The sequence below is a fragment of the Nerophis lumbriciformis genome, linkage group LG27 (assembly GCF_033978685.3).
Source record: "Nerophis lumbriciformis linkage group LG27, RoL_Nlum_v2.1, whole genome shotgun sequence".
Lineage (NCBI taxonomy): Eukaryota > Metazoa > Chordata > Actinopteri > Syngnathiformes > Syngnathidae > Nerophis > Nerophis lumbriciformis.
This window is the reverse complement of record NC_084574.2, coordinates 30,224,809-30,368,987: the sequence shown is the minus strand read 5'-3', so window position 1 is coordinate 30,368,987 and position 144,179 is coordinate 30,224,809. Positions and strand designations below refer to the sequence as shown.

The 144,179-nt window shown below is 39.9% G+C and overlaps 6 protein-coding genes across 10 annotated transcripts in view; 2 read left to right on the top strand and 4 right to left on the bottom strand.

The window, feature by feature from the left end:
* The window catches only part of LOC133624533 (phosphoglycerate mutase 1), a 12,809-nt gene extending 2,948 nt beyond the window's left edge, over positions 1 to 9,861 (bottom strand). The window contains exons 1-3 of the mRNA XM_061988167.2: positions 9,493 to 9,861; positions 1,816 to 2,090; positions 1,552 to 1,732 (exon numbers count right to left, since the gene is read on the bottom strand). Of these exons, the coding sequence (XP_061844151.2) occupies positions 1,552 to 1,732; positions 1,816 to 2,090; positions 9,493 to 9,631 (595 nt within the window). The 5' untranslated portion in view covers positions 9,632 to 9,861. The remainder of the gene's footprint in view (positions 1 to 1,551; positions 1,733 to 1,815; positions 2,091 to 9,492) is intronic.
* Positions 9,862 to 11,259: 1,398 nt separating this feature from the next.
* On the top strand, positions 11,260 to 22,655 carry pi4k2a (phosphatidylinositol 4-kinase type 2 alpha). The gene is made up of 9 exons (XM_072916405.1): positions 11,260 to 11,770; positions 17,876 to 18,076; positions 18,148 to 18,279; positions 19,488 to 19,641; positions 19,725 to 19,786; positions 19,880 to 19,979; positions 20,085 to 20,218; positions 20,354 to 20,413; positions 21,608 to 22,655. The coding sequence occupies exons 1-9, from the start codon at positions 11,432 to 11,434 to the stop codon at positions 21,767 to 21,769; spliced, it is 1,344 nt and encodes a 447-aa protein (XP_072772506.1). The 5' UTR covers positions 11,260 to 11,431; the 3' UTR covers positions 21,770 to 22,655.
* A 10,198-nt stretch (positions 22,656 to 32,853) lies between these two features.
* ptger1a (prostaglandin E receptor 1a (subtype EP1)) lies at positions 32,854 to 93,212 on the bottom strand. Of its 3 annotated transcripts, none has more exons than XM_061988174.2 (3): positions 90,520 to 93,212; positions 39,935 to 40,827; positions 32,854 to 33,794 (listed from the first exon to the last, which is right to left on the bottom strand). In XM_061988174.2, the coding sequence occupies exons 1-3, from the start codon at positions 90,539 to 90,541 to the stop codon at positions 33,522 to 33,524; spliced, it is 1,188 nt and encodes a 395-aa protein (XP_061844158.1). In that variant the 5' UTR covers positions 90,542 to 93,212; the 3' UTR covers positions 32,854 to 33,521. The 3 variants fall into 3 exon arrangements, with proteins under 3 accessions (XP_061844158.1, XP_061844159.1, XP_061844160.1); XM_061988175.2 differs by lacking the exon at positions 90,520 to 93,212 and adding an exon at positions 45,955 to 46,110; XM_061988176.2 differs by having other exon boundaries at positions 33,574 to 33,757.
* Positions 89,062 to 116,437, bottom strand: wiza (WIZ zinc finger a). Of its 2 annotated transcripts, XM_061988173.2 has the most exons (10): positions 116,386 to 116,437; positions 115,947 to 116,003; positions 110,979 to 111,255; positions 106,633 to 107,439; positions 106,208 to 106,558; positions 104,610 to 104,824; positions 102,098 to 102,281; positions 101,838 to 101,997; positions 100,481 to 100,662; positions 89,062 to 90,620 (listed from the first exon to the last, which is right to left on the bottom strand). In XM_061988173.2, the coding sequence occupies exons 3-9, from the start codon at positions 111,163 to 111,165 to the stop codon at positions 100,506 to 100,508; spliced, it is 2,061 nt and encodes a 686-aa protein (XP_061844157.1). In that variant the 5' UTR covers positions 111,166 to 111,255; positions 115,947 to 116,003; positions 116,386 to 116,437; the 3' UTR covers positions 89,062 to 90,620; positions 100,481 to 100,505. The 2 variants fall into 2 exon arrangements, with proteins under 2 accessions (XP_061844157.1, XP_061844156.1); XM_061988172.2 differs by lacking the exon at positions 89,062 to 90,620 and having other exon boundaries at positions 96,202 to 100,662.
* A 233-nt stretch (positions 116,438 to 116,670) lies between these two features.
* Positions 116,671 to 124,332, top strand: prdx2 (peroxiredoxin 2). Its single transcript, XM_061988179.1, has 6 exons — positions 116,671 to 116,790; positions 118,371 to 118,491; positions 119,040 to 119,193; positions 121,284 to 121,406; positions 123,478 to 123,608; positions 124,016 to 124,332. Exons 2-6 carry the CDS (start codon positions 118,389 to 118,391, stop codon positions 124,096 to 124,098), a joined length of 594 nt encoding a protein of 197 aa, XP_061844163.1. The 5' UTR covers positions 116,671 to 116,790; positions 118,371 to 118,388; the 3' UTR covers positions 124,099 to 124,332.
* A 1,961-nt stretch (positions 124,333 to 126,293) lies between these two features.
* Positions 126,294 to 130,069, bottom strand: junba (JunB proto-oncogene, AP-1 transcription factor subunit a). Of its 2 annotated transcripts, XM_061988178.2 has the most exons (2): positions 129,962 to 130,069; positions 126,294 to 129,759 (listed from the first exon to the last, which is right to left on the bottom strand). In XM_061988178.2, the coding sequence occupies exon 2, from the start codon at positions 129,719 to 129,721 to the stop codon at positions 128,792 to 128,794; it is 930 nt and encodes a 309-aa protein (XP_061844162.2). In that variant the 5' UTR covers positions 129,722 to 129,759; positions 129,962 to 130,069; the 3' UTR covers positions 126,294 to 128,791. The 2 variants fall into 2 exon arrangements, with proteins under 2 accessions (XP_061844162.2, XP_061844161.2); XM_061988177.2 differs by having other exon boundaries at positions 126,294 to 130,063.
* Between the last annotated feature and the right edge of the window lie 14,110 nt (positions 130,070 to 144,179).

Sequence of the window (144,179 nt, the reverse complement as noted above, 5' to 3'; positions counted from 1 at the left end):
TATGGTGACTGAGCTGCCAATTTTTTTCCGTAAAATCTTTGGCCATTTGTTTTATATTGCATTGCTGTAAATTGAAAAACAGTACCACTGTTATTTTTACAGTAAAATTTTGGCGACTAAGCTTTTACTTATTTACTGTGCTATCAATGCTTGTGCAGCTTGAAAGAGGTCAGTATGAATATTTATTAAATTTGGTAGCCACCCTTTGGCGGGCCAAACGGAATGACACGACGGGCCAAATTTGTCCTCCTTGCCCTACTTTGGGCATCCCTGCTCTAGACTCTTATTAATCTACATGTTTATTTCCTATTAATAGCTACTTACTTTCTGCTATAACGCGGATCCATCTACACTTCTTAAACTTTACTAAGCACTTATTTATTGGTGTTTAAAAGATAGCGTAGCCTTTAGTTTAGCTAAGAAAATAAATGGATGGATTAGCACGCCTGCTCATGGATTACTTTTGGTGTGTCACAGGTTTAGAGTCGTCCTCCAGGGATACTACTTCATAATTATATTTATGGTACTAAGAAACGTAGTGTATTTTCTGTAATGGAGGTGATTATTATTAGCTCAGAGAAGCGGCTCCACACTGGGGACACAAAATCAGCTGCTAGCCGTTTGTCAGATGGGCGACTAAAAATATGGTATCGGCCAGAAGGGATCGATGTTAATCGGCATTAAAAGGCGATTATGCCCTTTTCCACAAAAATCAGCCAATACTGATCGGTGGCCGATCAAATTGCACATCCATAGTTCTTGCTGTTAAAAATGTTTCTTAAGAAATGTCCAAATGAGGTTCATGAAAGGTTCTTCCTTAACTCCCGGATATCCTTATCCACCAACTGTGCAATCGTTAATATTGTCACTTCAATAACTCGATTTAACTCTCATTGTCCAATATCCACTCATCATTACTGTCAACCAGTCTTTCTCAAACAGTGGGGCGGGGGACACAGTGCAATTTCAGGGGGGGGCACGTAACCTCGGGGGAACATGCTTTTTTTTTTTTTGCTGTACCAGAATATGATGAGCGTATGTCGCACTTGGCTTCACTGTAACCACGGTGGGGGACGAGGAAAGACTGGTGTGTCGTTTCCTTTATTTTTGATAAGCTTACAATGTTATGCAGAGGTATTGTCATAACAAATTAATCGACAAAATATACTATTAGTCATGGTGGAGAGTGGGGGGGTGGGGCGCGAAATATTTTCTTCTTCCTGGGGGGGTGTAACAGAAAATATTTGAGAAGCACTGCTGTAAACCATTCAATCTGTAAAATATTTATAGGTATTATAAAATGTGAACTAATCCACACTGCCATGCTACATTTTTGCACATGTATATAGTCAATAATGCACCTAATATTATTTATTCCCTTATTTATCTATTTGCACTATTTGTATTAATTTTCTCAATTATTTTATTCGGTTTTCAATTGCATGTCTGCACGAGAGAAGGAGCTGCTTTTAAAGTCATTGTACATGCGCATGCTGACAAAAAAATGCATTCTATTCTATACTAGTTGAACAGACCCAGCCTTGTTCTTACCCTCAAGGTGCTTGACAATGCCACGGAGGCTGTTGCCATGGGCAGCGATCAGCACCCTCTTCCCTTCTTTGATCTGTGGCACAATCTCGTCATTCCAAAAAGGCAGAGCTCTTGCAATTGTGTCCTTCAGGCTCTCACACGCTGGAAGCTGCTCCTCTGTCAGATCAGCATAACGCCGGTCCTATCACGAGGGAAAAACTTTATTATACCCATGGGGCTTACAGTGATATAATATAATGATGTGCCACTTCTTTAGGGAGTAACCTTGCTTATGGCCTGATAGAAGGCATGCTTCTCATCCATGGGCGGTGGAGGGATGTCAAAAGAGCGCCTCCAGATCTTGACCTGGGCCTCTCCGTGTTTAGCTGCCGTCTCAGCCTTGTTCAGCCCAGTCAAGCCACCGTAGTGGCGCTCATTGAGGCGCCAGGTGCGGTGGACTGGCAGCCACATCTGGTCGATGCCGTCAAGGACGAACCACAGAGTGCGGACGGCCCTCTTCAGAACCGACGTGTAGCAAATGTCAAACTCATAGCCAGCATCTGAAGTGGCACAAGACAGAGAGACATCAATCAATCACTGTGAATATTTCCGCTGCACAAAGATGTGTGCATTTGAATCTGCTGATACAGTGCCAGTACTTCATGTTTTTAGGTCACAGAAGCCCAATCCATTTTAAAGTAACATTGTCCCTGTCAGCGTCAAAGAACTGCATAATACTGCATGTTTAAGGTGCTGCCTGGTGGCCATTTTCAGCCCACTGCTTGTTTTTTATTGACGGTCAGCATACTGTAAAAAAAAAAATTGTAAATGAATACGATTATTTATTAGACTAGGGCTTCAACAATTATTTGAGTACAATAAACTTCCATTAATATTCTATTAATTGTATATCTCGGTGCGCTCTAAAGTCCAGAAAATACGGTATGTTTTATCCGATTACCCCAATAATCGAAAAACTAATCATTAGATTACTCAATTATTAAAATAATCAATAGATCATGCAGTTTCTATTTAACTATGTTGCTTTTTAACCTATAAGACAAAGTTGAAAATGTATTGTTTTGATTGTTTAACATTGGATTAGTTTTAGCATCCTTAATGCACAAAAAGTATCAAATTGCCCCAAACACAATGCTTCCATGTTTTTCCTATAAACTGCTCTCGGTGGGGGGAAATAGACACCCCTGCTATACCCCATTAGATAACATAAACACAAGTTTTACTGCATCGTCCTCCATCGAGCTGAATTCTATTGAATGAAGTATGCACATTGTAACATGTGTGTTGGTGAAATTTGCAATTTTTTACACATTTTCAATATCCAGCTGGACCTACTGGTAGTGTAGGGCTGGGCGATATGGACGAAAAAGTATATCTCGATATATTTTTACTTAAACTCGATATTCTATATATATCTCGATATATTTTCCGGTGAAAGTATACATATAAAGATATTCATTTTTGAGCGAGATTCACTCAAATTGAAGTGAATGACAACTGCACTGTAAACAGTCAGTGACACTTTTATTAACCCAGTTAGTCAAGATGGGTATTAACAGCACAGAAAATAAACTGTTTAAGTAGTACAGAATTACATAGCATAAATAAAATAGAAATGATTTCCACATAAAATAAATAACATAGCTGTGCAAATAATACAACATGTATCAAACTCAGATAAAAAATACATTTGCAGGCAGGCACTTTTTAATTCCCAGTGGACGATGTAATGGACTGTCACACACTCAATCAATCAATCAATCAATCAATCTTTATTTATATAGCCCTAAATCACAAGTGTCTCAAAGGGCTGCACAAGCCACAACGACATCCTCGGTACAAAGCCCACATACGGGCAAGGAAAAACTCACCCCAGTGGGACGTCGATGTGAATGACTATGAGAAACCTTGGAGAGGACCGCATATGTGGGTAACCCCCCCCCTCTAGGGGAGACCGAAAGCAATGGATGTCGAGTGGGTCTGACATAATATTGTGAGAGTCCAGTCCATAGTGGATCCAACATAATAGTAAGAGTCCAGTCCATAGTGGGGCCAGCAGGACACCATCCCGAGCGGAGACGGGTCACGTCTTCGCTCCGGAGACGGGAACACGTACGGTTCTGGTCAGCACCAGGTAAGTGACTTTACTTAATTGTGCGGCTATGATCTTCCTCACTTCGGCATACATTTTGGCAGCATTTCTCATGCGAAATATGCCCGGCTTGTCAACTCAAAAAACGTTTTGATTTGGGCTTACATGGTAAACAACTCAAATGATTGTTTTATCCAGACTCATACATTTGTCCAAATGTGTCCAAGTAGATGCATTGTGGGTTTCCTGGACGTGGTCTACATCGCTAAAAGAAAAATCTAAGGAAGATAATCCGTCTGCCATCTTCCGCTAGTTTTTTTAATATATAAATCGCCCGCTTGAATATTTCCTATTCTCTTCTACGACTCTCGTCGTCATTTGGGATGTCTGTTGTGATTTCCTTTCCTGGTTCGATGACCCGCTCTGAGTTTTATACATGTTGTTTCAACGTTGTATTTGTGTTGTATAATATTGGTTTGAAAATGACCAAATTTCAATGGTCAAATCAACGACAGAACCCAACACTGATTAAACGTTGTTTTAATGTCTTCTGCCTGCTGATGTTTCTCCATATTTGGCACCGAAATAAGGCCTTATGAGCTACCTCTTTTTAGGGCTGCAACTAACGATTAATTTGATAATCGATTAATCTGTCGATTATTACTCCGATTAATCGATTATAATCGGATAAAAGAGACAAACTACATTTCTATCCTTTCCAGTATTTTATTGAAGAAGAAAAAAACAGCATACTGGCACCATACTTATTTTGATTATGGTTTCTCAGCTGTTTGTTGTACATGTTGCAGTTTATAAATAAAGGTTTATAAAAAACATTTTTTTAAATGAATAAAAATTTAAAAATTGCCTCTGCGCATGCGCATAGCATAGATCCAACGAATCGATGACTAAATTAATCGCCAACTATTTTTATAATCGATTTTAATCGATTAGTTGTTGCAGCCCTACCTCTTTTTTGGTGTGGATACTACTGCTTACATTGCCGTTAATGGAAGGGCAATGTTGGCAATATTGGTATGTTTGCTCTCTATTTTCACCACAAAATTAAATGCAAACCCACAAAAACATTCAATGATTTGAAAAATCAAAATGAAAAACATTTACAGTAAATTGGGCTTCTGGCCAGCGTATTTGAAGCTATGAGTGAATTGTCTGTCCTGGTCTATTGTCTTGTATTGTGTATTGCAACAGCTTGTCTTGTCTGTTTTATGACATCTTACTTATTGTGTCTCAGTGTCCGCCCTGAGATCGGTAGGTCGTGAGTAGGGATGTCCCGATCCGATATTTGGATCGGATCGGCCGCCGATATTTGCAAAAAAATGCGTATCGGCAAGGCATGGGAAAATGCCGATCCAGATCCAGTTTAAAAAAAAAACCCCGGTCCGTGTTTTCCAACGCACCGATTTAAATAATACATTACACTTTTCTGCTGCTCCCTAATTTCCGTTCCGCATTTTCCAGCACACCTTCAACACATCCACAGGTCTGTGGATTCTCACGCAGTTGCTTTTAGCTGCTGGCATTACACGACAGGCTCTTCTCACTCTTTCCTGTGTCTCCTTCTGACAGACAGCAAGTGCACCTTCTTACACACGTCACATACTGTCACGTCATACGTCACATACGTATACGCCCTCTCCCAGCAGAGAGCGAGGTAGCAGCATGGCTAACGTTAGCTGTGATGCTAGCGCAAATCTATGCCACGCACAAAATCAAATAAAAAAATAAGCGCATAACAATTTTCGACACATGGACACGACAGAGAAAACAGTTTTCGTCATCATTGTTCAAATATTGTAACGTCTGTCGAGACGCTTATCTCCATTCGGTGCCACACGCCCACACCATCGCTGAGGCAAACATTTCCACATCAACACCGTATGAAAAAAATAGTGATTTTTTTTAGTTGTGATTTCCCTCTCTGCATGAAAGTTCAAAAGTAGCATATATTAATGCAGTATGAAGAAGTATGTTTTAATGTAGACATGCAAGCCTTGAAAGAAAATTTTGAAAATCAAGACTACATTTCCTGCAAATGTGTGCATTTCTACCCTATATTTTAACTTTATATTTATTCTCATATCAACTCTTTTAGTTGTCTTTTTGACACTTACATCCGGCGCCCCCCTCCACACCCTGGATTATAAATAATGTAAATAATTCAATGTGATTATCTTGTGTGATGACTGTATTATGATGATAGTATATATCTGATAGTATATATCTGTATCATGAATCAATTTAAGTGGACCCCGACTTAAACAAGTTGAAAAACTTATTCGGGTGTTACCATTTAGTGGTCAATTGTACGGAATATGTACTTCACTGTGCAACCTACTAATAAAAGTCTCAATCAATCAATCAAAACACATAGAATCATCATACTGATGTGATTATATGCATCAAGTGTTCATTCAAGGCTAAGGCAAAATATCGAGATATATATCGTGTATCGCAATATGGCCTTAAAATATCGCAATATTAAAAAAAGGCCATATCGCCCAGCCCTTGTTTCAATGATGCCATTTCTGTTTGTCATGTATAATTCTGTCTATTTTGTGTTTATCCTTGAATAAACAGGTCAGTTTTTTGTTACCAACCATTGTGTATTATTCAAACTCACCTAATTCAGCTGGCTAGTTGTTATCAAGAGTACTAAAACCCTTTTCAACATGATTCTGACAACTAAGTAGGCTAAATAACTTTAAACTTTAATACATGCTCGGATAGGCCATTATCGGTCAGTATTGGTATCGGTCAGTATCGGTATCGGATCGGAAGTGCAAAAACAATATCGGTATCGGATTGGAAGTGCAAAAACCTGGATTTGGACATCCCTAGTCGTGAGTTCAAACCCTGGCCGAGTCATACCAAAGACTGTAAAAATGGGAACCGTTACCTCCCTGCTTGGCACTCTGCATCAAGGGTTGGAATTGGGAGTTAAATCACCAAAATGATTCCCGGCCGTGGCCACCGCTGCTGCTCACTGCTCCTCTCACCTCCCAGGGGGTGAACAAGGGGATGGGTCAAATGCAGAGGACAAATTTCACCACACCTAGTGTGTGTGACAATCATTGGTACTTTATTTATTTATAAGTTTATAGATCAATACTACAGATTACAGATGGATCCCAGAGCCCTCATTTATTACAAGCTACAAATAAATACCAAAAATACATTTTAAATGACATCCACAATCATGTCGGGGAGAATTTTTAAACGAAACAATAATGACAACCAAAACGTATTTCTGCGAAATGAATTTGTCATGTGTTAAGTATTTTTGACAAAATTTAAACACAATTTCTCTCCACACAACACACCTAAATGGAATAACCGTTACATTCTAGTTAATACAAAATCCATATATATAGAAGAATGCAACTCTGTAGGTATTTGGGCTGTCAGACATTTTATGGATAGTTGTGGCAGTTTGTTTACGTATGAAAAAATGTATGAAAAGTATCAATGTTGTTGTTCAAAAAATCTGTTTCAAAAGATCACCAAAGCAATACCTCAATCCTTAAAATCTATGGCGACTCACGATGTTTTATATTCAAATACTACCCCTTGTCTGAGAAACCTGAATATTGAAGATGTTCATTTATGTGGTTACAAAAATGGGACCCATTGCCTCCCTGCTTGGCACTCAGCATCAAGGGTTGGAATTGGGGGTTAAATCACCAAATGCACATATTGCCCGTCCCCTCAAAAGGTGTGTGTGTGTGAGGGGGGGTCGCACTAATATACAATGAAAACTTTAACCTTACCCCAAACCTAAATAATAAATACAAATCGTTTGAGGTGCTTACTATGAGGTCTGTCGCACCGCTGCCTCTCGACCTGGCTGTTATCTACCGCCCCCCAGGGCCCTACTCGTACTTTATCAATGAATTCTCAGAGTTCGTTGCTGATCTAGTGATGCACGCCGACAATATAATCATAATGGGGGACTTTTTAAATCCATATGAATACCTCATCGGACCCTCAGTGCGTGGCGCTCCAGACTATAATTGATAGCTGTGGTCTTACACAAATAATAAATGAACCTACGCATCGCAACGGTAATACGATAGATCTAGTACTGGTCAGAGGTGTCACCACCTCCAAAGTTATGGTACTCCCGTATACTAAAGTAATGTCCGATCATTACCTTATAAAATTCGAAGGTCTGACTCATTGTCAACAAGCTAATAATAATAATAACTGCTATAGCAGCCGCAACATTAATTCTGCCACAACGATGACTCTTGCTGACCTACTGCCTTCGGTAATGGCACCATTCCCAAATTATGTCGGCTCTATTGATAACCTCACTAACAACTTTGACAATGCCCTGCGCGAAACCATTGATAGTATAGCACAGCTAAAACAAAAAAGGGCCCCTAAAAGGCGCACCCCATGGTTTACAGAAGAAACTAGAGCTCATAAATTATCATGTAGAAAGTTGGAACGCAAATGGCGCGCGACTAAGCTTGAGGTTTTCCAGCAAGCATGGAGTGATAGTTTAGTATCGTATAAACGCATGCTTACCTTAGCTAAAGCTAAATATTACTCAAATCTCATCCGCCTCAACAAAAACAACCCTAAATTTTTGTTTAGTACAGTAGCATCGCTAACCCAACAAGGGACTCCTCCCAATAGCTCCACCCACTCGGCAGATGACTTTATGAATTTCTTTAATAAGAAAATTGAACTCATTAGAAAGGAGATTAAAGACAATGCATCCCAGCTACAACTGGGTTCTATTAACACAAATACAACTGTATATACGACGGATACTGCAATACAAAATAGTTTCTCTCTTTTTGATGAAATAACATTAGAGGAACTATTACAAACAACATGTTTACTTGACCCACTTCCTGGGAAACTTATCAAGGAGCTTTTTGTATCATTAGGTCCATCAGTGCTAAATATTATAAATTTATCACTTTCCTCTGGCACTGTTCCCCTAGCATTCAAGAAAGCGGGGCCGGGGGGTCACAGGTCTAGTGGCCATGGATGAAGTGCTGGCTGTCCAGAGTCGGGACCCGGGGTGGACTGCTCGCCTGTGCATCGGTTGGGAACATCTCTGCGCTGCTGACTCGTCTCCGCTCGGGATGGTGTCCTGTTGGCCCCACTATGGTCTGGACTCTTACTATTATGTTGGATCCACTATGGACTGGACTCTCACAATATTATGTCAGACCCACTCGACATCCATTGCATTCGGTCTCCCCTAGGGGGTGGGGTTACCCACATATGCGGTCCTCTCCAAGGTTTCTCATAGTCATTCACATCGACGTCCCACTGGGGTGAGTTTTTCCGTGCCCTTATGTGGGCTCTGTACCGAAGATGCCGTTGTGGCTTGTGCAGCCCTTTGAAACACTTGTGATTTAGGGCTATATAAATAAACATTGATTGATTGATTGATTGATTGAAATGATTCCCGGCCGCGGCCACCGCTGCTGCTCACTGCTCCCCTCACCTCCCAGGGGGTGAACAAGGGGATGGGTCAAATGCAGAAGACACATTTCACCACACCTAGTGTGTGTGTGTGTGTGTGTGTGTGTGTGTGACAATCATTGGTACTTTAACTTTAATTTATTTGTTAATCATATTCAATTGCACAACGTTCATACAAATTTAGATGAATTCATTACTTTCAGTTCACTTAGTTAATGTTTCATTAATCAATTCGCCCAGCACAATATTAGAATAGAAAGAGGTAGACATTTCTTTTACGTGACACACAATATAATTGTGTTGCATAAGAAACAGGTTTGCGGTGTCTAATCCAATGACCACGGGGAGAATGGCCGACTAGGCCGAGTGACATGATGTACCTTTCAATGCTTGTCCTCCTCGCTTGGCCTCATGTTCGCCCGTCTCGCTTAAATCCGCGTCGAACCAGCCACAAAATCTGTTCTCCTGGTTCCAGCAGCTTTCTCCATGGCGGATCAGCACTAGTTTGTACGCTGCCATTGTCACACCGATGTCCTCTGCGCTGTGTTTCCGGAAACTCCGGCGCAATTGGCTATTGTCAATATGTTGCAGGAACGTCCGCAGGCTTGTCTGGATACGACTGCAGCCGGGGAAACGCCTGAGGAGAAGTTGGAGCAGGATTTTGGCGGAATAGGAATTGAATCTGTCTGAACTTGACGGGTCTCAGCGGCGGTCTGTGCCTGGCTTCCGGTTGGTTCTTCTGGCCAATCAGAGACGAGATGAGCTTGTGGAAGAGGAGGCGGAAGCAGGAGGATGCACGCAAGCGCACGTCCGCTAGTGAGGGCGATACTGTGACTGTTCGATACCGTGCATATACACAATACCACTGACCAGGGGCGCCGCTAGGGATTTTGGGCCCCATGAAAAGAATCTTTACAGGGCCCCCAACACAGTGTCATTATTTTTTCTGTATTATAATTTCATCATCATTAGGGGCCTCTCTGGGCCCCCCTCCATCATGGGCCCCTAGAATCTGTCTCCTTTACCCCCCCCCCCCCCCCCCCCCCCCCCTTTTCGGCGCCCCTGCCACTGACACCAATAGTCTTCACTTTACTGTAAATGGTTTAAGATCATTAAATGTTTTTGTGGTTTTGCCTTTAATTTTGTCGTGAATATAGAGAGAAAACACACCAAAAAACACAACCAGCTGCCATTAAATTCTAAGTGAATGATTATTTGCAAAAAAAAATTAAGTTTCTCAGTTCGAAGACATGCACCTGGGGATAGGTTGATTGGCAACACTAAATTGGTCCTAGTGTGTGAATGTGAGTGTGAATGTTGTCATCTGTGTTGGCCCTGTGATGAGGTAGCGACTTGTCCAGGGTGTACCCCGCCTTCCGCCCGATTGTAGCTGAGATAGGCCCCAGCGCCCCCCGCGACCCCGAAGGGAATAAGCGGTAGGAAATGGATGGATGGATGGATGAATGAATTAAATTGATACCGTTACTACCCTCGATATCGATACTATAGATATACGGATAGATCACCGAACCCTTAACGTACCGTACTCAAAACTAGAGTGTTTTGAGCACATTTACCACAAGCTACAAATAAATACCATAAATACATTTTAAATGACATCCACAATCATGTCGGGGAGAATTTTTAAAACGAAATAATTATGACGACAACAAAAACGTATTTTTCGCGACATGAATTTATCACGTGTTAATTATTTTTTTTTAACCTTTATTTATAATATTCAACATTACCTACATACAAGCAAATAAATAATAATAATCACAACAAGTACAGAAACAGTACAAAACAGCACCATGGCGTTGTAAACTCAATAAAGCAACTAAAGAAGAATGCAAAAAAAACATCAACAAAAAAACCAAACCAAACAAAGCAAAACAAAACAAAACAAAAATATATATATATATATAGGCTCACACAAGTTCCGTAAATAATCCACATTTGGAGCACAGCATCATAGTTTTCACAGTTTTTTTAACGTATTTTTGACATAATTACCCACAACTGTTACGCTCCAGCGTGTCTTCCGTAACGGGCAGTCTGTGACCAATCAGACTGAAAGATAATGTGATTGACAGTAAAATCTACCCGCTGATTGGATGACCATCCTAAACACCATTTGGGTTCCGCCTTTTCCCGGAAGCTGACAGTCAGCTGATTATTTTTCCAGTTTCCTTGTTAGCCTCCGTTAGGTCACGCCAACAAAATAGTCGTCTAACTGTATTTATCGCCTTCAGCCTATTCTTTAAGGCTACTTCTCCGTCCGAGGAACTGTGGTAACTTTTATCCAACGTCTTAGGTATGGACGAGACGAGTCCGCTTGTCTCTCCGCTACGGGACTCCAATGATTTCAGCTACTGTCCCACGGAGCCCGCCAGCCCGCGAGGCGCTTTCGGAAGCACGCCGGGCTCAGTGGTGCGGATTCCCGCCGGCAGTCCGGAGCGCAACCGGGAGAGACAGCCGCTTTTGGACCGGGACCGGGGGAATTCGTCGCGGGATCCCCACCGGAACGAATTCCCGGAGGATCCCGAGTTCAGAGAGATCATTCGCAAGGCCGAGCGAGCTATTGAGGAGGAGATCTACCCGGAGAGGATCTACCAGGGATCTAGTGGTAGCTATTTTGTCAAAGATTCACAGGGGGTAAGATAAAGATCTGCTCACTCACATGGTGGGGTTCCACCAATCAATCAATCAAAGTTTATTTATATAGCCCTAAATCACGAGTGTCTCAAATACAATTATTTTCTCCAGAAATAATTGTATAGTCCATATTTTTATAGAGACCCGTGGTGACTTGACAAATATATCAGAAAACAACCCACTCGAGAAACAATTTCCATCCATCCATCTATCTTCTTCCGCTTATCCGAGGTCGGGTCGCGGGGGCAGCAGCCTAAGCAGGGAAGCCCAGACTTCCCTCTCCCCAGCCACTTCGTCCAGCTCCTCCCGGGGGATCCCGAGGCGTTCCCAGGCCAGCCGGGAGACATAGTCTTCCCAACGTGTCCTGGGTCTTCCCCGTGGCCTCTTACCGGTCGGAACCAATTTATATCAACAAAATAACAACTTTTCTTTGTCATATAGTTACACTCAACTGTTACACCAATTGGTCATTGATGACTTCATGTCTTTTATTCAGACAAATATGATTTGGTACAGGGGTGTCAAACTCATTTTAGATCGGGGGCCACATGGAGAAAAAGCTACTCCCAAATGGGCCGGACTGGTAAAATCACGGCACGATAACTTAAAAATAAAGACAACTTCAGATTGTTTTCTTTGTTTAAAAATAGAACAAACACATTCTGAAAATGTACAAATCATAATGAAAAAAAAAGAAAGCGTCCCGTATTTTCTGGACCATAGGGCGCACCGGATTATAAGGCGCACTGCCGATGAGCGGGTCTATTCAGGTCTTTTTTTATACAAAAGGCGCACCGGATTATAAATTTAAAACATTTCCATGTGGTCTACATAACATGTAATGGTGGTACCTTGGTCAAAATGTTGCATGGATTATGTTTTACAGTCACTTTCTGACAGTCGCTTCAGGATGCACGTCATCTTTGTTGTAGCGGTGTAGCGTGCTGTGTAGCGTGTTGTTTTTTTTACACTTTTACATGTTGCGGTGTCGTTATTTATATTTTCTGAATAAATGACGTGATAATGTTCATCAGTCAACTCATTGGTGTTAATTTTCAATCTATCAAGATAAAAATAAATATTAAAATCAAATTACATTGTGTTGTTTATGTAGTTTGATCATTTTCCTTGACTGATGTACTAACATCATGTGGTTTATTTTGTACATATCTAGCATTCCTACTCTCACCTATGGGCATGAAGTGTGGGTCATGACCGAAAGAATAAGATCGCGGATACAAGCGGACGAAATGAGTTTCCTCAGAAGGGTGGCTGGCATCTCCCTTAGAGATAGGGTGAGAAGTTTAGTCACCCGAGAGACACTCGGAGTAGAGCCGCTGCTCCTTCGCTTGGAAAGGAGCCAGCTTAGGTGGTTCGGGCATCTCGTGAGGATGCCTCATGAGCGGCTCCCTAGGGAGGTCCTCGTTGCACGTCCCACTGGGAGGAGACCCCGCGGCAGGCCAAGGACCAGATGGGAGGATTACATCTCCTCTCTGGCCTGGGAACGCTTCGGGATTCCCCAGGAGGAAGTTGCTAATGTTGCTCTGGAGAGGGAATTCTGGGGGTCTCTGCTGGAGCTGTTGTCCCTGCGACCCGATTCCGGATAAGCGGTTGAAGATGGATGGATGGATATGTAGCATCATGTACAAAGATACAAATAATTGCTATTGCGAAATCCAGTGGACACATATAGAACAGCTGTTTCTTCCATTCAAAAATTTCAGGTTTATTTTCATACTTAGCAAACTCATCCCGCGGGCCGGATAAAACCTATTCGCGGGCCTGATCCGGCCCTCGGGCCGTACGTTTGACACCCCTGATTTAGTAACTTCTTAAGTAGGCTACCATAATTTTAGACGTTCTCATTTGAGGCTTTCATTGTGTGGCTGGGGCAGGTCAGTAGAACCTAACTTCCACCTTTCATATCCATGTTTAAAAAAAAAAGATGTGTAAGAACAATTGCAACTCTATTATTTTAACTGGAGACGACAAGTAGTTAGCATATTTTGTCATGTTGGAAAAGAAGAACAAAGTCCCATTTGTCTAATCATAGATGCTTGTGACTTGCGCAACTTTGCAGCTCACTGGGCCACTGCAAATCTACAAAAATGGTGATAGTTTTCGAACAACGCTATTGAGATGACTAGTAAAAAGGGTTGGGCAGAGCATGGACTGTGTGTTCAGCTTTGTTAAGTCCCAGGCAAAAAGTAAATATTTTGTTCACACCTTTTTAAGGAGGAACAGCACTTTTTTTTTTTTTTTTTTTTTTTAATTGTGCCTAACATTCACAATCCCTATGTAAGAGAAGAACACATACCGCATTTTTCGGACTGTAAAGCGCACTTAAAATCCTCTCATTTTCTTAAAAATCGACAGTGCGCCTTATAACCCGGTGCGCCTAATGTATGGAATAATTCTGGTTGTGCTTACCGACCTCGCAGCAATTTTATTTGGTACATGGTGTAATGATACGTGTGACTAGTAGATGGTAGTCACACATAAGAGATACGTGTAGACAGCAATATGGCGCCAGTAAACAAAACTTTAAATGTTCCATTGAAAATAAAGAACATTACACACGGCACTCAAAAATCTGTCAAAATGTTGTAGTGCGACTTTGAAGCCTTGATGGATTGTCGGCCCATTACGGCTACCGTAGTCAGAGATACAAGTATTACTATGGTGTGTGTATAAGGACCGCAAAATGGCACCCATTAGCAGACATATTATCTGGCCTTTTGTGTCACAATATTATGCAAAGCCAACTTATTTTACCTTCTGGTACCTGCTGATGTGTATTTGAGATCTGCATAAGTCCTGAAAAATTGCGCACGTCCGCCACAGTAGTAGGAACCACCATTACATGTTATGTACACCACGAGGAAATGTTTTAAATGTTTTATCTGGTGCGCCTTTTGTATGAAAAAAGACCTGAATAGACCCGCTCATCGGCAGTGCGCCTTATAATCCGGTGCGCCCTATGGTTCAGAAAATACGGGACGCTTTCTTTTTTTTTCATTTGTAATAAACGGCAAGTATCAAATGCTCTAACAATGAAGCTAATGGGAATGATCTGTTCTGCCCATAATGACACACCTTAAAACTGTCAACAAAAATCCATTTACTTGTGTGACCTCCTAGTATTAGCGATATTGATATTATAAGTGCTAATGCCGGGGAACTACTTTTAGTGGTGCCATGGTCAAAGAGAGGTAACTCGCAGGGTTGTGAATCTTTGGGCACCCCACGGTTCGATTCAATTCTTGTGGGTAATAATTCGATTCAGGATTGATTCTCGATTCAAAATCAATACTTTCTTTTAATCACTTTAAATGCCAGTTCTACGATTAACTACATCCCTCCATAAAATAGATGAGCAGCTCTGATACATTTGTATTTTACCTAAAAGAAAACTGTTTTTATTTCATAAAATGCTACCCAAATATTCAATAGTCAAATACAAAGAAAGGCAGCAAGAGAAGTATGCAACTTTTGTCTTTTATAAAGTAAATATGTACAGTAGATGTGGGCATCTACATCAACAATATGATTTGTGCCTGAGTGGCTGGGCAGGACAGATAAAAAAAAAAGTGTGTGTATGTATATATATATATATATATATATATATATATATGTATATGTATATGTATATGTATATATATATATATATATATATATATATATATATATATATATATATATGTGTATATATATATATATATATATATATATATATGTGTATATATATTATTTAGTGTTATATCCATATTTAAAATGTATTTTATTTTTTAATCAGTTAAGAATGTTACAAATAAGAATCGCGATTAATTCTAAAATCCATTTCACTATCTTATGCAGCTATATTGAGCCAGTGAGTTGCTGCATCTCCTCTGAGTTGGTAAAAGTTAATTGTAGATCGTAAATCATGCCTCTCACCATTAGAGTTATGACTGTACACTGAGAAGTTGGTTAATTTTGACATTTGATTTAACATAAGCCAAGAGATCGCGAGAGAGATGCAAAAAGGCACTCCTTAGTGCCCACTTCGTTTTTTCCCGCGTGAGGATCATAATTAATTATTAATCTAAACAGGAAGATCTGCTTATCACTCAGCTTCTAAAACTTGTAGCTCATCCTTCTTTATTTTCAGGCTCACAAATATAAGGTTATGCATCATCATTTGTCCCAAGGTAGTCGTCGTTGGCTCTCATAAAGTCTGCGTGTGTAGTAGTAGTTGTTGTTGAAGGAATTAGTTAACATTGCAATGCGTCTGTGAAATTAAATGACCAATATACGTAAATATTACATGTTATTATGATTGTGCCTGTTACTACATTACATACAGTATACTTACAGCGTGTATATAACACGTTGATGGGGGTTTTTAGATGTTTTTAGAGCGCTTAATTGGCAGAATCCTATTACCTCCATATTTAGCTGACTCTTTATAGCGTTTATTTACTAGTTAGAATACATTAAAAAAGAAAAACTAGCGTGTGCTTTTTTTACATAAGGACTGTAAATGACACAATTCCTTATAAATGTGCAGTTCCCCTTTAAGACAAAACCTTTGTCCATTGCAACTTTTTTGCTCTTTAAATATTTGTGAGAGGAGGAACTCTGACAGGGTTTTATATCCTTCATTGCTCACACGCATCCACTTTTTTTTTTTTTACTTCCAGTAGGTCACCAAAGTACTTAGTAGTCATGTGCTACCTCGCTCTTTAGTGTTTGTGTTGTAATCTGTGTGTTACTATAGTCACATCATTACACATTTGTACAATTATACATTACAAGCATTCACTTATTTTACTTTAAGACCAAATAAGATGGATTATATATGCCAGATATTTGCTGTTAATGCTCAAATGACTACAGCAATGGAACACAGAACACAGACAACTAATTTGATATTAATACTGTACTAAAATGCTATTTTAGTGATAATCCAATAATTCGTTTGGATTGTTGACGCGTTTACCCTCAGGAAATATTGCCAAGTCTTCTGCAGTCAGTTTACGATAATAAAATATTGATGTGCTCAGGGTTTCCCCCAGATATTTGGCAATATACATGCATCATCGCTGGTTCTGCAAATTACATGATGATGTCATACTGACCAAGCCACAAGTATGTTGTACAAGTATCTTGTACAGAGACATCCTGGATGAAAACCAATGCTTCTCATGCAACCTGATGGAGCTTGAGAGGTGCTGCAAAGAGGAATGGGCGGAACTGCCCAAAGATAGGTGTGCCAAGCTTGTGACATTGTATTCAAAAAGACTTGAGGCTGTAATTGCTGCCAAAGGTGCATAGACAAAATATTGAGCAAAGACTGTGAATACCTATCTATATGTGATTTATTTTTTATATTTTTTTTTAATAAATCCATTCATCCATCCATCTTCTTCCGCTTATCCGAGGTCGGGTCGCGGGGGAAGCAGCCTAAGCAGGGAAGCCCAGACTTCCCTCTCCCCAGCCACTTCGTTCCAGCTCTTCCCGGGGGATCCCGAGGCGTTCCCAGGACAGCCGGGAGACATAGTCTTCCCAACGTGTCCTGGGTCTTCCCCGTGGCCTCCTAATTCATTTTTGTCCTCAAAATTCTACACACAATATCCCATAATAATGACAACGTGAAAAGTTTTTTTAAATTAGCTAAATTTAAAAAAACTTTTCACGTTGTCATTATTATGGGATATTGTGTGTAGAATTTTGAGGACAAAGATGAATTAATACTATTTTTGAATAAGTGAAGCGCTCTTAATACTTTCCGAATGTAGTCTATGTTGGGGTACAGTAGGTAAGGTTGCATTTTTGCCTCATTGTTCACTTTCAGTGTGAGTGAAGATTGCATGGAAATGCACTGCCAACATGATAAGACCCGATAAGGCCGAAAGGGAACGAGATGGTACAGTACAGTTTGAGCGCACTGCAGCTCCAAGATAGTGCCTCTCCTTAATGCTTCAGTCACACTCAGGATTCTCACAAGAATGAGGCAAAAATACAACTTTACCCACTATACTACTGGATTTAATGTTTGCAAATCAACTATTCAACTGAGCATTTCTGAAATAGTCTTTCTGTTTTCCTTGTGTCCGTCAACAGAAGATCATCGGCGTGTTCAAACCTAAGAACGAAGAGCCCTATGGCCAGCTTAACCCCAAATGGACAAAGTGGCTGCAGAAACTGTGCTGTCCGTGCTGTTTTGGTCGCGACTGTTTAGTTCTGAACCAGGGCTACCTTTCAGAGGCCGGTGCTAGCCTGGTTGACCAGAAACTCGAACTAAATATTGTTCCCAGGACCAAGGTACACACATGCAGAGATGTAGTGGGTGTGAGGAAGGAAGTTTCACTGTTACTCACTGTGTCCCGTTCTAGGTGGTCTACTTGGCTAGTGAAACATTCAACTATAGTGCCATAGACCGAGTGAAATCTCGAGGTAAAAAGTTAGCATTGGAGAAGGTGCCAAAAGTGGGTCAACGCTTCCATAGGATTGGATTGCCCCCAAAAGTAAGTATACTTACATGTGCAACTTTTATCAAGTGTACACTGTACAGTTAAAGCAGTTCAGCACATTATCAGTAGTTGCAACTACTGATTAAAACGTCTCAGTTATTTAGTTGCAAAGGCTACACCACATTGTTTGTTTCAGTCCTCCTCATTCGCTAAAAAAACTTACTTCCGGCACCCCCCTCCACACCCTGGATTATAAATAATGTTAATAATTCAATGTGATTATCTTGTGTGATGACTGTATTATGATGATCGTATATATCTGATAGTATATATCTGTATCATGAATCAATTTAAGTGGACCCCGACTTAAACAAGTTGAAAAACTTATTCGGGTGTTACCATTTAGTGGTCAATCGTATGGAATATGTACTTCACTGTGCAACCTACTAATAAAAGTCTCAATCAATCAATCAAAACACATAGAATCATCATACTGCTGTGATTATATGCATCAAGTGTTCATTCAAGGCTAAGGCAAAATATCGAGATATATATTGTGTATCGCAATATGGCCTTAAAATATCGCAATATTAAAAAAAGGCCATATCGCCCAGCCCTAGTTCAATGATGCCTTTTCTGTTTGTCATGTATAATTTTGTCTATTTTGTGTTTATCCTTGAATAAACAGGTCAGTTTCTTGTTACCAACCATTGTGTATTATTCAAACTCCCCTAATTCAGCTGGCTAGTTGTTATCAAGAGTACTAAAACCCTTTTCAACATGATTCTGACAACTAAGTAGGCTAAATAACTTTAAACTTTAATACATGCTCGGATAGGCCAGTATCGGTCAGTATCGGTATCGGTCAGTATCGGTATCGGATCGGAAATGCAAAAACAATATCGGTATCGGATCGGAAGTGCAAAAACCTGGATCGGGACATTCCTACAACATGCACAGAAAGGTTTCACCAGCGGTGCATGCGTTTATACGCACCTATCAAGAGACACATGATAATATGCTACATTAACTTGAAAATGGAAGCAGGGCAAAACAGCGAACTGTTACCACCCACAAGTAAGGTGAAGTCGGCAGCACAGGAACATATTCATTATAAAAAGTGACCAGGGAATCAAGAAGACGATGGCTCACCCATTTGCAAAACCTGCCAAAAGAAATTTGCATCTTTAATTGCGTCACAATGTCAAGAAATACACCAAAAAACTCCAGTGTGTTCATGGACTTTGTTGATATTCTTCCAGGTTGGTTCCTTCCAAATCTTTGTGGACGGATACAAGGACGCAGACTTCTGGCTGCGTAGGTTTGAAGCCGATCCTCTGCCGGAGAACACCAACCGTCAGCTTCAGCTGCAGTTCGAACGCCTCGTAGTGCTGGATTACATCATCAGGAACACAGGCACGTGGTCACCCTGCTACTAAGCATGTGTCTTTGTCACGCCAGTTTAGTCATTCACATATATTTTTGTGTATCTATTTTAGACAGAGGAAATGACAACTGGCTTCTCAAATATGACTGCCCTATGGACCCCGTAGGGAACAGGGTCAGAATCCTACACAGGCTGGATCCTAACATGTTTTTGTGCCAATTGCTCTTTATGAGGTGAAATTAAATTGCTACTTGTACCCTGCTGTAGGATACAGACTGGATTGTAGTGAAGGACCCCATCATCAAACTGGCAGCCATAGACAACGGCCTTGCCTTCCCTCTTAAGCATCCCGACTCTTGGAGAGCATGTAAGCTCCTACTGTATATTCATTTGTTGCTAAGATAAATCTCCCTATGGTAAAAGCATAGCGTATTCATCAAAGTTTTTTTTACCTACTTTGTTCATCCACAAGATCCTTTCTATTGGGCGTGGCTCTCCCAGGCCAAAGTTCCCTTCTCCCAGGAAATCCGAGAACTGGTACTACCAAAACTGTCTGACCCAAATTTTATCAAAGACCTCGAAGAAGACCTCTATGAACTGTTCAAGGTACCAAGGAAGTATGGGTTGATTGTGGAAAAACAATTTTTAGGAGGGAGGAACCTGGCTGATGATCGGACGGAACAAGTTTGTATACACAAATATGTTCCGTGTGACACGTGTGTTCTGTGGTGTGTCTCGCAGAAAGACCCTGGTTTTGACAGAGGACAGTTTCACAAGCAAGTCGCTGTCACGAGAGGGCAGGTGAGTTTTTTCTGTGGTGTGGTCCGCAAATGCACATCGTTGTCTCGACAGCAAAAGGGGACCACGCATACAGCGGCCGTGTTGGAACATACTGGTACTAAAGTTCAATGCAACGATGCGACGATGTGACTACTTATAGAAAACACATACAAACACAATTGATTTGATCGGTTTTTGACAGTTAGTATCAATCTCTCACGCTCTCTTGTGCAATCACACACACTCAAAACAGCTGTCAAGCATCTTTTACACGTCATGGCTTTAGAAACAATTGTACCAAAACACTACTTAATATTAAAAAAAAAATCAGAGTGGTTATAATAACAAGTAAAACTAAGTTTTATCTACAGATTATAATTCACAGCCAGGAAGAAGACGCTGTTGTAGCATGCATACACACACTAGATCAGCATGACAACACTTGTTCACGTGACAAGCACTGCCTCAATTGATTGGGCTTTTTCAGATTTAAGGTGCTATCGTTTTCATGGATTTCATTGACATTCACAAGTGTTAGTAAAAATCCATGCTATGCAATTTTCACACAACCTTAAAAACGGAACTGTTTGGTTATTGACTTCCTGGTGTACTATGAGCATGTTGACATGGCCCAGTGACAATCAGTCCAGCAAACAAAAACAATGTGGAAGTAATGCGTTGTAATGTGCTTTGTTTGCTAGACTGTGTCAACTCTCAGAATGTTCTGAACTCTTTTTTTTCCACAAGCTAGTGGAGACCAAGCTCTGTTTTGCTTTAAAATGCAATTAATCAGCAGCTGACTAATCGTTTATATTCCCTAAATTTTTGATTACCTTTGGTGTTGTTAGGGAGGATGTTTGTATAGCACATCCCACTATCTCAATGTGTACATTTTTGCCCTAAATTAAGAATAAAAAAGCCAAATGAATTAATGAAAATATCAATACTGTACTAGTATGCGCCACTAAGCGGAAATTAATGTATTGCGGTCATGCCAGATTACTGTATTTCATATGTCCGCTTACACTTCAGTCACACATATATAACTGATTTGTATCTGCATAGACATAGAAAATTGTGTTTATTTTGTCTGTCAGACTATCAAAACATTTATCTGAATTAAGCCACAAGGCCTAAAAATGTTCAGAATACACAGACAATTATCCACAAAAGATTTACCAGTAAAACTCCTCTCTATTGCTTTTACATTCAAAGATTCTGAACCTGTGCCAAGCCCTAAAGGATGGAAAAACGCCTCTCCAGTTGGTTCAGATGCCCCCTGTGATTGTTGAAACAGCGAGAGCCCCCCAGAGAGCCAACAGTGAGTCATACACACAGAGTTTTCAGAGTAGAAGACCTTTCTTCACCTGGTGGTAGAAGACAGAAACCTACATTGGGTGCGGGGAGGAACAGCAGGAAGCGGGAGCGAGGGAGAGTACGGGTTAGTTTCCTGGAAATTGATTTAATTATCATCATCCCCTCCTCTCCAGACGGACACTGTGATTACTAAAAGTGAGTGTGTAGGTGGAGACAGGAGGCCATAAGAGGAAGTTTCACTCCGCAGCTTCCCTGTTTGCCTCATTGCCTTGTTAGGATGTGAAAAAGTAACACTTATATCTGGAATCCTTGAAACAGTTCCTCTTTGCAAAGAGATGTCAGATGTTTTGGACTCCCTGGGAGCATGTGTGCTCGATCACATATGCATGCCAGTCAAAACCTTTTCCACCTTTGCATTCCATGTTTTCTTTATACCGGTCTGCCTTTTAACATTCACCTCTATATTTACCACTCTCACACCGTCTAATGGCTTGGCCAGCTTTTTAAATTTAACAATGAGCTCTTAAGCCTTGATCATCTAGCAAATGGCATCTAGCATGTGTCTACACACCTAACCCAAGCCATGTGAACTTCTGTAGTTTCACATCCATTCACCCAACAGAGATTAGGAAGTGTGAGTCATTTGGAGAGACGACGGAGAGCCGAGGTACAGGTGGTGCTTGTTTCGCCGAAAAGATTACGAGCCTAATATTCCGCTTTCACTCAAACTTTGAAGAAGAGAGAAACATCATGTTCTCAACTGACGAGGGTATAAACATGGTTCTTCTAGTCTTTTCCATCATGTGGAGCTGAGTAAAGTAACTTCCTGCTGTCCAGAACAGACACCAAATGTATTGTGACAATGCACTGTATAATTTGTATGTAATATTTAATGATAGATTATAATAAAAAAACATGTTCCATTCATACAGAAGACTTTGGGGTTCATCAAAAAGGTGTTTTACATGATGCTTCAAAGTACTGCATAGGCTCATGATTGCCACATTTTGGTCTTTAAAATTACTTATTTTGGTTGAAACTAGCAATTTGTAATGTCTACTAGATTTTGTATGGACATTTTTTTTTACCTTTTAAAGATGGTATCGTATGTGATTTGTAAAACAGTTGCCTCCGACATGTATACACTTACTCCCGTCGATCCATCATTGTATTTGTCATTCCATGCATGTGCCAGTCGTCCTAACGTGATAACCCAGAAGCACAGTAGATGCACTCTCTGTGATCAGAAAGCCCACAACATTTACATGTTTACAGTATGTTTTAGTTTCATCAATAATGTTTTTCATTGGTTCGAACCAGTGGCGCCATAAGACCTTTTTAGGGTGGGTTAAATGCTCCCTAAATTAATCTTAAACCTTTTAAATTATTTGGTGGTGTTTTATTTCTTTTAAAGTTCTATTTATTTTTTTTATAGCAAAAGTGCTGACAAAATGAAAATAGAGTAGCCAGTGTGAATTTTAATAATCATACAGCCTGTCATTATTCACCTAAATATGATTATAAATCTGTCAAATGTCCTTTTACTTCATAGTGTAGGTATAGATTATCTGATTCATGTAAAATTTTTATTAGTGCATAACAACTCGAACATAACTTTTTCCAATGCTGTCACACATAGATTTATTATGTTTTCACCTTTCTTTTATGACCTTATCCTGGTTCCAAAATGTTGGCACTGTGTGAGCGTTGAAGACGTCATGATGTATGTGGTGGTTGGAGGAATGAACCATTTGGCATTTTCGCAAGGGGTGTAGATTGTGTTACACATTCCACATTTGATTTAAACAACCTTATTATTGAACTTTGACTGCAAACATTTACAAAATCTTTTGTACCGGTATATATCTGCGGTTTATAGTCCGGTGCGGCTAACATATTTATTTAATCTAAAATTTGGTGGGTGAGGCTTAACTAAACTACTGGTGCACTATATAGCCTGGAAAACACCTTGTACTAATATCAGCAAATTAAACAAAAGCATACTATCAGGGCCTTAACTAGGATTTGATAATTACCGAGGTCAAAAATTTGTGGTCTAAAAGGAGCATTGAAAGGCTGAAGTCATGGGTACTCCAGCACTTTATGAATAATTTTAGCTTGAGCAACACAATTAATTTACAAAATAAAAGCTTTCATTGAGGTAGAACTATCACGTGTTGTATCATCTAACATCTTTGACAGTCAGCATGATTTTGTAACAATCTACTTTTTTTATTAATGTGCTGCAGTTTAGCGTATCAAACAATTTTAACATCATTAAAACATACATTAAAAAATCTTACTACGATTTCATGGGGGATTTGAACCCACGATCATCTGCTTTGCAAATTAAGTACTAATGACGCATGCCCCTTTAGCAATCAGAAATGTATGGTGGAAAACTGTCCCTATATTCTTATCAATGACAGAGCATGACATGGCCAGGAATGCATTTGGGGTCAAATTTTATATGAAGCGCCTTGTCATTCAATAGTTCACATTTGAAACGTGTCCTTTCACAAAAATCGGCTCCCCCATAGATTGCAAAACCCTACGCATAGCGTGTGTTCTGCTTTTAGGACAAGGCGGACTTGATATCTAAGCAGAACCTGACTGACATGACAGCGATATTATACCGACAGGATTTCACATTAATTTCACTCAGGTGAAATTAACATTAGTTATGTCAGTATCATTTAATGTCAAAGTTATGTTGACAGCACATTTCGGATCGGATGATGTGTAAAGAAAAAAGTGGATTTCATTGCATTACGTTGTTGGAGTTGTACATGACCAAAGATCGTATATTGAGAGAGGATGATCTACGTGAAGTAGATTTGCAGTCATATCATCTTCTTTTTGCCATTTAAAAAAAATACTGATGGGGCATGACCTCGGTTTCCTCAATGGTAGTTACGGCCATGCATACTAACCGAGGAATTCCCCAAATCATTCCACATCGAAATTATTTAATCACAAGATAAATGAATGGTATCAATGACTACTGCCTTGTAGAATCACACCGACATTTTCACTCAGCCAACAAATCTAATTTAATCTAAGTGAGGAATGATCAGCAAAGCATGAACAGCATTATTAGTCAGTGTGTGTGAGTCATGTGAGGTCGTCCCAAGTTTGTTAAACACATGATGGCATATTTCATGGTAGGTTAAAAGGGTGTGCAAAGTCCTTTTGCGGTGCCGCAGCTTGTTTTTGATTGGCCCGTGGCATATTCTAAACACAAGCACAGCCTCACATCAGAACTTTTGGCTTTGTCAACTATGACATAAATCTGAGATAAAGGCTGTTTTTCCTTGATATATACAGGTAAAAGCCAGTAAATTAGAATATTTTGAAAAACTTGATTTATTTCAGTAATTGCATTCAAAAGGTGTAACTTGTACATTATATTTATTCATTGCACACAGACTGATGCATTCAAATGTTTATTTCATTTAATTTTGATGATTTGAAGTGGCAACAAATGAAAATCCAAAATTGCGTGTGTCACAAAATTAGAATATTACTTAAGGCTAATACAAAAAAGGGATTTTTAGAAATGTTGGCCAACTGAAAAGTATGAAAATGAAAAATATGAGCATGTACAATACTCAATACTTGGTTGGAGCTCCTTTTGCCTCAATTACTGCGTTAATGCGGCGTGGCATGGAGTCGATGAGTTTCTGGCACTGCTCAGGTGTTATGAGAGCCCAGGTTGCTCTGATAGTGGCCTTCAACTCTTCTGCGTTTTTGGGTCTGGCATTCTGCATCTTCCTTTTCACAATACCCCACAGATTTTCTATGGGGCTAAGGTCAGGGGAGTTGGCGGGCCAATTTAGAAGAGAAATACCATGGTCCGTAAACCAGGCACGGGTAGATTTTGCGCTGTGTGCAGGCGCCAAGTCCTGTTGGAACTTGAAATCTCCATCTCCATAGAGCAGGTCAGCAGCAGGAAGCATGAAGTGCTCTAAAACTTGCTGGTAGACGGCGGCGTTGACCCTGGATCTCAGGAAACAGAGTGGACTGACACCAGCAGATGACATGGCACCCCAAACCATCACTGATGGTGGAAACTTTACACTAGACTTCAGGCAACGTGGATCCTGTGCCTCTCCTGTCTTCCTCCAGACTCTGGGACCTCGATTTCCAAAGGAAATGCAAAATTTGCATGGTTGGGTGATGGTTTGGGGTGCCATGTCATCTGCTGGTGTCGGTCCACTCTGTTTCCTCAGATCCAGGGTCAACGCAGCCGTCTACCAGCAAGTTTTAGAGCACTTCATGCTTCCTGCTGCTGACCTGCTCTATGGAGATGGAGATTTCAAGTTCCAACAGGACTTGGCGCCTGCACACAGCGCAAAATCTACCCGTGCCTGGTTTACGGACCATGGTATTTCTGTTCTAAATTGGCCCGCCAACTCCCCTGACCTTAGCCCCATAGAAAATCTGTGGGGTATTGTGAAAAGGAAGATGCAGAATGCCAGACCCAAAAACGCAGAAGAGTTGAAGGCCACTATCAGAGCAACCTGGGCTCTCATAACACCTGAGCAGTGCCAGAAACTCATCGACTCCATGCCATGCCGCATTAACGCAGTAATTGAGGCAAAAGGAGCTCCAACCAAGTATTGAGTATTGTACATGCTCATATTTTTCATTTTCATACTTTTCAGTTGGCCAACATTTCTAAAAATCCCTTTTTTGTATTAGCCTTAAGTAATATTCAAATTTTGTGACACACGGAATTTAGGATTTTCATTTGTTGCCACTTCAAATCATCAAAATTAAATGAAATAAACATTTGAATGCATCAGTCTGTGTGCAATGAATACATATAATGTACAAGTTACACCTTTTGAAAGCAATTACTGAAATAAATCAAGTTTTTCAAAATATTCTAATTTACTGGCTTTTACCTGTATTTAACGGCATTGCTTATGTTGACTTTATACTAAGCAAACACATGAGGAGTCTTTAACTTTGTTCACAAATGATTGACTACTGTATTTTTCGGACTATAAGTCACCGTTTTTTTCATAGTTTGGCCGGGGGTGCGACTTATACTCAGGAGCAACTTATGTGTGAAATTATTAACACATTACCCTAAAATATCAAATAATATTATTTAGCTCATTCACGTAAAAGACTAGACGTATAAGATTTCATGGGATTTAGCGATTAGGAGTGACAGATTGTTTGGTAAACGTATAGCATGTTCTATAAGTTATAGTTATTTGAATGACTCTTACCATAATATGTTATGTTAACATACCAGGCACGTTCTCAGTTGGTTATTTATGCCTCATATAACGTACACTTATTCAGCCTGTTGTTCACTATTCTTTATTTATTTTAAATTGCCTTTCAAATGTCTATTCTTGGTGTTGGGTTTTATCAAATAAATTTCCCCAAAAATGCGACTTATACTCCAGTGCGACTTATACAGTATATGTTTTTTTCCTTCTTTATTATGCATTTTCGGCAGGTGCGACTTATACTCCGGTGCGACTTATACTCCGAAAAATACGGTAGTTTTCTCAAGTTGTTTTGTTATTCCCCCATAGGAAAATAAAATAATAAAGATATTGTGGTAAATATTATGCGGACCTTTTAGAGCGTTCATGTCCTTGTTGGCAAGAGTCCCTTTTCTATGGTGGCCGATTTTGTCCCATTTGGCCCTCCATAGTTAGTCAGCATTCAACGAGGAAGTAAGCCCTACCAGTGGCCCAGGTCTAAGAGGGATATACAGCCTCTGGAGAAAGTGATGGAATCACCAGACCTGGAGGATGTACATTCAGTAGATCAGTGTTTTTCAACCACACTAGTGTGCCGTGAGATACAGTCTGGTGTGCTGTGGGAGATTGTAATTTCAGCTATATGGGTTAAAAAAATTTTTTTGCAAACCAGTAATTATAATCCGCAAATAATGTGCCGTTGTTGAGTGTCAGTGCTGTCTAGAGCTCGGCAGAGTAACCGTGTAATACTCTTCCATATCAGTAGGTGGCAGTAGGTAGCTAATTGCTTTGTAGACATCGGGAACATGGTTTGTCGTGATCACAATATGCAGATGACAGCGGGAGGCAGCGTGCAGGTAAAAAGGTATCTAATGCTTAAACCAAAAATAAACAAAAGGTGAGTGCCCCTAAAAAAAGGCATTGAAGCTTAGGGAAGGCTATGCAGAACAAAACTACAACTGAACTAGCTGCAAAGTAAAGAAAAACAGAATGCTGGACGACAGCAAAGACTTACAGTGTGTGGAGCAGAGATGGCGTTCACAAAGTACATCCGTACATGACAACAATGTCCACACAAAGAAGGATAGCAACAACTGAAATAGTCTTGATTGCTAAAACAAAGCAGGTGCGGGGAATACCGCTCAAATGAAGACATGAAACTGCTACAGGAAAATACCAACAAAACAGGAAAAGCCACCAAAATAGGAGCGCAAGACACTACACACAGGAAAACACCAAAAACTCAAAATAAGTCACGACGTGATGTGACAGGTCGTGACATTACTTTGAGACAAGTATATTGATGCATGGTTGCTTATAGTTTAAATTCATATTCAACAATTGCGACGACTTTTTACTATCAATATCGAGTTACATTTTATAATGATTTCTGCTGGTGGTGTGCCTTTGGATTTTTTCAATGAAATAAATGTGCTTTGGCTCAAAAAAGGTTGAAAAACACTGCAGTAGATAACAGACATGACACAAAACAATAGTCATTTCAAATGGTAACTTTAAGAAACACTAAAGTAAATTTAAAAAATAATTGTGTTAGTCAGCAAGTTAAAATGTTTGATCAATCAGCATGAAAACATTAAGGAATTACTCAATTCTGAGGGGGAAAAAACGAAAAACACTCCCAACACACCAGTAGTACTTTGTTGCACCACCTCTGGCTTTTATAACAGCTTGCAGTCTCTGAGGCATGGACTTAACGAGTATTAAACAGTACTCTTCATCAATCTTGAGCCAACTTTCTCGGATCAGCTTTGCAGGTTGGAGTCTTGTCATGAACCTACTCAGTGGCCTTGTGGTTAGTGTGTCTGCCCTGAGATCGGTAGGTCGTGAGCAGTGTTGGGTTAGTTACTGAAAACCAGTAACTAGTTACAGTTACTAGTTACTTTATGTCAAAAGTAACTTAGTTACAGTTACTAGTTACTTTATTTCAAAAGTAACTTAGTTACTAACTCAGTTACTTACACCAAAAAGTAATGCGTTACTGTGAAAAGTAACTATTTAGTTACTTCTTTTTCCCCCCTTTTTTTTAAGGCTCCCATTAATGCCCTTTTAGCCTTCATTTCAGTACTGTTATTGCACTGGAGAATAATACAATCTGTTGATCAACTTGACATGCATTTGCATCACTGAACTCTGCTAAGCAATGTGGTCTACATACAACACACAAAGACAAAGATATGTTTCAAAAGGCCAATTTATTTCAGGCCAGAACAAATTGACAAAACTATTTTAAATAGCTGCAACATAATGGCACTTTAACTTTAAGTAGATAGGATCTTTGATCCAAGACACAACTTACATTTGACTAAAAGGTTATTTTCTTTGTGCTCGACAAAAGAAAAGTATTGAGAATGTCTGCATGTTAAAAAACTCGACTTCTGGCTTCGCCATGATGTCTTGTTAGTTGTTATGAGAGTAGCGTATGTGTGTCTGTGTGTGTGTGTGTGTGTGTGTGTGTGTGTGTGTGTGTGTGTGTGTGTGTGTGTGTGTGTGTGTGTGTGTGTGGCCCTTTAAGATATGACAGCATGTGAGGTGAGTGACGTCAGTGAGTGAGTGGGCGAGAGAGGTGAGCGAGCGGCGACAGTGAGTGCGTGCAGGTGCTCTAGTTTGGTGGATGGCTGCGTCCAATAAAATCACAAAGTTGCAACAAACCGCCGGTCTCGTCATTCACCTTCAGCTGTAAAGACCCAAAGTGAAAGTGAAGGTTGTTAGCCCCGAAGACGTACATAGGCCCTGGAGGAACGTCTCCCCTGCGCTCCTCAACTGCGGTATGGGAGTCCCCCCCGCCCCCGCCCCCACCCACACAAAGCACGCCTTTTCTTTTCCACCGAAGCGCTGCAATAAAACACACTCAGATCTTCTGTTTCTAGCCGATACTACATGAAAAATAACGTAAAATAACGCAGTAACGCATCATGTAGTAACGGTAACTGAGTTACTGAATATAAAAAATAACGCGTTAGATTACTAGTTACCGCCGAAACTAACGGCGTTACAGTAATGCGTTACTTTGTAACGCGTTAGTCCCAACACTGGTCGTGAGTTCAAACCCCGGCCGGGTCATACCAAAGACTATAAAAATGGGACCCATTGCCTCCCTGCTTGGCACTCTCCATCAAGGGTTGGAATTGGGGGTAAATCACCAACAATTATTACCGAACGCGCACCTCACTGCTCCCCTTGCCTCCCAGGGGGTGAACAAGGGGATGGGTCACACCTAGTGTGTGTCTGAGACTATCAGTGGTACTTTAACTTTAACCATTTTCTTCAATTTTTACCACAGATGTTAAATTGGATTGAGATCCGGACTATTTGCAGGCCATGACATTGGCCTTATGCATCTTTCTTCAAGAAAGTTTGTACAGTTTCTGCTCTACAGCAAGATGCATTGTCATCTTGGAAAATGATGTCAGCATCCACAAACATCCTTTCGATTGATGGAATAAGAAAAGTGTCTAAAATGTCAATGTAAACGTGTGCATTTATTGAAGACCATCTCCCCAGGGCCATTTCTAACATGCAGCCCCATATCATCAATGACTGTGAAGTGAAGTGAAGTGAATTATATTTATATAGCGCTTTTCTCTAGTGACTCAAAGCGCTTTACATAGTGAAACCCAATATCTAAGTTACATTTAAACCAGTGCCGCCTGTGAACATTTGCATGTTTTCTTCAGGCAGTCTATAAAAATACAACACTTGTCCACCAAACAGACCAGAGGCAGAGTAGTATCTTCAAAAATACTTGGAGTTAGATTTCCATGTTTGTCTTAAGGCTTGATTAGGGCCTAATTACTTCACTATTTGCTGTATTATTATTATTATTTTTTTTTTTTAATGTTTGTGAAGAAATTAGTCAAAAATAATTTCACACAATATTAGTCACAATCTACGGCTTTATTTGCATTCACTTACGAGTTCTTTGCATTTCCTTTGAGACCACAAGAATCACCTTCCAGAATTTCCCACATGTTCCCATAATGGACATAATCATTTATTGTGCAGGAATTGAGCATGAATATTCCGTATGATACATTAGTACTTACTCATGAGATCTCTTAAGAGGCTCGGACCAATGCACTTTGTTTTACATTCATTCATTTTTGTCCTGTGCTGAAAGAAATTAAGTAACAGTTTTTCTTTAAAAGTCTCCACATGGAACATGGCTATTCAAGTAAACTGTTCTATTATAATTTAGTTTGAGAGCCAGTATCCTCTGTAGTGGATATTTGTTTTGAATCTATTTCTTTTGTCAGATTCAGTCATTTCCGAAAAAACTGCTCTGTTATGCCAAATACAAATGTCCACTGCAGTGGTCCAAGTTCTTGTACACAACAAGAGCGCTTTACTGTTTCTAGACATTTTCAGCAAAAATGTTTGTCTCTCTCAGGTTTCCCAGTTAAATATAAAGGATGCCTTGCAGCACTTTCAAATTATGTTGTCCCAGCATGAAATAAGCACTAAAGAACGTTCATTTCCAAAGTACACATTACAGTGGTACCTCCGTTTTTCTACACCCAACTTTTAGTCAGATTTGGTTTTCCCTGGTTTTTGTGTACGGCCAAACATTGCGCGTAACAAACTAGTCTGTTTGCCTGCGTAATCGAGTGCCCAAACAAAGAATCCCACGATTTAGTGACTCAGTTTTTATACTTTTTCACTGAGTATGATTGCAAAATAAGCCATTATGTGGCCTATCGATATGTACTGAATGTGGTACTCGTTTTCAATCAATCAATCAATCAATCAATGTTTATTTATATAGCCCTAAATTACAAGTGTCTCAAAGGGCTGGTACCGACAGACTTTTGTCGGTACTACTGGGTATAGATTCACATAAAATCAAGCTGTACCGAATTTTGACACCTTTGTTGCCCGTGACGTCACGGTCGGTTGTTGACTTGGCGGGGAAACAAACACTCAAGCAGCACTCAGTAGACTCATACAAACTGTCTCTAGGTGATGTTACACATTTCCATGACAACAAAGCAAGTATGCCTGACAGAAAATGCTCCAACATACAGTACAAGCCCTCATTCAATGAGTTGTCTTTGTTTTCATGACCATTTACATTGTAGATTGTCTCTGAAGGCATCAAAACTATGAATGAACACATGTGGAGTTATGTACTTAACAGAAAAGGGTGAAATAACTAAAAACATGTTTTATATTCTAGTTTATTCAAAATAGCCACCCTTTGCTCTGATTACTGCTTTGCACACTTTTGGCATTCTCTCGATGAGCTTCAAGAGGTAGACACCTGAAATGGTTTTCACTTCACATGTGTCGTAGTTTTGATGCCTTCATTGACAATCTACAAGGTAAATAGTCTTGAAAATAAAGAAAACACATTGAAATGAGAAGGTATGTCCAAACCTTTGGCCTGTACTGTACATTAATGCTCCACTTTTCCAAAATGTGCTAGCTTGATGCAAATTTACATTGGCTGTATCATGTACATGCTACTGATTAGCATTAGCAATTTCACATGGCAATTTCAACACTCCAAATTTAACTAAGATGCATGTTACAATCAAACAGCTGGTGTTTAATAACTAATAGTATAAACAGGTTGTAGGACTCAACAATAGAAAAGACTGGCACATTCAGCTTCATGGCAAATAATACCATACCATACCATACCAACTTTATTTATAAATACTTCCTGACTACAGCTACACACCGTAGTCTATACACTACTGCCATCTAACATCTTGGAATTGCAACTGCATGCAAAGTCCATTATATGATACTTACAAATGAGACTCGGACGTGTACGAAATCAAGATATAACAATTAGACAGTGCAGTTATCAATATCAGCTCAGTGTTAAGTTAAATAAAAAAAACTTTTTTTTTTATTAATACCGGTAATCAATATTTATTAACACCTGAACACACACAAGTACCAAAAAGTGAGTCAAAAAATTCCTAGGTACCAGGAATTGGCACCATATCTGGTCAAATGTGAAAGATACCCATCCCTAATGGGGTCAAAGACAGTTGTGAGTGCCAGCACTTTGATAAAGAAGGTGAGAAACACTATAGATTCAAGAAATAACTCAAAGCAAAGTACTAAGGTGGCTAAAACCCCCCTCCATTCATCGCTGTCTTGGCCAACACAAGTCTTCAATAAAAGTAAAAGTGATATCAAATTTTCATTTATCTATTTCACTTGTCATTTACTTGTATTTGACATTGTTTTCTGCATGACAAAATATTTTCTATACAATGTGTTTAGTGTTCATATTTTTGGATGGATGGAGCAGAATATGTTAATTGTACGATTCAGCTTTTGTTGCCTTTCGTTCATTTTTTTGGGACGGATTACGAACCAAAACCGTGGTGCCACTGTTGAATATAACCATTACGTTTTGTGCAAAATCACAGCATTTAAAGTTTTAGCTAGCTTCCATTTGTAAGGTGAGAAAAATAAAGTAATGCTACAAAGATACGGGATACATTTCCTCGTACGCATAACATTTTCAAAGTGGACCAGCCCAGAAATGTCCCCTTGTAGTCCTCCTTTTATAACTTATATTCCAGTTCTTACGAGGTCCTTCCAGCTTAGACTTGGTTGACTTCATTCTTCTCTGACTGGGGAGGAGATGCCGAGTCCAAGCAGCCAAAAATGTTCCCCCCCAGGCCGGCTTGGCATTTTGCAATGAGGTAGATTTTCCGTAGGACGGTGCGGCGCAGCAAGATGTACACCCAAGGGTCCAGAATCTGATTCCACGTGGCCAGTCTCACACCCATTACCATCAACATTTTGTAGCCGGGAAGGTCCTGCTCTCCAATGGGTCCTGTGTAGGAGTGGATGGCGGACGTCAGGCCAAAGATCTGCAGGCATGAAACATGTGCTGTTTGTTCTACAGTTGGTCAAAAAACTGTCGCTTGATATTGGTTACCATGACAACATAAATCAGTGTCACGTATATAAGGTTACATATATTTTACACACTTACCTTCAGTCAGCAGTCATTTATGAAGGTGCGATACCGTCATCCCTCGCAATCTACAATCATTTTCAATCCATCACAGCATATTCTATATATTGTTGGCCTATTTTAAGCGTGTTAACCCAAGTTAAAGATTGACTATACACTCTTACTCTTAGGATCTAAAAGAGACCCGCTCATAAAAGTGTCAGTCAGCAATACATTTATATGTTGAACGCTTGAAATATTTCAACAACTTCAGATCTATGTATTAATATAATGTTTTTATTTACTTTATGTTTCATGACATTTTTTGGCCTATATTGAGCAATTCAACCCTTGTTTAAAGGGGAACATTATCACCAGACCTATGTAAGCGTCAATATATACCTTGATGTTGCAGAAAAAAAGACCATATATTTTTTTAACCGATTTCCGAACACAATGTGACGTCACATCGGGAAGCAATCCGCCATTTTCTCAAACACATTACAAACACCGAATCAAATCAGCTCTGTTATTTTCCGTTTTTTTCTACTGTTTTCCGTACCTTGGAGACATCATGCCTCGTCGGTGTGTTGTCGGAGGGTGTAACAACACAAACAGGGACGGATTCAAGTTGCACCAGTGGCCCAAAGATGCAAAAGTGGCAAGAAATTGGACGAAATTTGTTCAAAATACGAGAGTGTGGGGAAAGCGGACAAAAATGGTCAGTCGTTTGTTCCGTACACTTTACCGACAAAAGCTATGCTACGACAGAGATGGCTAGAATGTGTGGATATCCTGCGACACTCAAAGCAGATGCATTTCCAACGATAAAGTCAAAGAAATCTGCCGCCAGACCCCCATTGAATCTGCCGGAGTGTGTGAGCTATTCAGGGACAAAGGACCTCGGTAGCATGGCAAGCAATGGCGGCAGTTTGTTCCCGCAGACGAGCGAGCTAAACCCCCTGGATGTCTTGGCTCACACCGTCCCTTATGCCACCGAAGATGATCAAGAGAAGAATATCGACCCTAGCTTCCCTGGCCTGCTGACATCAACTCCAAAACTGGACAGATCAGCTTTCAGGAAAAGAGAGCAGATGAGGGTATGTCTACAGAATATATTAATTGATGAAAACTTTATTCATTACTCGCGGTTTTACGTAAATTATTATACATAAACTGTCTTTACCAATAATTTAGCTTAAAAACATTACAACACTTAAAAACAAACACATACCAATCGTTGGTTAGAAGGCGATCGCCGAATTCGTCCTCGCTTTCTCCCGTGTCGCTGGCTGTCGTGTCGTTTTCGTCGTTTTCGCTTGCATACGGTTCAAACCCATATGGCTCAATAGCTTCAGTTTCTTCTTCAATTTCGCTTCAGCCGCTGAAATCCGAGTCTGAATCCGAGCTAATGTCGCTACCTTGCTGTTCTATCCGCCATGTTTGTTTGTGTTGGCATCACTATGTGACGTCACAGGAAAATGGACGGGTGTTTATAACGATGGTTAAAATCAGGCACTTTGAAGCTTTTTTTAGGGATATTGCGTGATGGGTAAAATTTTGAAAAAAACTTCGAAAAATAAAATAAGCCACTGGGAACTGATTTTTAATGGTTTTAACCCTTCTGAAATTGTGATAATGTTCCCCTTTAAGATGGACTTAGCATCTAAAAGAGACCCGCTTATTAAAGTGTCAGTCAACAATACATTTATTTTTTATTGCTTGAAATCTTTTAACAACTTTAGATCTACGTATTGATATGCATTTTTTATTTTATTAAATTTTTATGTTTTATGGCCTTTTTTTACCTTTTTATCAAGCATTTTAACTCGAGATGTCCGATAATGGCTTTTTTGCCGATATCCGATATTCCGATATTGTCCATTCCGATATCAACCGATACCGATATATACAGTCGTGGAATTAACACATTAATATGCCTAATTTTGTTTTGATGCCCCGCTGGATGCATTAAACAATGTAACAAGGTTTTACAAAATAAATCAACTCAAGTTATGGAAAAAAAATGCCAACATGGCACTGCCATATTTATTATTGAAGTCACAAAGTGCATTATTTTTTTTAACATGCCTCAAAACAGCAGCTTGGAATTTGGGATATGCTCTCCCTGAGGTGGGTGGGGGGGGGGTGTATATTGTAGCGTACTGGAAGAGTTAGTGCTGCAAGGGGTTCTGGGTATTTGTTATGTTGTGTTACGGTGTGGATGTTCTCCTGAAATGTGTTTGTCATTCTTGTTTGGTGTGGGTTCACAGTGTGGCGCATAGTTGTAACAGTGTTAAAGTTGTTTATACGGCCACCCTCAGTGTGACCTGTATGGCTGTTGACCAAGTATGTGTTGCATTCACTTGTGTGTGTGAAAAGCCGTAGATAATATGTGACTGGGCCGGCACGCGAAGGCAGTGCCTTTAAGGTTTATTGGCGCTCTGTACTTCTCCCTATATCCGTGCACACAGCGGCGTTTTAACAAGTCATAAATTTTACTTTTTGAAACCGATACCGATAATTTCCGATATTACATTTTAAAGCACTTATCGGCCAATAATATCGGCAGTCCGATATTATCGGACATCTCTAATTTTAGCCCTTGAGGTTGTGACTATATTCTCACTCTTAGGATCCAAAAGGGACCCACTCATAAAAGTGTCAGTCAGCAATACATTTACAGTCGCAAACATACAATTTTGTCAAGAGGAGTGGTCAAAAATTAAATCAGAAGCTTGTGGATGGCAACCAAAAGTGCCTTATTGCAGTGAAACTTGCCAAGGGACATGTAAGCAAATATTAACATTGCTGTATGTATACTTTTGACCCAGCAGATTTGGTCACATTTTCAGTAGACCCATAATAAATTCATAAAAGAACCAAACTTCATGAATGTTTTTTGTGACCAACAAGTATGTGCTCCAATCACTCTATCACAAAAAATTAAGAGTTGTGGAAGTTATTGGAAACTCAAGACCCCATCCATCCATTTTCTACCGCTTGTCCCTTTACAACTTTTGACCACAACTGTATATGTTTAACGCTTGAAATATTTGACCAACTTCAGGTCTATGTATTGATAGGAATTTTTTACTTTTTATGTTTTTATTTATTTTAATGTGTGTGGTCTTTTTGTCAAAAATAACAGGTTTGTAAAAAAAAATGTCTAATTGTACCATACACTATTCCAAAATACATCCATTCACAACCCATTTACTATAGGCCTGATGGGTAATATACAAACTTAGACATATTTGACACATTTTAGTTGCTTGAGGGACGTCGTTAGAAAATGGATGGATGGATGAATATTTCTGATGGATTACAAAACTTTAAGGACGTTATCAGGGTAGAAATGGTTCACATACTGTACTCTTAATATTTCATGTTTTATTGATTATACTTCAGATTGTAGTGGCGGACGATCTTATCCGGCGCGCACATATTGGCAAGTTTATCTTAATCGGCACGGACTTATTGATGATGAGCAGCCAGGTTCCAGACGTTAGTGGTCCTTCACTAAACCTATAAGTCGTTTTAGTTACAATATTATTTTACTCAAGCGTGTTTAAAGAGTTTGCCTGCCAACACAAGAACAGGCGCATTCATCTGTTTTGAATGTTTTTTCAGTCCCACCATCTTTTGTTATTCCACCGTGATTCTAGTTCTACTGAGTCCAGGTCATTTATTTGTTGTGCAAATACTCTTAAAGGTGCTGTGTGTAATATTTAAATTATTCTGTTGCCAGCGATGTCAAGAGTGGATTTAAATGAGGTCTTAGTCTGTTTAGATTTAAATAAAGCTTTATGAATGTTCAAATTTTACTTTTATTAGTATTTTGCGCCAACTGTTGCAAGTTGCCTGATGTACTGTAATAGCTCAATGCTTTGCAATATTGTTTAATGTCAGCAATTATCTTACAAAAAGGTTCACTCCATCCTTGGTGGTAACCGTGGTAATCTACTATTGTAGCTACAGCTGCTACTGGTGCAGTCTGCATATTCTATGGGTGCCACCCCTGAAAAAATAGTCTGGAGAACATACAGTCTTTCCATTTTTCAAATAAACAAATATGTTTACATTACACAATATTGTATATTTTGAGGTAAAATATACATATCCATATCGATTGCAATAATAAATTAGAGCTTTCTGATTTTAATGAGAAAAATAATAATAAATCGCATTAAAAAATACATAATGATGTTGACTTTTTGTAAGCATTTTTGTAGATGGCAAATAATTACAGCATTGAATGATATGAAATGATAAATAATTTAAGTGATCTGGAGCAACTGGGGGAAAGATGATGATGACCAATGTTCTTTTTATGTTTGGAAATAACATGGTAGGTATTTCTGTGTATTGCATTATGTTTTGGTTTGTCATAAAAATAACATTAAAATTAGAATTTTTTTGGCCAGCTGTGTCACCTATGGTGCAAATTATTATTTCGAAATGGATTTTTGTAAATAAATAAATAAATACAAAAATTAATAAAAGCTTCAAATAACTGGATTTTTCTGTCAATTAGGCTTTAACGCAGGGTTCTTCAAACTACGGCCCGCGCGCCGAATATGGCCCACCAGCGTCCAAAATCCGGTCCGCGGGAAGTTCCAAGTTAAAAAAAAATCTTTTTTTTATTATTATTTTTTTAAATCTGTCCTTTCTAATCTATTTTCTACTGCTTGTTATTCTCGGTGTCTCCTAGCCGCTCAGGCAAATCACATTGTCAAAAAAATGCATTTTACCATCAATAACGTGACATCGGCAAGTGCGCGCTCTTAATTAGTGTGCGAGGAATATATATATATATATATATATATATATATATATATATATATATATATATATATATATATATATATATATATATATATATATACATATATACACACATATATATATATATATATACATATATACACACATATATATGTATATGTATATATATATATATATATATACATATATATATATATATATATATATATTAGGGCTGCAACAACTAATTGATTACATCGATTAAAAATCGATTATACAAATAGTTGCCGATTAATTTAGTCATCGATTCGTTGGATCTATGCTATGCGCATGCGCAGAGAGTCTACTTTTTTTTTATTTTTTTTATAAACCTTTATTTATAATCTGCAACATTTACAAACAGCTGAGAAACAATCAAAATAAGTATGGTGCCAGTATGCTGTTTTTTTTTTCCAATAAAATACTGGAAAGGATAGAAATGTAGTTTGTCTCTTTTATCCGATTATTAATCGATTAATCGAAGTAATAATCGACTGATTAATCGATTATCAAATTAGTTGTTAGTTGCAGCCCATATATATATATATATATATATATATACCTTCTCATACACAACTGATGGTCCCAACCCTATTGATAAAGCAAGAAATTCCACTAATCAACCCTGATAAGGCACACATGTGAAGTGAAAACCTTTTCAGGTGACTACCTCTTGAAGCTTATCGAGAGAATGCCAAGAGTGCGCAAAGCAGTAATCAGAGCAAAGGGTGGCTATTTTGAAGACACTAGAATATAAAACATGTTTTCAGTTATCTCACCTTTTTTTTTGTTAATTATATAACTCCACGTGTGTTCATTCATAGTTGTGATGCCTTCAGTGACAATCTACAATGTAAATAATAAATGATAAATGGGTTGTACTTGTATAGCGCTTTTCTACCTTCAAGGTACTCAAAGCGCTTTGACACTACTTCCACATTTACCCATTCACACACTGATGGAGGGAGCTGCCATGCAAGGCGCTAACCAGCACCCATCAGGAGCAAGGGTGAAGTGTCTTGCTCAGGACACAACGGACATGACGAGGTTGGTACTAGGTGGGGATTGAACCAGGGACCCTCGGGTTGCGCACGGCCACTCTCCCACTGCGTCATGAAAATAAGAGTCAAAAAGTTTGGGGACCCCTGCTTTAAAGGGTTAAGTCTGACTCTGTTCTATTTGCTGTCTAGTTCTCAATGCTAGTATGTTGCAGAGTTTATGCATCTTCTTGTACATCACGGTACTCACCAGCAGAGGGCACCAGCAGATACAGGAGGTGACTGTGATCCCCACCAGCTGTACCACCATCTCTATGTCATGTGACCTGGCCGAATGATGCGACCCGGGGTTCCTCCTGAGGCGAGCCAGAACCAGGGTCAGTCCGCTGACGGTGTTGCACACCACCGCCACGGCGAGGGCGGCCAAGCCCAGCCCAGAGAAAAGCGCCACGAAGGCCACGTCCGCCTGCTGAATGTCGCTGAGAACTTGAATGAAGCACCAGGTGCCCGGGTCCTGGTAGGTGTAGGAGCCCAGCTGTAACCACGGCAACAGGGCCACACACAGCGCGGCCAGCCAGATGACACACAGACACATTTTAGTGCGGGTGCCCGTGACCAAGGAGGAGTGCAGCAGCGGCTTGGTGACGCCCAGGCAACGCTCTGCAGCCATGGCACAGCCCATGAAGAGCGGACACAGGCCGAAGAACACCATGCTGCCTCCCAGGAACTGGCACAGGCCATCCGAGGACCGGTAGTCCTCAGGGCGTGCGCCACCAGAAAGGTAGAGTCTCAGAACCAGGGCGCCCGGGATCACATGACCGATGAAGTCGGTCACCACCAGGGAGGTGGCAAACAGGAGGAACGTGGCTTTGGAGCGTCGACGCTGCAGAGAGTAGGCGTTGGCCAGGATGAAGAGAGCCACGATGTTGGAGACGATGCCCAGCGTCATGGGGAACACCACCACCATGACGCCGCCTGTGGTGAGGTTGGCCTGCTGGGACGTCTCCTCCAGCGCCGCCCTGGCCTTCGCTTTACCGACGCTGACATTGGACAAGTGAGGGACAAGCGGCGACGATGAACAATTCCAGCGGCTCAAAGATAACATGACTGAACTCCGAGGCTCACGTGGTCCATACTTGGCGGCTGCAGGAGGAAGACATCATGGAATATAGATTACACTCTGAACACATCTTCATTAGTCACAGCAAATTACTGTAAAAATATTCATTGTTCACAGCAACTTACTGTAAAAATATTATTATTTTTTTTACAGCAAATTACTGCCAAATATTCATTATTCACAGCAAATTACTGTAAAAATATTCATTTTTTACAGCAAATTACTGTCAAATATTCATTATTCACAGCAAATGACTGTAAAACTATTCATTAGTCACAGCTAATTACTGTAAAAATATTCATTGTTCACAGCAAATTACTGTAAAACTATTCATTATTCACAGCAAATTACTGTAAAAATATTAATTGTTCACAGCAAATTACTGTAAAACTATGCATTGTAAATTCACAGCAACTTACTGTAAAAATATTCATTTTTTTTACAGCAAATTACTATAAAATATTCATTATTCACAGCAAATTACTGTAAAAACGTTCATTATTCACAGTAAATTACTGTAAAAATATTCATAATTCACAACAAATGACTGTAAAATATTCATTATTCACAGTATATTACTGTAAATATATTTGTTATTCACAGCAACTTACTCTAAAAATATTAATTATTCACAGTAAATTACTGTAAAAACCTTAATTATTCACAGCAAATTACTGTAAAAATATTCATTATTCACAGCAAATTACTGTGAAAACCTTAATTATTCACAGCAAATTAGTGTAAAAAATAGTATTATTCACAGCAAATTACTGTAAAAACCTTCATTATTCACAGCAAATTGCTGTAAAACTATTCATTATTCACAGCAAATTACTGTAAAAATATTCATTGTTCACAGCAAATTACTGTAAAACGATTCATTATTCACAGCAAATTACTGTAAAGATATTCATTATTCACAGCAAATTACTTTAAAACTATTCGTTGTTCACAACAAATTACTGTAAAAACCTTAATTATTCACAGCAAATTACTGTAAAGATATTCGTTATTCACAGCAACTTACTGTAAAAATATTCATAATTCACTGTAAATTACTGTAAAAACCTTGATTATTCACAGCAAATTACTGTAAAAAAAATAGTATTATTCACAGCAAATTACTGTAAAAGCCTTCATTATTCACAGCAAATTACTGTAAAACTATTCATTATTCACAGCAAATTACTGTAAAAATATTCATTGTTCACAGCAAATTACTGTAAAACTATTCATTATTCACAGCAAATTACTGTAAAACTATTCATTATTCACAGCAAATTACTGTAAAAATCTTTGTTATTCACAGCAAATTACTGTAATATATTCATTATTCACAGCAAATTACTGTAGAAATTAGTATTATTCACAGCAAATTACTGTAAAAACCTTCATTATTCACAGCAAATTACTGTAAAATAGTCATTGTTCACAGATAATTACTGTAAAACTATGCATTGTAAATTCACAGCAACTTACTGTAAAAATATTCATTTTTTACAGCAAATTACTATAAAATATTCATTATTCACAGCAAATTACTGTAATATATTCATTATTCACAGCAAATTACTGTAATATATTCATTATTCACAGCAAATTACTGTAAAAATTAGTATCATTCACAGCAAATTACTGTAAAAACCTTCATTATTCACAGCAAATTACTGTAAAATAGTCATTGTTCACAGATAATTACTGTAAAACTATGCATTGTAAATTCACAGCAACTTACTGTAAAAATATTCATTTTTTACAGCAAATTACTATAAAATATTCATTATTCACGGCAAATTACTGTAAAAATCATCATTATTCAAAGCAAATTACTGTAAAAACCTTCATTATTCACAGCAAATTACTGTAAAAATATTCATAATTCACAACAAATTACTGTAAAATATTCATTATTCACAGCAAATTACTGTAAAGATCTTTGTTATTCACAGCAACTTACTGTAAAAACCTTCATTATTCACAGCAAATTACTGTAAAAATCTTTGTTATTGACAGCAAATTACTGTAAAAATCTTTGTTATTCACAGCAAATTACTTTAAAAGTAGTCATTATTCACAGCAAACTACTGTGAAAATCTTCGTTATTCTTTTAATGGTAAACTCGATATTTAAAAAAATAAAATGTTTACATGCTAACCATGTTACCCTTGAATTTAAGAACCCCTGCTTTACGGTGACGGTGGGACTTTTTGACGCTTTATGGAAAAGGATAAACTTGGTCGCTAACTTTCTGCTGATTCTTCACTTACTAAAGTTTAGTAGAGCTACCTTAAGTTTTTTGCTCTCGCCGGTGTATAAAATGTTTAGCTTCGTCCTCCAGTGATAATGATACATGATCATAATATCTAGATTCTAAGAAATTCAGTTTATTTGTTGCAATGGATGTGATTATTATTAGTTTAGGGGAGTGTCTCCACACATAATTAGCTGCCAGCTTGTCAAAACTAAATACAGTGTCAGCCAGAGGGCGATCGTCGTTTGTGATCGACATAAAAAGGCGATCACTTGTCCGATATTGATGACTGGCTGATCCCTACTTCTGGTGCAACATACCATGAATGCTTCTCTATTTCATCCAAATACCTAGAAAAATTACTAATGAGAGGCCCAATAAAGGAATACCTCTGGGCATGTATTTGCTTTTGCTTTGGCTTTCTGCGCCTTTTTTGCCACACCTGTTTCAAAAAATACATATAAAAATATAGAAATGTATATTTAAAAAAAAAAAAGAAAATTTTAATTGTATTTATTTTTATGTGGATTTAATTTTCGGGTTCATTTATGAGGTTAACTTATGTCTTGTTACGAAAGCTTTTTTTATACACGGAATTTTGGTATATTTATTTATTTATTTATTATTCTTTTATTCACTGTTCTGTTAAAAACGGAGAACAAGGAAATTGGATAAAATTGGTATGATATGAAAAGGGGTAGGATTAAATAAACTCTGCTTCTTCCGACTCCTTTTCGGACGTGCTGTAATTAAACAAATGGAAATGTGTGATGCATTACATTGTATCATATGCATGTTCGAAATAAACTGAAACTGAACTGAACTGAACTGAACATAAATCACACTCATGCATGGTATTACGCAACATTATCATTCAGTGAGCATTGAATGATCCACTCAATTATGTGTTTTGCTTTTTCCTTGGCTATTTGCAACACTTAGTCCTGTAGGAGAGGCTCAAGAAGGAGAGGATACGTTGGAAGTAAGGGACGTTAAGTCAGGGGTGTCCAAACCTTTGCCTGAAATGCCAAAGGATGCACTTTGATATTTTTCAATAATCTTTGATAATTATTTTATTAAGTTTTTTAGTTTGTTTGTTTTTGCTCAAATTATTTTTTCTTTTTAGATTTTGTCCTTTTTTCTTTAAAATGTTTAAATTTTTTACGTTTTAACTTCAGTTAACAAAATTATCAAAAATGTCATTTTTATTCAAACACTTTTGGAGGCCTTTTGAGTTGATAATGTCGCTGATTTCAATTTGTACCTCGATATACCAAACCATCTGTTTGCGAACATTTCAATCTCCGAAATTTGAGATGGAGCCAAAAATGATTTCGTGTGCGACCCATGTCTCCGTTTATGAATGCCTCATTCAGTCATTTTGTGTCTTGCCTACAGGCAAAAAGCAGGGCGCATCAATGTTGGGGAGACACATCCCCCCCATGTCACTTTCTGTGCAGGTCACACCGAGTCACTTCTCAGCGTTTCAGCAAGTGTGCCTTTTCTCCCCAAAAGACAACAGACCAGCATGGAACGAAGGAGGGAATCGTTTTGGAATCAAGACTATTTGCATGGAGTCCATTAATGGCGCTCACTAGTATGGAAGAATCATTGAAGCAGGCTTCGTAACATCAGCTAGTTTTAATTGTGATGAGACCGGACTCAAACATTTGCCAAAGCTCACTGACACACGCCCTTGTTTGTTTCTTATGGAGAAATTTGCTTCACTGTTAAAGAACCAGTTAAGTTTGCAAATTGAGGTACTATTGTATGAAAAATGCATGCTAATTAAACTGTGACATACTTTGATCAAAAGGCTTTCAAAGGGTTAAAAAAAATAATTACCTGTTTGTCATTTTTGTTTTGGGTGGAACTTTAATAAGAGATTTGAGAGGGTGTGTCCAAACTTGTGTGTCCAAACATTTGGACATATTCATATATACATACGTTTGTATATATACATATATACGTTTGTGTATATATACATATACACGTTTGTATATATAGGTATATATACACGTTTGTATATATATATATATATATATATTTATATATATATACACACAGTCATATACAGTTTTTTTCTTTAAAATGAAACAGAAACACACACATATATATATATATATATATATATATATATATATATATATATATATATATATATATATATATATATATATATATATATATACATACACACACACACATACATACATATCCATCCATCCATCTACATACACACACACACACACACATATATATATATATATATATATATATATATATATATATATACATATATATATATATATATACATATATATATATATATACATATACACATATATATATATATACATATATATATATATATACACACATATATATATATATATATATACTATAATAGATTGTAATATTATCAATAGTGTATATAAATATGTCATGCCCTTTATTTTACATGTACGAATACTTCATTTAAATGTATGTACAGTATACATCTAGAGGAAGAATGGAAAGGAAAAGTTGACTCACACTGTTAAAATGCATTTGTTCAGGTATAGCACACCATAAAAAGCAAATATAAATTCAAAATACAGACTATTTATAAGTTATATACATAAGATAAATATAGAAAAATAAATGTTTTACTGCCTTTTTGATCATTTTTTTGTGTTGGCATAACTATGTTTTTGTTATTGTTGTTTTATGTACAGTTTTGTTTTCTTATTCTTACTCTTTTTTTTTTCACTATACAAAAACTGCTTAGCTCAAATTATTGTCCTCAAGCAATCAACGAAGCTCTTCTGGGTAACTTGACACATATTTCATATTTGAAGAAATATTGAAAAAAAGTTATGTAATAATCATTTTTATTAAAAAATGAAATAAAACTTACTTGACAGTTGGGATGTCAGACACTTTCCAGCTGAAGAACCAAAATAAAGTTCCTGTAAATATCCCGCAATAATCCAAAATGTGTTGTCATGTCGGCGTGGTTGATGTGGCGTAAGTAAAAAGTAGTACTGTATAATGTACTATGTTGTAGTATATTGCTGTGTATTCCAGTCCAAGTGTGTTGCTGCACTGAAGCTTGCAGGAGAGACGATGTTTTATAGTCTGCACGCCTTCACACTGCGTGGGCGTCTGTGCAGGTCCACTCATCTTCATCCTCTTCATCATGAGTGGGCTGCACGTATTGTGTGTGTGTGTGTGTGTGTTTATTTACTACAAGGCTCATTTATTTGCATGTGTCATCATGCAGCCACAAAGTGTCATATCATTCATGTAGATATAATAATACTAAAGCATGCACTCGTTGAGTAAATTGTCCTGAAACCAGATCTAAATAAACTCGGAGAAAATGTTGGCTAAAAGGTATTTAAAAAAAAAAATTAAGTCAATGCTGTCTGAGGTATAAAATGGCATTTTTGGCTTTTCCCGCTCTTCTGATGACCACAATGAATGTCAAATAAAACAGACACGAGAAACATTTGTCATATTAAAGTTAAAATGACCAAAACACCACATTTGAGCAGTGCAAGCGTAAAGTACAGTACTGTATATGGAAGACGAAGAGGGCTTCATCGTAAAATAAAACAATAATAATAATAAATCAATCAATCAATCAATCAATGTTTATTTATATAGCCCTAAATCACAAGTGTCTCAAAGGGCTGCACAAGCCACAACGACATCCTCGGTACAGAGCCCACATAAGGGCAAGGAAAAACTCACCCCAGTGGGACGTTGATGTGAATGACTATGAGAAACCTTGGAGAGGACCGCATATGTGGGTAACCCCCCCCCCCTCTAGGGAGACCGAATGCAATGGATGTCGAGTGGGTCTAACATAATATTGTGAGAGTACAGTCCATAGTGGATCCAGCATAACAGTAAGAGTCCAGTCCACAGTGGGGTCAGCAGGAAACCATCCCGAGCGGAGACGGGTCAGCAGCGCAGAGATGTTCCCAACCGATACACAGGCGAGCGGTCCACCCCGGGTCCCGACCCCGGACAGCCAGCACCCCATCCATGGCCACCGGACCTGTGTGTCTCCCCCTCCACAAGGAATAGGGGGGAGCAGAGGAGAAAAGAAAAGAAACGGCAGATCAACTGGTCTAAAAAAAAAAAAGAAAAAAAAAGGGGGCTATTCAAAGGCTAGAGTATACAAATGAGTTTTAAGATGAGACTTAAATGCTTCTACTGAGGTAGCATCTTGAATAAAATAATAACGATAAGGTATTTCTTATTGCTTCATACATTCTACAATATTTCTGATCGTTTTCTTTTACGCCTGAACTTATTTATGAATTTATTATCATGTATTTATTATTATTATCACTATCAATACTGTTTTTTTTGCTATTGTACTTATTGTTTATTTATCTCCCCCTTTTTTCTTCATGATACCATCTATCTATTGTTACACACTGTTGTTTTTTCAATCAATCAATCAATCAGTCAATCAATCAATCAATCAAAATGTATTTATATAGCCCTAAATCACAAGTGTCTCAAAGGGCAAGCCACAACATCATCCTTGGCTCAGATCCCACATCAGGGCAAGAAAAAACTCAACGGGATCCAATGAGGAACTTTTTTTGTATATTATCTATTAGTAAATGGCAACATTTAAATACAGAAAGTGAACTAAAGATGAAATACAATGAATTGATGAACGTGTCACCAATGAAACGAGAAGGTTAAAGTGCCAGTAGAGTCAAAAAACAAGTTGACTTTATATGCCCATTTGTGTTGCATTATATCCATTAAACCATATCCAATTGTATTTACATTCCGCAAAGTATGAGAAAACACCATCTAAACATCATAAAATGCCACAAATTCAGTCAGCCATTTTGAATAGTCCGCTCCGGATAGTTTCGGCGATTTCCGTAGATTGAGGTCACAATGGGAACGTTTCTGCACTCATCAGATCAGTCATACTGGAAATACGGAAAACATTGGAAAAAGATGTGCTCTTTATTATTCACAACCCTTATGGAAGACAAGAACACATGCTTGGCATTTTTATGCCTTCCAAATTGTAAATACATGACGAACAATTGAGTCAAAAGATCAATGGTCCTCAATTGAAACCCTCTAAAAACATCCAGAAACAACCATAATATGTCATTCACATGTCCTGACCCAAAAATTAACCAAATATGAATGATATTGTTATTATAAGCGCAAACAACCTATTTTAGCGGTGCATTGATAGCAGTGAGCTAATGCTAGTTTACGTTGCTATTGTTGACACACTATTAGCCGGCACACTTTGTCTCAAACTTGCTAAAAGATCATTCTAGATCATAATTCACGCATCTCTCACCTGGTAAAAGACACATGTGGCCATGGACCGAGAAGCTGGTCAAATTTGACATTCCCCGAGATGGCAAAAAAGACGCTGGTTGCAACAGCTTTTTTTTTAACTCTTCGTGAGTATTGCTATTGATTCTTCATCTAAACGGGATTATGTGACATTCCGTCAGTCGGCATCCCAGTGGGAGTGGAAATTGTACGGTAAGTGTTTGTTTTATAATGGTTTGTTATGGTTAGTTTGTATGTTTAGCACCTAGCAATGCCGCTAATGCTAGCGTCTCAATAAAGCCGCATTCGTTTAGCACTCGGCTTCTAAAATGTAACGCTTATCTTCATTGGGTTCAGGCTCAAAAATATAAGGTTCTGTTTATAATTTTTCTCAAAGTAATCGTTGTTGGCTTTCACAAAGTCTGATTGATTGGCATTGTTGTTGATGGGGAAGGGATTTGTGGTTCCAAATGCTACGTCACGGATCCCGTGCCTGGCTCCCTCATTAACTCTCAAAATGGCTTGGGTATCTCCGTGAGATTAAAACTATTTTGATCATATCTATGTATGCGCACACGTTGGAAGTCTTTTGGTGTCATAAATCAGATAATAGCTTTGATATAGAGGCAAATAGTTATTTCACTCTACTGGCACTTTAGTTAGTTAGTTTAGTCCTTATTTGAAGGGACAATGCACAGAGACATTAAGATCAAAGACAGATATGTTCTGCACCAGATTATAGCTAAATAGCTCATTTCCATCTGCAGTCCCTGGCTACCTAAATTAAAGAGATACAAAAATCATGTAATAAAATTATACTATAGCATGTAATCAAATTATGAAAAATCATAAAATGTTCTCTCAATGACACGTACTTATACGTTTGTACATAACAACCACCCCTCCTTTACATCATAACACAGACAATACATGCTCTTGTTCACATCTGTCATCATTTGTAAAAACAACCATGATTTTAACAGACACACCTCACAGCTTACAACAAAATGTTCTCATGCATAAATATAATACAAAACATAGTGTCCACCTCAGTGACCGTGTGAGCAGCTTTGATTGCTCCAAAGACACTGTTTAACTTCAATTGTGAATGAAGAGTAATCTGTTAGACTTTTCAAGTTTGTTGTGAGGTCGTTCCATTCCTTTATCGCTTTATATGAAAAGGCTGATTGTGCAAAATATGTTTTACATCTGGGTATGCTACACTGCCCCATGGTGGAGGCTTGTGTGTTTCCAGTTATCACAGCAGATGCAAACTGGACAAAGTGCTTAAGTGGCGCTGGTGCGGTGTTATTTAGGATTCGATGAGCCATTCGTATTGATGCAAATCTTTGAATGTTAGCAAAATTTAACAATCTATAATTTTGGAGAACTAAACAGTGATGGTGGTGTTGTGGTTTTCGGTCAAGGATTTTCAGCAGTTGTTTGTGCAAAGTTTCCAATTGCCTCAGTGTCATTTTGCTTGCCTGGGACCAACATGTTATGAAATAATAAAAACAAGACATAATCATTGCGTTAAAATAAGTTTGAGCTGCCTCCGGTGTTAACGAATACCTGATACATGTGTACATTTTTATGTTGTACTTAAAGGGGAACATTATCACAATTTCAGAAGGGTTAAAACCATTAAAAATCAGTTCCCAGTGGCTTATTTTATTTTTCAAAGTTTTTTTCAAAATTTTACCCATCATGCAATATCCCTAAAAAAAGCTTCAAAGTGCCTGATTTTAACCATCGTTATATACACCCGTCCATTTTCCTGTGACGTCACATAGTGATGCCGATACAAACAAACATGGCGGATAGAACAGCAAGTTTATAGCGACATTAGCTCGGATTCAGACTCGGATTTCAGCGGCTTAAGCGATTCAACAGATTACGCATGTATTGAAACGGATGGTTGTAGTGTGGAGGCAGGTAGCGAAAACGAAATTGAAGAAGAAACTGAAGCTATTGAGCCATATCGGTTTGAACCGTATGCAAGTGAAACCGACGAAAACGACACAACAGCCAGCGACACGGGAGAAAGCGAGGACGAATTCGGCGATCGCCTTCTAACCAACGATTGGTATGTGTTTGTTTGGCATTAAAAGAAACTAACAACTATGAACTAGGTTTACAGCATATGAAATACATTTGGCAACAACATGCACTTTGAGAGTGCAGACAGCCCAGTTTTCATCAATTAATATATTCTGTAGACATACCCTCATCCGCTCTCTTTTCCTGAAAGCTGATCTGTCCAGTCCAGTTGGAAATGCATCTGCTTTGAGTGTCGCAGGATATCCACACATTCTTGCCATCTCTGTCGTAGCATAGCTTTCGTCGGTAAAGTGTGCGGAACAAACGTCCAATTTCTTGCCACTTTCGCATCTTTGGGCCACTGGTGCAACTTGAATCCGTCCCTGTTCATGTTGTTACAGCCTCCGACAACACACCGACGAGGCATGATGTCTCCAAGGTACGGAAAAAAGTCGAAAAAACGGAAAATAACAGAGCTGATTTGACTCAGTGTTTGTAATGTGTTTGAGAAAATGGCGGATAGCTTCCCGATGTGACGTCACGTTGTGACGTCATCGCTCCGAGAGCGAATAATAGAAAGGCGTTTAATTCGCCAAAATTCACCCATTTAGAGTTCGGAAATCGGTTAAAAAAATATATGGTCTTTTTTCTGCAACATCAAGGTATATATTGACGCTTACATAGGTCTGGTGATTCCCCTTTAAGACTCTGGCATATCTGTTTGATGTGTTTTTTAAAGCCAAGTGTTGGGTCTAAAATGACACCCAGGTTACGATATTCACTAACATGTTGTATTATTTCCTTATCAACAGTTATATTTAGAAAGGATGACATTTTGCGTGTGTTTACAAAATACATTGTTGCCGTTTTCTTAATGTTTAATGTAAGACTTGACTCATGTAGCAATCTTGCCACCTTCTTCATGGCTGCTGTAAGTTTTTTGGCATCCTTTCCCCAAGTATAAATAACCGTGTCGTCTGCATACATCTGGAAACTTACATCCTCACATACAGATGGCAGTTCGTTTATATACATGGAGAAAATAACTGTTTGCAGTCTTTAATACAAGACTGCAAAACAATGTTTGTAAATAATGTAAATAATTCAATGTATACACCCTGATGATTATCTTGTGTGATGACTGTATTATGATGATAGTATATATGATAGTATATATCTGTATCATGTATCAATTTAAGTGGACCCCGACTTAAACAAGTTGAAAAACTTATTCGGGTGTTACCATTTAGTGGTCAATTGTACGGAATATGTACTTCACTGTGCAACCTACTAATAAAAGTATAAATCAATCAATCACTGTTCAGAAGCATCTAAAAACTGCGTGCAAGCTCACACCCAAATGCATGAACTTTGGCATTGTCTAGCAAGAGTATTCAACATTAATAGGTCCAAAAAGATGAACTTCATCATGTCCGAAACAAATAAAACCATCACCCAACTTCTGAGCCAGGTTGTCTCAGTCTGATTTCCTTTTTTGGTGGTTTGCGTTTTCTTTTGTGTGAGCTACGGATTAGAACTGAGAGCGCATTCAACGTATTTTGTGGTAATTGCTTACAGCTTGTTTCACTGATGTGACACTACGCTGTGTTCATGCAGCAGTGCGCCAGCTCAGGAATAACTCATTCAAACACCAAAATTGCAAAAGGAACTAAAACGTAATTCGAGGTGCAGCTGTGTCTTTGTGGATGTCTGCTACGCTGGCACCTCACCGGGAAAAACGTGGCAAAGTCATTCAGCCTTATGGGGTTCCAGATGTTCCTCTGACAACATCTGTGAGTTCATCAACATTACGCTTTCACTTGTTTTTCTCAAGAAACCCAGGAAAGAAAACCACAAATGAGGCGTGATGTCTCAGGTTGTGGGTCTTCGTCTGCATACTGAGGACAGGTGGGGCTTGTTTGTTATAGCCTAGAAGGAGCTGGCTATGCAGCTGAATACACACTTACAGTACACATGCTGAGTCCTGGATGGCAGAGGTGATACTTGCAGACCAGAGCTGGGTCGCTAAGATATTTATTTTTCAAAGTAACGAGAGAGGAAAGAGGTGACACACTGTATGCACAAAGGCATTGCAGTTACAATACCTCATATCAATTTCTATTGCAGACCAATCTTCCTTTTTTAAGTAAAAGGTACTAAAATCAGACATACAGTAGTGCCTTTGTACTTTCCTAAGAGGTCTGTCGAGAATTCCACAGTTTTTTTCACCTTCTTTATCAAAGTGCTGGCACTGGCACTTTTCTTTGGCCGCATGGTGGCTTAATAATGAATAAAAACAAAAGCATTCATTCACACGCTGTGGGAAAGCCAATTCGCTTTACACTCAAAATTGCACAGTGTACTTGAACATCCCACATGTGCAGGGAGCATAATGCTTGATGGGGAGGAGAAGAGAGACAACCAGTTTTTCATCATTCTATTAACAAATAAACCACAAACACACAATTAAGATGAGTAAATCTCAAGGCGTTCAATCGTTCGCAGCTGGACTGCTTGGTTAGTCTTGGAAGACGTTTCGCCGCTCATCCGAGTAGGCTTCATCAGTGGATTTACCGAAAACCCACACATACCGATCAATACCTACATTTTGACTCACACCACCCACTGGAACACAAACTGGGCGTTACCAGAACCCTACAACACAGAGCTGATAATGTTCCGACCAGCCCACAGGCCAAAGAGAAAAAGTATAGGCATTTGAGGAAGCCCTCAAAACCTGTGGTTACCCCAGCAGGTCGTTTGTGAAAAGTGCATCTAGTTCCAGAAATAACAAGAAGAGAGTGGATGAGGAGGAAAAAGGTGACAGACGGAAAAATAGTCATTCCATATGTATCAGGTCTGTCTGAGAAACTCAGAACATTTTTTAATCAACACAACATCCCAGTACACTTCAAACCAGGCAACACCCTGAGACAGAGACTAGTGCATCCTAAAGACCGGACACCCCACACCCACAAAATCAATCTGGTGTATGTTATCCAGTGTAATGATGAATGCAGTGATTCATATATTGGGGAAACATAACAACCACTAAGCTGACGCATGGCAAAGCATAGACGGGCAAACTCTTCAGGCCAAGACTCAGCTGTCTACCTGCACCTCAGGGCAAAACAGCACTGCTTTGAGAACAAAAATGTAGAGATTCTGGACAGGGAGGACAGATGGTATGAAAGAGGAGTGAGGGAAGCCATTTATGTCAAAGTTGAAAAATCATCCCTGAACAGAGGAGGTGGTCTCCCACATAAAACACAGTCCTTTCAACCATTTCTAAAAGACTCTGCAATTTAGCCTCCAACAAATAACAGGAGTTTGAAACATTCTGGTCACAGAATGCTATTTGTGCCGTTTGTTTACAACTGAATGGAATTCTTACGCGGGGGATTCCGACCATTTTGGACTGGTAGTAGTCGATCCACAGCGATCGTTCTGCCACACGTCACCACAATGCTAAAAAGGGGAAATTACACGACCGTCGTTGGCTTTGACAGTAGGATGGCTCGCTTGCATCGAACAGTTGTTTTTCTCACTACGATCGGGCAAAACCACCCTTGCACAGTCAAACCCTCCTGGTTTTTGAGTATAAATATTTGGGGTTTTGGCACCAACCTTTGGACCTGATCTGACCAATCTAAATCTACGAGCACGAACTGATGTATGTTTTGACCATGGGATGCACAGACGGCAGGCAAGTGCAGGAAAGAAACCCCCTTCTTTAATCTGGAAAACACAGGTAACACAAAAAACAAAGATGTGCAGAAGCGCACAAACGTGCAATAGGCTTATGAAACGTGGTACAAAGCAAAATGATCTTGCTCCGATCCTTGCCCATCCTGATTCTGCCTCTCCCTTTTTTTGTCCAGGTTGGAGTGTGTGCCATCCTCTCCCAGCTGCACCATTGAACCTTCTGTGAAGAAAAATTCCGACATACGCAATTGGGAGCTCCTCGCAGTTGTGTTAGCTCTGCAAGAGTCAAGACACCATCTGGAAGGCTCAAAGCTTCCATTCACCATCTTCACCTCCCATAAGAATTCCTACCTACCTGCGTTCCGTTCAGAGGCTCAATCCCAGCCATATAAGGTGGGCTATATTATTACCCTGGTTCAACTACTTCCTGACATTCTGTCCTGAGACTCAGAATTACAAAAAAACCACCTGTCCAGGCTACAATCACCAATGGTGAACAATGCTTCGACCAAGACTATCTTCCAGTCGGATGTGGGGATGGAAGTGTAAAAGGCCCTTAAGGACTCTCCTGTACCTGCTGCTTGTTCTGCTTGCCCGTTGTTTGTCGCTCCCAAGCTTTGTTCCAAGGTGCTCAAATGGTCTCACAGGTCTAAGTTGGCTAGTCATCCCGGAGGTTACTGGACAATATTCACCCTGGCGCAGAGGTTTTGGTGGCCTTTTTATGAGGACAAACGCTAAAGAGTTTGTGGCTGCTTACTCCGTCTGCAAGTCATCTCACCAGGCACCTGCTGGATGTCTGAGGCCTTTACCCATTCCCTCCCATCCGTGGTCCCATGTAGCCTTGGATTTCCTCACTGGACTTCTCCCTTCTAACAGCAATACCGTCGTCCTTACTATAGTAGATCATTTCTCAAAGGTTTTGCAGTGCTACCCTAGCTACCATCTTCTCTGGAGACTGCCGACATCCGAGATTGCCGATATAGGCCCCCAGTTCTCATTGGCTGTCTGGAAGACATTCTGCAAGACTCTCAGAGCTGGTGCCAGCTTGTCATCAGGCTACCACCCACAATCTAATGGCCAGACGGAGCAAGCTAATCAGGGGCTGGAGGCCACCATCCGCTGCGTCTTCCATCAAAAACATACAACCTGATCATTTAACCTCCCGTGGATATAATACTCCCACAAGACTCTCGTCAGCTCTGCTACAGGTATCTCTTTGTTACACGCCGCCGATGGGTTCCAACCCCCGGTTTTTCCATCCCTGAAGTCTGTGTCTGTCGCCGCCCACCCTCACCGAGCACGCCTGGCCTGGGGCAAATGAGCATAACATCCTCTCGGCTTATTACAGCCCTGAACAAAGCGTGTAGCTTTTTTCCAGGGATCTTCCCCTCCACACAGACTCCGGAAAGTTGCAACCTTGGTTTGTATCTGTTTGAAAGCCTCATTAATCCTTCCTCCGTCCAGCTTCTCTTCCCTGAGTCTCTCCGGATACATCCTGCCTTCCAAGTCTCCCTCCTGAAACCTGTGGTCTCCAGTGGCCTTGTTCCTCCACTCCCAGACTGGTCGATGGTCATCCCGTGTTTACAGTAAAGGCCTTTTTTGACATGAGAAGAAAAGGGGCAAGGGTTTCCAGTACCTTTGTGGACTGCGAGGGATATGGACCCGAAGATCACTTCTGGATTTCTTGCTCTCTCGCCCTTGACCCATCTCTTTTTGCCTATTTCAATCACCGGTTTCCGAAAAAATGTCAGCAAGCAGCTAGGTGTTTTCCGTTGAGGGAGTCCTCTTAAATTCTTGATTTTGTCTCCCTGCTTTTACTGCTTGTGTTCTTTCTCTCTCTCCTCCCAGTTCCCTTGACGCTAGTGGAATGCAGTAGTCCGGAGAACACCTGACGCCAATTACTCTCTGGCTCCTTAAACTGATTGCTCACAGTTGCTGGTTCTTTTCTTTGAGTCTCCTGCAACACACACAGCATGCCGACCAGCTCCTGTATTTAAACCTGTTCTATGCTTCTTGAAAATTACTCTTTTTCTTGGCTAATTGGATTTCTGTGCTCAGAGTATCCCTGCCTTCCCAAGGCAAGTTTTTGTAACCATTTTTATGGTCCTTTTTCCTGGCACTGGTACTCCCACCACTCCATAGTTTTCTGTGTGTTCCCTTGTGCTTGCTGGAATAAAGAGTTTATTCTGCTTCTGCGGGACCAACACAACACCAAGCATATCATGACAACACAGGTTACAATTTAGTGAAGTTTATGATTGAACAAACAAAACTGGATATACATAAAAAGAAAACGTTTATCTATATTTGTTATTAGGTTAGCTGTAATGCATAATGAGATTTGAAGATTCAGTTTGGAGTAATAATGATATGCAGCAATTCATACTTTTCTGTTGCTTCGATTTGTTTTGTCCATTGATGTTGTGAATGTCGCTTTTGAGCCTAAAAGATTGGAGGCCCCTGCTTGACTCTTTCTTCCTTTTACTGACCACAAAGTGCTAAAATCACAGACTGCCAAGTTTCTTTGGAAAACTCAGAGGGGGCGAAGTACACAAGATTAAAAATCACATTTTCTCAGTGTTGGAAGTTAGTATATTTTTGTGTATGCGTGAAAGTGTTCAACATTGGCATTGTAACTTTAGCCAGCTTCCAAAAGTGTTCTTTGGTTTGCCAACACTGAGAGGCAGTTACATTTAAGTATTTGTGATGCCAGTTTGATCCACTACTAATTGTGCTGTCACATATTTTTGATCTATATTTTTTTACTACCGCAGGTTTTTTATCCTCACACATATGAGTGTAACAATGACATAAAGAGTAAACCTAACCACATGTGGTTTGTGAGCTCCGTAAATCTCGCCGAGGCATTTTTAAGAGATTCTGGCTGCAAGGACTGGAAAGCCACAATTTGTCTTTCTGTGCCTCCAAAAACGTCAAGTCTGGGATGAAAGTATGGAAAAATCATAAAAAGGATAGGAAGTAAGCCGCTTGCCAAAGACGGAAACAAGTTAATTTGCTGCAAATTGCTGTCTTTAATTATTTCTAACTGAAAAAAAAGTGTTTGAATTCTGCAATCATTGCTAAAAACCTATTTGGAGTTTGTTTGTTCTGCCTGTGCTTGTGTAGGTTTATTCAGGTTCCTTCGTTTTTCTTCCACAGTCCCAAAATGATGCATGTTAGGTTAATTGGAGACCTTAATTGGAATTGTCCGTACGTGTGAATGTGAGTGTGGATTGTTTTCAGCATGTAAATGCTGAAAAGTGCAGAGCCAAAAATCGAACCATGTGGAACTCCGCACGTTACCTTAACATACTCCGAGGTCACATTGTTATGGGAGACGCACTGCATCCTGTCAGGAGTTAAACCAAGATAAGGGTAAGTCTGACATACCAATACGTGTTTTGACACATTATAATGAAATGTTATGATTGACGGTATCAAGGAGCAGCGACATGCACGACACATCAGCATCCATAGTTAGCAATAGATTAGTAATTTTTGCGAGGGCTGTCTCTGTAGAGTGATTTGCCCTGAAACCGGACTGAAAGGGTTCACAGAGATTGTTAGTGTTCATTTAGCTGTGGTGCAACAATTTTTTCGAGGATTTTCGAGATAAAGGGAAGGTGGGGCACCGGCCGGTAGTTTACCATGAGGTCAGGATCGATGTTAGGTCTTTTGAGCAGAGGATGAATAACCGCTGTTCTGAATGCTAGGGGAACAGTACCAGAGGAAAGTGATAAGTTAATAATATTTAGAACTGATGGTCCTAATATTACAAACAGCTTCTTGATAAGTTTCCCAGGAAGGGGGTGAAGTAAACATGTTTGTTTTGTGCCATTTACAGGTCGCAGGAGTTCCTCTAATGTTATTTCTTCAAAATAAGATATTTTTTGGGAGGGAAATATCCGTCGTACATACATTCGTATCTACGTTAATAGAACCCAGTTGGAGCTGGGTAGGGCTGCGAATCTTTGGGTGTCCCACGATTCGATTCAATATCGATTCTTGGGGTCACGATTCGATTCTAAATCGATTTTTTTTTTTTCGATTCAACGCGATTCTCGATTCAAAAACGATATTTCCCAGATTCAAAACGATTCTCTATTCATTCAATACATAGGATTTCAGCAGGATCTACCCCAGTCTGCTGACATGAAAGCAGAGTAGTAGATTTTTGTAAAAAGCTTTTATAATTGTAAAGGACAATGTTTTATCAACTGATTGCAATAATGTAAATTTGTTTGAACTATTAAATGAACCAAAAATATGACTTATTTTATCTTTGTGAAAATATTGGACACAGTGTGTTGTCAAGATTATGAGATGCGATGCAAGTGTAAGCCACTGTGACACTATTGTTCTTTTTTTAATTTTTGTATAAATGTCTAATGATAATGTCAATGAGGGATTTTTAATCACTGCTATGTTGAAATTGTAACTAATATTGATATTTTTGTTGATAATATTCATTTTTGTTTCACTACTTTTGGTTTGTTCTGTGTCGTGTTTGTGTCTCCTCTCAATTGCTCTGTTTATTGCAGTTCTGAGTGTTGTTGGGTCGGGTTTGGTTTTGGAATTGGATTGCATTGTTATGGTATTGCTGTGTATTGTTTTGTTGGATTGATTAATTAGAATTTAAAAAAATAATAATAATACATTTAAAAAAAATAAATACAATAATAATAAAAAAAATTGATTTTAAAAAAATGAGATCCGAGTCTGAATCGCACAACGTGAGAATCGCGATTTGAAATCGAATCAAATTTTTCCCACACCCCTAGAGCTGGGACACATTATCTTTATTCTCCTTTCTAATGAGTTCAATTTTCTTCGTAAAGAGTATCATAAAGTCATCAGCCGAGTGGGTGGATCTACTGGGGGAGTCCCTTGTTGGCTTCGCGATACTACTGTATTAAACAAATATTTAGGATCATTTTTTTATTGAGGCGGATGAGATTGGAGTAGCAATTGGTTTTAGATTTCAATCGTCAAATCAACATCACAACCTTACATTGAATTAACGTCGTTAGTAAAAGTATGTTGTTTTAATGTTGTATTTGTGTTGTAGAATATTGGTTAGGAAATTACCAAAATTCAATGGTCAAATCAACATCAGAACCCAACAAATTTTAAACGTCGTCAAAAAGCATGTTGTTTTTGTCAGAGTATGTTGGTGGCGAACCCCAAGATGCAGAGATTGGTACAAGAAAACATGATCTAATTTAACACTATAGCAAAAAAACAAACAAAAGGGTACAAACAAAAGGCGCGCACAAGGCGGAGAACAAACTAGGCTATGAACTAAAATAGCACAAAGGCTAACTGTCGACAAGAAACAAAAACACTTACTGTGACACGAAGGAACTATGACATGAGCAGAATGAACAAAAGTAGACAGAGCTACAACGACAAGTATTATGACAGGTAGTAGTGACATCGACAATGACAATAATCCAGCACTGACTGGAGGGGAAGGCAGGTTTAAATAGCAGCCGGCTGATTGACACCAGGTGTGGCCAGGTGCCAATCAGCCACAGCTGAGGGGAAGCAGCACTCAGGGAGACAATCAGGAAATGAAGACAAAATAAAAGCGCTGCCAGAAAACTGAGGAAAAACTAAAACACAGTCAAACTGTCAGGGACAAGCCTGACAGTTTTAACGTTATGTTTGAGTTGCTCAACGTCAGGACCTAATTCAACAAGTTCTCAACGTTGTTTTAATGTTTTGTGCCTGCTGGGATGTGTTTGCTTGTCCAAAAACTTAACTGCACGGTCGATGATTATTGCATTCCTTTGATCACCCGAGGAGGAAACAATAAGAATGCTGCAGCTTTCCAATGATGCAATTCAGCAAAAGACGGAATGACTCACAAACAAATCAATGCAATTTTTCGAACGTGCCATCCAATAAACCAAATATGGTGTCGAGAGTCAAATTAAATCCTGTATTGAGTCAAAGTCTGCATGCGTGGTCATGAGGAGCTGAAAATATTGCTCAGACGGAAATCTGGGAGTGTGTTTTGCTTTCTGAAATGTTCTCAAGCCACAGTGAAAGATAATACAAAATCTCCTCCAGCTACATTCTTTCAGTAAACCACATCAAGTGTGCGACCTTCATGCCAGTTGCAAAACAGCATACAGAAGTGCTGGTAAAAGGCACGTTCTATGCTGACTTCACCATTCTGTTATGCTCATCAACGTAGTCCTGCATTTTTACATTTCTAAAAACGCCATCCAAAGAAGCCCATGAAGGAGAGTCTCCTCCTGTCTGGACAACTGAATCCATGACCACAATGAAAACAGCCCATAGTAAAACATGGCCTATGTGCTCAGATTTTTTTTTTTTTTTTTTCGCTGATGTGTGCAGTCTCCATGTGGTGATTCATGAACAGTGTTGTAAGGATGAATGAACGGGGAAGTGATAAGAGGGTCCGCATGCGGCGAAGACAGATTAATGAGCCAATGTCTGCTAATCAAGTCTGCAGAGATGTAATAAATAGCGGACGGTGGCCGCCTTCCATGCAGGCATCCCTTCAACACACACACTGTCTCAGTGGCCCATATTCCATCTCACACAAACCTCCATCCTGGATGTGTCGACATGAGGTATGGTGCAGTGAAATAGCAGGGAAATAGAAATAGATTGTTAATCCAGAAGATAGTAAACGAAAAACAGTTACCATGATGTCGCCCTCCATTGGCGTTGTTAGGCCTATTTTAGGGGGGCTCAAGCCCCCCTAAAATATTCTTAAGCCCCCCTAAATAATTTGGTGTTTTTTTTTTTTTTTTTTACAAATAAATGCCGACATATTCATTATAAAGTGGCCCAAATATGAGCTTAAATAAATAATCATATAACCTGATATTATTCACTCAGTTTCCCCTCACTTCGTAGCGTAAGGTAGAGAGCCCCTTTCGTGCGTCGGTATCCAATCCATTCCACTTGTTCATATAGAAAATGCCCACATCACTCAAATTCCAGCCCGCATTTTCTCTGCAATCTTGCTTGCGGTCCTGCAGGTGTACGAAAGTTAAAGTTAAAAGTTAAAGTACCAATGATTGTCACACACACACTAGGTGTGGCGAGATTATTCTCTGCATTTGACCCATCACCCTTGATCACCCCCTGGGAGGTGAGGGGAGCAGTGGGCAGCAGCGGTGGCCACGCCCGGGAATCATTTTGGTGATTTAACCCCCAATTCCAACCCTTGATGCTGAGTGCCAAGCAGGGAGGTAATGGGTCCCATTTTTATAGTCTTTGGTATGACTCGGCCGGGGTTTGAACTCACAACCTACCGATCTCAGGGCGGACACTCTAACCACTAGGCCACTGAGTAGGTGGTAGCGCATTATCTTCCTTTACAATGAGTGAAGCTGCACAAAACCTTGTGTGTGCAATTGTAAATAATTTATTTTTTAAGTTTTGTGTTTCTTGTAGAATCTATATAAAGTAATATACATAAGCCTATTGTTAAAATAATGAAAAAAACATCATTAAATATATTTGTTTTATTGTATTGTTACATTAATAGCTGTTTTATTATTATAGGATGGCTTGTTAAACATTTAATAGGATTTTCAGAGGGAGGAAAAACCAAGACATTTAATATAAAATGTAAAATGAATAAATACATAAAAAGAAAAAGAAAATATATGGTTAAAAGCCATCGTCCCAGGGAGCATTTCATTTCGTCCGGTGCATTTAAAAATAATAATAATAATAACAATGAATCATTTCTAAGTCTTTGTTAGCCGTTTGTGAAGTTTTGTGCTCGTGCGTAACATTCGCTCGCATCCTGTGCATCTCCTGGGGGCAAAGCCCCCCCTGTCCTTAAAAGCTAGTGACGCCCCTGTCGCCCCCCATACCCTATAGCGGGGTCTGCAACCCGCGGCTCTCGAGTTCATACAAAAATGTATGAAAATGGAAAAAAATAACATTTTTGTTTTAATATTGTTTCTATAAGAGAGCAAACGTGACACAAACCTTCCTAATTGTTAGAAATGACACTGTTTGTATTAAACATGCTTCACTGATGAGAGGACTGGGCGAGCGCCGTTTTGTCCTACTAATTTCGGCAGTCCTTGAATGCACCGTAGTTTGTTTACATGTACAACTTTCTCCGACGGTGCCATAGTAAGACGTGTTTGAAAAACTTATTCTGGTGTTACCATTTAGTGGTCAATTGTGCGGAATATGTACTGTACTAATAAAAGTCTCAATCAATCAATCAATCAAAAAAAATCCTTCTTCTCTCATTTTGTCCACCAAATGTTTCATGCTGTGCGTGAATGCACAAAGGTGAGCTTCGTTGATGTTATTGACTTGTGTGGAGTGCTAAATCAGGCACATTTGGTCACTGCACGACTGCAAGCTAATCAATGCTAACATGCTATTTAGGCTAGCTGTATGTACATATTGCATCATTATGCCTCGTTTGTAGGTATATTTGAGTTCATTTAATTTCCTTTACTTACGTCCTCTGTGTATTTAATTTATATTTGCATGTCTCATGACACATTATCTGTATGAAATATTGGCTGCATGTCTGATAGTTGTTTGTGTGTCATGTTGTTCCAGACCACAGCAAACGTTACCCAGCTCGTAAAGATTGTAATAAATCCACTATAGAAGACAACCTGCCGTTTCTTTTAACTTGGATACACACATCTATAACTTTGGCCATTCTAAGGCAGTCATTTCCAGGAATTATCTCACCCTCTGGGAAGCCTCCGTTTTACAATGTTGCAAAAATGTGTAGAATAAATATTACATTTCAACATTTCTATCAATGAAGATTTGCGTCAGCCTGCGACACATGGTCATTTTGATGGTTAATAGCTAATACAAACACTCATACCATGTGTTGCCTTCATTATAAGACTTATATAAGGCTTTTATTTTTTTGCAGCTCCAGAAGGATTTTTTTGGTCCAATATGGCTCTTTCAACATTTTGGGTTGCCGATCCCAGGTAGGTGTTTTTCAACCTTTTCTGAGCCAAGGCACATTTTTTGCGTTGAAAAAATGCGGAGGCACACCACCAGCAGAAATCATTAAAAAACGAAACTCAGTTGACAGTAAAAAGTCGTTGTCGCAATTGTTGGATATGACTTTAAAGCATAACCAAGCAGAGGTGGGTAGTAACGCGCTACATTTACTCCGTTACATCTACTTGAGTAACTTTTGGGATAAATTGTACTTCTAAGAGTAGTTTTAATGCAACTTACTTTTACTTTTACTTGAGTATATTTATAGAGAAGAAACGCTACTTTTACTCCGCTACTTTTATCTACATTCAGCTCGCTACTCGCTACTAATTTTTATCGATCTGTTAATGCACGCTTTGTTTGTTTTGGTCTGTCAGACAGACCTTCAAAGTGCCTGCGTTACTGGTGACGTTTCACTCCGTTCCACCAATAAAATGCAGTCACTAGTGACGTTTGACTCCGTTCCACCAATCAGATGCAGTCACTGGTGACGTTGGACCAATCAAACAGAGCCAGGCGGTCACATGACCTGACTTAAACAAGTTGAAAAACTTATTGGGGTGTTACCATTTAGTGGTCAATTGTACGGAATATGTACTGTACTGTGCAATCTACTAATACAAGTTTCAATCAATCAATCAAAAGTGTGAAGGAAAAAAGACACTTTTTTATTTCAAACGTACATCCCGTCACAAGCCTAAAGACTGACTGCACAGTTCCTGTCTTCACAATAAAAGTGCCGCTCCATCGCGCCTGCGCTTTCAAAACAAGAGTCTCCGAAAGCCAGCGCAAACAAGCTAGCAAGCTACGGAGTTTGCCGCCAATGTATTTCTTGTAAAGTGTGTGAAAACGAATATGGAAGCTGGACAAATAAGATACCAAAAACCAACCACTTTCATGTGGTATTAGACAGCAAGGAGGAACTTTTTTTCTCCTGCATTTGAAAACGTGGACGTTACCAGCACTACTGTCTGATTACAATCAATGCAAGTCATCAGAATCAGGTAATACACCAACTTATATTCTTGTCAACATGAAAGAAAGGAATCTATATGTGTTAAACATGCATGTATATTCATTAAAACACCTTTAACATGTAAACAAAAACGGCAAAATAAATAAATATAAATTATATACTGTATATATATGTATGTGTGTATATATATATATATATATATATATATATATATATATATATATATATAAATGTGTGTATATATATATATATATGTGTGTGTATATATATATATATGTGTGTATGTGTATGTATATATATATATATATATATATATATATGTATATATATATATATATGTGTATATGATATGTGTGTGTATGTTACTCATCAGTTACTCAGTACTAGAGTAGTTTTTTCACAACATACTTGTTACTTTTACTCAAGTAAATATTTGGGTGACTACTCCTTACTTTTACTTGAGTAATAAATCTCTAAAGTAACAGTACTCTTACTTGAGTACAATTTCTGGCTACTCTACCCACCTCTGTAACCAAGCATGCATCACTATAGCTCTTGTCTCGAAGTAGGTGTACTGTCACCACCTGTCACATCACACCCTGACTTATTTGGACTTGTTTGCTGTTTTCCTGTGTGTAGTGTTTTACTTCTTGTCTTGCGCTCTTATTTTGGTGGCTTTTTCTCTTTTTTTGGTATTTTCCTGTAGCAGTTTCATGTCTTCCTTTGAGCGATATTTCCCGCACCTGCTTTGTTTTAGCAGTCAAGAATATTTCAGTTGTTTTTATCCTTCTTTGTGGGGACATTGTTGATTGTCATGTCATGTTTGGATGTACATTGAGGACACCGTCTTTGCTCCACAGTAAGTCTTTGCTGTCCTCCAGCATTCTGTTTTTGTTTAATTTGTATCCAGTTCAGTTTTAGTTTCATTCTGCATAGGCTTCCCTAAGCTTCAATACCTTTTCTTAAGGGCACTCACCTTTTGTTTATTTTTGGTTTAAGCATTAGACACCTTTTTACCTGCACTCTGCCTCCCGCTGTTTCCCACATTTACGAAGCAATTAGCTACCTGCTGCCACCTACTGATATGGAAGAGTATTACACGGTTACTCTGCCGAGCTCTAGACAGCACAAACACTCAACAACACATCATTTGCAGACTATAATTACTGGTATGCAAAAAATATTTTTAACCCAAATAAGTGAAATTAGATCATCTCCCACGGCACACCAGACTGTATCTCACGGCACACTAGTGTGCCGCGGCACAGTGGTTGAAAAACACTGCTATAGGGCACCTATGCGTTAGTTACCAGAACGAAAATAAGCATATTTTGGTGCTAAATAAATGCAAAAAGTAAATTGTTTAGGATCATATGTTCTTGTATAAATCACATTGTTTTGTATTGTGACGTTGGCTGTTTTATAGGTTTTTTATTGTCAAATAACTGTAATACAATAGACTGCAAATAAGTGCTTGGCACTGATATTGTGAGGAACCCACATGGCTGCAGCAGTTGTGACCCCAACATGCAGGGAACAGGAGAACAACATGCAGGTAAGAGTATTTTAACATAATCAACAGAGAAGGTGCAGTCATGGATTCAGCAGACGGTCCTGCCTGATTGGCAACTGCAACCAGGTGTGCCAGGCTACCAATCAGGGACAGGTGAGGGAAACGAGCGCTCAGGGAGACAAGCAATTTAATTTAATTCAATTTAAGCAATTTAATAGACCACAATGGAAACGAGCCTTTTGGCTTTTTGTGCCATCCATTTGCCTTTTTAAAGCATTACATGGATTCAATTCTTTAAGATGTCAATAAACTTCTCAATCAATCAATCAAAGCAGGAAGGGGAACAAAAATAAGAGTGCCGACAGGAAACAAACACACAAGGAACCACAACCAGAAGTGAAGTGACAGATCGTCACAGATATTGTGCATGTAACATCTTGTAAGAAATGTAGCTTCCAGACAGAATTAGCACACACGGAAGCAGATTGCTGACTCGATCATGGCAACAGCAGCCCTCATAACATCGTTAGCGCCACAGCGTTATGCTTTCCAGTAGTCACAACAACAACACTTCCTCATTTTGCACCAAATGATAATTATAGCGATCGACGTTGCATTCAGAAACACCCGGAATTATGAGCGTCAAACATTACGACTCAAGTAAGTCATTTTTTCACACGTTCGCTATGTTCTGTAGTGCTACTGTCAGAGTGGGTTGGTGACGAACACCAAGATGCAGAGATGGCGGCAGGCATTGAGCAGGAAAACAATACAACCTTGTTGATTCCTGCACATAGTCTTGCATGCACACGCATAGTAGCATACACACTCCACTCACTCATCAAGCTCAATAAAACCCTGTCGAGCGATACTTCCTGTTATCAGGCTTGGTAAAAGGATAGGACTCAGATGCAGAGTAGGGAATTTGGACAGGCTTTTATTTTGAAAACTTCATTTCACCTCCTAAGTCAAGGATTACATATATCTATCTTTAACCAAAAACTAATCGGCAAAAAAGATTCCAAGAAAAAATAGCAACAACCAAAAATCACTCCAAACGGAGGAAAACACAAAAGCAAAGACAAACTATAATTGGCGCCGTATATGTTATAAAATGTATAAACAGAAAACGCTCCAACAGGAGGAAAAAACAAATAGCTATGAAAATTTCTACACTCACTAATCTAATAAAGTATTAACAAAAAGAGTCACTCAAAAATTGAGGATAGAATGAAAAAATAACTGAAACTCACCACTTCGGTTGAATATACTAAATAACAAAAAGTCGCTCTGCTGAGGAGGAAGAAAGGAAAAATTCAAAATAGTAACAAAGGGGATTCAAGATCAAGGAATTAATTACAAACTGAGGCAAGGCAAGACAAGGCATGGACAGGAACATGGACGCTAGAGAGCACGAATAGACGAAACAATCTGGCACAGAACAAAGGAAGGAATGGGCTTATAAGACACATGAGGGTAATAGGGAACAGGTGGAAACAATTAGGGAATCGGGATGACGTCAGACTGATGACACAAAAGGAAGGGCAAGTGACCTGAAACGAGAGGAGAGTTACTTTTCAAACTAAAACATGCACATCACAAGACAGAAAAAACCAAGACAAGACATCCCTCACCGCGGTGTGACACCTGTGTCGTGCCGTCTCCTTCCCACCTGTCGTACATGACATGCAACAGGCCACCAAAATACACACTTTGTACTTCACCAGCTTGGAAAATGTAGAATTTTTATGGCGCTGAGCGTTGATGTCAAAGGTAACATTTACTGTTGTGGCTGTGCACATCAATTGGGAGTTGCAGACGATTATTGATCCACCAATGAATAAAAAGCGCATGAGCAAGAAGGCCCTATCAGTGTCACTCCGACACTGAGATTCACGATGAGAGCATCTGATCGCTCTCTCTAATTCATTTCAGCGTCGTTGTCCGTCTCGGGAACCGGGATGAAATATAGCTGGTGTAAATACCGCACCTCTAAGTGATTTATCACAATGGGCTTCTGTGGCCAGTGAAAGCATTTCATTTATCCTAATTGATTCACAAGGTTTGATAAGAAGCTGCCAGCTCATGCTTTTTCCCCGCAGAGATGAGTTTATCCTGGGACCGATTTAGTAGAGGCCACACACTGCAAGAGCACAGATAAGTCACCCTACCTTTAAACTCCGTCTGCCGGGAAACGAGCTCAGCAGAGTCCTACCCCGGGAACATAGAGTCCTGTGGTGACACCGCAACACCACACCTCACCGCTTTAGGTGACACAGCAGATCGTTATTGCATATTATATTATACATCCGGTGGTACACTGTGCTTCGCTAGATGCAGGCTTTGAAGTGAACGGGTCTCCTTTCTCCTTGCGCATTTGTCATCGCCATGGAGGACTCGGTCCTGGTCTGTCGGATCTATAGAAGTTTCATGGGAGCTCTTTACGGGTCACAGTAAATGTGCTGCCTGTCACACGTTGAACTATAAACCTTTTGAGATATCGTTATTATAGTTTGGGTTATTGTTCAAGTCAAGGTCAGATTTGAGGAGCCAGAGCAACTATTCAAACATAAACAGGGACTCAAATCCAAACACAACGCGGTAAAGAGCATGTGCAATCTATAAAATTAGTGGCCGTGTTGCGTGTGATTTGCTAAGACTGCGTGTGCAGGCCGCCTTGTTTAAAGGGGAACATTATCACCAGACCTATGTAAGCGTCAATATATACCTTGATGTTGCAGAAAAAAGACCATATATTTTTTTAACCGATTTCCGAACTCTAAATGGGTGAATTTTGGCGAATTAAACGCCTTTCTATTATTCGCCCTCGGAGCAATCGGGAAGCAATCCGCCATTTTCTCAAACACATTACAAACACCGAGTCAAATCAGCTCTGTTATTTTCCGTTTTTTCGACTGTTTTCCGTACCTTGGAGACATCATGCCTCGTCGTTGTATTGTCAGAGGGTGTAACAACACGAACAGGGACGGATTCAAGTTGCACCAGTGGCCCAAAGATGCGAAAGTGGCAAGAAATTGGACGTTTGTTCCGTACACTTTACCGACGAAAGCTATGCTACGACAGAGATGGCAAGAATGTGTGGATATCCTGCGACACTCAAAGCAGATGCATTTCCAACGATAAAGTCAAAGAAATCTGCCGCCAGACCCCCAGGAAAAGAGAGCGGATGAGGGTATGTCTACAGAATATATTAATTGATGAAAACTGGGCTGTCTGCACTCTCAAAGTGCATGTTGTTGCCAAATGTATTTCATATGCTGTAAACCTAGTTCATAGTTGTTAGTTTCCTTTAATGCCAAACAAACACATACCAATCATTGGTTAGAAGGCGATCGTCGAATTCGTCCTCGCTTTCTCCCGTGTCGCTGGCTGTCGTGTCGTTTTCGTCGGTTTCGCTTGCATACGGTTCAAACCGATATGGCTCAATAGCTTCAGTTTCTTCTTCAATTTTGTTTTCGTTACCTGCCTCCACACTACAACCATCCGTTTCAATACATGCGGAATCTGTTGAATCGCTTAAGCCGCTGAAATCCGAGTCTGAATCCGAGCTAATGTCGCTATATCTTGCTGTTCTTTCCACCATGTTTGTTTGTGTTGGCTTCACTATGTGACGTCACAGGAAAATGGACGGGTGTATATAACGATGGTTAAAATCAGGCACTTTGAAGCTTTTTTTAGGGATATTGCGTGATGGGTAAAATTTTGAAAAAAACTTCGAAAAATATAATAAGCCACTGGGAACTGATTTTTAATGGTTTTAACAATTCTGAAATTGTGATAATGTTCCCCTTTAAATCACCATATTTAATGTGAGAAAAAAAAAAAAAAACTTAATCAAAAACAATACTACAAGGACACCAAAAATGCTTCAACTGAAGAAACCTCTGATTAGTGATCAGGAGGCCCACGTGCTCCTGATCACTAATCAGAGAGAGCTTTATATACAGGTGTCGCTTGTATGTAAAGGCGAACATGGTCCATTGTACGCCAACGACAGTTACGTTTGTTTCAGTCAATTCTACAGTTTATTATGCTGGCTTTACACTATGACCTTGGTTCTTATTAGTTATGCAATGCTACGTTTGGCCTTGAGCTTCGGGTACGCTTCCCTGCGGTGCGCTGTTTTTGTATTTTTCTCTGAGTCTATTAAAAGACGTGTCTTACCTGCACACTGCTTCCTCCCTGTCCTTCCGCATCCTTAGAACACAACGCCATGTCAAAACGTAACAAAATATGCCTCCATGTGCGAACCCCTTTAGTTCCAGTAAAGCCAAGGGCTGCATACGCTTCGTCATATTCTAGTATGGCAAAAACTGCTTTAGTGTGTCCTGGCATTCTAACAAATGATGATCCTCACATGGAGCGACTATAAGGCGCACTTAAATCCTTTTCCCCCCCTCAAAACTCGACAGTGCGTCTTATAACCCGGTGCGCCTGACATACGAAATATTTCTGGTTTTGCTTACCGACCTCGAAGCAATTTTATTTGGTACATGCTGTAATGATGAGTGTGACCAGTAGATGGCAGTCAAACATACGAGATATGTGTAGACTGCACTATGATGGCAATATGACTCAAGTAAACAAAACCAAACATTATTTATGTTCCATTGAAAATATAGAACGTTACACGCGGCGCTCAAAAATCTATCAAAATGTTTTAGTACGACTTTGGTAAGCTGTGAAGCCGCACCGCTTGAAGTGCTTCAACATTCAATTATTATTATGGTGTGTGTATAAGGTAAGACATACTATCTGCCGTTTTGTTTGACAATATTATGCAAAAGCAACTTTTCTTACCTTCTGGTACCTGCTGATCTGTATTTGGGATCTGCATAAATCCTGAAAAATTGTGTGCGTCCGCCTTTGTAGTCCGTGGCGATACCGTAGTTGATAACCTTCTACTTTTTGTCTATCTTCTTGTTATGGGACATTCATCCTCCGCTGTTGCCATTTCTAATATAAAGTAGTGTAAAGTTGCTACTTATATCTGTCAGTAAACTCGCCATGAAAGCGCTAAAACATACCGGTGTAGTGAGTTTATATTATTCACCCAAGGAACTTTCGTTAGTAGACGGTTTTCCACGGGACAGGTTTCTGGTGTTGTTTCCAGATGCTCCGTTATTGATTTAAGTAAAGTCTGAATGTCATTGAAACAGTTAGCTCCATCTTTTGACACTTCTTCCACTCCCCTCCTTGCACGCTACACCGCTACAACAAATATGACGGGGAAAAGACGCTGCCGAAATTGAGCCACATTAATAAGACCGCCCACAAAATGGCGCTTCCGGAATTGACTGTCAGAAAGCGGCTTGAAGATGATCTGTAAAACATCATCTATGCAACATTTTGACCAAAGAACTACCATTACATGTTATGTGAACCACAAGGAAATGTTTTCCATTTAGAAAAAAAAATTACAATAATATGACTCCTTCTTAATGCGCCCTATAATCCGGTGCGCCTTATATATGAAAAAAGCTCAAAAATAGACCATTCATCGGCAGTGCGCCCTATGGTCCGGTTAATACGGGTAGATAAGTTTAGTTTAGAGTCTACGTGCTGTGACTGCTGTCATTTAAAATGGTGAAAGCACACAGGGACTAAAACATGTTTGAACATCTGACTGTAGTTAGGTGTCATGTTCTACATAGCCCACGCATCAGCAGGTGTTAGTCCTGCTTTTATTTCCAGTCCCCATCCACAGGGAAGTTTAGCATTCCAAGCTGCAAGAATGGAAGTGAAGTGAAGTGTGCACGAAAAGCTGTTTCTCTTGGCAGAACTTAAGAGGAAAAGAAAAAAACCTTGACCTCCTCTCCCACGGACAGGAGGTTGAGCGATGGATTTTTAAAAACATTTAACTCACCGCACACCCTTTACACATAATTATTATCACAAGAAGGTTTGCCTAACGCACTCCATGCCTGCTATTAATAGGCTGGTGTAATCTAAATACACTATATTGCCAAAAGTATTTGGCTACCTGCTTTGACTCACATATGAACTTGAAGTGCCATCCCATTCCTAACCCATAGGGTTCAATATGATGTCGGTCCACCTAAGGGGTCAAGCCCAACTCCTGAAAAACAACCCCACAGCACAATTCCTCCTCCACCAAATTTCACACTTGGCACAATGCAGTCCGAAATGTACTGTTCTCCAGGCAACCTCCAAACCCAGACTGGTCCATCAGATTGCCAGATGGAAAAGCGTGATTCATCACTCCAGAGAACGCGTCTCCACTGCTCTACAGTCCAGTGGCGATGTGCTTTACACCACTGCATCCGATGCTTTGTATTGGACTTGGTGATGAATGGCTTAGATGCATGAAGCTCTCTGCGTACTGTACGTGGGCTAATTGGAAGGTCTCATGAAGTTTGGAGCTCTGTAGCAACAGAACTCGTTGCACTATGCGCTTCAGCATCGGCTGACCCCTCTCTGTCAGTTCACGTGGCCTACCACTTTGTGGCTGAGTTGCTGTTGTTCCCAAACTCTTCCATTTTCTTATAATAAAGACGACAGTTGACTTTGGAATATTTAGGAGCGAGGAAATTTCACAATTGGATTTGTTGCACAGGTGGCATCCTATGACAGTTCCACGCTGGAAACCACTGAGCTCCTGAGAGCGGCCCATTCTTTCACAAATGTTTGTAGAATCAGTCTCCATGCCTAAGTGCTTGATTTTATACACCTGTGGCCGGGCCAAGTGATTAGGACACCTGATTCTGATCATTTGGATGGGTGGCCAAATACTTTTGGCAATATAGTGTATGTCAATCTGTCATTGTGAAGAAAATCATTCATTATTATGACCTTGATTTATGTTCATTGTGCAAAGTTCTGCTTTTTGTTTGGCTGCGTAACAAACAAGTCATGAAACGGACACCACAGTGTATTTGCTGCATCCAATGCTTGCATGGATCCATGACTGGAGACTTTGCAGTATAAGGCATTCATGTGAAAAATGAACTGGCTTAGGAAAAAGAAAAATCAATAAACCATGAAAATGTTTTCATCCTTCTATTTTCTGTACTGTTTATTCAATCCATTCCAGGTAGCATGGAAGTTGGGGTGTATTCCAGCTGACCTTGGATGAGAGGATGGATCATCAATCGCAAGAGTGACAACAAGTCATACTCACGTTCACATTAACCGAACAAACCACTATGTAGCGCCATGCCGTCCGGTCTTATTTCATAGTGCCTTGAATAAGGTTGGGTGCCGTTTACATATTATCAAAGTTTCCGAGTTTCTGATACAACAATACAGTGAAATGTCTAGTGTTAGAGCAGTGGTTCTTAACCTGGGTTCGATCGAACCCTAGGGGTTCGGTGAGTCGGCCTCAGGGGTTCGGTGGAGCCTCCGCCGCGGAGGTCGAGACACACCCGACTCATCTTGTACATAAAAACTTCTCCCCATCGGCATATTATGGATATGGCAACAGCAGAAGTCAAACTGATTTGCAGGTGTGTAATTTGTTGTGAGTTTATGCACTGTGTTGGTTTTGTTCTTTGAACAAGGTGATGTTCATGCACGGTTCATTTTGTGCACCAGTAAAAAAAACACAACTTTGTCTTGAATTTGAAAAAAAAAAGAAGGGTTCGGTGAATGCATATATGAAACTGGTGGGGTTCGGTACCTCCAACAAGGTTAAAGGGGAACATTATCACCAGACCTATGTAAGCGTCAATATATACCTTGATGTTGCAGAAAAAAGACCATATATTTTTTAACCGATTTCCGAACTCTAAATGGGTGAATTTTGGCGAATTAAACGCCTTTCTATTATTCGCTCTCGGAGCGATGACGTCACAACGTGACGTCACATCGGGAAGCAATCCCCCATTTTCTCAAACACATTACAAACACCGAGTCAAATCAGCTCTGTTATTTTCCGTTTTTTCGACTGTTTTCCGTACCTTGGAGACATCATGCCTTGTCGGTGTGTTGTCGGAGGGTGTAACAACACGAACAGGGACGGATTCAAGTTGCACCAGTGACCCAAAGATGCGAAAGTGGCAAGAAATTGGACGTTTGTTCCGCACACTTTACCGACGAAAGCTATGCTACGACAGAGATGGCAAGAATGTGTGGATATCCTGCGACACTCAAAGCATATGCATTTCCAACGATAAAGTCAAAGAAATCTGCCGCCAGACCCCCAGGAAAAGAGAACGGATGAGGGTATGTCTACAGAATATATTAATTGATGAAAATTGGGCTCTCAAAGTGCATGTTGTTGCCAAATGTATTTCATATGCTGTAAACCTAGTTCATAGTTGTTAGTTTCCTTTAATGCCAAACAAACACATACCAATCGTTGGTTAGAAGGCGATCGCCGAATTCGTCCTCGCTTTCTCCCGTGTCGCTGGCTGTCGTGTCGTTTTCGTCGGTTTCGCTTGCATACGGTTCAAACCGATATGGCTCAATAGCTTCAGTTTCTTCTTCAAATTCCTTTTCGCTACCTGCCTCCACACTACAACCATCCGTTTCAATACATGCGTAATCTGTTGAATCGCTTAAGCCGCTGAAATCCGAGTCTGAATCCGAGCTAATGTCGCTGTACCTTGCTGTTCTACCCGCCCTGTTTGTTTGTGTTGGCATCACTATGTGACGTCACAGGAAAATGGACGGGTGTATATAACGATGGTTAAAATCATGCACTTAGAAGCTTTTTTTAGGGATATTTTGAAATTTTGAAAAAAACTTCGAAAAATAAAACAAGCCACTGGGAACTGATTTTTAATGGTTTTAACCCTTCTGAAATTGTGATAATGTTCCCCTTTAAGAACCACTGTGTTAGAGTAATACAGTTTCCCATACACTACAAGTGTGTGTCTTCGTGTGTTTACATCGCCATGAAAGCGTGGTGAAAAAAATGTCGTAGATTAGTCAAATTCATTTCAACATGACGACCTGTAAGGTTGGCGTGCTCATGTTTCCTAATGTCCGTCCATTGCGGTCAAAGAAAGAACAGCATTGCAGCACTGCATTGCGCCTCTCCGTCACGCCAGATTATTTCTAGGCTTCGTCTCTCCTTGGACTTCAATGATGCCTGGACCCAGGAATCAGATCCCAGTGGAGAGGGGAGAGAGGGAGGGAATGGAAAAACCTGGCTGCACACTATGTTTCAAAGCATCCCATGTGAGATCTGCAGTGTTGTTATGTTGGCTTGGGTTACATCTTTGGAGGTTTTACATAAAAATGAAGAAATAACCATTGACTATTATATTGCAGGCGCAGTGCTCATTGAAGAATAAGGTAAGGTTAAAAATCCCTTGATGCTATTTCTGACCTTCTGGGGATGCAGAGGAGACAACAGTCACACAGGGAGTGGGCGGACTGCCACAATCATCTAAAAAAAGCCCATGAGAGATTTGAAGGATAGCAGCTAAAGATGCATCATAGACACTGCACAGATATTTACATGAGTCAGACGGATCTGGTCTTTTTTCATCAGTAGACACCTTGTATCGCATTGTTGTGGACACAGTATCATAATCCACCCGAGAGTCAGCGTCAGAGGACATTTGTGTTTTGCACAACAGGACTATTTTGTCCCCAAAATCTATATATTCATGTACAAATGTGAACTGCCAAAAACGCTGGTTTTCAGGATGGTATATTGTGTTTTATATATTTAAAGTAATCGGTCTGATATTTGTGTGTTTAATGTGTTTCTATAGTTTGCACTTTACATAGAAATGGAGCCTATCCTAGGGATTGGATAGGATAGGAGCCTATTCTATCCTATCCCAGCTGGGGACAAGCAGTAGAAAATAGATGGATGGAAGATAAGATAATAGCATTAGAAGATGTATAGTCCTGCACCGTTCTCTCAGACTGAAGCTGTTCTATCTACTGTAAGTTTTGATGTACAGTTCAGTTACAATCCATCCAACGCCCTGAGACCAGCAGCATAATGGCTGTTTCATACTTTATTCTAGGCATTAAAGACGGTGCGATCTGTTTTTCACCCTTATACAGAAAAACCAATCTGCCAATAATGCTGGAGAAGGAAACAAGATGTATGGTTGGCGAAAAGGTCATTTGTGTCCGCCCTCTATTGAAGGAGGCTTCAGAAACGGCTCATGTTGGCACTGATCTCAAAGTAGGGCATCAATCATAATATCTTTGTGATGGTCAAAGTGTGCTCTATTCCTTGTTTTTTGTTGTGTGTGTGTGTGTGTGTGTGTGTGTGTGTGTGTGTGTGTGTGTGTGTGCGTGTGTGTGTGTGTGTGTGTGTGTGTGTGTGTGTGTGTGCCATAAATATCGTGCCATATATGGTCAAGGTCTACAGCAAGGGTGCCCACTAGAGATGCGCGGTTTGCGGACACAACCGCGGAGTCAGCGGATTATCCGCGGATCGGGCGGATGAAATTAAAAACAATAAGATTTTATCCGCTCGCGGGTCGGGTCGGGCGGATTAATTAGATATTTTTTTTATTTTTTTATTTTTGTTGCGGGTGGCAGTTAAACCAATTGGGAAATATATATACATAGTTAAATGTTGTTACCCACATACGAAAAACGAGCAGGCACCTGCTGCATATGCCACAACAGAAGAAAAAAAAAGAAAAGAGATGGACACTTTTACGGAGCGGAGAAGGGACGCCTCGCCGGGGTCCGGGACCGAGGCCCCTTCCCCCAAGAGGGCCCCACCGGGAGCCGTAGCTGAGGCGATCCGCGAGAAGGGCCCGACGCACGTCCAGGGTCACTACCGCGCCCACCGCACCGACACCCCGCCTCGTCCGCTTTCGCAGTGCGCTCACGAAAGGGGTGGGGCTCACCCTGGTTGATATAGAGAGCAGGACGGTGGACATGGAATTTCATTTAAGGTTTGTGATAAACCATCAAACTCATTCGTTAAAAGGACTCTATAGTAATATAAAGCAAATTTTTCTGGACATTATCATGCAAGAAAAGTTTATTTTTGGGATCGCGATCACCGCGTAATGATTTTTAAAGGTTGCATTACATTATTAACTGTCCCATGTGATCAGCCAGTGCGATTGGAAGTCCATGCTCAATTATTGCCTCCGTAAATAAAACTTCGGCATTTATCACATCCAAAGAATCTGTTTGGGCGACGAAAAACGTTGAAAGTTTTCCACTTGTATCGCTAGCAACGGCATTAGACTTGTGTTTTTTTGTCCCAACGTGGTCTTTTACATCGCTAATTCCTCCGTGTCCGATCGAAAAATCTTGTCTGCACAAGGTGCAATTCGCGTAGTTTTCACCCTTTTTTTTTTTTTTTAAATTAATATTAGATATATAACAACGGGCGGATGGCGGGCGGGTGCAGTTCTGATCAAACGTTACATCGGGTGGATGGCGGATGGTTGACGACTTTCTGACGCGGTTGCGGATGAAATAAATTGCCTATCCGCGCATCTCTAGTGCCCACACTTTTTCGGCAGGCGAGCTACTTTTCAATTGACCAAGTCGAAGGGATCTACCTCATTCATATATATAATTTATATTTATTTATTTATGAAAGACATTTTTCTTAAAGGGGAACATAATCACAATTTCAGAAGCTTTCATGGCTTATTTGACTTCAGAGCTGTTGTTTTTGTACTTTTTTTTGTTTTGTTTCTGAAGGATCCACGCAGCATGGCGTCACATCCACAAACAATCTGTAATGAAACAAGGCGGGTCAATGTCTGTTCATGAGCCAAAACCTGCTTCTTCTCTCCGTGAGATAAAGAGGAGTCCACCAGCTGCAATGTTCTGTTTGCTGCAGGATGAAGCTGCAAAAACATCTCTGGGTGAAAACAAAAAAAAAAATCATCTAAGGCGGTTTTTGACCTTCTCATGGCTGCCTTGTATTTTGCTTCCATATTTGGAACTTGACTTGTCTGCCGTGCATCTGTGGATGAGTCGTAATGTTTATGTGACACTTTTAAACGTTCCTGCTAATGACGTACAATTTCTGCTCAATGTATGACGCAAGGTGTGCATTATTCACATCCGTTAACATTATCGGAATATAAAACAAATCATTCAAAAATATGCGTTTCGTTTATTTTTTTAACTGTTCAATTTTATAGCAAAGAAAAGTCCGTTTATTTCCATTTTTTTTGGTGATGCTTCACTTATAAGGATCACGCATAGTAGTGAGTATGTGCATTGTGCTCATGTAAAATGTGCCAAATCATCACTAATTGTAATTCTTCTTTGGTAGATTGGATGATTGAGATTGTTGCCTGTGACAAAATTGTACACACCTTTCCCTCTTGCTGGTCATCGGCCTATTCACACACTGCTGTGGGATGGCTATTATTGGAAAAAAAAAAAAAATGCTTCAATCAAGTTGAAAAGTTAAAAAAGACTGTAGAACCAAACTAAGCAAAAATGCTCTCTAATAATCAGTGGTATTAAAAGAGGTTTAACATTCACAACCTCTGTAACTTTAATGTATGTATCCGATATTGTAAATGGAGTGACATTGTATTCGACACTTTAAAGGGGAACATTATCACAATTTCAGAAGGGTTGAAACCATTAAAAATCAGTTCCCAGTGGCTTATTTTATTTTTCGAAGTTTTTTTCAAAATTTTACTCAACACGCAATATCCCTAAAAAAAAGCTTCAAAGTGCCTGATTTTAACCATCGTTATATACACCCGTCCATATTCCTGTGACGTCACACAGTGATGCCAATACAAACAAACATGGCGGTTAGAACAGCAAGATATAGCGACATTAGCTCGGATTCAGACTCGGATTTCAGCGGCTTAAGCGATTCAACAGATTACGCATGTATTGAAACGGATGGTTGTAGTGTGGAGGCAGGTAGCGAAAACGAAATTGAAGAAGAAATTGAAGCTATTGAGCCATATCGGTTTGAACCGTATGCAAGCGAAACCGACGAAAACGACACGACAGCCAGCGACACGGGAGAAAGCGAGGACGAATTCGGCGATCGCCTTCTAACCAACGATTGGTATGTGTTTGTTTGGCATTAAAGGAAACTAACAACTATGAACGAGGTTTACAGCATATGAAATACATTTGGCAACAACATGCACTTTGAGAGTGCAGACAGCCCAGTTTTCGTCAATTAATATATTCTGTAGACATACCCTCATCTGCTCTCTTTTCCTGAAAGCTGATCTGTCCAGTCCAGTTGGAAATGCATCTGCTTTGAGTGGCGCAGGATATCCACACATTCTTGCCATCTCTGTCGTAGCATAGCTTTCGTCGGTAAAGTGTGCGGAACAAACGTCCAATTTCTTGCCACTTTTGCATCTTTGGGCCACTGGTGCAACTTGAATCCGTCCCTGTTCGTGTTGTTACACCCTCCGACAACACACCGACGAGGCATGATGTCTCCAAGGTACGGAAAACAGTCGAAAAAACGGAAAATAACAGAGCTGATTTGACTCGGTGTTTGTAATGTGTTTGAGAAAATGGCGGATTGCTTCCCGATGTGACGTCATCGCTCCGAGAGCGAATAATAGAAAGGCGTTTAATTCGCCAAAATTCACCCATTTAGAGTTCGAAAATCAGTTAAAAAAAAAAAAAGGTCTCTTTTCTGCAACATCAAGGTATATATTGACGCTTACATAGGTCTGGTGATAATGTTCCCCTTTAACACAAGGATGTCAAACTCATTTTAGATCAGGGGCCACATGGAGAAAAATCTACTCCCAACTGGTAAAATCACTGCACGATAACTTAAAAATAAAGACAACTTCAGAATGTTTCTTTGTTTAAAAATACAACAAGCACATTCTGAAAATGTACAAATCATAATGTTGCTTTTTTTTTTACACTTACATGTTGCGGTTAATAGTATTCTACCTTTTATTTGTCGATATTTATACTTTCTGAATAAATTATGTGATAATGTTCATCAGTCAACTGATTGGTGTTCATTTTCAATCTATCAAGATAAAAAAAATTATATCAAAATCAAATTACAGGATGTTGTTTATGTAGTTTGCTCATTTTCCTCGACTAGTGCAATAACATTATTGTGGTTTATTTGTTTTACATATGTAGCATCATCTACAAAAATACAAAGAATTTCTATTGCGACATCTAGTGGACACATTTAGAACAGCGGTTTCTTTCATTCATTCATTTTTACACTTAGCAAACTCATCCCGAGGGCCGGATAAAACCTGTTTGTTTTACGGGGTTTTTTTTACGGGCCGTACGTTTGACACCCCTGCTTTTAACACATGCACATTATGAAAGGTATTGATTGGAGAAGTGGCGTTAGAATTTTCGACAAACAACTGGTTAACTTTAAAATAAAATAAAACGTTTGAATAAAACATTGGTTAGGCAAGTCAAACATGTAAGATGTTGTTAGCTGCCAAAATAGACCTTTACCGTGTTACTGCTTTTTGGCTGCTCTTAAATATCCATGATGCTTTCTGGTAACATGTTGCATCATTGATGTAGTGCTATTGCTCTGTTTGACAAAATGATTGCAAAACTTTTGACAGCATCTCCGGTTTTCTTTGGGTCCATTGCTCTCTTTCCCCCTTGTCGTTGTTTTCCTTTGAGCCATTGTTGACTTTTCTTGCGGGTTTTCCACCACACTCTCACACACCACTGCTCCGATGTGCGCTTTTTGGAGCAGTCTTGCGGAAACAAGGTCTGCGTATTTTAAATTCTCGGCACTCCACTCTGGATGTTATATATTTTTTTGATTTAAACCCAATAAACAAATCAATGTATCAATAAAATACAAATCCAAGTTTTTTTTAAATCAAATTCTAGCAACAAAAGCACACCTAATGTGTTCATTTGGGTTGAAGTCAGGAGTCTGGGCAGCTCCCGCCATCAGTGTGTGAATGTGTGTGTGAATGGGTGAATGTGGAAATAGTGTCAAAGCGCTTTCAGTACCTCGAAGGTAGAAAAGCGTTATACAAGTATAACCCATTTACCAGAGGTGTGGACTCGAGTCACATGACTTGGACTCGAGTCAGACTCGAGTCATGAATTTGATGACTTTAGACTCGACTTGACAAAATGTAAAGAGACTTGCAACTCGACTTAGACTTTAACATCAATGACTTGTGACTTCACTTGGACTTGAGCATTTTGACTTGACATGACTTGACATGACTTGCCACTTTCCCCAAAATCCAAAGCTTAAAAAGTTATTTGGGAGCGCTCCGTATTTTTCATTTTCTTCGTCTGTCTATCAGCGTGTTGTTCCTGTCAGCTGGTGTGCTGTCAGTACAACAGCCAATCAAATTAGATTTACGTTGTTTTCATCACACAGCATTCATCCAATCAAATTGCAGGACAACCAATGAACAAGAGTTGTCCAAGAACGTGCCAGTGATAAACAATTATGTTAAAGTTGGTTTCGTTCGGGTATAAAAACTACGACTTGGTCAACAAAAAACGAATTGCCGTATGCAAATCACGCAGTTCGAATATTACAGACGGAGACGCAACAACTTCAAACTTCGTTCGACATTTGAAGTTGCACAAAGAAGGGTAAGTTTTGAATGTAAGATAACGTTTATTGGCTAAGTAACGTGACTTTTATTTGCTGTGTAGTTAAATCAGTGAGGCTGCAAACTCACTGCTAACGTTATAACCATAGACATCTTATAAGTAGACGCAGCATAGAGCGCTACTGCCTACTGGCGCAGACGAGGCGCGTGGCCGCCATCTTGGAGTGGTGATCCGCTCCACTCAGTGCAATTAATTTGGCAGGAGCAATGAACTGTCAGCGCATTTAATTCATTTTACCTCACTGAATACCACTGATTTTCACCCCCTTTTTTGTCATACGTGTAGCTATGATAACAGACACATGTTTTGGCGTGTTTTATTATTCATAGTTTGCTTAACAGTAATATAATATTCTTATACGCTTAAGTGACCAGACGTCCGAGATCAAAACTGGGAATATAATCCCAGAGAAGGGGGAAAAAAACGGTAAACTATTTTTAAGTTGAAGAAACAATATGATTAGGTTATATATACATATGCGTGTATCCTACATAAACAATGTATGAATACATTAGATATCTATATATCTTAGGGACCTATAGACTGTATCTCTGTTGCTTCAGCAGCAGAGAGTTGATTCTGTCTTGACACTTTGTATTGATATTTTCTATTACATTCTTCCCTTAAATGATAATGTTTGCAGTGATTGTTTTATATGTATTATTTTATGTAAGTCGCTTTGGATAAAAGCGTCTGCCAAATACTTAAACATATATAAACACCTGAAAGTCTTCATATCAGCTAAAACCACCAATCTGTTTCACTGGATTCAGAATAAAACCAAATTCTGTTTAACCCAACAATGTTAGTATTTGAATATTGTTACTTGAAGACTGATTCCTGGTTACAATTATACTGTTAAGAAAGTATTGTCTTATACTTTGCCTAAAATGAGAATGCATCATAATCAGTAGTGGCTGGTGAATTTTGTTTTAGGTGGGGCTGAAAGTTTGTAAACCAAACCCCTGTAGGGGCGTCATCCTCCCCCAGAAGATTTCTTTGTGATTTTCACATACAAATATTGAAGATCTTTGATCCTTCTCAACTCTGTGGTAATATTATTTTCATAAAATACAACCAATAGTACGTTAATGTTAAATCTCACTTGTGAAAAGTAATCCCCCGATTCCTATTTTCAACAGTCCGCTCATTTGAGCAGGAAAACGCTGAACACCAGCCCGGCATCTTTGTTTTCTACCTTTCAACTGTCAGTTTAGGCTGCTCGCCGGCTCCTCATCACCACTTCAAGATGGCGGCCAAATTGCTCACGTCACAGCAACCAATGCTGCGTCTACTTATAAGATGTCTATGGTTATAACGTCATTGCAAACACGGCAATCTGTTGCGTCCACTGCAGTTTGCTACCTTATTCATACTTTTTGTCAAGTGATTTTTTTTAAGCAGGGTTTCATGAGGTACCTATACATAACGTTACGTTAGTCAATGTATCACACACAGTAACGTAACGTTAGTCAATGTATCACACACAGTAACGTAACGTTAGTCAATGTATCACACACAGCAACGTAACGTTAGACGGCAGTCAGCAGCACCGCGTATTTTAGCCACTTACAAAAAGACAAACATAGTCAAATAAAGGTCAGTTAAAATGTATACTATATTAAGAATATGTGTACATATTGCATAGGGTCCTGACATCTAAAAAGTACAACTCTGTTCATTGTTATGTTCATATATTTGTTATGTTTTTCATGTGTACGCACACATAAACACACATACAGTATGAGATGAGATCAATGAGATAAGGTAAGAACAGGATAGAAACTGCTGTGGAACTAGTTACAATGCAATATGCCATGGAAATACAATGTTAACACTTTTGTGCAAATAAGTACAGTTGCACTTGTTTTTTTCAAATGTGTTTATTCTGTAAAGGAATGAGTTACATGTTTAAAATGACTGGTTAATAGTGCTATTTTGAAGTGCAATGTCAGCACTATCTTTTTCCCTGCAATTTCAAATGCACTTGTTTTAATAAATAAATACAGCGTTTTAAAAGCATACACAATCTGTGTAAATATATTAGTCTGTGGTTAAATGACTTGAAAGGACTCGAAACTCAAAATGCAGGACTTGGGACTTGACTTGAGACTTTCCAGTCTTGACTTTGGACTTGACTCGGACTTGCCCTGTCTTGACTCGGGACTTGACTCGAGACTTGAGGGTAAAGACTTGAGACTTACTTGTGACTTGCAAAGCAATGACTTGGTCCCACCTCTGCCATTTACCATTTATAACCAATTTAACTAAAGAAGTTGAACAAATGACTACTGACTGCATCTGAAGTAAACAAACTACAACACCTTAGTTGCATAAATCACATGAGGAAAAACGTGACTACAATTGTTGTGTATTTGATGGTTGTGTGATGGGTGCGTCGAACAAAAAGCTTTATTTTGTTTCAGCGACTAGAGCTGCAGCTCTAGTAGAAGAAGTGTGTCGAATCTCTTCATTCTGCTGTCGTGTTGAAACAATTGTGTTTAAAGGCCTACTGAAACCCACTACTACCGACCACGCAGTCTGATAGTTTATATATCAATGATGAAATCTTAACATTGCAACACATGCCAATACGGCCGGGTTAGCATACAAAAGTGCAATTTTAAATTTTGCGCGAAATATCCTGCTGAAAACGTCTCGGTATGATGACGTCAGCGCGTGACGTCAAGGATTGTGGAGGACATTTTGGGACAGCATGGTGGCCAGCCATTAAGTCGTCTGTTTTCATCGCACAATTCCACTTTATTCTGGACATCTGGGTTGGTGAATCTTTTGCAATTTGTTCAATGAACAATGGAAACAGCAAAGAAGAAAGCTGTTGGTGGGAAGCTGTGTATTGTGGCCGACTTCAGCAACACAAACACGGCCGGTGTTTCATTGTTTACATTCCCGAAAGATGACAGTCAAGCTTTACCATTGGCCTGTGGAGAACTGGGACAACAGAGACTCTTACCAGGAGGACTTTGAGTTGGATGCGCAGACGCGGTACCGTGAGTACGCATGCAGCTGCGGCTTCCAAACATTTGATCGCTTGCCCGTACGTGTGTGCCGCTATGTGCATGTCACGTACGCAACTTTGGGGAAAATACATGTGCTGTATGAACCTTGGGGAGGTGAACGGTACTTTGGGCTGTGGGATTGAGTGTGTTGTGCAGGTGTTTGAGTTATATTGGCGGGTTATATGGACGGGAGGGGGGAGGTGTTTGTTATGCGGGATTAATTTGTGGTATATTAAATATAAGCCTGATTGTGTTGTGGCTAATAGAGTATGTATATGTCTTGTGTTTATTTACTGTTTTAGTCATTCCCAGCTGAATATCAGGTCCCACCCGCCTCTCACAGCATCTTCCCTATCTGAATCGCTCCCACTGCCCTCTAGTCCTTCACTCTCACTTTCCTCATCCACAAATCTTTCATCCTCGCTCAAATTAAGGGGGAAATCGTCGCTTTCTCGGTCCAAATCGCTCTCGCTGCTGGTGGCCATGATTGTAAACAATGTGCAGATATGAGGAGCTCCACAACCTGTGACGTCACGCTACTCGTCTGCTACTTCCGGTACAGGCAAGGCTTTTTTATCAGCGACCAAAAGTTGCGAACTTTATCGTCGATGTTCTCTACTAAATCTTTTCAGCAAAAATATGGCAATATGCGAAATGATCAAGTATGACACATAGAATGGACCTGCTATGCCCGTTTAAAAAAGAAAATCGCATTTCAGTAGGCCTTTAAATATCATTTCTAATAGAGCCCCTCTCCTTGTGGGTCTAATCTTGATGCCGGACAGTCTGGCCTGTCTATCTTTCCTTGTCATTATTCCTATAATTAGTTTAAGTCAGGGACAGAGGATAGGGTTCGGAGGTTACCTATCTGTGGACCTTCTACCAGGTGTTGCTAATGTCTTAAATCTTCCTCCTGACACCTACATTCTTATGAGATTACCAATCTCCTGTGGCCACTCTCTTAAGTGCCAGTTATGGGCCTTTGCACTTTGACCTTAGTTGGAGAATACTTTTAAAATACTGTGGGGATAGGTTGATTGGCAACACTAAATTGGCCCTAGTGTGTGAATGTGAGTGTGAATGTTGTCTGTCTATCTGTGTTGGCCCTGTTATGAGGTGGCGACTTGTCCAGGGTGTACCCTGCCTTCCGCCCGAATGCAGCTGAGATTGGCTCCAGCACCCCCCGCGACCCCCAAAGGGGACAAGCGGTAGAAAATGTGTGGATGTGGCCAAATACAAAAACATGCTACTTCCAATCCTATAAGATAATTATACATGATATAATTAACCACACTTCAAAAAGGGAGAGGACTTAAAGGAGTGCCTTGAGGAACGCCTTAGTTATGTAAATCACAAGTTTGGATCCTAGTGTTCTATGTTTGCTCGCAAAGTTAAAATGTCAATGCAAGGATCTGTCCATGTGTTTACGGTCTAAGTTCCTCTATACAACCGGATCACTATCGGGTTTTTAGGAATTTGTTGGAAAAATGTCTGTTTGCCAAGTTTTGACCTGAACTGCGGGGGTCGGTATGGTGTCATTCCCCAGCCGAATTTGACCCCGGGCAGCCAGTTCAATAGTCCTGATATATTGCCTTCGGCGATGACAAGTCTTGTTTTTCCAGCCGGGTTTTATGCTACCAGTGCAACAATCAGCAATGCAATCCTCCTGTTTTCTCCAAAATTCGATCCAACTTTTGAGGCAGAATTTGAACACAACACTCCCCTCCACATGTTACTGACAAATCAAGTCAATGGCAACAGCAAGATGTGGCACAAAGCAACACAATTCAATTGTGCTGCTCATCTCACAAATGCATGTTTTTTTTTACAAAGAGGACATCAGTTAAAAGAGAAAGAAACAGGCTTTGTCAACAAGCATTGTTATAACTGGGAAATAACCTACCAAACACACATTTTGTTTTAAGTGATAAATCATCTTTTGTTTTTTTGTTTTTTGTTCAATGGTGAAAAACAACTAACATGCTGGAACACATTTCTGAACGTTTGTCAAATTTGATTCCCCCAACGCAGCCTAATCTGTTGAGTCTGGACCTTTCTGACAAGTTGAGTGCTGCTGCAATCAGCCAACTGCTGACTTTCGAACGACCCCTCGCTGCAGTGTTGAGGAGAGCTGGCGGAGGCATCAACCCCCCACAGCACAGTGGTTTACTTGGACGACTTTAGCGAGTCAATCTAATCTTCACTGGTTCTGTGGGGGGGGGAAGTTGCTGTGTTTAAAATATAAACAACAGTAAACAGACAATCCATCTAATGAAAAATAACGATTATTAAGATGGTGTTACGTATGGGAGGAGTAGACGGCACAGACCACAAGGGGGCGTAGTTAAACTCTATGATTTATTATATATATATATATATATATATATATCATGGGTCCCCAAACTTTTTGACTCAGGGGCCGCATTGGGTTAAAATAATTTGGCCGGGGGCCGGGCTGTATATATATATATATAAAAATTAGCGATGAGGTGGCGACTTAACCAGGGTGTACGCCGCCTTCCGCTCGATTGTAGCTGAGATAGGCTCCAGCGCCCCCCGCGACCCCGAAGGGAATAAGCGGTAGAAAATGGATGGATGGAGATATATATATATTGCCCTGAAAACGTTTTTTTTATATAAAATACTGTCTGTTCTTTTCATTTTAAAATTTTTGTTTGTTTGATAGTCATTGTAAAGTTCAGCTGTTTTTTTCAGTGGGGCCCTGGCTCCACTGCAAGCATGAATTAATAAAGTCAAGTCAATAACGTGGAGCCAACATGAGACATCAACGTTGTCTCAGTTTACAAGTATTTTGCAACGTTGATTAAAAAGTCAGTTTTAAAAAAACATGTATGTATAACCAACATTGTATCGATGTCTTGTGCCTGCTGGGACGGTTGAGCAATATAGATGATACACAGCGCATTCACAAAGTATTTACAGAGCTTAACTTTTTCCACATTTTGTTATGCTACAGCCTGTAATAAATTAATTTTTTAATGAAATTAAATAAGTACATTTCTCTATCTTCTTGTTATGGGACATTCATCCTCCGCTGTTGTCATTTCTAATATAAAGTAATGTAAAGTTCTTACTTATATCTGCCATTAAAGCACTAAAAACATACCGGTGTAGTGAGTTTACATTATTCACCCAAGGAACTTTAGTTATTAGAGAGTTCCGGTCGGACGTTTTTTCACGGGACACATTTCCGGCGGAGGAGGAGATGCTGCTCCATTATTGATTTAAGTAAAGTCTGGATGTCATTAAAACAGTTAGCTCCATCTTTTGACACTTCTTCCACTCCCGTCCTTGCACGCTACACCGCTACAACAAAGATGACGGGGAGAAGACGCTGCTGACGGTGAGACACGTAAATAAGACCGCCCACAAAACGATGCATCCTAAAGCAACTGTCAGAAAGCGGCTTGAAGATGATCTGTAAAACATAATCTATGCAACATTTTGACCAAAGAACCACCATTACATGTTATGTAGATCACAAGGAAGTGTTTTCCATTTAGAAAAAATAGCAATAATATGACTTCTTTAAGTTATTTTTTAATTCTAAATAAGCTCGAAAATAGACCATTCATCGGCAGTGCGCCTTATGGTCCAGAAAATACGATATTTCTGTGTGTTTCTATTGGCAAAAATCAATATGCAAGACACGGCCGTCTTGTTGTGAATAAATCTCCCTTACAAGTGAAATACATCCGTGAGGGAACAAGCACGCCACTTGTTATCTCTCGTGTAGTAAATAGGACCTATAATGGGCTCCAGTGCTCCTGACAAATATATGACATCAACTGTAATTTCCTACATGGCCTCCTCCTAAATAAAAATGGGTAGTATAAATGATTTATTTTATTAAATTCCCCCTCCGCACTTCAGTTATTGGAGCGTACGGTCAATAGTGGAGTGGAATGCATGAAAAAAGCCTGTGCTGCACTTTTGAGTCCATTTATCAACCCTGCCTTATGGATACAATGTCCATACTGCATGGCATTTGGAAGGTGAACCAAATGAACCCAACAAACAAATCAGGGTTAATGTCTTATACTACGCTGATGTTTCAGCTACAGTCTGTTTTGGGAGGTTATTTTTTGGGTAAAAGGCAGCCAATTTGTGACATCTCTCTGCAGCACAGATTTGTTTTGCACTAATAAAGCGTGGATGAAATACTCCTGTAAGCATGTGGATAGCAGCTAGAAGATAACACCGGAAAGCTATAGGATCGAAGAAAATCTCTCTAAACAGTCTTTTTTTTTATGAGTGGTCTTTTACATAACCGACATGCAACACAGTCTTGTCAGTGAGGATAATATGCAAATGTAACATTTCATGAAAATGCATGTTCTCTTTTTCTGAGCTACATTTTCATGTTTTTTAATTGCCCAGGTCGACAATAGATGATAAACGGTGTGGAAGTCCAAAACACGCCAGTGGAATTTTAGAAACGTGACATCACACCAGGAAGCAGCGACCGCTCTGAGAAAGGCTGGGGTGACAGCCGAAGCTCGGATTTATCTTTTACTTTTTTTTTAACTATTTGTCTGCACACAATAATATTTTACTAATATTTAATTAAAACATGATGAACTTATATTGATTAATGCTTACAAAGACACCTTTGTATGGCTCGTTAGGGAGACGTCTCCAACATAAGCACCAGTTTCACCAAACAAACGGAGCCTGGCAGTCACATGACCACACTGTCGGCCCCACACTGCAAAAAAAAAAAAAAAAAAACATGACGGTGTGCGACTCGTGGTCAGACGAAACAAGGCTTTTCAATGTTTACTTACAAACATACAAAAATATTTATATAGAATTATATCATGCGCTGTCATCTGTGTCAGTAAAAATGTTCACATTTCAGCCTACAAGAATTCCGCTTCCAACTAAAGAAAACACGTTGCGGTAAGTTGGAGATGTTTAATATTTTCATGTTTTTTTAATACAGAGCAGTACAACAATGGTGGACCACAGCACAGTTTTTGTTTGTGTTGGACTAAACGACACTTATACAGCAAAGTGTACATTTACAATGCCACTCCTGCAACTGATGGAGTCATATCACTTGCATGTTTTTTTCCAGATGGGAAATTACAAAATCTTGTGTCAGAAGCTTAAAATTATCGTAGATGAGCCATTCTACCAAATGGGTACATGGTACATGGTTCATGGTTCATGGGGACGGCGTGGCGAAGTTGGTAGAGTGGCCGTGCCAGCAATCGCAGGGTTGCTGGTTACTGGGGTTCAATCCCCACCTTCTACCATCCTAGTCACGTCCGTTGTGTCCTTGGGCAAGACACTTCACCCCTTGCTCCTGATGGCTGCTGGTTAGCGCCTTGCATGGCAGCTCCCGCCATCAGTGTGTGAATGTGTGTGTAAATGGGTGAATGTGTGTGTAAATGGCTGAATGTGGAAATACTGTCAAAGCGCTTTGAGTACCTTGAAGGTAGAAAAGCGCTATACAAGTACAACCCATTTATTTATTTATTTTATTTACTTAACCGTGCTGGTGCAGCATTCGGGTGCCGGAGCTTTGTAGCACAGACTCATTGTCCTTGGTATCCCTGGAGAGAGTCCTTGTCTTTCCCAGGTCTGCCCAGTATTACCGAGCTTTGCCTAGCATCCTTATTTTTGTATTTTGGTTTTTCCTTTGTCGTATTCTCATGGTGTGTTAGTTTTTGCCGCTGTCGCTTTTTGTTTGCCGCCTTTGTGAGTTTACCCTCAAGAATAAAGAGGAAGACCTTTTTGCTATAGCTATCGTTCCTGCATTTATTTGGATCCACTATATCTGCACGTAACAAGTCAACATGTATTATGTATTTTCCGGACTATAAGGCGCACTTAAAATCCTTTCCCCCCCCCTCAAAACCCAACAGTGCGCCTTATAACCCGTTGCGCCTAATGCAGGGGTGTCAAATTCATTTTAGATGGGGGACCACATGGACAACAAAAATCTACTCCCAAGTGGGCCGGGCTGGTAACATCACAGCACGATAACTTAAAAATAAAGACAACTTCAGATTGTTTTCTTTGTTTAAAAATAGAACAACCACATTCTGAAAATGTACAAATCACAATGTTGTTGTTTTTTGTTTTTTTTTACACTTACATGTTGCGGTTAATAGTAATCTACCTTTATTTGTCCTTTCTGAATAAATTATGTGATAATGTTCAGTCAACTCATTGGTGTTCATTTTCAATCTGTCAAGATAAAACAATAATATCAAAATCAAATTACAGGATGTTATTTATGTAGTTTGCTCATTTTCCTCTACTGGTGCACTAACTAGTGGTTAGAGTGTCCGCCCTGAGATCGGTAATTTGTGAGTTCAAACCCCGGCCGAGTCATACCAAAGACTATTAAAAAATGGGACCCATTACCTCCCTGCTTGGCACACAGCATCAAGGGTTGGAAGTGGGGGTTAAATCACCAAAAAGGATTCCCGGGCGCGGCCACCGCTGCTGCTCACTGTTCCCCTCACCTGCCAGTGGGTGATCAAGGGTGATGGGTCAAATGCAGAGAATAATTTCACCACACCTAGTGTGTGTGTGACAATCATTGGTTCTTTAACTTTTTAACTTAACATCATGTGGTTTATTTATTTTTTTACATAAGTAACATCATCTACAAAAATACAAAGAATTGCTATTGCGACATCTAGTGGACATATTTTGAACAGCTGTTTTTTTCATTCATTATACTTAGCAAACTCATCCCGCGGGCCGGATAAAACCTGTTCGCAGGCCTGATCCGGCTTGCGGGTCATACGTTTGACACCCCTGACCTATAGTAAAGGAATACATTTGGTTGAGCTTACCCACCTCAAAGCTTTTTTATTTGGTACATGGTATAATGATTACTGTGACCAGTAGATGACAGTCAAACATAAGAGATAAGTGTATATTGCCACTGCGATGGCAATATGTCTCAAGTAAACACGAACATTTTATATGTTCCATTGAAAATATAGAACATTACACACAGCGTTAAAAAATCTATCAAAATGTTTTATTTAGTATGACTTTGGTAAGCTATGAAGCCGCACCACTTGAAGGATTGTTGGCACATTAAACATACGAGTATTATTATGGTGTGTGTACAAGGTAAGACATATTATCTGGCGTTTTGTTTTGCAATATTATGCAAAAGCAAATTTTTTTACCTTCTGGTACCTGCTGATCTGTATTTGGGATCTGCATAAATCCTGAAAAATTGTGCGTGTCCGCGCCGACGGCGTTCTTCTTTTTCTCTATCTTTGTAACGGTACAGCGGGAGAAGGAGACGGGACGGAGGCAGTGGCGTCGTTAGCTGGCAGATGTCATGTCTGTGTAATCATGTTTTGTTTTAGTCATGTTTTGTTTTGTTTAGTTATTGGACTCTTTAGTTTCTGGCTTTTCACTCCCTTGTCTTGTTTCCATAGTTACCCATTAGTTTCACCTGTTTCACGTTTAGACTCATTGTGCACTCTTGATTGTCACCATAGCAACCCATTAGTTTTCACCTGTCATGTCACGCACCTGTTTCACGTTTTGAGTCACACACCTGTTTTCGTTAATCATGTCTATAGTATTTAAGTTCATTGTTTTCAGTTTGTCTTCCTGGCGACATCCCGCATTTATGCTCTTCATACCCCTGTCACACTCGGTTAACCTCTGCGCACTTCATGCCATGTCCAAGTAAGTTTTCTTTATTCATGCCATAGTTTGCAAGTTTTGTTTAATTGTTCATAGTTTCTGCCTTTGTGCAAGTTTTGTGTTTATAGACAAGTTTTGTAGTTCCGCCCTTGTGCGCACCTTTTGTTTGCTTCCTTTTTTAGTAGTTATAGTGTTTAAATAAATCATGTACTCCCCTTCACGCCACGTATGGTCCAAATCTTTTGCACCTCTGGAGAACAAACCACGCCACAGTCCCAGTCGTGACAGATGAACTAAAGAGTCCAATAACTAAACAAAACAAAACATGACTAAAACAAAACATGATTACACAGACATGACAGCAGTGTGTTTATTTCAAAACACAAATGTGTGTGGAGTGTATACGCAATCCAAATGAATATGGTGTGACTATCTGTGGTAAGTATATGAAGGTTGTTACCAGGGGATGTTGAAGGTGCGTATTGAAATCAAGGCGGAAGTCCAGGCAGGCTCGGAAGTCCAGAGACAGGCGGAAGGTCGAGGGCTGGAGCGAGGCGTCGTGGTCAGAGGGCAGGCGTGAGGTCTAGATCCGGAGAGGCAGCAGAGAGTCCAGAGGGGATCCGGGAAGACGAGACACACAGCTCGAAAACGGGGAAGGAAGACTGGAAGATGGATGACGACACAACACAGGACACAATGCGCACGACGGGGGAAGAACACAAAGAGCGAGGAAACACATGCAAGGAGAGCTGGAGACGTAATAAGGCTTACTGTACGTGTACGAGCAGCTACGTTCTGGCACGCGCTGGCTTATGTAGGCAGGTCTCTCATCAGGTGTGTTGATTGCAGAGCGTTTGCAGCCGCGCGGAGGCACGACCGCAGCCGGAGGGGAACGCCCGTGGGCGTGTCCCGAGGTGCGCTCAGCAGAAAGAGAGGCGGCAGGTGTGTTCCTCAACTTTTCTCAGTCTCTTTCGCCAATTGTGCCAGCTTTTTTGAAACGTGTTGTTGAGATCAAATTCCAAATTAGCTAATATTTGTAAAACATAAAGTTTTCCCGTTCTAACGTTAAGTATCTTGTCTTTGCAGTCTATTCAATTGAATATAGGTTGAAAAGGATTTGCAAATCATTGTATTCTGTTTTTATTTACCATTTACACAATGTGCTAACTTCACTAGGTTTGGGGTTTGTAGAAAGTAACCTATAAAAGATGATTTTGTATTTATTAATCTTGTCACTATCTTAATTAATGCTCTGGGTTTAAACAGATCATGATAATTTCAGTAAAAATCCATGTCTGAACAATTTGTTTTATTAAACCCTTTTTTTGGTTAATGCATTAATCTGGTAAAATGTTCCAGATATGTGATTTAATGTGGCTCAGGACCAGCTGCGAAAGGTAAAACATTACCAGACAGCGGTGAGTAGTAACACGCTGCATTTACTCGTTTACTTGTTAGATAACTTCTACTTGTCAAAGCAGTTTTAATACAAGATACTTTTTACTTTTATTTGAATATTTTTTGTGAAGGAAAATCACTACTTTTACTGTTACATTGAGTTTCATTCTGATCGCTACATAAATATCATCTTTATAGGGCTGTCTTCCACTAAGGATTTTCATTGTCAAATTTGATTTATTCCCCATCGTTGACAATCAGTCCAATCTGTGGCATTGTATTTTTTTTAAGGAGATAATAGATGATAATATATAGTAGTGTATACTGACTGTTCATTAAGGGTCAGTAATATCTGCAATTATAGGTGTATTTTCCAAAGTTAATTGAAGACGCTTATAAAAGGAATACATGAAAGTGAACGAAACAAAGATCTCATTTGCAACCATTTACACCTAAAAAAAATGCTAAACTACAGTTTGTGAGGTCCTGGGATCTGGTGCCGCACCAAGAGGACATCAAACTTGACAAAATTAAAAGTAAAAGTAACAAAGTTTATATATGTGAACTTGTCGACCGATCATGACCTTTTTTAAAAGGAAAGCTACACATTTTGGGCAAGGCGGCGTGTCGCAGGGCCAACGCTGTGGCCAGTTTCACCGATGACTCGATAACTACGTAGCACCCCGATGACTCCAGTTTCAATCACGTCCCCCATATAGAAACATCATCTTATTGCTATTACGGTAGTAAAATATTCCTGTTTGCAGACCAACAGATCAGATCTGGGCAAATTAGGGCCCGGAGGCCGCATGTGGCCCGTTAAGCTTTTCAATCTGGCCCGCCAGACATTCCCAAATCATCTTTTTAGATCTTTAAGATAGAAACTGTAGCTGCCATTATGATGTGCAGTGATGTTTTCAAACTAACGTAAGTCTTGAACTATACAAAGAATTTCAATGGTTGGAATCTGCGCTTTTGCATGATATACTAGTTACTATGGTAAACTAATTAGTTACTGTGGTAATCTAATTAGTTACTATGGTAATCTAATTAGTTATTATGGTCATCTAAGTCACAGCAGCTCAGACGAGGCACCAAGCAGTGTGGGCAGGGTTTGTTTCCAGAGCGGCCAGCCTGAAATGCGGGTGTCAGGGACAGAGACAGAAGATTTTCACAACAAAAGTTCTAAAGCTTAGTGATATATCACATACATCAGATTGTAGGTGGGGTTTTTTATTTTTTTATTTTGCTGTGTTTGTTGCATTTTTGTTGCGTTTCGCTTGTTTGTAAAATATATTTATAATAATAACTGGGATTTATATAGCGCTTTTCTAAGTACCCAAAGTCGCTTTACATGTAGAACCCATCAATCATTCACACCTGGTGGTGGTAAGCTACTTTCATAGCCACAGCTGCCCTGGGGTAGACTGACTGAAGCGCGGCTGCAATTTGCGCCAATGGCCCCTCCGACCACCACCTATCATTCATCATTCAGTTCACCGGTGTGAGTGGCACCGGGGGCAAAGGGTCCCGCCCAAGGACACAACGGCAGCGATTTTTGGATGGTAAGAGGCGGGGAGCGAACCTGCAACGCTCAGGTTTCTGGCACGGTTGCTCTACCCACTACGCCATGCCGCCCACAATATGTCGATGGAGAGGGGGTGTGACCTTCATATGTTGTCAATATTCAGTGTTTTATCGTTCATAGTTAATATTGTAAATCCCACTTTTTTTTTCATGTACATTCTGGGTGTTTCATTCAATAAAACATTTTTTTAATTCAATTCCGTTTTAGCATTCAATCAGACATTATTGTGAGGTTTTGTGCTAGTTTTCCTAAAAATAGATATACTGGCCCCCAGACACATTTTTCTCTCTAAATTTGGCCCCTGAGTCAAAATAATGCCCAGGCCGGCAATAGATGATAAAAGGTGTGGAAGTCCAAAACACGCCAGTGGACTTTTAGAAACATAACGTCACACAAGGAAGCAGCGACCGCTCTGAGAAAGGCTGGGATGACAGCCGAAGTTCGAATTTATCTTTTACTTTTTTTCAAACTATTTGTCTGCACACAATAATATTTTACTAATATTTAATGAAGACATGATGAACTTATATTGATTAATGCTTGCAAAGACACCTTTGTATAGCTCGTTAGGGAAACGTCTTTCAGCAGACACTGTCAGATGAATCGGTTTCACCAATCCAACATAAGCACCAGTGACGTTTAACTCCGTTCCACCAGACAAACGGAGCCTGGCAGTCACATGACCACGCTGTCGGCCCCACACTGTTAAAAAAAAAAATCTTGACGGTGTGCGACTTGTGGTCAGACGTGATGAGGCTCTTCAATGTGTACTTACAAACATTGAAAAAGAACATTTATATCATGCGCTGTCATCTGTGTCAGTAAAAATTTTCACATTTCAGCCTACAAGAATTCCACTTCCAACTAGAGAAAACACGTTGCGGTAAGTTGGAGATGTTTAATATTTTAGCGGCGCGTATGCTCACATTTTGTCATAAGTGACTGTAAATTGTGCATCTCTCGGCCTATGTCTCTCTCTCTCTCTCTCTCACACACACTCCAACTATGGTTGTTAGACAAGTAGTATTATTGAAAAAATAGTTACTACGTAAACCAGAAGTTACTCACCGGTTATTCAGTCCTTGAGTATTTTTTTTTTTTACTAAATACTTACCCATACTCAAGTAATCATTTGGATGACGTCTTTTTACTTTTACTTGCGACATATTACTCTTAAGTAACGGCAATCTTTTTTGTGAAATATTTGTAATAAAAAAAAACGATTCAGGGTTTCATATTGTTTGAAAAACTGTAAAAAAAATAATAAAAAAGTTCAATATTGTAAAGTGAATGACTTAAACTCATAAATGTCAATCAATAAATATTTTAATTTATCAAGATGCACCAGTACATGCATAATCTTTTTTTTAATTATTATTAATGATAGAACGCATGCAAGAATATTTGAAACCAAAAGGAGCAGATTGAATAAAATCACACCGTGTACACGAGACAGATTTAATTTACATGTAGTGAAAATGAGCAAATATAATAAAAAGAGTAGAGAAAAACATTCATTCTGTACGTGCAGACTATCTTAAGTACAGAAAGTCCAGTTTGGCAGGACAATGTTTAAGTAAAAGACTCTTTTGAACATTTGTCACAGTAAACTCTTTAAAAATGTTTCTGGTGCAAGGTTTGGTCCCTCATAAAATTGCTTAAAATCAAGCAGCAAAACTTTGGGCTATTAATTTAAAGGGGACCTAGTATGAAGGTTTTTTTTTTCTATTTTCAAAACACTTTCTTTTGGTCTAAATCAGAAACTGTGGTACAGGCTCCATCTTGTGGTACGCCAAAGAATCACTTGATTAAAGTACAACGTTTTATTTTCCTATATCCTAACACAGTGTTACTGTTCAAACTGTGTGTAATCTTACAGTGGCCATGAAATACCGTATTTTCCGCACTTTAAGGCGCACCTAAAAACCTCCAATTTTGTCAAAAGCTGACAGTGCGCCTTATAATCCGGTGCGCTTTATATATGTACCAATATTGAGCCTCCAACAGGTAAAAGTTTCAATCAATCAATCAATCGCAACTACGGTAAGCAGCCGCTGACTTCATTTTCCCCATTTTCAGCAGCGACACTGACTCGATTAATTACGACTTCGACGGGCATGTTGGATGCCGTATTAGCCCAACTGTTTAATTCGGACACTGAAGAAGAATAATTCGAGGGATTCGTGGATGAGGAATAACTTCATAAAGTGAGCTTCACATGTTTATTTTGTGTGACATTAACGTTTGAGCAACGTTGAGTTATTAATATATTGTTATTGTTTGCACTATTTGGAGTGTTACTATATTGTGATTGCACTAACGTTTGATTTACCGTAACAGTATCAGACTGTTTTTTACGTGTTTATTGAATCAGGGAAAAGTTCCCCTCCACTATGTGATATAAATGTTGCACTACATGTTATACCTTGCTGTTGTTAAAAGATAAACAAAACACCACGTCACTGACTTTACCTCGGGGGAAATAATAAAACAGCTGTTTATTCATTTTGGGAGTGAACAGAGTTGTCAGAACGCTGGTTTGTAATCTATTAATAAAGTTTGACTGACCTATCTGACTGTTTTGTTGACATTCCCTTTAGCGCAGCTCCATCTAATGGATGCATAGGTGCGCCTTATAATCCGGTGCGCCTTATATATGAACAAAGTTTTGAAATATGCCATTCATTGAAGGTGTGTCTTATAATCTGGTGCGCTTTATAGTGCGGAAAATACGGTATAAAAATGAGCCGAAATTTTTTAATAAAAGAACCTACTGTTCTAAATGTGTCCACTAGATGTCGCAATAGCAATTCTTTGTATCTTTGTAGATGATGCTACATATGTAAAACAAATAAACCACATGTTGTTAGTGCATCAGTCAAGGAAAATTAGCAAACTACATAAATAACATTCTGTAATTTGATTTTGATATTATTATTTTTTTGATAGATAAAATTAACACCAATGACTTGACTGATAAAAAATATCACATAATTTATTCAGAAAGTATAAATAACGACAAATAAAGATAGAATACTATTGACCGCAACATGTAAGTGTAAAAAAACGACATTAATTTTTTACCAAAAAAACCCAAAACAATCTGAAGTTGTCTTTATTTTTAAGTTATCGTGCCGTGATTTTACCAGTCCGGCCCACGTGGGAGTAGATTTTTCTCCATGTGGCCCCCGATCTAAAATGAGTTTGACAGGCGGAAGTTAAGTCAGAGAAAATGCGGTAGTTTATAAATTAATTATTGTTTCTGTGCGGCCCGGTAGCAAATGCGTCACGCACCGGTAGTTGGGGTACAGTGGTCTACATAACATGTAATGATGGTAATTTGGTCATAGTATTGCATACCTTTTACTGTCAAGACATATCTTCCAGCCACTTTTTAGCTGCCCCACCTCACCCCCTCCCGCTGACTGAACCTTCGTCTCCGCCTCGGCGGCCATATTTGTAGTTTGAGAGAGAAGCTTCCCACAAGCAAAATACTGAAAAATCTCTTATTCTAAGTATATTTAACTTTTAAGCTGAAACATTAAAGGGGAACATTATCACCAGACCTATGTAAGCGTTAATATATACCTTGATGTTGCAGAAAAAAGACCATATATTTTTTTAACCGATTTCCGAACTCTAAATGGGTGAATTTTGGCGAATTAAACGCCTTTCTATTATTCGCTCTCGGAGCGATGACGTCACATCGGGAAGCAATCCGCCATTTTCTCAAACACATTTTCCGTACCTTGGAGACATCATGCCTCGTCGGTGTGTTGTCGGAGGGTGTAACAACACGAACAGGGACGGATTCAAGTTGCACCAGTGGCCCAAAGATGCGAAAGTGGCAAGAAATTGTACGAAATGTGTTCAAAATACGAGGGTGTGGGGAAAGCCGACGAAAATGGTCAGTCGTTTGTTCCGCACACTTTACCGACGAAAGCTATGCTACGACAGAGATGGCAAGAATGTGTGGATATCCTGCGACACTCAAAGCAGATGCATTTCCAACGACAAAGTCAAAGAAATCTGCCGCCAGACCCCCATTGAATCTGCCGGAGTGTGTGAGCTATTCAGGGACAAAGGGCCTCAGTAGCACGGCAAGCAATGGCGGCAGTTTGTTCCCGCAGACGAGCGAGCTAAACCCCCCGGATGTCTTGGCTCACACCGCTTCTACCGTCCCTTATGCCACCAAAGATGATCAAGAGAAGAATATCGACCTTAGCTTCTCTGGCCTGCTGACATCAACTCCAAAACTGGACAGATCAGCTTTCAGGAAAAGAGAGCGGATGAGGGTATGTCTACAGAATATATTAATTGATGAAAACTTTATTCATTACTCGCGGTTTTACGTAAATTATTACACATAAACTTTGTTTACCAATAATTTAGCTTAAAAACATTACAACACTTAAAAACAAACACATACCAATCGTTGGTTAGAAGGCGATCGCCGAATTCGTCCTCGCTTTCTCCCGTGTCGCTGGCTGTCGTGTCGTTTTCGTCGGTTTCGCTTGCATACGGTTCAAATCGATATGGCTCAATAGCTTCTGTTTCTTCTTCAATTTCGCTTAAGCCGCTGAAATCCGAGTCTGAATCCGAGCTAATGTCGCTATACCTTGCTGTTCTATCCGCCATGTTTGTTTGTTTTGGCATCACTATGTGACGTCACAGGAAAATGGACGGGTGTATATAACGATGGTTAAAATCAGGCACTTTGAAGCTTTTTTTAGGGATATTGCGTGATGGGTAAAATTTTGAAAAAAACTTCGAAAAATAAAATAAGCCTCTGGGAACTGATTTTTAATGGTTTTAACCCTTCTGAAATTGTGATAATGTTCCCCTTTAACGATTCATTTTAACATCCAATAATACGTACGATCCAGAGTCAGACCCGGAGCAAAAAGGAACCGATGAAGAAACATCGGAAGAAAGGTTAGAAATTAACGCATCTCAATGGTTCATACTAGATCTGTCGCCCCATTAATCTTATTCTTAAAAGTATGTCGTAGGAAAATCATTCTTTATATTCTCGCAGGTTGGTGGGGCTGTGGTTCTAAATTAGAAGGTTAAGCTACAAACTACACTACAAATCAAGCTATTATTGCTAACGTATCCTTCAAACAATGCCAATCTACTGTTAATAAATCCATCTTTATATTGCCGTATGTTTGTGAAGCAGGAATCTTCGAAGTGGTCGGCACACACGAAAAAATACTTCTTCCAAGTTGCAGGCACATCGCCGCAAAACGAAACAGTTAGCCAGGCAATTTTTAGTTCTTCAAATGAAGCTGGAGGTGTGTGGAGTGACATGTTGGTTAATACAACAAATACAATTCAGCATTTTCGTTCCTCGGCTCATACTTTGGGCTCGTTGTCGGGCAGACTACAAAAACATATATTTTAAACATATTTTTAAAATGGGGAATTATTCTGGTAAATTTCTACCATACCTAGGAAAAACGTCGCAAGTTGTGCAAATTCCAAACAGCTCGTTTAGCGGAAGTATGAAGATTATTTTATAAATATCTCAGCAAGGCCTCCACGGCCTGATTTTAATTTTCCGGGACCAATGCAGATCTCAATTACACAAAAACAGGTACCAATAGGTAGGAAATGTTGGTTTTGCAAAATAGGTCCCCTTTAAATAGAACCGTGAAGGGCAGTTATATTTTGTTGAAATAAAGTTAGCAAAAAAAGCACATATTGATCTATCCATACTTCTCTTTTGGGAGAGTTGTTGAAACTATACAGCGACTGGATGCATAAGAGCAGCAGAAGCGACTGGAGCTGCAGGAGGAGACTCTTTGCCTTTGTAGCCCAGAGAGAGAATGTGTTCCTGCAGGTGTGTGATCCACTGCTCTTGGACAGACAGTGGCCCGTGAAACACTTTTTCACAAAATCTGTCCAAAAAAAAGTTCAAACACAAAGAAGTGTGGTCAGAACAGTGCAGTGGAAAATGAGGCACTGTGTGGCCACCTGGAGGCAGAAGACTTAAACTGCAACATGGTTTCATTGATAGAATATATAGGAAAAACTATTTTTTGTGAACACTATTAAGTGGGTTTTTAATTATCTTTAACAATGTGGTTACATATTTTGACGTACAGTAAACCCCTGTTTATCGTTAATTGTTCAGAGTCTGACCGTGGTAAATTAAATTCCTTAAGTAAGAATTATTGTATATATAGAAATATATAAACATTATATATCTTTATATACAGTGTGTGTGTACATATATATGTATAAATGTATATAAATACATATATGTATGTGTGCGTGTATATATACATATATATACATATATATATATACACTATGTGTATATGTGTGTGTGTGTGTATGTGTATATGTATATATATATATATATATATATATAGTATGTGTGTGTGTGTGTATATATATGTAGTACCGGGTATGTGTGTATGTATATATATATATATATATATATATATATATTATGTGTACATGTGTATATATATATATGTAGTATGTGTGTGTATATATATATAGTATGTGTATATGTGTATATATGTATGTATTTATCCCGGTTAATCGCATTTTGTTCATAGTTAACTCAAAATTAATCGCGATTAATCGCAGAAAGATATACCTATTTTTTTTATCATTAATAAGTGTATCCTAGTCGGATCATTTTAAAGTTTTTAATACCATGACTAGACAAATAATTTGCTTTAATTAAGGGTTTTAAACATTATGTATTTTGAATCAGCTCAACACAAAAAGGATATAAACACGCTTTTCAAGAGAATACATTTTTTAAAAAGCATTGACGACTTCAAGATAGATATTTAAACGGTGTACATTTTCAAAAGATAGGCGTGGTTTCATTTGCAATCTGGGAATGCCTTCAGAAATAAACCTCTTGCAGACAGAATTAAAAAACTAGTTATAAAAGTGACAGTGGAGCAAAATGTACACCAAAGCATATCCAATACATATTATCTGGACCACAAGGAATTCAAATCACCATAGGTTCCCCTTTAAGTTATACGTACAGTGTATAAAGCTACTGTATGTAGATTTAGCAAAGCATGTTTGTGTTTTCCACACTAACCTGCACTTGAGGGAATAAACTTTTCCGACTAGTTTGACCAAAGGAGTTAGAGGAGGTTTAGGCAGCAGTGCCGGGATGTTGCCGGATTTTGATAGTTGCTGGGAGTTGGTGCCTTGATTTTCTTCTTCTGCAGGTGGAGGTTGTTTCGGGACCGTACGTTCTGTTAATAAAACAAAAACAGAAGTTATAAAGACGCTTACAGTATAAGAGAAAGGAATTAACGACAAATAGACATGTCATCTTGCTGTTTCATTGCACACCTCTTGGAGAGCGCACACCAGTGCTTCCACGTGGTGCTTCAGGGTGGGTGTGGCCTAGTGGCTTTTTGGATGAACCAGGAGAAACGCCCTGGTCCTCTTTGCCCAATGAATGTCCTGAAATCTTCATGTTGGGAGCAGGCAAAGACTCAGAGTCTGACGACATATAGGAAAATGAAGACCCTTTCTGGGAAGAGAATGCATGCAAAGTTTAGACTGATTTTTACTACTGTATAAGGATTAAGTTGCCTCTGAATTTGAATTGTTTTGGACAATTTGTTGTGACTGTCAGTAACTACAGTTTGTCGCTACATCTGTAAGTGCAAGTTAAAACTCTACTATGCAAAGCGAAAGCCATTTATCAACAACACCCGGAAACGCCGCCGGCTTTGCTGGGCCCGAGCTAATCTAAGATGGACTGATGGAAAGTGGAAAAGTGTTCTGTGGTCTGACGAGTCCACATTTCAAATAGTTTTTGGAAACTGTGGTCGTCGTGTCCTCCGGACCAAAGAGGAAAATAACCATCCAGACTGTTATAGGCGCAAAGTTGAAAAGCCAGCATCTGTGATGGTATGGGGGAGTATTAGTGCCCAAGGCCTGGGTAACTTACACATCTGTGAAGGCATCATTAATGCTGAAATGTACATACAGGTTTTGGAGAAACATCTGTTGCCATCCAAGCAATGTCTTTTTCATGGACGCCCCTGCTTATTTCAGCAAGACAATGCCAAGCCCCATTCTGCACGTGTTACAACAGCGTGGCTTCGTAGTAAAAGAGTGCATGTACAAGACTGGCCTGCCTGTAGTCCAGACCTGTCTCTCGTTGAAAATGTGTGGCAGATTATGAAACATCAAATATGACAACGGTGACCCCGGACTGTTAAACAACTTAAGCTTTACATCAAGCAATTTGTTGTAACAGTTTAGGGAAGGGTCTTTTGTGATCCAGTTTGACACCAGTGCACAAAACAAGGCTTGGATCTTGAAGCTCTGGTGTGGATGTTGGTTCAACAATAAAATGAAAAAATCTAATCCAATATTCTTCTGGATGAATGGAGACAATTTTCCACAGGCATTATCCAGGGTCTTCTCAGAGGAATGGAAGTTGTCCAAATACTTTTGTCTGTATAGTGTATTTTATAATTAAAAATATAAATATAAGGGATGTGCAGATGGACCAGCCGCCAATCTTAACATCTTTTCGGTCCCCTGGCTAACAAGCAGCCAGCACCTAATTATGTATCTTCATGTAAAGTGTGGAGCTGCTCCCTTAGATGAATAATAATCACCTCCATTCCATCATAAAACAAATGTTTTCTAGTTTCTTAATTACCAGTATCACCAGAGGACAAGGCTAAACATATTACACACTGGGAGCAAGCCAGGAGCAGGCATGATAACAGCTAAGCTTAACGCTTGGAACAACACCAAGAAATAAGTTCTTAGTAAAGTTTTAAAAGTCTAGCTGGAACCACATTACAGCAGAAAGTAAGCAGATTAACAAGTAGAGTGATAGAGAGGATAGTGTAACAACAACTGTTGGTATGTCCGCAATGTCACAGTCAGTATACGACAGGTAAGAGGAGGGTGGATCGATCCATACATTGGTGGTGTCGATACAATAGGTAGTATCAGTATATAATGGATAGAAGAGTAATTAGATATTTTTATTTTCTTTAAAAAATGTGTTGTCGTTTTTGTTAATGTTTACAAACCCAGCAAAATGTTCTCTGGACACAGGAGGCCTAGAAGCAGCATCTTTAATAGCCAGCCGCCTGATAGCAGCTATTTTGTTGCCTTCTGGTGGCCAACGAAATTACCTCAACCATTAATTAAACTTGCAAGACACAACAGCACAGCAATTACGTATATGAACCAATCCAAACAACATTCCCTAGGAATGGTGCAGAAAAAAAAAAAAATCAACCAGCACACAACTTCAACAAACATGGTCACACATAAAAACCTGCTCATTGAACTTTGTAGATATTATAAAAAACATCCAATCAACATTTAAAAAAAAAAAAGCATCCATTATGGGGAAAATGTAAAACACTCTTTCCACACTTATATATGTTGGACGCATTTTAGCTGCTTGATATTTCTGATTGATTAAAAAACTTTAAGGACCATGTAAACAAGGTATGACCTTTAACTTTTCACATTCTCTTAATAACCAAGTATAATATTGTTTTATTATATATCCCTTATATAAGTTTGGACACCCCTGAAAATGATTTAAATGAGTAATAGTAAGTACATTTTCCTTTGAATTACTTGTTGTGTACTACTGACTTTGTTTTGGTCATGTATGTAATAAAACATAATAAGGAACTACTTCAAATATTGTGTTGATAGTGCTAAACTGGCAATAGCACTCACCATAAATACATTTAAAAATATACAGTTAATACATGTGATCGGTATCAGACTATCTTACTCATCGATGATAGGTATCGGAACATAAATATTGCTCCATTATAGTAAAACGAGTTAACAGCAGTACATAAGTCACCTTCTTGATGCTCAGGTCTCCCTCTCGATAGCGCTTTCTGAGAGCAGCCACCTTGGCAGGGTGCTTCTGCATCACCTCGCTCAGGTGTTCGATCGGCGAGGTCGCCCCTTCCGCCTTCCATTCACTAATGCCCAGCTGACGAAGATGGGCCCGTGCGTGACTGGCCAGCGCTGTGCGGTTTTCAAAAACGAAGCCGCAAACCTCGCAGGATTTGTCTGACATGGACACAAGAGTCAAGTTTATTACGCGATAACCTCAATCTATACAAATACTGAGGTTAGTTACTCTTATCACACCCTATCTCATTCATCAATAGTCAGAGTGTTAGTAACTTTATTAAGTGCTTCACAGGTTAATACCCATGTATGAGAGTTAACAAGGTTAAAATATGAATCAAAAATGTGCTTGTAAAGTAAATAAAGCTTAATGTTTGACTCTGGAAAATATTAATTACATTTCCATTTTGGGAAAATAATTGAATCAATCAATGTTGACTTATATAGCCCTAAATCACAAGTGTCTCAAAGGGCTGCACAAGCCACAATGACATCCTCGGCTCAGATCCCACATCAGGGCAAGAAAAAACTCAACCCAATGGGATAACAATGAGAAACCTTGGAGGGGACCGCAGATGTGGGGATTATTAATTAATTAATTCATTCATTCATATTAATTATTATTTTGAAATCCTAGTGTCCTGGATAGGATCGTGTTTCTTTTAGGTTCCACTACATTAAAAACCTCATGTATGAATATATATATAGAATAGAATAGAATAGAAAGTACTTTATTGATCCCTGGGGGAAATTCAGCACCACAGTTCGCTCACAATAGACAATAATAAATAATAATAAATAATATAATATATTATATATAATATATATATATATATATATATATATGATTTTTTTTTTTTATTATAACAAGAGTTTCAAATGCTGTACTTCTTAGTTGCGTTATATTTTTTGTTTCTCACACTGAAAACTATTTGAGCTTGGATATAAAATGCATTCAGAGTCATGCATTTATTTAACGGAGCATAAAAATAAAGAAACCACTTAAAAGAATGTACAATCAGAGGGTAGAGTGCGGCTCGCTGTAACCTCCTTTCAGGATCCTGTCTTGTATTTGATCAGGAAATGTGCAAATAGTATTATTTATTTATTTAAAGGTACATGCAGAAAATAAATATATAACACAATTTAATGCACAAATATTAATATTTATTTTATGCTAGTTTTATTTAGATTTTTTTATGGCACATAAGGCTGTGCCTCATCTGCTTTCCCCTCACAACAGAAATAATTAATTATTAATACTTTTTCATATAGAACAAGTCTATAAATTGTCTTTTTAATTAAATATGTTATTCATCTTATTTGCAAGACAGAGCTTCATTTATGGCTTTATAATTTCTTATCTGCTGTTTTATCGTGTGCAGAGGAGCTATCACATTAATTTAATAACATGTCTTTATTTTTACTTTTGAGATTAATGAAGACTTTTTCTATTGCTTTCTATAATGAAAATGTAAATACTCTACAGTGCATGCATGTGTATTGGTGTATCAATTATTGGTCCAATCACTGATGCCTTACCTATGATCAAAGCCTCACTCTTGCCACTTGGAGTCTTCTCTTTCATGGAGTAATCCAGAGGTGAGGAGCAGGAATTTGAGGTTGTCTCCGATGTCCTTTTAGAACGCTGAGGGCTGAAGGAGGCTTTCTTCAACAATACAGCCTCACCGGGAAAAAAGCCCTTATCGTTGTTTTCACCCTGCATCATAACATCATAGAGGATATCAATCGGCGACGTCTTGATTGACCAGGTGAGACCAAGCTGACGCAGGTGGGCGCGGGCATGGCACGAGAGGGCTTTGCGGGTCTCAAAGAGCTGACCGCAATAGTCGCAAAGGACTGTTGGTGGCGATTGTTCATCTGTTGCAGATGCTGAGCGATAAGAAGGAGAAATTGATGCAACAAAACAAGTGAAACTCGAGCAAAACAAGTGCTAAAAACGTTACCTGCACTGAGAGACAGTGAAGAAGCTACAGGAGGTGATGAGGTCAGAGTGGGGGTGATGCTGCTGCTACAGCTAGATCCAATCAGTGCAGAAACATCAACCTCAAAAGGCTCCGGCTTGGGCTTTTTGAGGAGGGGGTCCACTGCCAGACGAAAGCCCTTCTTAGCCTTTGGAGCCCGATTCCCTGGAATTTGGGGAGACTTTGCAGGGCTCTGGAAAAAGGAGGGTCTAGCTTGCCCTGTGACTGGAGATCGAGGCGGTGAAGGTAGTGGGGACGTTGGTGCTGAAGAAGGAATCGCATTGGAGCTGGACGTACTTTTCACTTTAGGGGGGCGCATGGTTTCCAACACGCCGCTGTTCACCAGATCCTGGACAGTGTCGATAGCTGACTCTGCCTTCCCCAGCAGGTCAAGCACCCCCATCTGACGCAGGTGAGAGCGTGCATGGCTGGCCAGACCTCTTCGGTTTTTACATTTCTCCCCGCAGAGAGTACAGGTGCACATCTCTGAGGGCTTTGGTCGCTTACAAGGAGGAGACGTGGGTGAAGTGGACACTTCTGAGGGACGTTTAATGGGAGTCCCAAGTAGACTGTTTGGAGGACGGGGCTCCTGTCGATCCTTGCTGACGGACTTGAGCTTGTCCTCATTCATGATCTGGTACAGAAAGTCAATAGGGCTGCCCTTGATCTCACTTTCAGGGATTCCGATCTGCCGTAGATGGAAGCGGGCATGGCTGGACAAACCTTTCTTCGTTTCATACCAGCAGCTACAAAGCTTGCAGACGTGGACTTCATCGTTGTTTTGTGACGCTGCAAAATTGGGGAAAAAAGATCAGTCAAAAGTATCTTGTGTCGTTCATTATCCGTATAACTTATTAGGGATGTTGCGACCAGGGTTTTATGCTGCCGATACCGATTTACGAGTTTTTCAGGATACGAGTTGTATCCCAGATAGCTGTTATGTAGTGATGGTCAGATGAAGCCTCATGAAACTTTTGAATCACTTGAGCCATTGGTTGGAGAATCTCTCAAAGCTTCACGCATGCTTTGGGGCAAGAAACCACCTGCTGGCCAAATGTATGATTAAAAACAGCTGTATCTTAACCGCATAATGTGTGATGCATTGAATTGTTGCGTCTGTTATGGCTCTTGAAAATTACAATAAATCCAAATAAATATTTGACCGAATGGTTTTGCTAGTTAAATTAACACATGTATAATAAAATATATTGTGTGGATGTGAGTGTGAATGTTGTCTGTCTATCTGTGTTGGCCCTGCGATGAGGTGGCGACTTGTCCAGGGTGTACCCCGCCTTCCGCCCGATTGTTGCTGAGATAGGCTCCAGCGCCCCCCGCGACCCCAAAGGGAATAAGCGGTAGAAAATGGATGGATGGATGTATTATAGACAACATGGTAGTATCATATGATATGGCAGGTTGAATTATGTTTTTCTGTCAACTTGAAGTATATGGCATGAAGAGGAAGATGACCATTTAATGTAACTTCGACAATGATGTACAGAACAAGGGAGATTTAGTTCATTTTTACTTTTGGTATTAAGCGATTCTTTTTTTTTTCCTTGACAAAACCTCTCCATCCTCCAGCTATTGGAATTCTGGTTGCTGGTAAAAAAAAAAAAAAAATAAGTACAGCATGTTTGACCTTGTTGAACATAATGAAAACAGTGGTAAACGCATTCGAGAACTGACGTTGCAAAGTATTACACATTATGGTAAATGGTCTGTATTTATGTAGCGCTTTCCTATACCTGAAATGACACCAAATACGCTTTACATTTAACGTCACATTCACCCATTCACACAAACACATTCAAACACAGATGGTGGAAACTGCCATGCAAGGCGCTAACCACGACCCAACATGAACAAGGGTGAAGTGTCACAACGTGTCATGTGGCATCGAATGTAAGAGTGCAAACCATTACGCTTCCAAAGTCTTATTGAAAAGTCAAATGTAACTTGGCTCTTTAATATTGCTAACAAAGCGGTGAACGGCTTGGATTAAGTTTGCCATCGTATTTAATATCATGCACCATTATTCTTTGAATTTATTGGCATTTCAAAAACTGTTTTTATTCTCTATCCACATTCCGAACTGACAACAACTCTCAAAAGCCCACATTTTCAATGGAGCTTGGGCGGTTTTTATGGGTTGTCAAATTTTCTGGCAAAATCTCAACTGCGTCCCAAAACAGTCAAGTGGTACAACCGCATCATCCCAAAGCGGTTACCGTATTTTCCGCGCTATAAGGCGCACCTAAAAACCACTAAATTTCTCAAAAGCTGACAGTGCGCCTTATAACCCGGTGCGCTTTATATATGGATAAATATTAAGATTCATTTTCATAAAGTTTAGGTCTCGCAACTACGGTAAACAGCCGCCATCTTTTTTCCCCGTAGAAGAAGCGCGCGGTGCATGCTGGGATATGTGACGTTTCATTTCCATTTGTGTGTTTATGTAAAGACCCCAAAATGGCTCCTATTAAGTGTGTTGTCTGTCTAATTATAAATAATGCAGACGAGGCGTGTTAACTGAGTTCTCAACGTTTTCTCACAGCGTGCTCATAACCACATTCGAACTCCCAGCATACAACAACGCTTCTCAGGGCTACCGCGCATGCTCGTAACTATCGTTGCATGCTGGGTAGTGTAGTTGTTATATTTGCTAGCTCATAACAGCACATTGAGAGACACGCTTACGCGCTTAATTCAATACTCGCCGTCATTCCGGGTGGATTGACAAAAGACCTCCAGCCGCTAGATATTGGTGTCAACAGGGCATTCGAAGCTAGACTGCTAACTGCGTGGGAACTTCTCAGGGCTACCGCGCATGCTCGTAACTATCGTTGCATGCTGGGTAGTGTAGTTGTTATATTTGCTAGCTCATAACAGCACATTGAGAGACACGCTTACGCGCTTAATTCAATACTCGCCGTCATTCCGGGTGGATTGACAAAAGACCTCCAGCCGCTAGATATTGGTGTCAACAGGGCATTCGAAGCTAGACTGCTAACTGCGTGGGAACAATGGAAGACAGAAGGCGAACACACCTTCACTAAGACGAGGAGGCAGCGCCAGACGACGCCAACATCTGCCAGTGGATCGTAAATTTGCCCAACTTTTCACTTCGGACACCGAAGACGAAGGATTTACGAATGAAGAATAACTTCAGAAAGTGAGCGCTATGTTTATTTTGTGTGTTGTGACATTAACGTTCGAGCAACATTATGTTGCTATTGCTCTGCACTATTTTGAATTTTACTATGTTTGTGATTGCACATTTGCGTACATTTTGGGAGTGAACAGAGTTGTTAGAACGCTGGTTTTTAATATATTATTAAAGTTTGACTGACCTATCTGACTGTTTTTTTGACATTCCCTTTAGCGCAGCTTAGGCGCGGCTTATAGTCCGGGGCGGCTTATTGGTGGACAAAGTTATGAAATATGCCATTCATTGAAGGTGCGGCTAATAATCCGGTGCGCCTTATAGTGCGGAAAATACGGTACATGGTATGGCCTGGCACCCAGGCTTCACACGTCATCATTTCCGGCTTCTCCCATACATGACGCAAGCCTCAATACACGCTTTACGGAAACGTCACCCCATCATGTCCCTTCCTTGTTATGCTTCAGGTTGCAAGCAAGAATCAGGTTACCAGCATCCACACCGCTATGTAGTGAATCTAATGCATGGAATGGAAAGATCCAGGGTCGGCGGACTCGCTAGCATTAACATATATAGTTTTAACTTGGTTTTTCTAACTCTGGGAACGAAAAAAGTGTGAAGGACTGTGCTAAGAGGGAGAGTCTGATGATATTCATTGGATTGGAGAAACAAATAGTTAAAAACAGGACTGAGTATAGCACTTCTCCTAATCTCTACCATACTAAAGAAGCCAAGGATGTTTAAATACTATCTAAACGACATTTATCCATGAAAATGTGCAAAAGCTGATGATTGTGTGTTTGACTGAGAAAAAACTTGTAGGAGATACCATAAAAGTCCACTCTCCAAGGTAAAGGTTGTAAATTATTATTACTTTACTTCCTACACCTACTGCAGTTGTTTGTAGTACATTGCACTGTATTGTTTTCAAACGATATTTCTTATGTAAAAGTTTTTATTTCTTTCTAAGAGGCATGTTACCTGTTAAAATTGTGGTGTCAGGGTGAGCCGGCGTCAAGCACCATTCAAATTAATTTAAATTATTTTCAATGGGCGACACTGTTTGCAATACAAGCTTTTCAAGGTACGAGCTGCGCCACAGAACCAATTAAACTTGTATCTCGAGGTACCACTGTACTTAATCACTCAGAGGGTCTCTTACCTAGCGTGATGGGAGCATCGGTTTCAAGAGGCGCCCACATTGGCTTTGGTGTTATTGTTTGGTGTGCCGAAGAAGACAAATGACTGCCCTCAGGTCGTCTTACAGCTGACGGAGATGTGGCGAGAACCAAAGCCGCTGATGGTCTGACCGGAGATCGTTGTTGAGCCATCTCTTTTGGGGTTGCCATGATTATACCGCTGGTTTACAATCCGTTGGAGCCTGATGAGGATCTCTCGCGCACTCTCTCTTTTCTTGTTTACGTAGAGGAGCAACCAAGCTGAGGATGCAGAAATATACAATAAAAGATTGCAATTACATCACAACAGTTGAGGTAAAATAACTCAACTGTTAGATTAGATATAGCCTGCAAATTAAGAGATGGAGGATAATTTTGCGGTGCACAGACCGATGGAGAAAGTCCATCGGTCTGTGCACCGCAAAATTATGTGATGATTCTGTGATATGGATCACAGAATCATCACAAGCTTCCTGACCTTCATGCTTCATGAAGGTCAGGAAGCATGACCTTCATGATGCTTCCTGCTGAAAGTTCCAAAGCAAGCTTGTGATGATTCTGTGATCCATATAAAAGAAAGACTGTGCTGCAAATCATCTCAGAGACTTAAAGGAACAAGAATATTTGAAAACAAAAACGGCATACTCGGCGCATTGAAGCAATCACAACTGGACAGTTCAATATGATAGAACAAGACTGAGTGCTTGGTGCCAGATTCAAAGTATTTACCCTCTACAGGAGGGGGCACGCCCCAACAAGAATGGTTTTGCTATTGTTGTGCAAAACGACAACTGTTGAGATGCAAAGAAGAGCCAACTTTGTCATAAAAGACGTTAGAATGGAATCACCATTGTCAGCATTCCATTTAGTTGTATCAATAGTCAAGGGGGCAACTGAAACCAAAAGTGGTTATGTCCTGTTATATTTAAATGACTGCATCTCTTAGGAAGAGTTGGAAGGACCACCATATATGTGGAGGATAGTTGGTGTCACAGACACCTCGGTTCAGGGCTGCTTTTTCAACCTTGAGTTAGATGGCTTCCCTCACTCCCAATTTAAACCAGTTGTCTTCTCCGTAACTGTGTATATTTTTGTCCTCGAAAGAGTGCTCTTTCTCTTTGAGGTGCAGGTACACATTTGAGTCTTGACCTGAAAAGATTGCCTGTATGTGTTCTGACATTCCTATGTAGTGGTTGTTGTGTGTGTTATTTCCCCAATATCAGTGTCACAATAAGTCAGTGACAGGACTATAATGGTAAATTTCCCCTCATAATTAACCGGCTTCCGTGGCGCACAGCATCAGTGCTTGTAATGTACGGCAAATGTACTGGGTTTGAATTCCATTCTAGGTTGATTTACAAAGGTTTATAAATTAAAGTTTTAATGGGGGGCGGCATGGCGCAGTGGAAGAGTGGCCGTGCGCGACCCGAGGGTCCCTGGTTCAATCCCCACCTAGTACCAACCTCGTCATGTCCGTTGTGTCCTGAGTAAGACACTTCACCCTTGCTCCTGATGGGTGCTGGTTAGCGCCTTGCATGGCAGCTCCCTCCATCAGTGTGTGAATGTGTGTGTGAATGGGTAAATGTGGAAGTAGTGTCAAAGCGCTTTGAGTACCTCGAAGGTAGAAAAGCGCTATACAAGTACAACCCATTTAATGATCTTAAACATGTTATTTTGCTCCCCACCCCAAAAAAAATTGTTGAACAATTACTTTCCCGTGAATTCTAGGGATGTTCCGATCAAGGTTTTACGGTGCCGATTTTGATAAGGTCATGCATGAGTGAGATCGGCCGATACCAATACCGATCACATGTATTCACTGTAAATTGAGTCCCATTGACAGTTAAACAATATCAACACATTATTTAAACTAGTTTCTTATTCTGTTTGATTACAATTGTTTGGGCAAAACAAAGTCAAAAGCACACGGTAACTACACAAAAGCCCAAAATACAATCTGCTACTTATTTAAAATAAATTAAAATAAAATAAAATTTGGGTTTAGCCCTTAAAAGTCATCTTGTGTCCAAGGAATTACTCAATGAGTTTGTAAACATTAACAAAAACAACAGAAAATGTATTTTGAGGAAATAAAAATACCAATCTAATCATTCTAGTATCGATCATATACTGATACTACCTGTGGTATCGACATCACCAATTAATGGATTAATCAGCCATCCTTTTACGTGTTGAGTACTGACTGTGACAATGCTGACACTTGTTACATTATCCTCTCTCTAGGCGCTATTAATCTACTTAAATTATTGTTAAAATCTCCTTACTTTTAGCTGTAATGTGGGTACATCTATACTTGTTAAAGTTTACTAAGCACTTTTTCCTTGGTGTTGTTTCAAACTAGCTTAGCAGTTAGCTTAACTATTAGCATGCCTGCTCCTGGCTTGCTTTTAGTGTGTAACCTCGTTCTCCAGTGATAATGCTACTTGATGATAATTAAATGGGCTGTTTGCAATGTTAACAAAGATGCATAGAGGTCACTAACTTTCTATTGTATTTTACGCAGTATACCCCACCCTCTACGGCTTCTAGGATATAAAGACGTCCATTAGGTAACACGTATATGCGCATCAGCTTTGGGGGTTGTCGGCTCAAAGTTGCGATTTCGATAATTAGTGCTAGCTATCATTGAATGCATTGTCTATTATAACAACAACATGACTCCAAACTGTTTGGCGTTCCTGCGCGTATGTTTTGACGACAGGGTGAGGACCTCCGTAAAAAAACAATCATTTTATTCGGGCCGGCAAACATTTTAATAACATAAATTTAAATGAGTAATTGTGAAAAATATAAACAAATTTAAAACAAATGTGTTCTGTTACACAACTAATGGTGACAGAATCTTGCCGGTGGTGATCTAGTTACATTTTGTTTTGAAAAAACTATACTGTGAGCAAGTTGCGAACAGACCATTTAAGATACTAAGAAATGCAGTTTGCTTGGTGCAATTTAGGTGATTATTATTAGTTTATTGGAGCCGCTCCACTGTGTATGGAGGCACATAATTAGCTGCTCGCCGCTTTTTTGGCATTAATCAGCAATGGCGATCACATACTTTTTCACGAAAATCGGCGGATACTGATTGATCGGCACATACCTAGTGAAATAGTTTATTTTAAAAGGTCATAAAATCGTTTGTGTGAAAATTTTGTAATGGAGAGAGAGGGCTTCCAAATAAAATTCTGCGTAGCGCCACAGTGTAGCCTGGGGCGGCCCTGCATACATCACATATTTACAAATGGCATAATAATTTTTAGAATGATGAGAAATGTGTGCTTGCACTTTTTAAAATGGCTATCACCCTAAACGATGAAGACTCCCCTTCCTAACCTACTGTTGTCACAACTTTAGGAAGTCAACGTGTGGAAACTTGCTGGGTGCCTAGCATGATTGGTTGCTTTTTCTTGGAAAATATCCGCCAGAAAGTGTATTTTCATATGTAACTATTGTGTATATTTATAAACCGGAGTAAAGCAGTAATGATACGAATGTGTTTTTTTGGGCAAGCCGACCCTAGACCCCTGACAAATTGCAACAGGGAGAGGTCAGTGGAGAATTGATAGTAAACATCCCATTTTTTTATCATTACGATTGTCACGGCCAGGGCGCACTCCAATGCGCACTCATCTGTGCGCTCTGCTGATTGCACCTCCAAGGCGCCACTCCGGCAGAGGCTGCGCCGGTGGTGCAATCAATCACCGGCAATCAGCACACTTGAAGCTAATCATCAGACCCGCCTTCATAAGCCTGCACAACCTGCTATCCCGGGCCAGAACGTAGCGGCCTGTCCTGCACAGAAAGCCAAACCAGTCTAGCTCTATGCAAACGCTCTCTTTGTGTTTCTCTCCCCTCCGTGTTGATTGTTAAAAAGTTAAAAGTTAAAGTACCCATGATTGTCACACACAAGGTGTGGCGAAATTATTCTCTGCATTTGACCCATCACCCTTGATCACCCCCTGGGAGATGAGGGGTGCAGTGAGCAGCAGCGGTGGCCGCGCCCGGGAATAATTTTTGGTGATCTAACCCCCAATTCCAACCCTTGATGCTGAGTGTCAAGCAGGGAGGTAATGGGTCCCATTTTTATAGTCTTTGGTATGACTCGGCCGGGGTTTGAACTCACGACATACCGATCTCGGGGCGGACACTCTAATTGTCTCGTGTTTTCTTGTCGATCCAGCATCCTCCTACCGTTCCAACGTTACGAACTGTGCGTCTCGTCTCCCCTGCATTGCCTCTGCTTCCCTGACTGCCTCTTGGATCTCGACCTCCCGCCTGGACACAGACCATCTACGCCTCGCTATAGCCCCCGACTACCTGTTTGTTTCACGGACCTTCCCATTGGACTTCCGCTCTCTCGCTCAACACTCACAGTAACACTCAGCAGTTAATTACAACACATAGTCACACACCATACATATTTGGATTAGTTCACACTCCATTCCCTTGTTGATTTACATTATTATTTGTTATTTATATATAGTATATATACTTATATATATATACATATATATATAAAACATACAGCTAAACTACATTCCTGCTGTCTATGCCGTCTCCCCCTCCTGTACACAACAACAATACATGTTTTTGTTATTTGCTGTTATTTTAGCTGCGATGAGGTGGCGACTTGTCCAGGGTAAAACCCCGCCTTCCACCCGATTGTAGCTGAGATAGGCTCCAGCGCCCCCCGGGACCCCGAAGGGAATAAGCGGTAGAAAATGGATGGATGGATGGATGGATGGCTGTTATTTTAGCTTTTTCGTTCAATTATATGTTTTTAAAGAATACCGGTAAAAGAAAACAAGATTTGGACAAGTCAAGACTTCATAATTGGGATATAGTATATATTGGCAACACGGCAGCTGTTTATAAAATGTAAAAATGTATTATAAATACAAACTATAACGAAATATGATGTAGTTGATCCTTACCTCATAAATGTGTTGTTTAATTCCTTCTTCGAGTTGGATAAGAAGAGTCGAATTTCCCTATAGTGCATTAAAAAAAACATTTATTATTATTAATTATATAGTTATTACAATTAAAAATGAACTGGCGCTTTATGTGGTTGCTTTACATTGTGCAATGGTAAATAAAGCTCCGCAATAATTATGCAATGGAGGCACAAATAAGGAAGACATAAACCAATAAACAGATTTGTAGATCGACAGATTACAGTCAACGTGCTACAAATCGGTTCTGATCCAAATGTTCACTCTCATCCACCCTTTGTTTTGCTATAGCATGCTAAGGTCACATCAACTGCAGTTGTAAACAAACAGTTTGGAGGTAACGGATTATGCCGTAACACACCCACCCCGCTAAAAAGAAAAAAATAATAGATATCTGGTAGAAAATAAGTTAATTTACCTGTAAACAAATAACGACTACCCCTACTAGCGGCAACATCAGTGAGACATGCTAAACGGAAGTAGCAGCACGGGGCTGTGTTTTTCCCTTCAAAGTAAAGCCACAGGCTAGTTTCGACACATTCCATACTCACTGAAGTACAACGTAAACGTGTAAAACATAATTAACTGTAATTAACACACACATTGAACATGTATTGAATAATACATAACAATTAAGCGAAAATAGGCAGCGTGAGTAACTCTTAATTTGAAGTAATACTGTACTTCCTCCTTTCGCCCAGCTGCCCCGCCTACTTCTGTTTTCGCGCAGCCGCAGTGAGTCTCCTGAGCAAACATTTCACAAATTCACACCGCGGTGCAGCTTTGCGTCTTTCTGTCAACTTCTCTCCGGTTTTACAGACAGGTGAGAACGAAACATTTGATTCACTTTTCTATCGCAAATTATGATTGTGTCACTGTTTTCGGACGGTTTTGTTATGAACGTGTGATTTGGAACGAAGAAAAAGTGAAATGTGGTTGAGCGATGTTAAATAAGCTAACACGAAGCTAAAGTAGGCAGTGCTAATGCTAATGCTATCTCTTTGCTTCTTTCTTTGTCTTTGCGCTGCTTATTGACAAGACGCTTTCTTTGTGGTGCCGCAGCTGCTGCTAATGTATTCTAATTGTTTACTACCCAGCTTCAACAACAACTATAAAACATGTTAAAACCAGACCTTAGGTTGAATATTTAGCACCTTTCGCCACTAAAATGAAAATGTGTGCACCCTTTTTGTTTGCGACTAAGCCGGCTAAGGTTATCCAGGGTAAATCCCACCTAACCTTATCCTTGTCCACACACACACAGAATGGTCGTTTAAGACCACCCCCCACCCCCTCCCTCCTACAGCCGGCGCAATGCGACCTAATACGCATGCGCAGAAAATGCCCATGTCATAATCACCTCCAGTGTTGCTTTGTGTGCAAGTTCTTAAATTGAATTTATCTGAACAATGGTATTTCAATTAACTGGAATCCAGTGTGCTGTCGGGCCCTATTGTACTGAATCACACCTGAGCATCATAAATTAATCAAATCTTTATTGGACACGAAAGTAAACAATTTGACAACAATCAATCTAGGGATCTATGTATCTGGCGAGGACACTCCTCACTCTTTTGCCTTCACCTTCATTGTCCATTCGTTTTTGGTGGCTTTATATACTCTGGACCTAGACGTTGAGTCCGCGACATACATGGCGGACAATAACTGATACAGTCTGCTTTGCCGGTCCAAATGCATTCGCCGTTTTCTGTAGTCTTCCCTCGTCGGCCAGGTAATACAAAGCACACGCTACCTTTTTTTATCACATCCACGGGAGCCCACATTTTCGTTGACTCTCCTTTGACAAATGGACAAAGGTTTTCGGTAAGTAGAATCACAACTGACCTTGACATTCGAAAGTTCTCTTGCCGTCTGAGAAGTGTTGTATCCCAAATAGCTGCAATCGCTTTCTCTTAAGGTATTCATGCGTGATTTCCACAAGCGTCTGTACATATAGAAGAATGAGAAACATGGCGCACTTACCCGTGTAAAAATTTGTCCGAGGAAGGGAACCTTAAACGCTGGTTTAGTGTGGCTGAAACGGGGCTTAGGCTAAATAATTATTCGTTTAAGGGGTTATCCAGCTTAGTGTAGACATAGCCTAAATGCAACAACAGCAGATTATTAATCCTTAGTATGCAAGTATTTTTCTTTTTAAGACCACTCTTCTATGTGTGTGTTTTTTTTTTAATCGAGTTATGTAAGTTCCTTAATAGGCTTTTGTTCCCTACAGGCTGAACATGACTTGCATGTGACTCCATCGTGGTTTAGCTAATTGAAGCAGTGCATTGATTGTCAAACAGCTGCAAAGCAGTATTTAAAAGGCCTCAGAAAGCAGGAGTTATTGTGAGGTAGTGGGGGTAATGGAGGAAAATGGCCTCATTGAGTGTCTGTCTCTTGCAGTCATCTACCACCACCATAATGTCAGCTGGAAATGCTCAGATCGGCAAGCCTGCCCCAGGTTTTAAAGCAACAGCTGTAGTGAATGGACAGTTTAAGGACATCCAGCTGTCTGACTACAAAGGTAACAATGTACACACCAGTTTTTACTATGTTTACATATTGTTGCGTTTGAGTTTTTCGAACATGCATGCATACAACATGATGCATCACAATTTCTAGTTCCTCTATTCAACATGTTCAAAAAGGAGTAGGAAGAAGTAGAGCGTATTTAATCCTACCCCTTTTCCTTTACATAGCAGTTGCTAAAACTTTTGTTCACTTCCTGTTCTCAAATTATTCACAATATACTCCATAAGTAATAATTAAAATAAATTAATTAATAAACAAATAAATAATAATTGGTGAAGTAAGTTATGTTTCATATGTTGAGATGAGTAAAGTATAAAATATATAGTTTTATAAAATAAAATAAAAATACCACCCCATACCGGTCCGTGGGACAAATTTTCAAGCGTTGACCGGTCCACAGTTACATAAAGGTTGGGGACCACTGGTCTAGGGGACACGTGGGCTTCCGGAATTGCGGGTCCTTTTTGTTTTCAATGTGTTAAAAGACACAGAAAATGCGTTTACGCCAACACTGCTTTACTGTGTAATTTTTCTTTGTAGGGAAGTATGTGATCTTCTTTTTCTACCCTCTGGACTTCACTTTTGTCTGCCCCACTGAGATCGTGGCATTTAGCGACAGAGCTGAGGAGTTCCGAAAAATCGACTGCGAGGTGATCGGCTGCTCCGTCGACTCTCACTTCAGTCACTTGGCCTGGTAAGAGCCCTGTGATATTTGCTGAATACAATAGTTTGCGGTTTTATTCCACTGTAGGATGCAAAATGTCTTGGAAAAACACTTGATAAAACGGTTTGGTATAATTATTTCACTGTTTTCTGCAGGACTGCGATCTATTTGTGGCTGTGATGGGTTGGGGGGAGCACTGATATAATGATGCCATAGCCTAATTTGCATAATAAACCAAAATACATTTATTTTTAATTGTAAAAAAAAAAGGTTGAAAAGCACAACACATACGTTTTATACTACAAATGAACACATTCTGCTTTGTTACAATCTAGACCGAGCTGCCTGTAAGCACTTTAAGATGGGGGAGGTGCCCACAACAGCATGCACTGCTTGTTGAAAACAGCGATGCTTGTTTTTATGTCATGATCTCTGTGAGAAAGTTTTATAACATCTTTATGGTGTTGTCTGATAGCAAACATTTTTTGTCAACCATTAATATTTTGCCTTATTTTGGCTGGTCCGAGAACTCACATTTGCTTTGAGATGCATAAGTGAAACCTATTTATATATATTTAGATGCTTCAACAACCTAATAGACAACTTAACTCATAAATAAGCGTGTGTGTGTGTGTGTGTGTGTGTGTGTGTGTGTGTGTGTGTGTGTGTGTGTGTGTGTGTGTGTGTGTGTGTGTGTGTGTGTGTGTGTGTGTGTGTGTGTGTGTGTGTGTGTGTGTGTGTGTGTGGCTACGATGAAGAAGCACCCACCTCGTTGACTTGGTTATCTTCTGTCCCTTCTGCTTGCGCAAGATAAGCGGTCAGCTCTGATAGGCTAACAGTCTGTCAAAGTCCAATTTCTAGAAGATTTGTGACTCGCAAATAGGGTTGCAAAATATAGACAATGTACATTATAAAAAATGTAAAATTTGGAGACGATAAAGGTTTTAATGCTATCGTCCTATAGTAATAATGCATGTTATGACCCATTTTAGATGTGTCTCGCAAATCTGACCGCCTCGTGCGAACAACCGCGTCCTCAACGCAATGTAGCGGTCCTTGCACGTTAGCTAGCGGCTGATGTCCCTCGACAGTGCAGCTTCTAAATCACTAATCCTCCCCTCAATGATACTTGTAAACAGTTTATTTGTTGCCATTATTACTAGGACAAGAAATAACTAAATATGCTTAAAAAAGCATAACTAACTGTTAAGCTAGAGCTTGTGGGTAGATTGATACAAATATTGACCGTAACAAAACGAAGTGTATATTTTTTAAATTATCTTTACTGTTTTTTTTGTCACTTTTGTGGTTTACAAACTGAGGAAATAAAAGCCAATAGTAGATTTTGTTATTCTGCAGGTATTTGCACTCTTAACTTGATGATGCACTTTGTTTGTATTAAACAGGATAGGGGATATCATTTAAATATCGATATCGTTACACCGCCATTCTGTGTTTTGGTTGGATTACACTTGTGATCAAAAATATTATCCTGAAAATTTTAAGTATGAACATTGGTATGACCAATACTGCCACTGTAACTACCAGTACTTGGTATTGGCTCGATACCCAAAAATGTAGTATCGCCCAAAACTAATGTAAAGTATCCAAACAGAATGAGTGCGAGTTCTATTTTAACAGAAGTGTAGTTAGATCAGAAATTAAGCAGATATTTACAGTAAATCAACACATATATTATTTTTAAGAGAATAATACAACTGAAAATAGCGCAATATGTTTCTACATATGTCAGCAGCGAAATTAGGTGCCTTTGTAACACGTTTTGAAAGGGATTTATCATTTATATACCAAAAGTAGATAGGCTCCAGCGCCCCCCGCGACCCCAAAGGGAATAAGCGGTAGAAAATGGATGGATGGATAGTAGCCTATAACATTATCACAGAATACTGCAGTAAATATCTTGATTTAGAATTTAGGCCAGATCGCACATACTACTTGCAATTGATGTAGTTTATTTGAAACACATTCTGTAATCGAATGTCTTATCACAACCTTCTGACAATGTGTTTATCACATTGTTTCATTTTTTGAAGTCAAAGTGAAAATGTTCCAATCGGTATAAGCCATTTTTCTGTATTGTATTTTTTTTTAAATTAAAGGATCAATACGCCTCGGAAACAGGGAGGTCTGGGTAAGATGAAAATCCCCCTGGTGGCAGACCTGACAAAGAGCATCTCCAGAGACTACGGCGTGCTGAAGGAGGATGACGGTGTCTCATACAGGTATCAGAACACAAGCAGATGCCAAAGCTGTATGCTCTTTGACGACACCATGTGTTTTTTTCTGTTATGCAGAAGTCATGAAGAAAAACTCCAAAATTTTGCAGCAGTTGTTTGGACACACTTTGGTTACCATAAGGATGACATCGACCAAAAATTAGAGTAGTTGAGTGTGGGAGGTTTTTGCATTAACAGAAATCGATGTACAATTATTAGTGTTGATTTTTGCCGTAATAGCCCAGCCCTCTTGGGATTTCCTTGTTTTTTACAATGTTGCGTGAATCCATGCGATATGGACAAATATGACCTATAATATATATTTTTCCTAAAATCATATACGGTACATATATGCATACAATTAATGACAATTTTGCATATATTTTCTCATATTTGTAAAGCGTATATTTTATATGTATAAAAATTACAATACAATCAATTACAAATGACAGTATTTTTATTAACAGCTGTTTTTGACAATTTCTCAGACTGCTTGTCATAGACAGTGTCCTTGGAAAAGGACTCAGATAGGCTCGTTTGGTGTTTTTCTTTTTATCTCTTTGTGGTTTTGAGTTAACCTTGGTACTTTGTCACATTTTAACACTGTTTTTGTACTGTCTTTCATGCTGTGCCTTCAAGTGATAGGAAATAATAGACATGTTCAAGTCGCTAGCAACAACTCATTGTTTAGCAGATTAGCCCACCATTCGTTTATAAATCCAAAACAAGGAGTTCCAGTTCTTTCTTTTTGAAACAAATTGCACTTTGGGTTTGTTGCTTTAGCTTCCATTGGGGGTCTCTGTGCAACCTTGACATCCATGCTTTAGTTGTGAAATTATTTTAAAGGGAACTTTCTTCTATCATTCACAAACCTAATGTAAGACAAGAACACATGTTTTTTATATGCATTCTCAACGCTGGCAAAAGTCAGCTCTAAGTGGAGCTAATGGGAATTGTTCCATTCTACCTATAAAGTGCTCTAAAAACACCCAAAAACCTTCATCGTTTTATATACAGGCTGTGTGCTCTAAAACACCCCAAAACCTTTGTTTTATATACAGGCTGTAAGTATATATGTAATGTAGTAACTGGCATATTAATATGTAATATTTCAACAACACTACTCACAACATACTTGGTGAGAGACAACAAAGATTACTTTGGGACAAATTCTGATCCAGAAACTTAGATTTTTTAGCTTTGCTATAAAGAGGATGAGCAACAAGTTTTAGAAGCTGTGTGCTAAAATGATGCAGCTTTAGTGAAACAATCAAGCAGCAGTATTGTTAATTGCTGAACAAGATATACAAACTACGAACAATAAAACACTCACTGTACAATGTCTGCTCTCAGTGGGATGTTCATATCTTCCTGTTTCAATAATTAATTAATTATAATTCACCTGGAGATAAAAAATAAAGTATCTATATAAAGTGGGCACAAACGAGTGTTTTCTTTCGTCTTTCTCGCCATCCCCGGGTCTAGGTTAGATGTCAAAGCTAACCACTTTTACGGTTTACGGCCAGAACCTTCTACTATACAAGTGAGAGGTGTGATTTATACTCTAGAATTAACTTTTACCAACTTGGAGGCGATGCAGCAGCTCAGTATGTCAGTATAGCAGCATAAGCTAGTTAGCTCTCTGTTATCACGGTGCCCCTAAAAATAGTCTGTCAGCGTTAGTGCATATTACATCGCTAATACTTAGTTAATTTTCCGGTCACGACATGTAAATGGAGTATTGTTGGCGGTTAACCAACCTTGTACTTGCCGTATATTACAAGTTAGAATGCTTCAAAAAAATGATGTCTTACATAGGGATTGTGAATGATAGGGTGGGGAAAAAAGTGCAGTTCCCCTTTTAAAGTGACGTTAAAATGTTCCCTCAAAGTAGCATAGTTTCTGCAGTTACATTAGCCCAGACGTAAAATTGCGATACAAACAGAAATATAACAGACAGGTATGTCGCAATATCGCATTAATGTGCTGCCAATAGTACCGTTGTGTCTTCCACAAAATGGCAAACATAAGAAGCTTTATTTTTGGGGACAAAAAAATCTTGCTTTTCTCCCCTCAGGGGTCTGTTCGTGATTGACGGCAAAGGCATTCTAAGGCAGATCACCATCAATGACTTGCCTGTGGGTCGCTCCGTGGATGAAACCCTGCGTCTGGTCCAGGCCTTCCAGCACACAGACAAACATGGTGAAGGTGAGCCAAATAGATTTTTAAGATAAATACCTGAATAACAGCAGAAAGATAATACATTCCACTAAAAATCCAGATGAGCTTTACAAAATAGTATTTGTATATTCAGGAGGTTTTATTTATCATTGGTCACTTGGAAGCTTGTCATATGTAGCTCCTGGTCTTTTACTACATTTTTTCGTCATTCAAACCTTAACTATTGTGGATAGGTTAGATAATTTGCACTGTAGGATATGAAATGTACTGAAAATTACTTAAAACCATCCTTGAGCTGGCAAGTTGATTTTACTTTAAACACACATTGAATGATCAGATAATCCCACAGGGCAGTTGACATTTGTACTTTGTACATGTCTATACTGCTCTGTCAATAACTGATACGTGAACGGGTACTTTGTTCTCTTTCACAGTGTGCCCTGCAGGCTGGAAACCAGGCAGCGACACCATCATTCCTGACGTTGAAAAGAGTAAAAATTTCTTCTCCAAGCAGTAAAAATGTGCACTTGCCCTCACACGGAAGGCGCTTCTGTGGAGTAGTTGTACACCGCTTTCCATATTGTCTGTTGTCCATCCCCAGTTAAATACTTTTTGTTGTATTTGTACATCCAGTACACAACTGGGGGGACAAGTCTCAAGCACTGAAACATTCATTTATTCATTTTCCAGAAAAGTATTAATATTCCTGGCTGCTTCTAATATCATTCATTAAAGCAGTAAGGAAGGTGAAGTGTGCTCCTTTTTGTCTTCATTAAAGAGGACCTATGATGATGTTAATCTACATTAAACACTTCCTTGTGGTCGAGATAATGTATTGTACATGCTTTGGTTTAAATTTGGTTCCGGTCACTACAAAAGCCTGTTTTTTTAGTCTGTCTGCAAGATGTTCGTTTCTGGAATTGTTCCCAGAGTGCAAATAAAACCACACCAAAAGTATCATTTATCTTACGAAAATGTATCTTTGTAAAAAAAAAAGTTATCACCGCTATTTTTTTCCTTACAGACATCCATTTTCTACCCTTGTCCTTTTTTGTTGTTGCGGGGGGTGCTGGAGCCAATCTCAGCTAAATTTTTACAGACCTGGTCGAAAATAATCCTATTTAGCAGATTCACCCGGTCACAGCGATAGGTACACCTGCACACTGTCCGATTAATCCAGACTCTTCAGTTTTTTAAAAGCTGCTTTTAGTAGTATTTATGTCACTGCATGTTGCACGGCGGTCTTATGCGCATGCTACGATTATATGAAAATAATACCTTATCATACTTTTTTTTTTTTTACTTTTTTTCCCCTTAAAGCCTAATACCGAGAGGGGGTAGCTACTCCCTGTCTGGCTAAGAGCTTGACTTTATGTAAATAAGTGTGTCCACCTCGCTCCGAGGTCACGTCGTAGCCTGTGAACAAAGGCATCCAAAACTGCGAGCTCACGTCAAAATACATGAACTTTATGATTTGACCTTTGGCAATGTTTAACATAAGTATCCATTCAGCATTTATAATTCAGAAAAGACTAAATTCATCAAATGTCCCATTCCAATCTAAAGCACTTTGTGGTGCTTTTAATGTCATACCGTTTGATCACCACTAGATGGTGCCACTTGTTTAACATTTTTCTGAGTCCAAACAACAACTTTTATCAACTTTCCTGCCAAACATTTCATTTCTTTCTCGCAAAGTTACTTTGAAGTACATCACCTGTTTGCACAATTAGCATGTCTGAAGACCGTCAAGTTTATTTAATCCGGTTTGGCATTATAGGTTTACACTTGGAAAGGCAGCATACTAATGAAAGACAGATTGCTGAGTATTTCTTAGAATGTCAATACAATATAAATCAGGCTTAAGTTGACCCTAAAGCAGAGGTGGGCAAACTTTTTTTGGGGTTCAGGGCCTACATTGTCTTTTGAAATTTGACAGATGCATTTCAAAGCATATATCTGTTGGAACTAAGAGTAGACTTCCCAAACATCCATTTTCAACAATATCCTATCAGGACCTCAAAGAAACGAAAAAATGGTATTACAGGGTAAACACATTCTTTCAGTGGGCACATTGTTGTTGATCATCCTTTTTTTGCCGGTGCGTCAAAATCTAGTGTCAGTTTTGTTGTGGCAATTCTCAAAACGGATCTTTGCCCAATTTTGTGGGTCAGATTCAAAAGACCAGCGGGCCATAGTTTGTCCATCCCTGCCCTAAAGTGTGGTCCTAAAGTGTTAAAGTACCACTGATAGTCACACACACACTAGGTGTGGCAAACTTACCCTCTGCATTTGACCCATCCCATTGTTCCACCCCTTGGGAGGTGAGGGGAGCAGTGAGCAGCAGCGGTGGCCGTGCTCGGAAATCATTTTGGTGAATTAACCCCCAATTCCAATACCTTGATGGGAGGTAATGGGTCCCATTTTTATAGTCTTTAGTATGACTTGACCACAAGGCCACTGAGCATAATATAATCATGATATATTCTGAAAATACAGCTTAAGAATTCATAAAATGATATGTTGATTGGCAACACTAAATTGACTCTAGTGTGTGAATGTGAGTGTGAATGTTGTCTGTCTATCTGTGTTGGCCCTGCGATGAGGTGGCGACTTGTCCATGGTGTTCTGCCCGAATGCAGCTGAAATAGGCTCCAGCACCCCCCCGCCACCCCGAAAGGGATAAGCGGTAGAAAATGGATGGATGGATACAATTTTGAGGAAAATGATACTAACAATATGCTTTGCAAGTGTTTTTTATTTTTATTATAAATACATAACTTATTATCTATGCTGGTCTTAACTTGTTCCGACACTTTGACTATCAGATGGTCTCAAACAAGTGTTTTTTTGGCACTTTGACACCCACTTGTTAATTCACGTCATGTCACACTTATTTCAGTAAATTCCTAACCCAGCTTCTGTTGACAACAATCAGCTTGTTTCTCTGGAACTTTTATGTTTACCGTTTGGGAGAATTGGGGAATTCCCAGCGCTCATTGACACACATACACACACACACACACACACACACATTCTTGTATTTGTGACCTTCTTAAGACCTCCGAAAAATTCCTACCTCTTTAGGACCACCCTTTCTAGATATACGAAGATTTGTATTTACAACATTAATAATACATACATACTATGCAAATATAAAAACGGTAAGCTTTTATTTAATATTTTTTTGTAGAAGTTTTTGTTTGTAATTGGTTTTTAATCTTCATCTGCGATGAGGTGGCGACTTGTCCAGGGTGTACCCCGCCTTCCGCCCGATTGTAGCTGAGATAGGCTCCAGCACCCACCGCAACCCCGAAGGGAATAAGCGGTAGAAAATTGATGGATGGATATTTACTTCAAGTTGTTAGAGTATGTCTCTATTGTACATATTTATTTATTTATATTAATTTTGACCAAAGGGGGTGCATTTCAATATCTTACAAACACTTGTTATTACATATGTTGGCCAGAGGGGGAGCACTTTTAAAATCGACACACAATCAATTTGAGAAATCCTTTTTGGGACCACCATAACTTTGATAGATTCCACCACTAATAGGGTGAAATCTATTGTTTTTTTTTGTAATGCGCTTAAGGCCGATGACAAACGAGTTACAGACCACAGATGGCCCCGGTGCTGCACTTTGGGCAACCCAGCTGTAGAAGCTAACTGTTAATGGCCACTATAGTCTTAGTACCGTAGTGTATTTGTTCATCCTATGGTCACATATGGGAAGCGGGTTGTCTTACGTCAGCGCTGGAAGTCGTAAAATCAGTTGTTCACCCGGCGGGTTTTTTTCAGGGATGAATAGGGAAGTTTTTCTTTAGTTGCCGTCTTGTTTTATCATATATTGCTGCCTTTGCGCCTGTCAATGTTTACTTTTGTATTAAAGTTAAAGTACCAATGATTGTCACACACACACTAAGTGTGGCAAAATTATTCTCTGCATTTGACCCATCACCCTTGATCACCCCCTGGGAGGTGAGGGGAGCAGTGAGCAGCAGCAGTGGCCGCGCTCGGGAATCATTTTTTGTGATGTAACCCCCAATTTCAACCCTTAATGCTGAGTGCCAAGCAGAAAAGGCAATGGGTCCCATTTTTATAGTCTTTGGTACGACTCGGCCGAGGTTTGAACTCACGACCTACCGATCTCAGGGCGGACACTCTAACCCAGTGGTTCTTAACCTTGTTGGAGGTACCCAACCCCACCTGTTTTATATGCGCATTCACCGAACCCTTCTTCAGTTAAAAATACATTTTTATATTTTTTTTCAAATTCTAGACAAAGTTTATTGTTTTTTTATTTTTTTACTGGTGCACAAAATGAACCGTGCATGAACACCTTGTTCAAAGAACAAAACCAACACAGTGCATGTACTCACAACAAATTACACACCTGCAAATCAGTGTGACTTCTGCCCTTGCCGTATCCATAATACGCCGATAGGGAGAAGTTTTTATTTACACGATGAGTCGGGTGTGTCTTGACCTACGCGGCGGAGGCTCCACCGAACCCAGGTTAAGAACCACTGCTCTAACCACATGCACGTTAAATCAACAACAACAAAAATCCTGACTTTGGAGCAATGTTCACGGACTTTAGTATTTGGCTCTCTATTAGATGCAATGGTTTTCTGTATTGGGACCATGATTTTGGGTTCTAACTCGTTCACCGGTCCTCATATGGAAGGTACTTTTCCTTGTTGATGTCTCAAGAAGGGTAGAAATACAAGAACCCCCACACACACGCACACGCACGGTGGTGCGGCCTCTGACCAGCATTGTAGGAGGGAGTTCCCGGAAATCTATTAGGCGTTGTGACGTTTGTGAGAAGCGCACCTTATAAGGAGTGCTCGTACGTCAATAGGAAAGAATGCTATCTGCTGTTTTGAATGTCAAGAAACTTTAAACTGCTGACAGGGAAGATGATAAAGTGACAAACCCAGGCAGTGTGAAAAGAAATCACATTTCTTATTTATGACTTTTCTTTTACTTAAATATATATATATATATACTGTACAAATAAAAAAAAAAATGCCAGGCTCAACCTGACAAACCGAAATAAGTTACAAGACAATGTACAAAATGTAAACAGTTCAAGTCCAGTTCCAAAAATTCCCAAAATGTTTTTTTTTTTTTTCGTACTTCAGCCACAAACAATCCCAGTTCTTTGTGCCGTCAGTGCAGTTCCAGTCCAGTGTTCGCGTCCTCAGTAAGACTTGACTTTGGGAGACAACATGAGGTGACAGCCGCTGCTCACATGCGTCATCACTTTCTGTTTCAGCTGCGCCACCTGCTCCCGCAGCAGCACTGCCGTGTTGGACAGGCCGGCGTTGTCCGTTTTCAGTATTTTCACTCGGTCCTCCAGGCGCGCGATGCGCTCCAGCTTGCGCCGCCGACACTTGGACGCCGCCAGGCGGTTCCTGAGCCGCTTGCGCTCCGCCTTGATGCGCTCCTGGTTCTCCAGGTCGATGGGGGACATGGGCGGGGAGCTGTTGTCGCTGCTGTGCATGTCCGGCACCGTCTGGGGCTCCTCTTTCAGGCCGCCGAAGCGCGGGGCGTGGAGCCCGGCGTGGAAGGGGTGCGCCGAGCCCGCCGGGAGCTGCTGCTGGTGGTGGTGGTGGTGGTGGTGCTGGTGGTGCTGGTACACCGGGTGGTGCGGCAGGTAGCTGATGGTAGTGGACGGGTAGCTGACCGCCGACGACAAGCCGGGGTTGGTCGAGCAGCTGCTTAAGTTGGTGTACTCCAGCGGTTCCGGCTGCATGGACGCCCCGAACACGGAGCCGGGGGCCGCGCAGGCGACGCCCCCGGTTCCGATGGACACGTTCGGCGGTGCCATCTGGTTCATCTTGTGCAGGTCGTCCAGCGCCTTCACGAAGCCGTCGGCGAAGCCCTCCTGCTCCTCGGTGATGCCCCGGTTGTACACGTACTGGCTGGGCGTCGGCGTGGTGGTGATGAGCCCGTTGCTGTTCTGGATGATGAGTCGCTCCAAGTCCGGGGAAGCGAGCTTGAGAGAGCCGGACGAGTCCGCCGCTGCCGCCGCCGCCGCCGCCGCGCAATAGAACTCGGCGTCGGCGCGCAGGTGCTGCTGAGACTTGAAGTTGGAGCTCCGGTAAGGATCGGAGAAGTTCAAGTTCATGTTCTGCTTGAGCAACTTGTAGTCTGGCAGCGCTGCTCCTGGATGGCCATAAGCAGAGAGAAAGGAGTCGTCATAAAAAGGCTGTTCCGTTAGTGTGGACATATTTGCTTTTCAAATCAGACAATTAGTTCGTGAAGGTGTCCCGACTTTTCACAGCAAGTCCCGCTGTGTTATGAGAAATGAAAACAGCAAAACTTCCAAAATAGTGGAACTCTACTATACCAAGTCGTCGATTTGTACCTTTAGTTGGAATCAAAGCGGAGTCCGGTAACTAACTCGGGTGTTTTCATTCCACTCGCGTGTCGCTGAGCTTTTAATGTCTTAAATCTGTCCGATCGTGCCTTTTTTTGTCCTGGCTAATAAAAAGCTGCCCGGCGCTTTCTCTCTTTTTATACGCTCGGACGAGCACCACATGATCCGAGGCGCTGATTGGTCGCCGGGGTCCGTGTAGCTCCGCCTCCAGGATGTCAAAACGTGTAATGACGCACGTTGCCAGGAACCACCGCTGTAAACACGACGAGCCCTTTTTTTTTTTTTGCCCGGAGGGGAATAATTTAAAAAAAAAAGGTCAATTGAAAAACTATATTTTAACAGGTTTGTAGATTTTTATATCTATCAATTGCTCTCCTTAGTCCTATGTATCAATACAGCCTTCTGCTGAGTCATGGGTCCAAAGTGATACGGGATAGCCCTTATTTGGATATCCTGTCCCGCTGGTTCCTCCCTGACACAAGCGGGAAGCCAATCCCCTTCTGGCGCGCCTCCAGCCTGCTGGGATATGGGAGGCTGGCCTCCCTTCGCCTCAGGCAGGGGAGATTGAGGTGAGGGTGTGTAAATAACTGTGGGCGAGACGGCTTCAAAGATACATGAAGGAAGCACAATGGAAGCCATGGTGACAACTGACTATATGTTCAGTGTAGAGATGCCGATAAATGCTCATTTTGGAGCTAATTTGTATGTTTGCTTTGAATTTGTTGGTTATTCTCTGTATGGGAACGTCAGCTTGAGGCACGGGACCACTCGATATCTTGTTGGCGTTGTGGTCGTAGGTCACAGCCTTGTAATATGTAATATCGGAAATTATCGGTATCGTTTTTTTTTTATTATCGGTATGACACACTTACAATTTGTGCACCAACCCAAAAAACCTCCCTCCCCCATTTACACTCATTCACACAAAAGGGTTGTTTCTTTCTGTTATTAATATTCTGGTTCCTACATTACCGTATTTTCCGCACTATAAGGCGCACCTAAAAACCACAATTTTTCTCAAAAGCTGACAGTGCGCCTTATAACCCGGTGCGCTTTATTACGATTCATTTTCATAAAGTTTCGGTCTCGCAACTTCGGTAAACAGCCGCCATCTTTTTTCCCGGTAGAACAGGAAGCGCTTCTTCTTCTACGCAAGCAACCGCCAAGGAAAGCACCCGCCCCCATAGAACAGGAAGCGCTTCACCCGCCCCCGGAAGAAGAAGAAAAAACGCGCGGATATCACCGTACGTTTCATTTCCTGTTTACATCTGTAAAGACCACAAAATGGCTCCTACTACGCGACAAGGATCCGGTTCATAAAAAGACGCAATCTCTCCATCCGCACACGGATTACTACCGTATTTCACAGCAACTGATATTCCTGTGAACCGCACTGTGGAACGGGAGCACGTACGGTGAATATTCGCACCACAGGGAATGAGAAGTCATCCTTCACTGTGGTTCTAGCTTGCCATGCTAACTTCCACCCATGGTGATATTCAAAAGGAAGACCTTGCCAAAAGAGACCTTTCCAGCCGGCGTCATCATAAAAGCTAACTCGAAGGGATGGATGGATGAAGAAAAGATGAGCGAGTGGTTAAGGGAAGTTTACGCGAAGAGGCCGGGTGGCTTTTTTCACACAGCTCCGAAGGCGAACACACCTTCACTAAGACGGGCAGATAGCGCCGGTCGACATACGCCAACATCTGCCAGTGGATCGTAAATGCCTGGGCAGATAGTTTCGGTCACAACTGTGGTCCGAGCTTTCCGGAAGGCAGGATTCACAGAACTGCTGCACAACAACAGCGACACTGAATCCGATGACTTCGACGAGGCGGAGCCGGCCATTTTTGGATCCCACGCTTGCGCAACTTTTCAATTCGGACACCGAAGACGAAGAATTCGAAGGATTTACGAATGAAGAATAACTTCAGAAGGTGAGCGCTATGTTTATTTTGTGTGTTGTGACATTAACGTTCGAGCAACATTATGTTGCTATTTATTGCTCTACACCATTTTGAATTTTACTATGTTTGTGATTGCACATTTGCGTACATTTTGGGACAGAGTTGTTAGAACGCTGGTTTTCAATATATTATTAAAGTTTGACTGAACTATCTGACTGTTTTTTTGACATTCACTTTAGCGCAGCGTTTTTTTGACATTCACTTTAGCGCAGCGTAGGCGCGGCTTATAGTCCGGGGCGGCTTATTGGTGGACAAAATTATGAAATATGTAATTCATAGAAGGTGCGGCTAATAATCCGGTGCGCCTTATAGTGCGGAAAATACGGTATATATCAATATAGATCATAGTTGCCAACCCTCCCGGATTTTCCGGGAGACTCCCGAAATTCAGCGCCTCTCCCGAAAACCTCTCGGGACAAATTTTCTCCCGAAAATCTCCCGAAATTCAGGCGGACTCAGGTCCTCAGCGTACCTGCCCCAATCACGTTATAACTGTAGAATGATGGAGGGCGAGTTCTTGGTTTCTTATGTGGGTTTACTGTTAGGCAGTTTCATTAACGTCCTCCCAGCGCGGCAACAACACACAATAACAGCAGTCACGTTTTTGTATACCGTAAAGCAGTTCGTCTGCCGTAAACAGCAATATTGTGACACTCTTAAACAGGACAATACTGCCATCTAGTGCATTTTATGAAAGCACTTTTGTGCGTGCCACACAGCAATGCATCATCAGAGACTGTTCAGCATGGTTAGAAAAATAGTGACAGAGAATAGAACAAGGATGGACAATTCAACCCTTAACTCAACAATGAGTAGATGAGTGTTATGTGTGTGTATATGTGTAAATAAGTGAACACTGAAATTCAAGTATTTATTTTATATATATATATATATATATAGCTAGAATTCAAGTCAAGTCAAGTATTTCATATATATATATATATAAGAAATACTTGACTTGGTGAATTCTAGCTGTAAATATACTCCTCCCCTTTTAGCCACGCCCCCGTCCCACCCCAACCACGCCCACTCAAGGTTGGCAAGTATGATATAGATCAATACAGTCTGCAAGGGATACAGTCCGTAAGCACACATTATTCTGCTGGTCCACTAATAGTACTAAACTTTAACAGTTAATTTGACTAATTTTCAATAATTACTAGTTTCTATGTAACTGTTTTTATATTGTTTTACTTTATTTTTTATTCAAGAAAATGTTTTTAATTTATTTATATTATTATTATTTATTTTTTTTTTTTAAAGTACCTTATCTTCACCATACCTGGTTGTCCAAATTAGGCATAATAATGTGTTAATTCCACGACTGTATATATCGGTTGATATCGGTATCGGTTGATATCGGTATCGGTAATTAAAGAGTTGGACAATATCGGATATCGGCAAAAAGCCATTATCGGACATCTCTAGTTCAGTGCATTCGGTTAAGGATAAAAGGAGTAAAACTAAAGGACCCATCGTGCTTAGATAATTAACTTCTCCGTATGTATTTTTTGCTCCTGAAAACTAATCTGGCAGTCATTTCCGCATAATATCAATATGTTTTTGACTAATTGGTAGATAATTAACTGTACTATGCCTTCTTTCCATTGGCAGGCTGTATAAGCCACCTTGCTGTGACGCCATCTGCAGCAGAATTCCCCAACCTTTTTTCCACCAGAAAAACACATTTTAACAAATGTGTTATTTTTTTCACTGACCGCTTTTTACGTGTGGCAGATAAAAACAGAAAACGATAAGAAAAAAAAAAAGAGCATGAAAAATTTGCCTTTGGCTACAATCTGGCGCATTAACATTAATGTGCATTGTCCCATGTACTATAACAAAGGAGTTGTAATATAAATCTATTAACAAGCTTATTGGTGTGTTTAGTGGGACATGCGAAAGTTAAAGGTAACACTTTAGTATGGGGAACACATATTCACCATTAAATAAGTTGCTCACAATGGAAGCCATGTTGACAATTGACTATATGCTCAGTGCATTAGGTTAAGAATAAAAGGAGTAAAACTAAAGGACCCATAGTGCTTAAATAATTAACTTCTCCGTATGTATTTTTTGCTCCTGAAAACTAATCTGGCAGTCATTTCCGCATAATATCAATTTGTTTGTGACTAATTGGTAGATAATTAACTGTACTATGCCTTCTTTCCATTGACAGACTGGATAAGCCACCCCTTCTTGCTTTGACGTCATCTACAGCAGGGTTCCCCAACCTTTTTTCCACCAGGGACCGGTTTAACAAATGTATTTTTTTTTTTCACGGACCGGCTTTCTACGTGTGGCATATAAAAACAGCAAAAAAAAATAAAAAGAGCATGAAAAATTTGCCTCTGGCTACAATCTGGCGCATTAACATTCATGTGCATTGTCCCATGTACTATAACAAAGGAGGTCCTATTTACGTGGCTCCACTTTGACTGCGTCTTCTCCTCGTCATCCAAGTTGCAGTTTTTAGCGCTTCCATATGGAGTCTACTGACAGATATAAGTTACAACTATACGCCACTTTGCATTAGAAATGGCAACAGCGGAGGATGCATGTGCATGTACAAGCCAGTCTGCCCCACAACAAGAGGATAGAGAAAAAGAAAGAGCTTATTGACTTCGGACTACAATGGCGGACTCGCGCAAAGCTCTTCAGGTAAACCTCTACCATTTATGGAGATATCCACCGAGTTTACATGTTGGAAAAACGTCAGAAGTTGTGCAAATTCCAAACGGCACGTTCAGGGGAAGTATGAAGGAAGGCAAGATTGTTTTATAAATATCCCTGCAACACTGCCATGGTTTGATTTCACATTATCTGGACTTCTGCAGATCCTAAATACACAAAAACAGGTACCAATAAGTAAAAAAAAAAAAGAGTTGGTTTTGATTTCATAGAAATCTTCCGGTTGAACTTCTTAATCAATAACCCACAACATGACCACTGTCTAGTTACACAGCATTCAATTGTGCACATCAAACTTCCTCTTCAGTGCAAAATTAGCTTCAAAACAAAAGCATGGCTGTACTAACCTGGATTCTACACCCATTGATTTTAGATTGTGAGCCGCAGGAAGAAAGATTTGTACAAACGCTTTATTGCCATTTTAGTCAGGACGTAATTATTGCAGCAGCTCTGCCAAACCAAGCGCACGACACCAATGACACGCCTTGATTTGACAAAACCAGTGAATTAGGCACGTTGTGTAATTCGTAAATAAAAACAGAATACAATGACTTGCAAATCCTTTTCAACTTATATTCAATTGAATAGACTGCAAAAACAAGATATTTAATGTTCGAACTGAGAAACTTACTTTTTTGGGGGCAAAAATCATTAACTTAGAATTTAATGGCAGCAAGTTGGCACAGGGGCATTTTTACCACTGTGTTACATGGCCTTTCCTTTTAACAACATTCAGTAACAGTTTGGTAACTGAGGAGACCAATTTTTGAAGGTTTTCAGGTGGAATTATTTCCCATTCTTGCTTGATGTACAGCTTAAGTTTGTTCAACAGTCCGGGGGTCTCCGTTGTGGTATTTTAGGCTTCATAATGTGACACACATTTTTAATGGGAGACAGGTCTGGACTACAGGCAGGCCAGTGTAGTACCCGCACTCTTTTACTATGAAGCCACGCTGTTGTAACACTTGGTTTGGCATTGTCTTGCTGAAATAAGCAGGGGCGCCCATGATAACGTTGCTTAGATGGCAACATATGTTGCTCCAAAACCTGTATGTTCCTTTCAGCATTAATGGTGCCTTCACAGATGTGTAAGTTACCCATGCCTTGGGTACTAATACACCCCCATATTATCACAGATGCTGGCTTTTCAACTTTGTGCCTATAACAATCCGGATGGTTCTTTTCCTCTTTGGTCCAAAGGACACAACGTCCACAGTTTTCAAAAACAATTTGAAGTGTGGACTCGTCAGACCACAGAACACTTTTCCACTTTGCATCAGTTCCTCTTATATGAGCTCGGGCCCAGCGAAGCCAACGGCGTTTCTGGGTGTTGTTGATAAATTGCTTTCGCTTTGCATAGTAGAGTTTTAACTTGCACTTACAGATGTAGTGACAAACTGTAATTACTGACAGTGGTTTTCTGAAGTGTTCCTGAGCCCATGTGGGGATATCCTTTACACACTGATGTCACTTTTTGATGCAGTACCGCCTGAGGGATCCAAGGTGCGTAATGTCATCGTTTACGTGCAGTGATTTCTCCAGATTCTCTGAACCTTTTGATGATATTACGGACCGTAGATGGTGAAATCCCTACATTCCTTGCAATAACTCGTTGAGAAATGTTGTTCTTAAACTGTTGGGAAATTTGCTCACGCATTTGTTCACAAAGTGGTGACCCTTGCCCCATCCTTGTTTGTGAATGACTGAGCATTTCATGGAAGCTGCTTTTATACCCAATCATGGCACCCACCTGTTCCCAATTAGCCTGTTCACCTGTGGGATGTTCCAAATAAGTGTTTGACGAGCATTCCTCAACGTTCTCAGTCTTTTTTGCCACTTGTGCCAGCTTTCTTGAAACATGTTGCAGGCATCAAACTCCAAATGAGCTCATATTTGCAAAAAATAACAAAGCATTCCAGTTCGAACGTTAAAGTATCTTGTCTTTGCAGTCCATTTAATTGAATATAGGTTGGAAAGGATTTGAAAATAATTGTATTCTGTTTTTATTTACGGTTTACACAACGTGCCAACTTCACTGGTTTTGGGGTTTTGTTCTTGCTTCGTGTCTTTTTGAAATGTAGCTTATAAGGCAAAAAAAAAAAGAATGTATCGTATTTTTCAGACTATAAGTCGCAGTTTTTTTCAAAGTTTGGCCGGGCTCCAGTGCGACTTATATATGTTTTTTTCCTTCTTTATTATGCATTTTCGGCAGGTGCGACTTATACTCCGAAAAAAAAGGTAAATTAAAATAAATGAATGTAAAAATGTCAAACATTGAGCCAACATTTCTTTCTTCTCTGTCAGTGTAATGACAGCTCCACCGCTTTGTTATGCGTTTTACTGCCCCATACAGAACTGGAGCGTAGTACAACACACAACTTACAATCAAAATTATTATTTACAAATAGCTTGTGATTTGTCCTCTTGTCTGTTTTTCCTGAGCACAGCTGGAGTCTACCACTATCTAGCATCCTGTGTAAGCCTTGGGGGAGGTCAAGGTGTCCTCGCTTCAATGGCGTGTCACTTGACTTCCAAGTGACAATACGCTGCCTTGCAAACCCTTACATTTGTTTCAGTTGACTCCTAAACATAACACAATGTGTGTTATTAAAGGGCCGATGTAAACAAAAGTCTGAGGTCTGTCAAGAAAGGCACGTCTCTTGAGACGAACACCTGCTAGATAATGGCCTCTGACTCATCTCCCAGTGGGCTATGCGCCCACAGATGTGCCCATGCACGCTCCTAAATTTTGGCTTGTCTTCCCAATCTTCTGTCTCCTCTGGTGATGTGAAGGTGTTTAACATGACCTCATTTGTTCAGCCAAAATATTTGATGGCAGGAAACTAACTGTATGCGTGGTAGGCAATAAAAAAAACACTGTTTAACACAAAACAAATAATCTTTATGAGGAGTCATCAATTACATTTACTCATCTACTTTGCATAACTGGCCATGCCGCATGTGAATGCAAAGTTTAAAAAAAAAAAGGCCGAACATGTACAAAACCCATAACCAGTGAAGTTGGCACGTTGTGTAAATGGTAAATAAAAACAGAATACAATGACTTGCAAATCCTTTTCAACTTATATTCAACTGAATAGACTGCAAAGACAAGATATTTAATGTTTGAACTGAGAAACTAATTTTATTTTAAAATAATCATTAACTTAGGAATTTATTGGCAACAACACATTGCAAAAAAGTTGGCACAGGGGCATTTTTACCACTGTGTTACATGGCCTTTCCTTTTAACAACACTCAGTTAACGTTTGGGAACGGAGGAGACCAATTTTTAAAGCTTTTTAGGTGGAATTCCTTCCCATTCTTGAAGTGAAGTGAATTATATTTATATAGCGCTTTTCTCTAGTGAGTCAAAGCGCTTTACATAGTGAAACCCAATATCTAAGTTACATTTAAACCAGTGTGGGTGGTACTGGGAGCAGGTGGGTAAAGTGTCTTGCCAAAGGACACAACGGCAGTGACTAGGATGGCGGAAGCGGGGATCGAACCTGGAACCCTCAAGTTGCTGGCACGGCCACTCTACCAGCCGAGCCATTCTTGCTTGATGTACAGCTTAAGTCGATCAACAGTCCGGGGTTTCTGTTGTGGTATTTTAGGCTTCATAATGGGCCACACATTTTGAATGGGAGACAGGTCTGGACTACAGGCAGGCCAGTCTAGTACCTGCACTCTTTTACTATGAAGCCACGTTGTTGTAACAGGTGCAGAATGTGGCTTGGCATTGTCTTGCTGAAATAAGCAGGGGCGTCCATGAAAAAGACGTTGCTTGGATGGCAACATATGTTGCTCCAAAACCTGTATGTACCTTTCAGCATTAATGGTGCCTTCACAGATGTGTAAGTTACCCATGCCTTGGGCACTAATACACCCCCATACCATCACAGATGCTGGCTTTTGAACTTTGCGCCTAAAACAGTCCGGATGGTTCTTTTCCTCTTTGGTCCGGAGGACACGACGTCCACAGTTTCCAAAAACAATTTCAAATGTGGACTTGTCAGACAACAGAACACTTTTCTACTTTGCATCAGTCCATTTTAGTTATGCTCGGGCCCAGCAAAGCCGGCAGCGTTTCTGGGTGTTGTTGATAAACGGTTTTCGCTTTGCATAACAGAGTTTTAACTTGCACTTACAGATGTAGCGACAAACTGTAGTTACTGACAGTGGCTTTCTGAAGTGTTCCTGAGCCCATGTGGTGATATCCTTTCCACACTGATGTCACTTTTTGATGCAGTACCGCCTGAGGGATCGAAGGTCACGGGCTTTGTCACTTGCGTGCAGTGATTTCTCCAGATTCTCTGAGCCTTTTGATGATATTACGAACCGTAGTTCGTGAAATCCCTAAATTCTTTGCAATAGCTTGTTGAGAAATGTTGTTCTTAAACTGTTGGACAATTTGCTCACGCATTTGTTCACAAACCGATTTTCCCGGGAGACTCCTGAATTTCAGTGCCCCTTCCGAAAATCTCCCGGGGCAACCATTCTCCCGAATTTGTCCTGATTTCCACCCAGACAACAATATTGGGGGCGTGTCTTTAAGGCATTGCCTTTGCGGGCCGGCCCAATCACGTAATATCTACGGCTTTTCACACACACAAGTGAATGCAATGCATACTTAGTCAACAGCCATACAGGTCACACTGAGGATGGCCGTATAAACAACTTTAACACTGTTACAAATATGCGCCACACTGAACCCACACCAAACAAGAATGACAAAGGAGAACATCCGCACCGTAACACAACATAAACACAATAGAACAAATACCCAGAACCCCTTGCAGCACTAACTCTTCCGGGACGCTACAATATACACCCCCACTACCCCACCCCTCCCCCCCAACCTCCTCATGCTCTGTCAGGGAGAGCATGTCCCAAATTCCAAGCTGCTGTTTTGAGGCATGTTAAAAAAGATAATGCACTTTGTGACTTCAATAATAAATATGGCAGTGCCATGTTGGCATTTTTTTCCATAACTTGAGTTGATTTATTTTGGAAAACCTTGTTACATTGTTTAATGCATCCAGCGGGGCATCACAACAAAATTAGGCATAATAATGTGTTAATTCCACGACTGTAGATATCGGTACCGGTTGATATCGGAATCGATAATTAAGAGTTGGACAATATCGGAATATCAGATATTGGCAAAAAAGCCATTATCGGACATCTCTAATTTTCTGTCTACTTTATACCGTTTGTTTTCGCCCTCTTGGGTGGTTTATGTATATCACCAGGAAGGGGAAGTGTTACCAAACAAGGGAAAAAGTGTCTCCAAGTTCATAATAGTCGTTTTAGCCTTATGGCTACAGGCATGACTGTCGTTAGTCAAAGGCTGGCCTGCATGCTTCCACGCCTCCCCTTTCACCACAGTGTTAATGCACACTCCCCAGGCCTGTGGAAATGTCCGGAACCGCTTGTATTTGACGCAAAAAAAACACTTTCTGTCTTACCCTTTTGATCCAGGTGGTGACATACCAGTTTATAAGACAATAAGAGCTCACGCTTGTATCAAGTGGACTACCGTCTCAAAAAGTTGCGAGTTTTACGCTGCAGTTTATTGTTAGATAAGAGTTCCTTTCTGGACTTTTGGACCCACACTTTAACTGCTTCAGTGAGATGCACAACGTCAGTATGTGGAATTAAATTATGGAAAGGATCAAGCAAAGAAATCAAACAATGTACTAATATGATCCACTTCAAGAAACTCTTCTAACTTAAAGTACAAAGAAGAAGACCCATGATAAATATTCTGAATTTATTTCATCCATCCATTCATTTTCCAGATAATCTTACCCATCTCACCATATGAAATATAACTTACTTTGCTAATTATTATGTATTTATTTTTAATGTTATTACTTATGGAGTATATTGTGAATAAACTGAGAACAGGAAGTGAACAAAGGTTTTAGCAACTGCAATGCACAAGAAAAGGGGTAGGATTAAATAAGATCTGCTTCTTCCTACTCCTTTTCGAACATGTTGAATAGAGACACTGGAAATTGTGATGTGTCATGTCGTGTGCATGCATGTTCCAAATAAACTCAAACTCAACTCAACTCAACATGTGTGTCACCATTGTGGTGTGGCATTGTCGGCGTGACCCCGAGATGCAGAGACAGCAAGCGACGTGGAGGGAAAAAAAAATGCAATTTAATGATCCAAAAATGAGGGTGCATCCACGTGGCTGAACAGCAGACCACGGGTGAATACAGAACACTTTCAGGAAAAAACAGCGCAAAAAAGGGATAAACAAAACCCAACCCTAACAATGCAAAACTATGCACCAGCGTCCGAAAACCCTTCCAATTAGTTCCCCGGCAGGTGAGTCTCCTAATCACGGCACTGGGGCAGGTGTGCTCATTTAGTGCTCACCGCAGGAAGTGGCAAAAAAGGAAGGAAGGAGCACTGAAACGGAAATAAACACTAAAAGTGTAAAAAAAATTTTTTAGAATGAATCGCAATTCTTATTTGTAACGATTTTTAATCGATTAAAAAAAATATATATATTTTTTTTAATCTGTCCTGTGCAACCTCTTTGGCAAATCACATTGTTGATGTAGATGCCCATATCTGCTGTACATATTTATTTAAGTAAAGAGAATTGTTGGATACTTCTCTTGTTGCCTTATTTGTATTTGACTTTAGTAAATGTTTGGGTACAACTTTATTCATCAAAACCAGTTTTATTTAAAGTAATTTAGAAATGTATCAGGGCTGTTTATCTATTTAAAGTTAAAGTACCATTGATAGTCACACACACACACACACACACTAGGTGTGGTGAAATTATCCTCCGCATTTGACCCATCCCCATGTCCACCCCCTGGGAGGTGAGGGGAGCAGTGAGCAGCAGCGGTGGCCACGCTCGGGGAATCATTTTGGTGATTAAACCCCCAATTCCAACCCTTGATGCTGAGTGGGCAATGATTCAATGGGTCCTATTTTTATAGTCTTTGATATGACTCGGGCGGGGTTTGAACTGTCGACCTTCAAGTTTCAGGGCGGACACTCTAACCACAAGGCCACTGAGCAGGTCTATGGAGGAATGTAGTTAATCATAAAACTGGCACCTATTGTTATTAAAAATTATGGATTTTTGAATCGAGAATCAATTCTGAATCCAGTCTTTTCCCCCAAGAATCGAATCGTGATACAAAGTCCGGCCAGTATGACAAGCACTACCAAAAAAAATAAAAAATAAAACATGATATATTGGGGATCTTATTTATCACGTTAGTCAAGAAGCAAGCAGTAGACACTTAAAAATACATTTTTAAAAAGTACCAATGATTGTCACACACACACACACTAGGTTTGGTGAAATTATCCTCCGCATTTGACCCATTCCCATGTTCACCCCCTGGGAGGTGAGGGGAGCAGTGAGCAGCAGCGGTGGCCACGCTTGGGAATCATTTTGGTGATTAAACCCCCAATTCCAACCCTCGATGCTGAGTGGGCAATGGTTCAATGGGTCCTATTTTTATAGTCTTTGGTATGACTCGGGCGGGGTTTGAACTGTCGACCTTCAAGTCTCAGGGCGGACACTCTAACCACAAGGTCACCGAGCAGGTCTATGGAGGAATGTAGTTAATCATAGAAAAAAAATAAATAAATAATAAAATAAAATAATAGAGCTAGCACTTATTGTTATTAAAAATTATGGATTTTTGAATCGAGAATCAATTATGAACCCAGTCGTTACCCCCAAGAATCGAATCATTATACAAAGTCGGACCTGTATGACAAGCACTACCAAAAAAAAAATTTAAAAAAAATGATATATTGGGGATCTTATTTATCACGTTAGTCAAGAAGCAAGCAGTAGACACTTAAAAATACATTTTTAAAAAGTACCAATGATTGTCACACACACACTAATGGCGAAATTATTCTCTGCATTTGACCCATCACCCTTGATCACCCCCTGGGAGGTGAGGGGAGCAGTGAGCAGCAGCCGTGGCCGCGCCCGGGGATAATTTTTTGGTGATTTAACGCCCCAATTCCAACCTTTGATGCTGAGTGCCAAGCAGGGAGGTAATGGGTCCCATTTTTATAGTCTTAGGTATGACTCGGCCGGGGTTTGAACTCACGACCCACCTCAGGGCGGACACTCTAACCACCAGGCCACTGAGCAGGTGTACATTTACATTTACTTGAAGTAGTAAATGTCCCAATGTAACTTCCTCTAATACGGTAAAGAAGTCTGGCTTTTAAATATACAATCCTTCACAACACCCTTGTTATGTTATTTTTTATTATTACAATGTTACATGTTGGGTTTTCCTCTCATAATAAGAGCGCACTGGCCTTTGGAACCTTAGTGTCACTTTCGTTTCGCATATCTGCTCTTATCTTTATTCGCTATTCCAGCCGATGCAACATTGCGCATCTTTTGCGCCGAGGACGTGGGCGATGTTGCGCTCAGGTGTCCTATCAACGAGAAGAAAAGCTCAGTGGGAGTGGGGAAACAGAAGTGTTTTCAGGGAAGCACTGAAGCCTCCCTCTGCGGTCACTTCCACTTTCACAATGAACTCATCGACTGACTCACCTGAGACACCGGCTTGAGTTTGTTTTGACAGAAATCTTTACTTTTGATAAAAAAATTTAAAAAACTGTCTTTTTGAATAATTTTTGTACAATTTATTTTATTATCTTCCAGGTGAACTCTGCCCTCGTAGACATGATTTTATGTGTGCGGTGACGCACCGAAGCACAACTCGGGCACCTCATACAGCCGATTCTGTCATTGGCGCTGAGTGTTGGTGTGATTCATGTTGGCACCGACGAGGCCTTGGAATAGAGGAGCAAATTGGAGAAATTACAAAAGGAGCACAACGCTGCAACCAGTGACAACCAAAGGACGCATCGAAGCGACTTATGCTGGCGAACGTAGCACCACATGGTGTCGGGTGATATGCTTTGTTTGTGTATGTGAGAAACAAAATATCACTAAAGTCATATTTATGTACAGTCGTGGTCAAAAGTTTACATACACTTGTAAAGAACATAATGTCATGGCTGTCTTGAGTTTCCTATCATTTCTACAACTCTTATTTTTTTGCTGCTGGGTTATTGCTGGGTATTGTGGCCAAACGGCTCAATTTTTGTTTCATCTGACCACAGAACTTTCCTCCAGAAGGTCTTATCTTTGTCCATGTGATGTCAGGTGAAACAAAAATTGAGCTGTTTGGCCACAATACCCAGCAATATGTTTGGAGGAGAAAAGGTGAGGCCTTTAATCCCAGGAACACCATGCCTACCGTCAAGCATGGTGGTGGTAGTATTATGCTCTGGGCCTGTTTTGCTGCCAATGGAACTGGTGCTTTACAGAGAGTAAATGGGACAATGAAAAAGGAGGAGTACCTCCAAATTCTTCAGGAAAACCTAAAATCATCAGCCCGGAGGTTGGGTCTTGGGCGCAGTTGGGTGTTCCAACAGGACAATGACCCCAAACACACGTCAAAAGTGGTAAGGGAATGGCTAAATCAGGCTAGAATTAAGGTTTTAGAATGGCCTTCCCAAAG

Coding starts and splice junctions, on each gene's coding strand:
- pi4k2a (XM_072916405.1), top strand. CDS start 11,432: ATGGACGAGACGAGTCCGCTTGTCTCTCCGCTACGGGACTCCAATGAT. Junction 19,787..19,879: donor TGGACCCCGTAGGGAACAGG/GTCAGAATCCTA, acceptor ACCCTGCTGTAG/GATACAGACTGGATTGTAGT. Junction 20,414..21,607: donor TCGCTGTCACGAGAGGGCAG/GTGAGTTTTTTC, acceptor TTACATTCAAAG/ATTCTGAACCTGTGCCAAGC.
- ptger1a (XM_061988174.2), bottom strand. CDS start 90,541: ATGCTGTGTGCCAAGCAGGGAG. Junction 40,828..90,519: donor GCTGTGTGCCAAGCAGGGAG/GTAATGGGTCCC, acceptor TTCCTCCTGCAG/CCGCCAAGTATGGACCACGT. Junction 33,795..39,934: donor TCTGCTGGTGCCCTCTGCTG/GTGAGTACCGTG, acceptor TCATGCCTGCAG/ATCTTTGGCCTGACGTCCGC.
- wiza (XM_061988173.2), bottom strand. CDS start 111,165: ATGGCAACCCCAAAAGAGATGGCTCAACAACGATCTCCGGTCAGACCA. Junction 104,825..106,207: donor GAGTGAGGCTTTGATCATAG/GTAAGGCATCAG, acceptor TGTCCATGTCAG/ACAAATCCTGCGAGGTTTGC. Junction 100,663..101,837: donor GTTTATTCCCTCAAGTGCAG/GTTAGTGTGGAA, acceptor TTTTTTGGACAG/ATTTTGTGAAAAAGTGTTTC.
- prdx2 (XM_061988179.1), top strand. CDS start 118,389: ATGTCAGCTGGAAATGCTCAGATCGGCAAGCCTGCCCCAGGTTTTAAA. Junction 118,492..119,039: donor CCAGCTGTCTGACTACAAAG/GTAACAATGTAC, acceptor TTTTCTTTGTAG/GGAAGTATGTGATCTTCTTT. Junction 119,194..121,283: donor CACTTCAGTCACTTGGCCTG/GTAAGAGCCCTG, acceptor TTTAAATTAAAG/GATCAATACGCCTCGGAAAC.
- junba (XM_061988177.2), bottom strand. CDS start 129,823: ATGTCCACACTAACGGAACAGCCTTTTTATGACGACTCCTTTCTCTCT.